This window comes from Mesocricetus auratus, unplaced genomic scaffold, assembly GCF_017639785.1.
Source record: "Mesocricetus auratus isolate SY011 unplaced genomic scaffold, BCM_Maur_2.0 Super-Scaffold_15014, whole genome shotgun sequence".
Taxonomy (NCBI): Eukaryota; Metazoa; Chordata; class Mammalia; order Rodentia; family Cricetidae; genus Mesocricetus; species Mesocricetus auratus.
Window position 1 is genome coordinate 20,482,473 of NW_024429186.1, and position 126,941 is coordinate 20,609,413.

At 41.2% G+C, this 126,941-nt stretch overlaps 2 protein-coding genes and 1 long non-coding RNA gene across 8 annotated transcripts; 2 read left to right on the forward strand and 1 right to left on the reverse strand.

Annotated features, from left to right (window-relative positions):
• The first annotated feature begins 330 nt into the window (after positions 1–330).
• Positions 331–25,404, forward strand: LOC110340623. 2 transcript variants are annotated; one of them, XR_002382421.2, is made up of 3 exons: positions 331–496; positions 4,664–4,806; positions 24,993–25,404. It is a non-coding gene; the product is annotated as an uncharacterized LOC110340623 (long non-coding RNA). The 2 variants fall into 2 exon arrangements; XR_002382420.2 differs by lacking the exon at positions 24,993–25,404 and adding an exon at positions 5,686–5,810.
• Positions 25,405–29,210: 3,806 nt separating this feature from the next.
• Positions 29,211–44,598, reverse strand: Gpr65 (G protein-coupled receptor 65). 3 transcript variants are annotated; one of them, XM_040742665.1, is made up of 4 exons: positions 44,512–44,598; positions 42,928–43,022; positions 35,427–35,471; positions 29,211–30,833 (listed from the first exon to the last, which is right to left on the reverse strand). In XM_040742665.1, the coding sequence occupies exon 4, from the start codon at positions 30,403–30,405 to the stop codon at positions 29,392–29,394; it is 1,014 nt and encodes a 337-aa protein (XP_040598599.1). In that variant the 5' UTR covers positions 30,406–30,833; positions 35,427–35,471; positions 42,928–43,022; positions 44,512–44,598; the 3' UTR covers positions 29,211–29,391. The 3 variants fall into 3 exon arrangements, with proteins under 3 accessions (XP_040598599.1, XP_021081880.1, XP_021081882.1); XM_021226221.2 differs by lacking the exons at positions 42,928–43,022; positions 44,512–44,598 and adding an exon at positions 33,219–33,279 and having other exon boundaries at positions 35,427–35,543; XM_021226223.2 differs by lacking the exons at positions 35,427–35,471; positions 42,928–43,022; positions 44,512–44,598 and adding an exon at positions 35,107–35,387.
• A 124-nt stretch (positions 44,599–44,722) lies between these two features.
• Positions 44,723–87,037, forward strand: Galc (galactosylceramidase). Of its 3 annotated transcripts, XM_005068430.4 has the most exons (17): positions 44,723–45,011; positions 51,238–51,306; positions 51,544–51,607; positions 54,159–54,272; positions 56,959–57,098; positions 60,072–60,110; positions 62,922–63,052; positions 67,160–67,315; positions 69,723–69,847; positions 71,392–71,519; positions 74,298–74,387; positions 76,899–76,985; positions 78,843–78,993; positions 79,999–80,179; positions 82,084–82,247; positions 83,439–83,515; positions 86,718–87,037. In XM_005068430.4, the coding sequence occupies exons 1-17, from the start codon at positions 44,811–44,813 to the stop codon at positions 86,862–86,864; spliced, it is 2,064 nt and encodes a 687-aa protein (XP_005068487.1). In that variant the 5' UTR covers positions 44,723–44,810; the 3' UTR covers positions 86,865–87,037. The 3 variants fall into 3 exon arrangements, with proteins under 3 accessions (XP_005068487.1, XP_040598598.1, XP_040598597.1); XM_040742664.1 differs by lacking the exons at positions 83,439–83,515; positions 86,718–87,037 and having other exon boundaries at positions 76,899–76,984; positions 82,084–82,221; XM_040742663.1 differs by lacking the exons at positions 44,723–45,011; positions 51,544–51,607.
• Positions 87,038–126,941: the final 39,904 nt, after the last annotated feature.

The window sequence follows — 126,941 nt, forward strand, 5'->3', positions numbered from 1 at the left end:
CCAGAGCTGGAGTTTTGATGGGGGAGTACAACAGAGGGCACGGAAGCAGAGAGAGAAGAAAGAAAGAAGGGGCAGGAGAATAAAGATTGTGTTCATTAAAGATAGTCACAAGAAGGGACTGTGCAATCTAAGCTGGCCAACAGGTATGCTATCAAAGGCACTGTAGCAATACTGGATTCTGTGCATCAACTCTAGTCTTTATTGAAAAGGTTAGCAACGTCCACAAAAGCAAACTTTGCTACTTTTTCATATGGCATATTAGAATATGTGAAATGAAGTTAAAATTTTCAAATTTCTGAGAAGTCATTACGAGAAGATCTGGAATGATGGAAACTTTTCTTTCCCCTGTGGTCATTAAAGGGCTCAAGTAATGATGATGCTATCTCCAACATCCAGCATCTAGAGGATTTCAAAGCTTAACAACTTCAGTAAACCTGTAAGAAGAAAGGACATATTAGGATGAGCGTGAGAGACTTTCATGGGCCAAGGGTAAATGGTATGTGATCATATTCTATTAAAGAAAACTTAGCCATTTTCCTACATGTGGAGCTAAGAAATAAAATCTGTGTCTCTGGAGAAAATGAGAATGGATTTTTGGTTGACAGCTAGCATTTCACAGATGGTTCCTAAGTCCATCATTCCCTACCTCAAACATATTCAAAAATTCCTCAGGGAAGAAATATCTATTCCCTCTTCTGTATTATTGCATTGATCTCAAAAACCTTAGATGTCTATAAGGTATTCAAACATTCTCTTAACTTTTAAACAGAGTTGAGACTGACAGACTGTCGGGGCTTCTGAAGTTTCACTGAATGCTACAAGTCAATGGGGGCCATGGAGTGGAATATGGTAGTTTGAAAATGGTCCCCCTAAGCTCATAGGGAGTGGCACCATTGGGTGGTGTGGTCTTGTTGGAGGATGTGTGTCACTGAGGCTAGGTTTTGGGGTTTCAGAAGCCCAAGCCAGACCCGTGTCACTCTCTCTTCCTGCTGCCTTTGGATCTGAATGTAGAACTGTCAGCTATCTCTCCAGCATCATATCTGCCTGAATGCTGCCTTGCTGTCATGATGATAATGGACTAAACCTTTTAATTGTGAGCAGCTCCAATTAAGTGTTTTCCTTTATAAGAGTGGCATGGTCATGGCGTTTCTTCACAGCAATAGGAACCCTAACTAAGACACTCAAAGTCTAAATGATGCTCTGCAAGGTCTAATATCGTTTGACTAAAAATGAGTTACCAAGTTCTGTCCAATAAAGAAATAGACAGGATACCACAGCAGACTCTGAAAACAGTCCCTAATCCATAGCAATGGTAGATTCTGTTGGTGAGGTGCACAGGCTAGTCTTTATGAACTTAACACAGATTAGAAATATCTAGAAAAGATGGTCTCAACTGAACAACTGTTTTCATTAGACTTGTCTGTGGCAACATCTCTCAGGCATTTTCTTAATTTCTAATCAATACAGGAGGCCCTAGCCCACTGTGGGTGGTGACATCATTAGGCAGGTGAACCTGGCTTGGATAAGAAACCATTGAGTAACCCAGGGGAAGCAAGCCAATAAGCATCATTCCTCCATGGTCTCCACCTCAGGTCCTGTCTTGAGTTCCTTCTGCATTGGTTTTCCTCTGTGATGGACTGTAAGCTGTAAGCCAACTAAACCTTTTTCTCCTCCAAGTTGTTTTTGGTCAGAATATTAGCTCAACCAGGATGGAGCAAAACAGGACAGAGGTGTCATTGATTGTGAAGAATGCCAAGCTCAAAAACAGTGCTTCTCAACCTTCTTAATGCTGTGACCCTTTAATACAGTTCTTCATTTTGTGGTAACTCCAACTATAAAGTTATTTTTGTTGCTACTGCAAAACTACAATTTTGCTACTGCTATGAAGTATAATGTAAATGTATGTTTTTTTCCCGATGGTCTTCAGTGACCCCTGTGAAAGGGCCTTTCTACCCCCAAAGGGATGATAGACCCACTGCTCTATGGCTATGTGGGAGGTAGGTATTGGGGGGGGGAGTACGTTATAAGGAGTTGGTGGTTTTTCAGAGCCCGTTTTCTGTTGTGTGAGGGTGATTTTACATAGTCCATCTGTGGTTTCTTAGGCATCATATTTTTCTTGAAAATTTCATCGCTTCTGACCTACTTCTTCCCAGTTTCACACACTGCTAAATAGACCACAGATTATTTTCTAGACCTTTTATAGAATACCCACTGAAGTGCTGAGACAGGCTTTTACAAAAACACTGTCCTTGATGTTATCTGTATCATGGGGTGGGATTTCCTTTTATTTGTGGCCTAAATGTCTTCAGCTATTTGAGGTACAGAAACTACTAGTTTCTCCAGCCCTGGGAAGCCTTGAAGTTTTTATTTATTTTCCCTCTTGTGATTTTTTTCCAATTCAAATGACAATGTAGCCAGTTCTTACCTGATTCCATCTCTTTCTTGTAATATTTATCTAAAAGTAACAAACAGGGGCCAACATACTTTAGCATGTTTATTTCTTGTAGCTGATTACCTTAGAGCTATGGAATCTGGGAGTTCTTGGTATGTTTTCCAAGGAAGCATAGAAGGTGTGTGTGTGTGTGTGTGTGTGTGTGTGTGTGTGTGTGTGTGTGTGTGTGTGTGTTTTCCTCCATGGTTAACACAGGGACTCTAGTTTTCTAGTTTTCGATGTTCATTTTCTTCCCGCTTCAGTGTACACCTCAAGCTAATACCATATATTTAGGTGTTATGTCATTCACTGTTATGTGTCCTCCCTATGTTGATTAGGGACAATGCTAAGCAAAGGGACTCCAAAAATTAATGGCTTAAATAAAAATACCTTCTTCTGGCAAAGACTCCAGGTTATCTGCTCTGGTGTCTCAGTTTTTCACAAATTCAGGTCTGATGGCAAATTGGTATTTGTTTCTGAAGGGTCTTCGCCCAAGTCAGCCCCAAAGACAAAGACATGGGAGGAGGTGGAGAGGAAGGTATTAATGTGTGAGTCCTGGAAGTGAACCATAAAGTCGCTGTTCATGTTCATCGGTGGGAACTTTATCACCTGCAATGGGCAGCAGGAAATGTACTCTCCACAGGTCCAGGGTGAGAAAAGACTGATTGTGACCAACTTGTGTGGTTTCTATCATGGACAACAAAGAAAAATAACAACAAAAGACTTTGGTGTTGCTATTACCTCTGAAGTGTTAGTGTTATATTAGAAAACCTAGATGAGATTATATGATTAATGGACAGAGCTAAGGGCTAAACAATATTTTTTTAAAAGATCAGTAATGGTGTTAGTTATAACAAGTATGTGATAGAGGGCTTTGGGATTTGATCTGATTTGTCACAGAGTAGATGGAAAATAACATCTTTTGGGGGTTATTGGAGTTTTAATTTATTTTTATTTATCTTCGTATTTAAATTTTCATTTACATTCCAACCTCAGATCTATCTCCTTCCCACCTCTCCACCTGCTCCCCCTTACCTCCCTCCCAGATGCCGCATCCACTCCTCTCAAAGGGCAAGGGCTCCCATGAGGAGTCAACAAAGCCTGGCCCATTAAGTTGAAACAGGTCCAAGTCCCTCCTCCCTGCATTAAGGCTGAGCATGGCATCCCACCATAGAGAATGAGCTCCCACAAGCTAGCTCATGCATCAGGGATAGGTCCTGGTCCTACTGCCAGGGGCCCCTCAGATAGACCAAGCTACACACGCAGAGGGCCTAATTCAGTTCTGTTGAGATTTCCTTTATTCTGAAGCTTTTATTTGCACAGGATTTGAGGGGAAAGCAGTTATAACAGAAAAACAATTTTAAAATAGACCCCATGTATCATACATCTTAATAATACTTCAGAATAAAAAGACAATGCTTTAGTCTATGGGACCTCTAATAGTGGAACAATATTTATCCCTAGTGTACAAATGGACATTGGGAGCCTATTCCCTATAGAGGGATACTCTCTCAGCCTAGACACACGGGGGAGGGTCGAGGCCCTGCCCCAAATGATGTGACAGACTTTGATGATCCCCCTTGGAAGACCTCACCCTTTCTATGGAGCAGAGGGATGGGATGGGGGTCTGTGGGGGGCATGGGGAGATGGGAGGGAGAGGGAACTGAGATTGATGTATAAAATAAGATTGTTTATAATTTAAATTTAGAAAAAACAATGCTTTCAGATATAAAGGTGACCTTAACCATTCATTCAAACAAACAAGTGATTTTCATAAATGCAGTATTGGGCTCAAATGTTATTATCTCTAATATACTATTGTCCACATATAATAAGTCAAACTTGGGATAAATTGCCAGCCATTTAGATTTGGTAACATGTAGATCATTGGTGATCTTGATACAAGCTGTTTCAGTGAAACCTCAAGAAGAGAGCCCTGTCAGAGTGGACTTGAGAAAGATTAATTTTGGAGGAAGGATAAGAAGAGCTGTTGTGACTTTTTTTCTGGGGCCTTAAAGGTTAGATTCCACCTTTTAAATGGAAGTACAAATTCTCAGTGCAGGGAACGGATAGTGCCAATGCCAATCATTCTAGGACAGGGTCAAATATCAATCTTCATTTCCAGGAACAGGGCAGACCATTTCCTCTTAGTGATACAGAAAGACAGAGAGCTGAAATATGAAGAATGATTGTTTGACTGTGTGTGATGTGAGCTTCTCTTTTCCTCCTCAGGCTCAGTAGGTGCTTGTGTTGGTTACTTTTCTCCTGCTGGGACAGAACACCGTGACCAAGGCAACGTAACAGCAGAAAGAGCATTTTGTTTCGTGGTTCCAGAGGGATAGAGTCCACCATCCCGGCATAGCAGCAAGTGGCAGGTATGGGCAGGAAGCTGAGAGTTCACACATCTAACAGCAGGTGGAAGCAAGAGCTGAAGCAGAGACCCTGAAGGACTGCTGCTCACTCTCTGTGTCTTGTGCTTAGCCAGGATTCTTATATAGCCCAAACACCTCTACCTGGGGTTGTGCTACTCACAATGGGCTGGACCTCCTACAACAATTAGAAATCAGTAAAAGTCCCCACAGCCATGGCAAACAGGCAAACTAAATGGAGGCAATTTCTCAGCTGAGTTTCCCTCTTTCCAGGAGACTCTAGGTTTGTGTCCTGTTAATGGCAGACTCTAACTATGATACATTAACAGCTAGAATTATTACAAGCTCACAGATACAGACATATTTAATTGACTCATTTTGGTCATAGGAAGCATCTTCAGATTGATTCATTCTGGCTTGACACTTTAGTAATGACAAAAACCATCCTAGAATCATCTTATGTTTCTTGTCCTTGTACAAAAATTAGTCATATTTCTGAGCCTTCATTTCACACAATCTTCTGGGTGCTAGTGATATCTGTCATTGGTTTTATGTTTGTAGTTTCAAAACTTTCCATACACAGTGGTTGCCCCATAATACTGCTACCAATATCAGTTGCTCCTATTGGACTGCTGGGACTATTGTTCACATCTTTGTATGTGCCCCACCCGTTCTCATCCCATTTGTGATGGTTTGAATAGGAACTTATTTCATTGTCTCAGATGTTGGGATATTTGGCACCCAGCTGGATGCTGTTTTCATAGGTTTAGAGAGTATGGCCTTGCTAGTAGAAGTATATCACCAGTGGTGGAGGGGGCAGGCTTTGAGAGTTTAAAGACTCCACCATTCCTAGTTCACTCTCTCTGCTTTGTACTTGTGTTTCAGGATGTGAGTCCTCAGTTTCTGTTCCTGAAGCCGTGTCTGACACCTGCTGCCTCTCTCTGCTCCAACATCATTGACTCTAATCAGTCTAGGACCATAAACCCAAAAAAAAACCTTTTTTTTCATAAGTTTCTTTGGCCATAGTCTTTTATCAATACAATAGAAAAGCAACTAGTATGCCAGTTTTAGTCATAATTGCATTAGCAGAGAATGCTGTTATTATATATTATATTTTTTATTTTAAACTTGATAAATTGATACTAAAATTCTAATGAGTGCAGAGAGCCAAGAATAGCAAGAGCAAATTTCATGAAGGAAATCTAATAAGACCCAAGTTAGAACCTTCTTTACACCACCCAGATTTATCACAATGTTGTATAGTAATAATTACAGTGTGCTAATGGTACAAGAGTAAACACTAGCTGGGGTGTAACTCAGTGGGAAAGCCCTTTCCTGGAATGTCCAAGGTCCTGTAGGGCAAATTGAGAAATGTGGAAATAGTATTGCATAGCAAAAGGAGAAAAGCTATTTGATGACTAGTACTCCAAATTTTCTTTCTAGAAGAAAGAAAATGTAAAAACAGAAATTTGATTATTACAGTACTCATCAAAATAATCTTAGATTGTGCTCTGGGCAGTTACCTGCAGTCTAAATGAGGCGGAACAGTTAATTATATGCATGATATCTTATAATTAAGGAAAAATCAAACAGGAGAAAGGATTCCAGGATGGATGTCAAGCATTTTTCTTCATGTAAAAAGGAAAAGTAAGGTGTAGAATGAAGGAAAGAACAGGCCCCATGCTTGGGTCAGAGAGAATAGAGAAATACCAGACTATTTAGGGGAGCTTTTGTTCAAATTACATACACTCTGGACCTGCCACCTGTCTAAATCAGACATTGAACAAAACAGGGTGAATTCATGATAATCTAACCCAATCATCCACATTGGCTTTTTTATTTTTAACCAAGGCAAGATTTCTCTGTGTAACAGCCCTAGTTGTCCTGGAGTTTGCTTTGTAGACCAGGCAGGCCTCCAACTCAGAGAGACCTGCCTGTCTCTGACTCCCAAGTGCTAGGACTAAAGGCATGTGCCATGTCACCTGGCTCTTGGCTCACTTTTTTTAAAGAAAGGGTGTGTTGATCATTATTGGGGATTGTGAAGAAAACTGTGACATTTATAAAAAGTGAACCCTTCACAAACTCCAGGAAAAAAGTATTTTCTTTATTGTATGCTTCTCAGTGTTCCATGGCATCCAAAATGTAGATGGTGGAGGGAAAGCAGCTGGCAAAACTTGAAGCCGGGGAGGGGCATCTAGCAGGTGTGAAATCCCACAGCCTCAGCTGCTGCAGCTGAGTTCATGGGCATCAGAACCGGACCCTAAGATCAAGGGACCCAAGCTCCACAAAATCTTCAGACCCTGGGCCCTTCACTCGTTTCCCAGCAAGTCCAGGGTTTTGTGTCATCACTGGGGAAAGGGAAGGTGAATTGAAGGTTCACAGGGTGGGGGACCCTCTTCAAAGGAAGCTGTGTGCTTTTCCTCCAACCAGCTCCCTGAAAGACCAACAACAGAAACCCTGAAGTTCAAAGAAGGGCCCTTTTTGAAGGTTCTGCAATCTCTAAGATTTATTTTTATTTTTTAGGATTAGAATTCAGGTCTTATACTCTATGGCTACACCCACCACACACTTCCATTTCAATAAAGGGTACTCAAGGCTTAATTAATAACAAGCACGGGGGCTTCTAACTTCCTGCTGTGGAATGCCAAATGCTTCTCAGTTTGCCTCCCATCCACTGAATCTTGTCATGATTGCACCATGGGGAAAGTGCTGTAGGATGAATCCTTAGCCTCTAAGCTCCCACACTGCTTAAGTCTCAACAGGGATGTTTGTCTCCAGGGATGAGGTACTCTGGAAGAGTGACTGACTGCTTCTTGCCTTGGGAGAAATACCTGCAGACTGTTTGATGCCTCTGGGTGCCACAAAAACTTGCTTTATTTTTAAATTTTTACCCCTTTCTAGTGTGTGTGTGTGTGTGTGTGTGTGTGTGTGTGTACATTTGAACATCAGACAATGATGCCAGAAATTATTCCCATTCACTTTTCTGAGAACATAATTCAATGGAGCAATCACATCTATGATTCATTGATACGGGTCTCACTAGCCAGCTTACTCTGGGGAAATCCTCTGTCTCTACCTTCTGAGACTGAAATTACAATGTGTCACTCTGCCCACCTAATTAATATTGATGTGGATTCTGGGGGGTTTGAACCATGTTCCTCATAGATGCCTGAGCATGCTTAACCACTGAGCTATCACCTCTGCCTCAAATTTATTTTTCTAAAGAATTCTTTCTAGGAAAGAATTTTCAAAACAAAAAGATTAACTTGTTTTTTTTAATTTTTAAAATGGACAAAATTAAAAGGTTAACATATACTTAGGTCTTTCAGTCATTTCTGCAAAAATTCCAAGCGTTATCTCTTTGCCATACCAAGATCTGAAGTAATGGTCCTAAAAATGAGTCTCGGGAATTCTGGTGCCTGGTAGGGTGACCATGCAGAGAATTTCACTACGCATCTTAAATGCTTTAGAAGTATTCTTGTTTATGCCACCTCCCAACTTTCTCTGACCATGAGAGCTATGCTAATAGTTCTCACTTAACATCTGAGTGGCATCTTGTTCCACTAATAGATTTGAGGTACTGGCCATAGGGTGTGGTTTCGGTGTGATCCCTTATAAGGAAGAGGAGGGGCCTTGTCTTTCTTTGGTGGTGGTCTGAGCATCTTGCATTGCAGCATTAGGTGGCTTCAGGGGAAGAAGACCATGGTGATTATTTACCTGCATTGTATGAGTGTTCCTCAAATAAGCATCTGCTATTCTTTATTCAGGCATTCGTGGACTTCCTTTTTTTTTTAAATCTGCCCAACATTTGGTGCCCAAAACAAACATATATTAGGACTCACCCTCAATAGAGCACCCTTTGGGAATCCTACTTTCTAATCATGCTCCAGGAACTCAGTACTTGGGCTGGGGGCATTTTTGGTCACCATGACACTCCATGGAACCTCAAAAATGTAGGTTTTCTCTTGGAACCCACAAATTCTCTTCTGTCACCAGGAGACAGTATCTCCTACATTTCTCCTTTCAGGGTGTCTCATGTTCTCTCCATGCATATTAGCGGTTGCCATGGATGAATCAGATATCCACAGAGGTATTTCTGTTGTCCCTGTCCCTGATTCCAGAGCTCCCCACATCACCAGAGAGAAATCTCTAAAATTCCAAGTAGCAGGAATACTTTCCTCAGGCTCTAGAAACATAGAACTTGAGGGGATGGGAGGTTTGCAGCCAAGTTGCTTTGCTCTTTATTTGATATTACTTTTGCATTTCCCCACTTATTCAAAGCTGTTTCCTTTCCTATCTTATGCTTATAATACTACTTTATTTCTTATGTGTGCTCTCAGAAGAACTCACCTGTCACCTTAATCAGCTTATTAAAGAATTTCATACAAGTCAGTGGAATGTTCCTTTAAAAGTAATTTCCACTGCAAGTTCTCATGCTATTGTTATTAAACATATACAAATACAGGCACGCACACACACACACACACACACACACACAGATGTACACAGATACATACAGAGACATATGCACATACACACACAGACATACACATACAAATATACACACAGGCATATACATACACACACAGACACATGCATAGACAGACAGACAGTCACACACACACACACACACACACACACACACACACACACACACACTGTGGAAGATACCCATAAGGGTGAATGTTCGGTGAAAATAAGTTCTCTTTTCCATTTCTCTGTTGTTTGGAATTGTGCATCAAATCTGGCCACAGCTTACAACCTTGTGAGGATGTCATAAAACACAGACAAACTTCAGAAAATCTGATTGAAGTTGCAAAGTCCAGCTATCAACTTCTAAATATCTAGTTAATTCAATTGTGCACATCAGGCTGCAGAATTACTTGTTTAAAAAACAGAGTGAGGGAAAGTGGAAAATGCCATCAACTATGAAGTCACCACAAAGCACAAACACTTAAACACTCTGCCAGGGATGATTACACCTTGTCACCTACAGCAGCTATTCATCTGGTCACCTACTGCTTTTCAATAAATTTTCATTCCACACATTCAGAGAAGTGACAACATAGTAAATTTTTCTCTTGCCCATTGAAATCCTCATCTGGGCAAATGTGAAAATAGATCTAGAACATGCAGCCACTTTGATGATAGATGCCATCAGTGGGATGCCATGCTTAGGGATTTATATCCAGAGATAGATATCTGTGTTGGCTAGTTTTATGTCAACTTGACACATAAGTGGACTTATATGAAAGGAGGAATTTCCATTGAAAAATATGCCTCCATAACATCGGACTGTAGGATGTTTCTTAATTAGTGATTGGTGGGTGGTGCCATCCTTGGTCTTGTGATTTCAGGTTCTATTAGAGAGCAAGCTGAGTAAGCCATGGTGAGCAAGTCAGTAAGCAGTAGTCCCCCAGAGTCTCTGCATCCAAGTTCCTGCCCTGCTTGAGCTCTTCTCCCAACTTCATCAATAATGGTCTACAATGTGAAGTGTCAGCCAAATAGACTCTTCTCTTCCCAACTTGCTTTTGGTTTGTGGTGTTTCATTGTAGTAGTAACAGCTCTAACTAAGACAACATTCAACCAATTCTGATGCACCTAGTACAGGGTACTATGAAGCTTGCTACGTGTAGGCATGAAGTACAATGTGCTTGTCTCCGATGTGAGGAAAGGCAGAGTTTGTGGGCTATTCATGAAGGTGGCTGCAGTAGCATCCTAAGAGAGGTGGTTAGCAAGTTTCATGAAAGTAGAGAAGTTAGACAGGAGGAGGAGGAGTACCACATCTTGTCCTTGACTCATTGTTCTAAATTGTCATCTTATCTAATCTCATCATTTCAGTGCCAGGAACAAGTTATTTCTTCATTGAAGGCTATCTGTCTTCCCTGTTGCTCTTGACAAAACTTGCTAGGATATCAAGTGCTTTCTTACCAGAGTCCCATCTCCCCATGCCAGTCCTCAATCTTAATTCTTTTCATCAAGAGAGCTTGATACAATGCCATGATATAGAGTGAGCCTCAGATATGTCTATGATATAAATTTCATAATAAGATCTTAATGCATCTGTTGTCTGCCTTGGAATGAGCTTAAGAAATTCAATATCCTTTACAAATACAGTTTGCTTAACAGCATGACGTTATTGTCAGTAGGCAGATAATAACCTCAAAGTTCAGCTTTGATGATACAGTAGCTAGAGCTCTTATGTTGCCCTTGGAAGACAGGGAAAATGATTGCTGTTTTGGACACCACTACTGAGCAAGAGAAACGGAAAGGAATAGAGCCAGGCACAACATCATTATATTTAATAGGATCAGTGATGAAACATCTTTACTGAACAGGCTGCTTAAACATATCTAATGCCTTCTCTTAATCTTCTAAAAGCAGTAAAAGAGTGCCTCTCTTTCCACCATGCATCCAGTGTTCTGAGAGTCCATGAGTCCCATTGTTTCTCTGCTCCCCCATGCTGGAAGTCTCACAGGAATGCCCAGAGTTAGGCCTTTGCCCACTTTTTCCAGGAGGCATGAGTCACTCTCATCTGTTCACTCCTGAGAACCAGTCATCTGGAAAACTTTCAGTTGCTGACAGCACCCTGCCTTGTTACCAGAATATCATCCAAGATTCATAGGTTTTTAAGCCAAAATTCATTTAGGAGTAAGAAAGAAAAGGAAAATGTGTGGAGGATGCTGGATTAGCAGAGATGGTTACAAATGAGAAAAATTCACCTTCTGCATGCAGATATTTAAAATAGTACCTGTCAAACAAATGGCTAATATATTCTAAAGGATACATTTAGGACCATTGAATGCCTACCGATTTGCCTTTTGCAGCCTTTCCAACTCAAGCCTCTTTCTGCCCTCTTTTGGCTATTTTGTCAACTCATATCCCTAAGGTTTGCTTCCATTTCTTGGCCAAAGGATGATGGTGAGATGCAAGGTGTGTTTCTTTTGATTGTGTGCACAGACTTAAGCAATCAGCCATATTTAGAAATACCCTGTTGTGAAAAATAATTCTCACATCGTTTTCTTATAGATTTTCTTCCTTTTTGCCATTCATTCCTGATCTCAGGAATTACATTCAATCCCTTTGCTTTAAGATGCATTTCCTTAAGTGGTTCAGGCTGAACACAATTGGTATCAGGAGTTGTAACATGAGTTCTAATAGGTCTTAATAATGAAAGTCCTAAACCGGTATATGGGAAAATGCTGAGAGATCAGAGAGAAGAAAGAGCAAGTTAAAGCCACTTTTACCTCCCTAGTTTCTCAGAAGAAAAGAGACTGAGTTCCTGTTTCCTCCTACCCATATTCCTTTCTCTGCCCAACCATCTCACTTGCTGTCTGTCTGTACAGACCTCCAGACCTCTATGGTTAGCTAGTGGCAAGCTCCATTCTCTGATCTTCAGACATGCTTTATATGTACAAACAAGATATCACCACAGGAGTGGCTCTATAAATCAATCATCTGGGAAAGATTTTCAAGCTGAGTTAGTCAGTAATATAATGGCAGTACTCACCCAAGCATTCCACTTCTGATGGTAGGTGGAATGGTGGTCAACCTTGGTCTATAATAACCTATATTGGCATAATATGACCAAGGCCTGCATTTGAGATTAATTGAAGTGAGACTCGAATAGAAGATGGGGTATTTTGACCTGTGCTTGAACATTTTGAGGGCAGTGTTAACTGCAAGAAATTTTGACTACAGTGTCTCTTAATTGCATTGAAAGACAGCACAAGAAAATGAGAAGCACTTGATATCCAAATGCTAAGTGAAAATTCATTTTATACTTGAAAGGAGACTCATTTCCTGCAAGATGTACTGAAAAGTAAGTTCAGGATATAGTTATAGGTATACCAGATCTCCACACCTGAAGCAGGTATCCTCAGCAATAGTTATTGCCATGATGATATAGATGATAGTGGGATCCTGTGACTTCTGTTGGAAATATTCGAGGAGCTTATCCTGGAAATAGGAAATCTTGAAGTCCTTGAATGTTTCAGGGTGGCCAAAGTAACTCTTCCCTTCTGGAAGTACTCTCTCCTATCCCAAAGATAGTTAAATGGCACCAGCTAAGGAATAATTCACTCACCACAGTACGAGTTCACATTCAGATCTAATCCCCCTACCTCCAAGCCTCAAGTCTCAGCAGATAGTCAGGGAAGAATTACAACCTCTGTTCCAGGAGATAGATAACCTTATACTTAATAGATCTGCAGGACTCTGAAGATTAGATCTGAAGCATGTTGGCCTGGAGTGGGAAAGACTGCTACGTGGTTGGATGGAGACTATTTACAAACAAGAGTAATTCATTTTTAACTTAGGTTCCAATGTTAGAAGCATCTCAAGATGATCTTAAAGATTCTTGGGGGTGAGTCTAAGGTCAATGTTAAGAATCTGGGATGAGTCCTTCAAAGACTCAAGAGAATAGTGACTTTCAGTAAATGAAGTAGAGATGCTAGGGATGTCTTGGTATGATGCTGATGAAAGGTGAGGAAGTTAAAGGAGATAGGGGTTAGGTTTGATTTTTCTGGAAGTTCTGGAAACCTCTCACCTACTTTGTTCACTAAAAGAACTCAGGAGACACTTCTTTAATCAAGGCTTAGCAAGGTATACTATGGTCAGAGGGGTCACTAGCATTTGTCTAGAAGTTTGATGGAAGCAGCTGTCTTTGTGAAAAAGAAAGCCATAAAACCAGACCCTGCATTGTTACTGAGGATGACAGAAATCTAGAGTTACAGAATTGGGACTCTAGTAGTTTAACAATTATAGACAAAAAGTCTATCATGACTAGGTCAGAGTGTCACTTCAAATGTCTTAACAAGGATGTAGTCTATTGGCTAAGAGATCACCATGGTTCTAGACACGAGACAGCTAGACTGCTGACTTGAGTTGATTACTTGTATTATTCTATTTCTGAATATACAGAAGTGAGCAGAAGTGTGGTATCAGCTACTACAGTGGAAATTTGTGGTCCGCCCTCCAGTTTCCATACTTAAATTAAAACCTATCAAAAGGGAAGCTAAATGCCATTGGAAAACAACCTTGTAATGATACCTGAAAAAGGCATGCAAATACTGAACATCCCTCCCAATCCTTTTCCATAGGGATCTCATTTCACAGAATAAGGAGGAAGGGGGAAATACAAAGTTTGTATTTAAATGAGGTATCCTGATCCTTCTGTTGCTGGTATTCTAAAAACTTCATCAGGGCCTCCAGGTAGAGTAGTGGTTTTCTAGATGATAAATGAAGGCTAGGTGATACACTGAATTTAGTTTACTTCCCTAGTCTCCGTCTATACAGTTATCTCGGGCAGCTGACAGGGCCCTCACAATGGTTGCCCTATTGTAGTGTGAATGGCCACACAGAATCCTCTGAAATTTCTACAATTTCTCCTTCTGATGTAAATGTATATACCCATATCTGTATTCCTGCCAAATATGATAAAAGAAAAGCAATCTGCATCCCAGGAGGAACTGGAGAGAGTTCTACTACCATTAGTGATTTAGGGTATGCAGAGGTGGAGGTCCCCTTTCATCCCAAATGAATTGACCTGTGTGGGTCTGGAAAAAGCAGTTGGATTATCAGAAACAATGAGTCAACAACTATAAGTGTCAGTGGTGACAGTTGCTGTTGAGACTTGCATGCAAAAATATGGCACCTTTAATGGAACAGACTGGCACACTTTCTACCCTTTGTATGCAGGTTTTACTTTGGGGAACACAGTTTCTTAGATTATGGTGAGTTAAACTATAACTCCTGAGCCAAAATACTTCTAACAGAGAATATACAAGGTTGAAGGATCTCTCAAAAATCAGAGGGAAACATTCACTGACCATGTGTGTTAGCCAGTCTCTTTTATTGATGCCTTTTATTGGGCAAAGAGCAAAGGGGCTGAGACTTATATGGACTCCTTCTGATCCAGTTAACGTCATTTTTGAATGACTAACCTGACAGCATCAGAGCCTGCAGAAATCAATTTCTTGTTTCAGGGTCATTTCCTGTATCTTCTAAATGTATGATATCCAGCTAAAAAGTCCACTGTCCTTCTAAATACACTTCACATCTGTCTGTTTCCTGACACTCACATGCCACCTGCTCAGACCTGACCCCCATTAAATTTCTCCTGGTCATTTCATCAATCCCCTCTTCCCAATATCAGCCAATGCTGCCTTTAGACTGCTCTCCTCCATCTATCTCTGATACCTTGCCAAATTTAATTATGTCATTCACTGTTGAAAACTTTTCATATATATATGTACATATATATATATATATAAATATTGACCTTAATATAAAAGTCCAAATTATGAATCTTAGCTATGAGACACTCTAACACTTAGCTTCTGTTTTGACTCAGCTCTTATTATTTTCTATTTCCTCTCTTACAGTAAGTTCCAATAACAGTGAACTATTTTCATTTCCTTAAAATGGAGCCAGGCCTTTGTGTGACCTGGCTCTGTCTGAGCACCCTCCCCGCTTTATCAAATCCCACTCAGCCTTGAGACTGCAGAAGCAACAACAAGTTTTCTAGAGCATCTTCCTGAACCCCTGATGAGGGAGCTAGGATTGGTCATCTTTTTCTTCCCTTCTCATTCAGCTCTTGCTGTAGCCTGTCTGTGTTACATTGTTTATCTTTGGATTCTGCCACTGGACTCTCTTCTTCCCAACACTCCTGGTATCCAGTAAAAATCAAGCACCCAACAAAAATATTTTTTGAAAGAATTATGTTTTCTTTGCTTTCTATGGGATATGTTTTATAATATCATTTAAAAGATAATCATACTTTTATTCCATATTCTCCAATGGATTTAAGTAAGATGGAATGGCATAGAAACACCTTGGAATTGACTTGGGAACTTTACCAAAGGAAGTCTAAATCATTGAGCTTAGCCTCCAACAAACAGTGTTTTAAACAGTTTTGTGTTGCTATAACAAAATTCTGGGTAACTGATATAGGGCCAAAGAAAGGAACTGGAAGTTTATCCTCATTCTCTTTGTAATAACCCATTCTTGTGGGGTTACAAATCAACCTCTTTGAGATCTGTATAGCATGAATAGCAAAAACCCAGAGACAGATCCTGGGGTTAAAAGTGGAGATCATAGAAGCAAAGTGGTCAGCCTCTGTAGAACTCTCACCTCTACCAGTGCTCAGACCTCTCTTGTGTTGGGATTAAAGGTGTGGGATCCCAAGTGCTGAGATCACCTTTGTGTGAGCTCTGTTCCTCTTGCAGACTGAATCAATTTTGTGTAGCTCAGGGTGGCCTTGAACTAACAGAGATCCATCTGCCTCTATCTCCTGATTGCTGGGATTAAAGGCATGTACAGCACTGCCTGGACTCCATGGCTAGCTAGTGTGGTTAGCTTTGCAAACTGATCTCCAAGCAAGCTTTATTTGTTATATCATAAACAAAACACCAGCACAGGTCTGAACTACTCTGAAGAAACAGCATTAATTCATCCAAAGTCTGGAGCCCCAATGATCTAATTATCTTCTGTGGAGTCTCACTTCTTAAATATTACATAACTTCATTGTTTTGAATTGAAGACAAAAATCTTCCACTCATTCTGAGAAACAGATCTTTTCCAAACCTTGGCAGTCAGAAACTTCATAAAAATAAGCGGAGTTCTACATACAGATTCATAATCATTCCTTATCTTTCTGCATTTTTATGACTCTCGTGTTGTCTTCATGTGACTATCATGAGGCAAAGTATATTTTCTCCTGATCACTCATGGCCTTGACTATTGCGTGACATAATAATTATAATTTAGACTTCATAATGGCAGATAAGAAGTCGATGCTGTTTAATAACTTAGATATTAAATTGGAGATTTCCCAGGACATTTGCAGCCCCCATTTCCATAAGTCACCATTTACTTGCAGTCATGTGTGTGCATATGGGATCTCCTTAACTTATGAAGACAAAATCTCTGCACCTTAATTTAGATCTACTTCTTTAAAATGGTCAGCCATCTGTAAAGAAAACGAAATTTGCTGAAACCAAATCCTGCTAAACCTGGTTAGAACCTCAGCCTTTCAACTGAGAAGTGTGGGTTCCAGCTCTCATCCTGTTCTAAGTCTCCCTAATGCCAGCCTCTTCATAGACAATGGAGGGAAAACACCGTCATCTTCCTAAGGCTGATGGAGTGCTAGGATTGGTGCCTGCCACTGAGTGATTCCTAAAAGGCTAGAACAAGGACAATATCTGATAAAAAAGGACCTTAGGAGCCTGAATAGTCAGGGAATTGTGGGGACCAAGAAACCGGGGCAAGGTGAGTGGATGAATGTAGCCATTTCTCAGTGTATACTTTATTAGCTCCTGCTTCTGAACTGGGGTTCAGAGTCCTAGGCTGGGAGCCAGCAAAGCAGAAATAAAGTGTGACAGACCCAGTTCTATCATGAAGAACCTTCTCGGTAAACTGCAGGGGTGAGACAGCAGGAAAATCCATGGCTGATGCCCTGCTCTTGGAAGACTTTCATAATTCACTGGATGCAGGGGGTCCTCAGTACTATTGCCTCTTCATAAACGGATAAGCACAGTGACTCACTTGTCAGAAAACTTGATTGCTTTAGCTTTCTCCTACCACTAAACAGCATCATAGTAAATCATTTCCTTAATACAATACTAGAATAAACTGGAAGTTAAATTGAAGTTAATTTCACATACTGAAAAATACCGGTTTGCATGGAATGAGTCAAGTAGTCTGTAGAATTTTTCTGGTATAAGAATTTAAAACAAAATAAAAATTCAGAAAAGTATGTTTGTTGAAACTGCATTAAACTAAAAAGCTTCTTTATCACCCAAAAACTACTGTTTGAGTGTAGAGGCACTCTACAGAATTGGAAAAGGTCTTTTCTAGATATACACCCGGCAGAGTGTTAGTGTCCAGAATAGACAAAGAACTAAAACAAAACAAAAAACAAAAGTGAAAAAAAGAAAAAAAGCCACTAAATAGCACGAAAGCAAATAACTCAATTTAAAAAATTGGGGCATGGAACTAAACTGCGAGTTCTCAAAAGAAGAAATGCAAATGGTCAGTAAATGTTTTTTAAGTGGCCAATACCAGTGAGGTCCCATAGACCACAAAACATTACAGGGTGTTGCCACTTCTTAGTAACCCTCCAGAACTTGATGCTAAGACTCTTGCTGAAGATGCCACATTCTTAAGTCACAGAACATAGAGAAATCAAGTTGGTGCCAACATGGAAGCTTCAATCCTACTGGCTAGCTTTAGTAATGCTAGTGCAGAAGAATTCGTCTTACCCAGCAGTTACCCCTAAAGGCTATAACAATGGGTGGCTTGGCAAGACACCCCCCAAAGCTTGAAGTAGCTGGTTATCTTATGTCTTCAGTCAGTAGCCCAGGTTACTTTTTAAAACTTATACAGACCTAGGGAACAGCCACCTCATTTGTAAATGAACAAACCATGGCTCCTATCATCTCAAATCACAAAGAAGCCCCATGTACCATGTGAATGATTTGGTCAACTATTTGCAATCCAGTGCCTATAATGTTTTTACATGATGTGATGTGATGTGTGTGTGTGTGTGTGTGTGTGTGTGTGTGTGTGTAAGCACCCCAGCATGTGGGTTCACATGCATGTGTTTCTATGTGTGTGGAGGCCTGGAATTGACATCAGATGCTTTTCTCAGTTATTTTCCCCTTTGTTTTTTTAAGGCAGGGTCTCTTGCTGAAACCAGAGCTTGCTGATAAGAGCTAGTCTAGTTAGATAGCTTTTCCTGGGGGAGCCCCTGTCCTGTCTTTGGTAGGATTTCAGGAAGCCTTATGCATGTGCGTCTTCTCTGTGGCTTCTGGGGACCTGAACTCAAGACCTCACACTTGCATAGCAAGTACCCTGGATCCATCTTCACAGACCTGTTGTATTTTTTATAGATAACATGAAATTTCACCTTCATTCAGTAGAGTGTCCAATAGGAACAAAAACTCTCCTAGTTAGAGAGACTTTATATATTTTATATATTTATTTATGTGTGTGTGTGTGTATGTGTGTGTGTGTGTGTGTGTGTGTGTGTGTGTGTGCTCACTACTATATTTGCTCTTGGAGACCACAGACTGATATTGAAATAGCTTCCTCAGTCCTTCCCTTCTCCATCTTAGTTTTTGAGACAGAGTTTCTCACTGAACCAGGAATTCACCAGTTGGCTAGACTGGCTGGTAAATGAGTCCCTGCAATCTTCTGACTCTGCTTTCCCAAGACTAGGGTCATAGGCAAGAGCTGTCATTCCTGGTTGTTTAGGAGGGTACTGGGGATCAGAACTCGGGTCCTCATGTTTACTCTAAGTGCCTTACCCACTGAGCCATCTTCCCAAGCTCCAGATGTTCTTCAGATGCTTTTCCTGAGCTGGTCATAGAAAAGGATAGTGTCCAGTCTATTAATATTTAGGTGTCTGTACTGGCTTGCCTTTGAGGCTCTGACAGGATAGGCCCTCAGCTGCAGCCACTAAGGGAACATAGTGAATAGTTCCCCCTTTAAAAGGGCCCTGTCTACCTCCTATCCCTCTCTCTCTCTCTCTCTCTCTCTCTGTCTCTGTCTCTGTCTCTGTCTCTCTCTTTCTCTCTCTCTCTCTCTCTCTGTGTGTGTGTGTGTGTCTCTGTCTCTCTGTCTCTCTCTGACTCAAAGTGAGTTTGTCCTCCATTCCCAGCAGAGGCGGCCACTGCAAACACTGGCTGAACCCAGCCTTTGTTTGACCTATTGAGATGCCTAAGAAATTCAAACTCATCTTCCCCCTCTAGTTCATTCAACCAGGTACACAATGAAGCTTCATATTGTCTCCCTTAGAATATAACCAGCACTTAAAATTATCAAATAAACATTTGTGACTATCAGAAACCAGATGCTTAGCCCTGTTACCCTCGTCATTCTTCTTTATATGTCTCCTCTTTGGAAGAAACTGCACTCATTTTCATCATGTGGGTGCTAGAAAAGCAAACAAGTTCTGAAATGAAGATGGAGGTACATTTTGAAGAGTGGTTAATTCTCCTTGTTGTTCATGCATTCATCCTCCAGCCAGGCCAGTGTTTCTGGGCTACTCATAATAGACTTACTTTTTGCTATTGTTTTCCAGAAGATGAAATTTTAGATTAAATAAACTAGGCTTATATAAAATAAACACACTGGCATAGTCTTGAATAATTTGCTGAAGATAAGATGAGGTCACGCATTTACACATTCCACATTCAAATGGGAGAAAGACACTACTTACTGCTGTCATTCCTGAAAAGCATCCCTACTGATAGTGTAGACAAAAACAAAGAAAACTTCTTCAGAGAGGGTATTTTATTTTCTATCAGATAAGAGAGTCCTTTAGAGGTTTGCCTTAGTATCTTTTGGATAAACAGCCAGTCTGATTAAAAGCTCATGTCAGTATCACTCAGGGGAACATACCAATAGAATGAACACATATAAAGAGAGATTGTATTCAATTGGCCTATATGATATAATCTGGGTAGTCCAACAGTGTATGTCTTCAATCTAGAGAATTCAGTAGCTGCTCAATCTATGTCTCAACAGTCCCAGTTGGGCACCAAAGGCCTCGAGGATTCTAGGAGAGCCCTAGGTCTTCAGTCTTGAAATGCCATAGAAGCTGGGTTCTGAAATCTGGGGAAGGTGGTGACAGTAGCAGTGACAGTTGACAGAGGCAATAGCAGGGTAGATGAACCCTTGAACAAGCCACAAAGGTAAATATGCAAAAAGCAAAAAACTTTACCTCAGACCATCTTATATCTTAGACATCAAAAGAAGATGCCACTCACATTCCAGTAAATCTTCACAGTTGAGTTAACATAGTTGAGAAAATCTTTCATAGACATGCCCCAAGGTTAGTACAAACTGTCTAACCCCTAACAGGTGCACTCAGTGACCCTAGATCTTGTCAAGTTCATGATATTAACCATCACAATACTTTCTTGGTCCTGCTTCTCATCTTAGGTATCTATGGCTCTGTGGAGTCCTTATATAGGAAGTCTTTATGCAACAGTTCCCAGGTGAACCTGAAAGCTTGCCTTCCTTGCACAGTAGGAAAAGGGCTGAGGTTTACCTGCTGATCGTGCTACTATGCTTTCAGAAGACACCCCATCTGTTCGTTAAACATTCTTTACGTAATCACTGGCTGTTGATGCCCACAACCAGCGTAGCTCTGGGCTAATGTCCTGGACTTCTAGTCTGTCCTCCTTTGCTTCCTAATCTTTGTCCTCACTAGAACTGCATATTTTCTCAGTTTCTGTTGCCCTTTCCTCTTGACCCTGGGCCTATGTCATTCCATGGTTTCCTTCCCACAATGACCCATGGTGGCCCATTTGCCCTCATTTCTCTCCCTTGTCCATCAGTCTCCGGTAGTAGCTAAGGGTGTTCAGATTCCTACCCTGACATACAGAAGCAGGCCTGTTCCTAGTTACCTTCTTGGAAGTATGCAACTGATGTTTTGATTTTACAGAGGCTCATGTTACAAGGTTGCTATTTTGGACTTTGGCCTTTTGAGTGGTGGTATGACTATTAAAAGTCTATGGTGACTTTTAAAGATGGATGAATGCAGTTTACGTTATGGTACAGCCATGACCCTATAGGGGGCAGGAACCAAATGGATTCTGAATATGAAATATCCCTCAAAGGCTTATGCATGTGAACACTTGACCCTCAGCCCGTGACACTGTTTCTGAGTATCATAGAATCATTAGAAGGTTGTAGAATCATTAGCCTTACTGGAAGAAGTGATTCACCAAGGGCAGGTCAACATCTGGTCCTTTCTCTGCTACCTGATTACAACATAATGTGATCAGGTGCTTTATACCTCTGCCATCACACCTTCTTGCCATGATAGACTATATCCTCTCAAAACCTAAGCCAGAATAAACCCTGTTCCATTTAAGGCCTTACTTAATAGGTATTTGCTCACAGCAGTGAGAAAAGTAACTAATAAAAGGACTGTTGTACCAGCTGACCAAATATGTACTCATTCTGCATTGTAGATCATAGGTGGACAGGATTGAGGAAAAGCTATGTTCCAGGCAGGGCACCTCAAGGCAAATTTTCTTCATCTGGGAAATGATGATCTTGCTATGACTCACTTGTGTACACTCTCTCTCTCTCTCTCTCTCTCTCTCTCTCTCTCTCTCTCTCTCTCTCTCTGTCTGTCTCTCTGTCTGTCTGTCTCTCTCACACACACACAGTGCCTTTGTTCCATATTATTAGTCAATTCTAATTTACTAATATGCTTAGAAGTTGACTGCCAAAAATAATTTAACCTGTAAATTAGAGCTATCTAGAGAGATAACATTTTCTGCATGAGCTGTCTTTTCAGCTCAACTCAGCTACTTTATGGTAGATGATAAATGTGCAAACCTGCGATGTGTTTTAACAGGCTCTCAGACCTTAGTAGGCCTCCAGACCTTAGCACAACTAATGCCATGTTGAAATGCTGTACAGGCCTAGAAGTTTCTACCACTTTCCAGCTATGAGGTTCAATACGAAACTTGGCCCTTATTTTAACTCATCCTTGTCTCTTCCCTATCTAAAGTCCACCGGATCATGGTAGCTGCAATATCGCTGCATACTAGGTTTGATTATATCATGCATTAGTTACTTTCCTCGTTGCTGCAACAACAGCCTAAGGATAACAAGGGTTTATTTTGGCTCACAGTTTGAGGATACAGTCTATCCAGCAGGGAGTTGTGGTGGCATGGCTTGGTGCAGCTGGTCACGTTACATATGAAGTGCAGAAACATAGAGATGAATCCTGATTCTCTGATCACTTTTTCCTTTTCAGAAGTCTGGGACCTCAGTTCTTAGGATGATGCTGTCCAAAGTTAGAGCGAGTCTTCCCATCTCAACTCAGTCTAGAAACGTCCCCACAGGCATGCCCAGAGATTTGTAGCTAGGTGGTTCTTTAGATCATGTTGACCTTTAGATCATGTATTAACCTTACACATTGAAGTTGTTCTTCATTTCGCACAGTGTACAGAAAACTCCAAGTCAAAACCAACCAGACCTACTTTTTAATATGGCAAATGTTAACAATTCTTTTCACTCTCCATAATCTCTGGGTTTTGAGACTATATTCATTATTAACTCATAATTTTGAGTTCTGCTTTCTAGCTAAAACTTGTTTTTTCCCCAAGACACAAAATCACACTTCTTCAGTGGAGAGGTCCCTTGGGCAAGAACATTTTCAGAGTTTGAAAATTATTTCATTTTAAGGCTTTTATGTGCCTTATTGAAGGCAATAAGAAGAAAACAAAAGAGCACATATTGGTTTTTTTTTAAAACCTAACAATTCCACAACAGAGGTCTTGGAAGACATGGTCTTATGCTTAATGTAGTTTCTTTTCCCATTGCTTTGATAAAATGCCTAATGTAAGTGATGAGGGAGGGGAAGTGGCTTATTTTTGTCTTACCTTATCAGAGAAATCTGTCTATAATGATGGATAGGGCATGGAAGATTTCATGGTAGTGGTGGGGGTGTGATTGGTCAGAGAGAGAGAGAGAGAGAGAGAGAGAGAGAGAGAGAGAGAGAGAGAGAGAGAGAGCATAGGCCAGATATAACCTTCCAGGATTTATCCAAGTGATGTACTTCAACAGACAGTACCTATATGTTTCAAAGATACCACAAACTACCAAAAGAGCCCCCCCTACAAACTGGGAACTTTATATCTAAATAGTTTCACAAACTACCAAAGTAACACCACCACTGTGCTCAAACATGAGCACCTGGGAGAAATTTCATATTCAGACCATAATACCTAGGATATCAAAGGCAGAGGTTTACAATCGCTCTTGCTATGGCTTAATCAGGACTGCTAACTTTATGGGCCAGAGATGTCCTTGTTTCATTTGGACCTTTTCTTCCCTGCTTATTCAACAATAAGAGCTGTATCACCCTCATTTCTTTGCTGCAAATTCCACTAGAGAATTTTTGGATACAAGTTAAAAAGAAATTCTGACTCAGATTGGATTAAATGATGAGGTCTATTTGGCTCATATGACTGTCGTACGTAGAGACTCACCACATCATTAGGATTAGGCTTCAGCTTTGAGCTTTCTTTTCTTCCACACATTGCTATTTCGTGACAACAAAAGGACCCAAAATATTGCAAGCATCTCAATGGCATATTACATCATTGGGAGCTAAAGTGAGAGACTTTCGAGTTTGTGTACAACCCAAGTCACATACCTACCACTGAATCACTCATTGTGGTCAAGAGACTAAGCTGACTAATTTAGCTACTATCTACATGTTCCATCTGTCAAGCTGAAAACCTCATGCCTGTGGCAGTTGGTCATCCCCCAAAGAGACATATCTTGAGGACATCGTATTTGAAAAGCATACCTACATGATTCACAGGAAAATGGCTGCACCCTGACTCCCTCCCAGTTTTGCCAATGAGCGCCGTGCTGAGATATTCAGGGAGGTGGGAAGTAACCAGTGGTCTTCATAGGATCACTGAAAACTAAAACTCACTGTCATGATGATAGTACTGGAGGATACAAATCAAAGGCTGCTTCTTCATTTCTTGGCATCTTGCAAATCTCTCTTACTCTGGTGTAAACCTCAAAGAGGAAGGACAGTTCAGCAATGACTGAGGTGGAATTTCCCATAGCTCAGCATGTGGTCTGGATGCCGTTAACGGAAAATGCAATAGAACTTTTCGTGATGCTGTCAACAGAGATTGCTGCCACTGTGTAGATTACAATAACGTGGGTGGATCTGTGAATTATTAAACATTGGGAGGGGTGCCAGAGAAATGGCTGAGAGGTTAAGAGCACTGACTGCTCTTCCAGAGGACCTGGGTTCAATTCCCAGCACCAACATGATGGCTCACCATTATCTGTAATTCTAATTCTGGGGATTCTCACTTTACTCAGGCACCAAGCCCATTTGCAGTGCACAGACACAGATGCATGCAAAACACCCCCACACATAAGAAAAAATAACTTCAAAATTTTGGCTTGATGAGGGAACCACACTGAAAATAATTTTCATGAATAAGCATTAGCTGTGGCTGGAAATCCACATGAGTACACCACTACTACCAATGTAAGATGAGTGAGTGAATCATCATTGACATTGTGTTCCTACTGTTTTACTTCAACAGATAGCAAGTCTTCTAAGAGACATTCTCATTTACAGGAAAAATCATTTAAAACTTGTTTTCCTTGTGATCTTTAAATTTTTTCAGCTCGAGTACCAATATCTGCAGCTGTTTCCGGAATCAACCCCCACAGCTGTTGCATTGGACCATCTTACTCTGTTTCATCAATTAACATACTCAAAAATGATAATAACTCATGACAGTATGCTTAAGAACATTCCTTTCCAGTGTGAAAGAGAAGAGCTATTACTAAATTTCCAACCATGACTTCCAGTTGCATTATCTTAGTGTCAACAAGTCTTGGGACAGGACCAGAAATTTTAGGATAATTCTGAAATGAATTCTCTTAGAAGGATATTTACACATTCAGTCAAATATCCAAGAACTTTAAAATAGTGATTGTGAAAATATTTTCATGACACAATAAAGTCATAAAATTTTATTGATCATGTTGAGTTTAAAATAGCGCCCATTTCCTCATTAATAAAGTGTCTATTTTTGTTTGAAAGCTAGAACTAAATATGGAGGCTCTACTTTATTCATCTATTTGTAGTGTACATATGTTTTGCTTGTGTATATGTGTGTGTGTGTGTGTGTGTGTGTGTGTGTGTAAGTATGTGTGTCTGAGCATGTGTGCATAAAAACCAGAAGACATTTGGGGGGATTGTCTTCTATTGCTTTCTGCTTTATTCCTTTAAGCCACGTCTTCCTGAATCTGGAGCTTGTGTGTTTTAGCTAGACTGGCCCTCAGCATGCTCCAATGGTCCTCTTGTCTCCACACTCCCTGCAACACTGGGGGTTTCAGGCACAGGTGAAACCACATCTAGCTTGTTGCATGGGTGCTGGGGTCAGGCTTGTCTGTGAGTGATAAGAGAACAGTGGCCTGCAAAATTCTGTAGAACACAATTGACCCCTAGTGGTCACAAACTGGACTACCCCCACTCAATAACAAATGTACTAAGAATCAAGACTTTTCAGAGAAGAAAAATCTTAACTGCCATATCATTTATACCTCACCCAATATCTGACCTGCTTTTGTGATTTCTAGATATTTCTTTTTATTTTATTTATTTTTCAGTTTAAATTTAGATAAGAAACAAGGTTGCTTCACAGGTCAGTTCCAGATCCCTCTCCCTTTCCCTCCCCACCTCTCGTGCCCTCCCCCCACCCCCCCCATTATCCCCTCATTTCCCCAGGGAGGGTGAGGCCCTCCGTGGGGGTGTCCATAGTCTGTCATTTCATATAGGGCAGGGCTTATCTAGATATTTCTTAATATCAGGTGAACTTAGATAATATGTTTAATACTACACAGCTTATCTCCATGTGCTCGAACTTCAATTTTAAGGAATATATATTTTAAAAAATGAATGAGATTACAGTGCTTAAATGTCTCTTTTTTAAAAGCTTGAATTGGATTTTATTCTAGGAAGAAAGAATACTTTGAAAATACAGCTGGTTTTCCTATTCGGGAAACATGATTGCCTCCTTCTAGAGGTGTCTATCTAGGTGGTGTAAATAAACAACTTACTCAGGACTATATTTTCTAGAATATTATAAGGGAAAAGGCGGACAGACATTTTCTTAAGACAACCCCCTCATCTGGGGGGGAGAGGGGAAGTGGGGAGAGCTGGGAGGAGTGGAGGGAGGGGAGGCTGTGGTCAGGGTGTGTTGTATGAGAGACGAATGTATAAAAAGAAACAAAGAATGTGGTAAATGGACATGTTACAAAATAAACCTATGTCTTGGGGAAAAACAAAACCCCTGTGGTGAAAACACCCTAAGGTACATGTTGTATATTTTAATTTTGTTCAATGTGTAGAATAGAAAATAAAGTATGGTGAGAAAGAAACAAACAAAAACTCCTGACAGTCACTGTCAGTGAGAAAAAGAAAGAAGGTATAGAGAAGGATAATATTTAAAATGCTTCCCTCAGCTACTGATTGATAAACAAGAAGATCCAATGAACCTGAATGACATATTACTTTAGCTGCTAGGCACAAACTCATGCTAAAAGGGTTACAAGGACTTTTTTCTGTCTGTTTTCATGAGATGGAACAAGTTTGTTGGTTGTGTCTATGCATTTGTATTCCTGTCTCTGTTTCAGGATTTCTTGATGGGCTCCCACATAGACACAAGTCTATGATCACTTATCACAATGCCTTCTTGGGTCAGCAGTGCTACATTAGCAACTGTTACCATAGCAACTGGGATGGGATTAGCTAGGAGAGAACAGGGTCTTGAGCATGGATAAGAGAATGATGAGTGTGGGATTGGTCAAAAAGAAGCTCCCAGAATGAGAGAGATGATGGAGAAAGACAAAGAGATATCCATGTGCTCTGTTATCACTGGTTCTATTTTGAAATCAAACTCATCTAACTAAAAAATAAAGAAGCTTAACAAAGTCAACAGAGGCAACTGGTGAGTAGTGACTTATTCAATCATTACAGGATAGACAACCCAATGTCCTTGGAAGACTTCTGTTAGCTTAGCCAGAGAGAAAAGGAATACAAATACATCACTTTGCACAAAAAGATTTGCTACAGATGTTCTCAGGGAGATAATGTTGAAAGTTGTACAAAACAAGGAGCGAATTTCTAGGTCTTTTACCTTTTATAATTCCTTTCTTCCATAAAGATTTCCCAAATAAGGTAGTGAAAGTGGTAGTCAGAAAACAAACCACCAACAATAAAATCCCAAACAGAACAAAGAAACCCCACCCGAAGGCAGTCTCTTCTCTGGCTTTCCAAAAATGTACGTTTTGTTTAAAAAGTATCAATTTGAATAAGAAAACAAAACAAAAAGTCACATATGCAAATAAATTAAAATGCATATCTACCTGTTGATGCCCTCAGTGTGTCTCCTAGGGGTGGGGAATGCCCAGGAACTGGCGCTATTGAAAATTTTCCACAGAACAAGAGAACACAAAGGACCTTGAATTGCCTTAATGCCAGTGTTTGATCATCTGGAGGGTATTACAACCGTGTCCTGAGTCGGCTCTAATTGGTCCTCATTGCTATAATCTATTCATTGCGTCCTATGAAGGCACCTCTGTTTCTTAGGTCATTATCCACAGTCCTGACGAGCATAAGTGTTATTACTAACAGCAGTGCTCATTGTCCTTTTGTCTACCTGGTGAAAGCAGGTGCTGTCATGGAACACAGACATACCTGCTGCCAACACACACACACACACACACACACACACACACACACACACACACAAATAAAAGAAGTCTTAAGAAAGGAGCTACCACTGTTCCTGTAAGCTTTGGGGGAAATCATTACAAAATTTCCAACAACTGGTCAGTGAAAGAACTGCCAAGCAGTTCAAATGATTTTAGCTATTCTTCATTTCAGTACTCTAGTCTTTAAGCATGTATGTGTCTTGGAGTGCAGGCAGAATTATTAACTCTATGATAGCATTTCGAGCAGAAAATGAATGAATAGTGCCTGGATAAATGGCACCAAGGCAAGGCAGCTTTCCATGGTGTGCACATGTCATCATGAAAGACCAATGGAAAACTACTACCACTTATGCACACATCCTACACCAAGCATATCAGTCCCTGTGATTATCAAGCTTTTGTTTCACGATGTATAGCTCCAATGTGGTATCAGGACACTTGCTAGCTGATCATTTCTTCATAAGGAGAAAGAATATATAGGAAAGAGAAGGAGTAAAGGGGAAAGTAGGGTAGAAAAAACCTTCAAAATTCTTTTGTTAAAAGACATGACTACCGAGTACCAACCTAAAACTATGAAGTGAAAATTCCACGATGAAGATTTGAAAGAATATATCAATATTCTTTACATATTCTAAGTCTAAAAGGAAACCTATGGGTGTAAGATTGCCTACAAATATCTGTTTGTCTGGATGGAAACTTATATGAGCTCCAACTACCATGCATGCAGCTATAAATTCAGAGAAATCAAGATCAAAAATCAAAGTCCATTTTTCTTTTACTTTATATGGCTCAGCGACTAGCTTCCCAATTGATGTGAACTTCATGAAGGTTCATGAGACCATTTCTTTACAACCCCAGAATATGGGGTGACCTCAATATTGTTAGTGAATGCATTAGTGATAGTATTTACATAGTTAGAGACAGGCTTATAGAGATGAGAGAACTGGTGGCTGACAGCCTGAAAATCCAAAGATAGAACAACAACAACAACAACAAAACAATACCCATCATACAAAATGGCTACTGATTTAAAGACTAACACTCCTACATGCTTCTTAGGGTTATAGTGTACAGACAAGAGAATCTCTACCAAGGATGACCCAAGTCATTAGAAAATAACACATTTTTACACCTTATTTAATAAAAGTCAATGTGGGAGTTGTACAATGTACCTTTAGAATATTTCCACTGGGGTAGAAGAAAGTATTCAAATCAGAACACTTGGTCCTCCTATGCCAGATTTCCTTTAAAAAATATAATTTTTATTATATAATACCATGCAATTTAACCCACCTCCAGCTTTTATTCTATTATCTCTAATTCTATGGTATCTTTTGTGGACACAGAAAGTATGTCCCTTTTTGGCCCTTGTGATCTATTGTGTTTCCTAGTACATAATTTTAAGATGTTCCACATATCAGCTCTCCCTGTTTCAGTCACAAAGCAGTACAGAATGGGATCGGCGACACAGTTTAGACTGGTCAGTGCCACTGTGATTCTGTACACCGTAAACGTCTGCTTTCCGGACTTGTTGCTGAAGCTCATATTGCGCTCTAAAATGCAGCGGATGAGCACCATCACATGGAAGGGGGTAAAGCACAGGACGAACGTCAACGTGATGCTAGCAAGCAACTTTATGATCCTTCTCTTTTCGCTGTTTTCCGTGGCTTGGTTGTGCTGCACAGCTTGGTACACTTTATGGTTGCAGATCATGATGGTGATCAAAGGTACTGCATAGCCCATGCTCGTCCTAAACAGGTTGAGGTTGATCTGCCAGTTCTCCAGAGGGTATTTGTCATAACACAGGGTGAAGTTAGACTTCTCCTCATCACAGTATTCAACACTTGTCTCATCTTTCCACAGAAGGATAGAGTTAAAGATGGATTCCAATATCCAGATAGACAGGCTGGTCACGAGTGCAAATCTTCTCGTTCTTAGAAAACAAAACTTCAGGGGGTAGACAACTGCTAAGTAACGGTCCAAGGCAATGCAGGTGAGGAACGCGGTGCTGCTGTAAAAGTTCATGTATGTGAAGAAAACACTCCCTTTGCATAAGGCGGGAGAGAAAGTCCAGTTGTCTTTATTCCAGGTGTAATTGATCCACAGAGGCAGAGTCAATGCATACAGCAGATCTGACAGTGACAAGCTAAAGAGGTAAATTCCTAGTTCATTTTCCTTCTTTGCTTGCAGGAAGGATACACACAAAGATCCAACATTGGCTGGGACGCTGACTATAAACACAAATATGTAGACCACTGGGAACAAATAGTGATCTAGATCATGCTGTTCTTCAACACACGTGCTGTTCATCGTCATTTTTTTAATAGTGGCAATTACATTACTTCTTAGGCTGTAAACAGGAAAAGAAGCCTTGCCTTGTTCTAAGATTTCAACATTAAATTCTTGTTTTCCTAGGATTTTTTTGATTTTCCTTGGCTTTTGAAGTTGTAGTCAGTTCATCAATGCATTTAAATAGTAGTTATAGATGAAAATTTTTAACATAGACTATCACCACCAGAAGGCAGAATCCAGGCTCCTGGGGGTGACTTAACAGCAGTGAACTGAATTTAACCATGAGAAGTCTTCGTGCTCCATATCATGGACTGTTTAGCTTTCTTGAAAGGTCACTCACACCCTCTCAATTTGTCCTTTTGAATCTTACAGGAGATTGGAGATGGGTGCAAATATGAGTGCACAGATTTTATTTTCACACATTTTGGCATCCTTTTGAAAGTGTCCTATTTCTGTAATGAAAGATGAACTAGAACAGGTTAGATACTTATAAGATATATAACCTCATTATGAAACAGCCATCTTTCATTATTTTAAATTATGGAAATAGTATTTAACTAAAACAATTAATGAACTTTAGTAAATAAAATCAAACTGAGATGTTTTGTTATTTCAAATAAGATTTACTCAAAGGATGCTAGCTTAGAAGGAATTATATTTCTCACCAGGCAATGCATAACAACCATAACCAAAGTTTGTTAAACCATTAAAGCCATTGTGGTAGCTATAAGCAGAAAAGTCAGTTATTTGGCTGTGATGAGAAATTGCTACTTTATTTTGTTGCTTTGGAGTGAACACAATTTGTAAGGTTCAGTTTAATGTGCACTATCAGTATAAGGCACTGCAAAATCACATTATTAAGAAAATATTTCCATAACATATGTTGAGGTGGAATTTAAAATATAATTCATTGAGCTTTGATACATGGTTAGACAGCCTTCCCTCCCTCTTCTGTTTGTTTTATGTTTATTATGGAATGTAGCCCACTGTGTCTCACTTATATTCCATAAATGAGGGAACAGAACCACCTCAATTCTGGGAAAACATTGGGATTATCAACTTCCATCCACAGAGCTCATTAGTTCTGAGGTTTGTGCCTTTGTAAAGTGACAGTGCCATAGAGAAGCTCTCTATTCCTTTGCTGGTGGCATCACTTGGTAGTTCGGGTGATTTATGTGATGGAACCATTATCTAAAGCATTGAAGGGATAACATTCTGACCACCAGTGCCATTCTCCCCAAGTATAGATGAGTTCCAGTCACAAAAGGATTTGCTAGCACAAGGCATGACTCTGGTACTGGAATAAACCACATCCAGGATGTGTCTCAGTCTTTAAAAAGTAAGAGTAAAACTCCAAGACCTTCTGTCTTTATCCTCCCTAGAGATATAGATAAGTCAGAAAAACCTGTTAAAGCAATAGTAAAATATTTGTGATGGAAAACAGAACAAGAGCTGAGGACAAGAAACACTGGATATGCTGGGGGCTGATGCGGGTGGAAGAGGCAACTGGAGTGGATCAAAGAAATAAGGCAAGAATTCACACCATGAAGGCATACTCCACTACCATCACACACATGGGAATCTGGGAGGCTCTGGTTTCTGGGAAAGGGCAAATCAGAAAAGACAAGAGACTGACACATTCTGAAACATTTGAAGACAACAGAGAAAAGCTGGCAAGTTCCTTTCTCTGGCCTGGTTTATGCAAAGAGCTAAAGAAAAGAACCTTATTCTGGATGTACACAGGATCCAGCATCCCCTCACTTGGAGAGGATCTGAGTCTGCATTGTTAATTTGGTTCATGTGACCTACTCAATGGCTCAAATTCTTTAGCCACTCGGGAAACAGGAGTTGAAACCTCAGTGAGACAGCACTCAATCAGACACCACTAACACACCCACTAGAATAACATGCAAGGCAAAAAATACCAAGTGCTGGTGGTGATGTAGGGTACCTGAACTCATATATACCCTAGGCTGGAAAACTTAAGTATGTAACATGATATAGCAGTGTTGTTACTAAATGAATACACACACATTTGCTTAGCAGCAGGCACTAAGATCAGAATATTTAGGGTAGCACTGTTTGTAATGTACACCAGGTAGAATGTCCAATAGCAGTAGAATAGACACCATAAGTGGTATTGGTATATCATCATCACCATCCTCATCATAAACAACAACATCTATACATCAGTGATGTTTTCATTTTGTCTTACGTGAAATAAAAGAGTTGAAGCTTAATAACCCAACGCTGATGGATAAGACCAACACAATAGAGGACATATTATCAGATAAAAGCCAGCAGAAGTTAACCTATCCTGGTAAGAGTCAGGACAGAGATTACTCTTGGCAGGATCAGGTAATGCTGAAAGAGGATGGGAGGGGACTTCTGGGAATTTGATAGTATTCTGTTTCTTGATATGGGTACTGATTGACTGACTATGTCCAGTTTGTAAAATTGTCAAGCTGTACACTTGTTTTGAACATGTTCAATCTGTAAAAGTTGATTAATCTGTATGCTTAGGATATATGCATCTGTCGGCAGGCATATAATATAGAAAATAAAAGGTGAAATGGTGGAACAAAACTGCTGTGATTACTGGGAATACAAAAGTATCTTGACAACATGGTTGGGATGGATATGGTCCACATAAGCTTTCCCAAGAAATCAATGTACTGCCTTATAAAAATAATTTAAACAGTCATGGAAAGCTTCACAGAAGGTAAGGGTTTACTAAACAAGAAGTAAGTTCTAGATGGTTTTTAGTCAGTTTAAAGAAATCAGAGCACAGGAGGGGTGAAGAGAAAGAAAACTAGCAGCCCAGGGTGATAACTCACCTCTGTAATTCCAGTGTTTGGGAAGCTGTGGCTTAGGGATGGTTATGAATTTGCAAGCAACCTGGGTTATGAAAAAGGGGAAGGAAGAATTGAGGAGAGAGAGAGAATGTTAAAAACTGAATAGCCAGACTTTCTTTTAAAATTAGAATAGACTTTGCTGCAATAAAAATGTAACAGTGGAAATTTGTTAGAACAGAACAATAGTACATAAAACTAAAGAAATCAGACACAATTATCAGTGTAAAAGAAATGGGAAAGCCTCAAAGATACATGAAGAGTAAACTTAAAAGACCAGGACATGTGTAACTCGAGCTCCAGAAAGGAAGTAAAAGGAGATCAGTGGAAAGCAATGTTCACAATCATAGCAGTGGATTCACTTCTAGAACTGACGAGGGAGGGGCTGAAATCCCTCTGATTTGTGAAGCTTAGTAAGTGTCAGATAGGACGAGTTGAAACATGCTACTTAAACACTCTATGATCAAACTGTAGAGACCAAAACCTAAGGTGTGGGGGAGGGTGTGCCAGAGAAGAGAGATGGCTTAAGTATCCTTTGGGATACATCTCAGCCTGACAGACAGCTTATCAATGCCAATCACTGAAACTAGATGATATATTCATGTTTCTATATTCCAAGAAAATAGAAGTCATCCTATAAGTATAATCCCAATGAAATTAAACTGCAAGGACTGGAACAAACCTAGACATTTGCAGGTAACTACCACCAGGGAAAATTTATTCCTCACTTTTTGAAGGACCATTTAGAGGCTCTTGGTGGAGACAGAATGATACTCTATGATCTAAACCAGGATTGCATAGCCTGCTGAGGAGAGAGCTCTCATGAATGCCAGCAATACATCCTTGGGTAGGCTAATGTATGTGAGAGAAAATACTCAACTATAAAAGTCTTCTCTCTTGAGACCAGGACCAAGAATAGAAGGGTGGACAGATGGTGCTTGTTTTGTGTCACTAAATAAGTATATGTTTTTCTCTACAAAAGCAAAAGACAGAAAATTAATTTAGGGAAGTTTTAGCGTTCTCAACAGAATGAATTTCTTTAGCTACAAAAGCACTTCTTGCCTTGTTGAGGGCAGTCCCTAGCAGGGATGGCTTGATGAAGCAGATAGTATCTTGTCTGTTGTGTAACAGAGGCAGTATAAGTTTGTGGTTGCGTTTTTAAAAAAGATTCTCAAAGCTCAAAGAACTGTGGTTCTTCCACGATTGTTTCTTCCTGTGTAAGTTAGTGCTCATGCTGTAGGGTTACCTATGAGGCCAAGAAACTGGCACATGGAAATCCTTCACTATGTGTGTTAATGTCAGCAATGTCCTGCATTCCCTCCTACTGCAAAAACATCACAGGGTAGCCTAAGGACCTGTTACATATTATAACAAACATTGCAGGCAGCACTTATTCATTCATTCATTCATTCAATGGCAGTGCTTCTAAAATCAATGGGATAGACAAAGTGTTTTAATTCTGCATCTTTCTAAATACTATTCAGGCTGCTTTGATGAAATTTTGAGAAAATAATTTTGCCACCCTCAGTGAAATCATGGATGATTTAAATTTAAACGTTATGAAGTGCCAAGAAGGCAATCTACAGCATAGCTCTAAAACATAGTAGAAACCACTGCTGACAATAGCTAAAAACGAACTGTACTCACACAGCTGTTCAGAGACACTGGCTTTCACCTGTAAGCTTACTTGCTGATTATTGGGTGCCCACATGTCTCTAGCACTATGACAGTTATTTATTAACAAGTAGTTACAACTCGTGCTTATTGACACTGGAAACATGATCTTCTAACCTTACACAATTTCTGATTAATCTAAAAGCTATTCCTAGGTCACTGCTCTAGTGAGGAAATAATAGCAGGCAGCTATACCTACCTGGATGACAGAGGCTCTTCCTCAGCCCCCAGTTTCCCAATACTCTGGGTCCAGAAGAGAAAGTCTAGCACAGGCAGTCTCCTTTGCTATGCCCTTATCTTTACCTGAGTGGTTCTTCTAGGTTTGAGTTCTGACATCCCCTTACCACTATTCAAAGTAGAGGAAACCATGTGTCTTCCTCATTTCCATCTCACTTACCAAACTTGGTTTTACATTCACAAACCCCAAACCAGATGAAATGTTACAAGCGCAGCTGATCATTATGCTAAAGTACTCTATCTACTTTGAGCTCTTGTTCTAGTCTTTAATCTCATACTCACCCATTTCGGGAGTGATGCTGCTCTTAACTGAGGAGGCTGGCAGATCTGCTTGTATCAAGAAGAGAAACCAGTAGTGTTGTGGAGACAGGAAATTGCACTCAGTTTTTGTCATAAACCAATGAGGAAGCAGCTTCTTAATGAGAAGGCTTACATTATCTGAGTTCAAACAAAAGGATCCCTTCGGTACTTTAAATGATGTTTGGGTCATTTATTGTGGGGTAATTGTCTTAACTCAGTTTTCTTTGCATCTTAATTATACATGTATACTTATATCTATGTATTTTTCTTTTCATATATATGTGTGTGTGTGTGTGTGTGAGCATGGTGAGTGCATGTGTGTGTGCAGTGCGTGTGTGTCACCTGTGTGCATGTTTGTGGAAGCCAGAGAAGGATGTCAAGTGTCCTGCTTTGTTTTTCTCTCTGCCTGTCCCTTTGACACAGGGTCTCTTACTGATCCTGGAAGTAGACTAGTGGCTAGCAAGCTCTGGCAGGCTTCCTGTGTCAGCTCACCCCACTCTTTTGGGCTTGAAAGCGTGCACATGGCTATTATGCACAGTTTTAGTTAAGCACTGAGATCCCAAGTCAGGTCCTCATGCTGTGCAGCAAGCACTCTTACCCACTGATTCATCTCCACAGACTGTGATGGTTATGCTTTACCAAAATGATATTTTACAATGATTTAATCCATTCATTTCTTTGTCCTGTCAATACATCTATTTCATTCCTACTGTACAGTGACAGTGCAGGCCCCTACATGTGTCATGAGTATTACTGCAAAAGGACTACTACCTATGAAAGAGAGGACCACGCAGTTACAGTATGGATGCAACAGAAGCATAGATAAGCACTTCTAGATACCCTTAAGTAAGGTAGTATGAGTCATTTGGATGTGTGAGAATCGGGAGGATACTGTGGACCAATTTGAGGTGATTTGGTTCATGGAAACAAAACAAGAGATGGAGCGATTTGTGGTGAACAGTGTGGTTTGATGGCAAAGTGGGTGGGGATATGAGTAGGTCAAGATGGGCACCTTTGTGAAACCCTTTTCCTGCCGGGGGACTAATAGGATTAGATGTGTAGTATTTGATTATAGAGACATTTTTCTCTTCTAGTAACCCTCTGAGGACAGAAAACAGTGATTGCTAAAAGCAACTGATGAGCCTGGCTCAGGCAAATAGATAATTATGCAATTCAAAAATTTGTTTGTTATATAGATTATTATTTTTAAAGGCTAATGCAGTATTTTAACAAGGTGAATCTTTAAGTGCTTTAACGGGAAATGAAATTAGTTTCTAGAACATCCTACTTTTGAGAAAAGAAAAGTTAAACATCATTTTAAGATGTATCACAATAAACTTTGATTAGAAATGAAGCCAAGAATATTACTTTGTCAGTATGAAATTAATAAATATTGTTTTTTAAGTATGAAATTAATTTTGAGTGGAAAGTTCTAACTTATTTTTACACCCTAGTTTGTGTTGCTGGAAGGACAAATGGGATCTTGTAATACAGCTGAGACTTTTCATCTTGGAGTTACCTAAGGTATATCAGGAATGTGAAGGCTTTTGAAAGTTTCTTTGTATGTCTTTAAGAATCATGAAAATATGCCTGGTTTTGGTAGTGCACACCTTTAATCCCAGCACTAGGGAGGCAGAGATAGGTGGATCTCTGAGTCTGAAGTCAGCCTGGTCTACAAAGCAAGTTCCAGGATAGCCAGAGATATAAGCAAGCAAGCAAGCAAACAAACAAAAGAATCATTCAAACAGTGCATTTGTAAAATACTCAAGAATTTGTAAATAACATGTAGTAACTGAAAACTTCAGGATATATTGCCATATAGATGATGAAAATATTAGGTAAAATGTAAAAACCGAATGGCCAAAGGCTTCAGGTCCCAGGGGCAGTAGGGGTGGTGGTAGCTCACTTAATGTAGTGTTCTCTTTGCAACCATGGGAATGTGAATTCCATCCCTAGAGCCAGTATCACAAAAAAACAGTGTGGTGGTGCATGATGGTAACCAGGTAATGATAGGCAAGTTCCAGGTTAGGAAAAGACTGCCTTAAAGTCTAAAAAAAGAAGAAAACAGCAAAGAATGGAGGTGCGTGGGGAGCAATTCCCAGGGTGGCCCTCAGTCTGACATGTGCATCTGGACACATGTGCACACACATGTGAATCTGCACACATATGTATGCACACCACATGCACATATACACACATACAGAAAAATGGGCTTAAAAGTTTACCAAAATGGAAATAATATTCATGACTACAAATCTCTTTTTCTGCTTGGCTTTGTACATTTGCCTTTTTTTTCTGTTTCACGATTCACACAGTATCTAATTTTACCTAGATAGACCCTACTTCTGTTTTTAGAGAAAGAGTATTTTCACATCCATGTCAAATATCTACGTACTTTACTCTTTTAAAAAGAGGATGTAGTTAGAGAACATGAGATACAAACTTTCACTTCTGCTTAAATAAGGAAAAAAATGCTAGTGCACTATAACAAAACCTCTATTACTTCACACAGGGAGACATTCACCAACTTTTATGGATTCTGTATCTAGTTAGTTGAAAATATAGTAGTGCCATATTTTAATATACAGGGATATTTGATGAACAGTTGGAAACTTCAGAGCCCTGAGGCACTGAGGCGTTTTAGCAATATAAAGGCCAAATCAATGAAAAGTTACTCAGAATACTGGCTTTATGGAGTCAGAATTCTTGGACCAGTCGGTTTCCTTGTCTTCTGAGAATCACAAAGCGGACCATTGACAGTGGCCAGAGGCAGCACACTTGGGCTTAAAACAGGAAAGAAGGCAAACGAATGTGGACATGATGGGTTACGACTTCTCCATGAGCAGACAGCGTGGGTAATTACTCTGCTGATGAAGACTCTTTTTTTTTTTTTAAGTCTGCATCACTTGTCTGGTACAATTTCCAGGATTCAAAGCAGCAAGCAAATATGGCAAGATCAAGTTCTGACATCCCACTATGTATTCTTATTTGTATTTATTTTTACACGTCCAATTAGTCATTTTGTAGTTGTTGCCTAAAGGGAAAGGATTCTGGGCAGAAATTAATGGGGGAAAAGTGTTTTGATTGAGTTTCAAAAGAGGCCGCTGATAGAAAGGAACAGTTGCTTGGGGTTTTATCCAAATTCAGATGTGATGTATGCATAAAGTATAGACTCTTAGAAAATTATATATGAAGAAAAGAATTTAGGATAAATGTTTGTATTGATTACGTACTGTGATGGGAATGTTTCAGATATCTGGGGTTAAATAAAAACCACCATTGAAGTTAATGTTCTGTTGTAACATTGATGTGGCTGATATCCAAGTTCAGATGATGTCTGTGTTTGGTGCTATCTCTGTTGGTCAGCATCCTGCTGGATGTTGAAATAATGTCCCTTGTGAACAGCATTGTGGTTTGAACATGAGATGTTTTGCAGAGCCTCCTGTTTGAATGCTTGGTGCCCCTGGCGGTGCTGTTTGGGGAAGGTGGAGCCTGGCTGGAGGAAGTGGGCCAGGGAAATGGGTATTGATTTTGTATAGCCTGGCCCCACTTCCTGTTCACTGTCTGTTTCCTGGTTGCAGAAACAATGTGACCAGTCACTCACATCACACCCTGATGCCATATAGTACCTAACATGATGAATTATAGCTTCTTAAACTCTAAGACAAAAAAACAACAACAAACCAACCAACCAAACAAGCAAACAAAAAAACCATTCCTCTTCAAGTTGCTTCTTGTCAGTTATTTGGTTATGGTGACAGAAAAAAATAAATAAAAGGTCATTAACATATAAACTGCTATTTTCTTCATGCCTAGGAATTAGACTCTTAATTTCTCTCCTGGCAGGAACACACACACACACACACACACACACACACACACACACACACACACACAGGATATTGAAAATTGAAAAGAGACTAAACATACTACAGATACAGCACGGGAGTGAAATTTCCTGGATTTCTTTTACTTGGGCAAATGTATGCAGTAAACACCACTGACAAATGAACTACAGGCAGAAGAGGCAATTTTCAAAGTGGGAAATTTTGTTCTAATGATCACATTAGCCAAGGATTATATTCAGCCAGGGTTGTTTGCTGCAAACAAAAGAAGCTGTGGTCACCTGTTACAAAAAGTGGCCTGGAAAGCAGTCAGGGTGTGGTCCACAAGTGATGCAGAGCCCCAAGGATGAGGCTTAGGACACTGGTTAGAGACGAAGAACAGAAACCCCATCACCCACCCCACATGGACTTTCAGATTAGGATGTGTCTGCTGACCCCACTGTGCTGGGCCCTTAGGGCCACCTTAACTGGAGTCTCTGTGGCACTCCCTCCCCTGGACTCTTGGGGTTCCAGTGTGATGTCTCCACTGTGCATACTTCTGGTCACCCTCCCAAGGTCAAAGGACAGTTGACTGCACTGAAGGCAGGAAGAGGGAGACTCTGGTTTCTTCATTCTTGAAAGAGGCATAATTCTGCTCCCAAACACTCTTGCCATGGGTATTCAGTTATAGGTCTGGATGAGTGCAGACCCAAACACGGGGAAATGCCTCAGTGGGTAAAGGAGCCTACCACCACGATGCTTGATGACCTGGGTTCTCTCCCTGGGACCCATGTAGTAGGAGAGGATCTCTGACCACCACATATGCACAGTGTCATGGGTGGTCAGCCCCACAAATAAACATATAATAAAAGAAGTAAAGAAAAAAAGATCAACAGCATTCAAAACACAAAAAGGGCACTAAGTTCCCACTCTGTAATGACAGAAATCTATTTTCCCCGAGTTTGCTGAGATATGAGAAATGAGGAACACTCAAAAGTTATACTGTTAAGTTTGTACATCACTTCTGTAACATCTTGTATGTTATGTGATGATGACTGTTCTAAGTGCTGTGTGAGTAGTAACTTGACTAAATTTCCCATCACTACATTGCCACCATCATTTCATAGAGGGGGAAACTGATGTCCAAAGAGGTTATGCCCCTTATCCATAATATCTAAGTAGTATGTTGGAGGAGAGAGATTTGAGACCAAGCTGTCTGGAGTTTAAGAGCCAATATTGCCATCACACTTAGTTATGTTTTTGTATACATATGCTCTTAAGAAAGCAACCAGTAAACAATGTACAATTTATTCCACATGGTGGATTCTTTCCTTTGAACCATTTTCATTGTTATCTAATGCTCTGAGTTAACAGATCTCCATCATGTATTAAAACATGCTGGGTGTTTTGCCTGAATGTATTTCTGTGTGCCATTTGCATGTCCAGTGCCTATACAGTCGTCCATTCCTTTGGGATTGGAGTTACAGATGGTTGTGAGCCACCATATGGGTACTAGGGATTGACTGGGTCCAATGCTCTTAATCCTGAGCTATTTCTCTGGTTATCATTCTGTGCCATATATATATATATATATATATATAAAATTTATGTGTATGAATGTGTCTGTGTGATTACATGCACACACATGCATGTGAGTCATATATGTTTCATATATTATATAATATATTTGATGTTATATAGTACATATATTTATATGGTGTTGATGAATACTCTGTGTGCGTGCATGCACACACATGGGAATCATATACATATATATATATATGGAGAGTGTTATATAATATATCTGATATCATAGTGCATATATTTTTTTAATGTTCATGAGAATGGCCATGTGTGTGCATGCACACACGTGTGTGTGACTGCATGTTTGTAGAAAGAGGGCAGCCACACAAGGGTGTTGGATGACTAGGCACAGGAATTACAGGTGTTTGCTGATGCCAGACTTGTAAAGTACTAGAATCCAAACTCTATTTATTCCTCCTGGCTCAGTATGTGGCTCTCTGAACCCTGAGCCATCTCACCAGCCCCGCAGTCACGTAATTTTTGATGAAGTTAGTTTACAAGCTGCTGTCACAATTGTAGTTCAGCAACTATACCCAGAATTGAAAGACCAGACTTACAAGCTGATATTACAGGATGTCTTTGAAGAGACGGGACTTCAAATCCTTTCACGCACTGGGGAAGCCTCAGAAGAGTGTTTCCAACTCCTTTAGTGAATAATTCATCTTGTCTCCTCACGTGACTAGTGACTTTTTAAAAATTTCAAATTAAGCAATATATACTGCATATGTATGTGTTGGACACTGCTTAGAAAGTGTGTACTGTGATATAGCAGATACAACAGACTGTTAGCAAACTCGATGATTACATTTTCTTTAAGAGGCAAGATTGCTTTTCTTTCTCAAAAGATTGTGGCTTTTCTCTTATTTTTAACTTATAAAATGGAGATGTTTACAGGGACATAAGTAGGATACAAGGAAATACTTCAAATTTAAAACCATTTAAAAGAACACATTTGAAATGTGCCTTTGACCTTCCTCTCCTAGTCTTATCTCATTGAACCTGAAGCCATGTATGTAAGAGACACTAGGAACATGATTGATTTTCTGATAACCATGATTTGTCTCTGTCTATCTCTATGTCTGTCTGTCTCTCTCTCTCTTTCTCTCTCTCTCTCTCTCTCTCTCTCTCTCTCTCTCTCTCTCACACACACACACACACACACACACACACACACAAGTGGATTTTCTTTTCTAGTTTCTAATCACAACTTTTTCTTTTAATAGAGTGCGTTCTTGTTGGTTTCCTGAATATAGATTAGCGATCTGAAACAAGAGCTGTTTTGCTGTTTTCTTTGATGTATGAACTGTAGTGTTTCCTGGAGAGGGTGGAGGGGGCGGGGTTGAGGGGAAGCTACCTTCTCTGTTAATGGTTTCTGTTTCCTCTCCTGCATAGTTCACACATTGCATGAAATCTATGGCCTGCCTTCCAAGTAAAAGTTGGAATGGGGTACCCATGATGCAGGATGGCATGTGCTGAATGCTGGCTTACACTTCCTGCTTTCGTGTTTACGGTATGAGTTCCAGGCTTGGTGAGAGGCCTTGCCTCCAAAAATAAGGTGGAAGAGTTGGGGATATGGCATAAGAGCACTTACTGCATAATCTCAGGATCTGAGTTCACACCTTCAGCACCCACATAAAAAGCTGAATATGGTGGCAGGCACCTGTAATCCCAGTGCTGCAGAGGGTGAAGGAGACAGGTGGGTTCCTGGGGCTTGTTGGTTCAGTATGAAATCCTACCTCAAGGGAATAAGGTAGAACATCATAGAGCAAGACACCCGAAGACCTACTCTGGCCTCTTTTAGGACACCGGTGCATATCCCCAAATATATTTGCATATAATACACATACACACACACGCCTGTACAAATATATGCATATGCACACACATACACACCTAGAGGAAGAATGAACAAAGCTACTGTCCAGAAGAACCTAGAGGTATCACAGGTGCTTATAAGGCTGACTGTGGGATTTCCAAGTGATTTGATTTACCCCTTCATATAATCTATAATTGTGTTTGTTATGGTTAATCTTCATTATCAACCTGACTGAATTTAGAATCCACACAAAACACACCTTTGGGTGTGTCTATGAAGATGTTTCCAGAAAGGCTTTACTGAAGAAAGGAGACTCCTCCTGAATGCAGGTTGGCACTATAGATGGCAGTGGTCCTGGACAGAACAAAAAGGAAGTGAACTCAGTGCCAGCAGTCACCTCTCTCAACTTCCTGATTACAGATGCAACATAACCCGGTACCCACAGGGTCCTGCTGGCATCTGCCATGAAGGGTTGTACCTTCCAACTGTGAGCCAACATAAGCCCTGCCTTCCTCAAGTCATTTATCAGATGTTTGGTTACAGCAGTGAAAAAAGTACTTAAGATATCAGATTTAGGTTTGCTGTTAACAACATAGCTTATTACAAAGATAATTATGCTAAGCCTCATGTTCCCTTGTCTTCTCCTTGCCATTCTGGTATCTCAGGGGCTTGGATGGGAACTCAGATGATTCTGTGTTTCCCACTAAAGGAAATTTTAGAGGAAAAAAACCTTTTTCTTTAACTGCTCACAACCTAATTTTCTATAATATCAAGGGAATCAGAATTCCCAGGGCAGTTCACAACTTCCCTAACAATTTAGGGTTATCTGTCTGGAACCAGTTCACTGACAGCGGAAGACAGCTCATCATAGGTGCAAGGAAGCATAAATTTACTTTTGCCATCTTTGGGTACTGGTTGAACCTAAGAATTAAATGGATGTGAAGGACTTGGTGGACAGAAGCATACAAGTTCAAAAAGGGGCAGACCCTAAAAAAAAAAAAAAAAAAAAGAAGACTCTCCACACAGGTTAATGACTCCTGTGTTGAATCAGACCAGAAAGTAGTTAAGCTGTAAAATGTGGTAATGGAGAGGGGCCAGCAGTCATGTCCAACCTTTTCTATTGTGACACCATGTTGTCAGCTACAGACTTCACACTTGATGTCTGCACAATTGAGTGTTTAAAAAATCATAAAGTCTCATAATGTTTTAAGTTTATGCACAATCTTGTGGTGGGCTGCTTCCATAGCTAACATCTGCTACATGTGGTCTGCAGGCACAGGTATGGATGTACCTGGCAGGGTATTTAACTGACTAGGAAGTGAGCGGGAAGGGAAGGGTTACTGTAACAAGAATTGACAAATAGTGCTACTTCCTGATATTTTTGTCGGGGCATCTTACATAAGTGACTTTCATATTCCTTTAAGAAACGGAATAAAGGCCAGAGTACCCTGGACCTGTTGTATTTTTCAGGTCTTTTAATTCAAAATAGTCAATATGTTAGAGCTACATTTTTTGGGGGGAGGAGGGTAATCGATTCTTAACTCTTTTAAGGCTAAAAGCCCTGGATATAGCAGAACGCTTAATCGGATGGAAAACTGTCAGCTAGCATTTGCTAACTGTTCCTAGTGCCTATCTTACTTTTATCTTATTTAATTCCAAGTTCCCCGACTTGCTGTTCTTGTTGGTTTAGAAAAGTTCAGGGTCCTAAAGCCAAGAGGCTCAACCAAGATGACCACGTAACTGGGCGCTTAGCTTGGGGCTTCTGGCCAGGTCCCCTTCCTTGCTGTTTCCTACTGAGAACGAGCTACTAGGGTCGGATCTGAGCTAGGGTAGGACCACTCACAGCCCTCTTCTTTTGACAGTCGTTGACCATCCACTTCCCATTCACTACCATGATCCATCAGATGAGGTAGGAAGACTGGTCACTAAGTAATTACACGCACAGACCGGTACAGCCTCACTGACAGCGGAGTGACAAGGCAAAGCTCGCTCGACCTCTCCCTGTTCAACACTACTGCGGCTGCGCTGACAGCCCACGGCCCTGACTTAAGATGGCGAAAGCTGCTTCAACCGCCCCCAGTTCTTCATCATGGAGGCCATCGGGCCCGCCTCCCAGGGCGCCACAGTCACGTGACCCGCACAATGGCTGACAGCCCACTTCAGGCTTCCCAGCAACGCCAAGCTAAAGTCATGACCGCCGCCGCCGCCGCCGGCTCGGCAGGCCGTGTCGCGGTGCCCTTGCTGTTGTGCACACTCCTGGCGTCCGGCGGCGCCTACGTGATCGACGACTCCGACGGGCTGGGCCGGGAGTTCGACGGCATCGGCGCCGTCAGCGGCGGCGGGGTGAGAGCGGAGTGGACTGGCGGGAGGCAAGGATGCTCGGGAGCGCGGGGGCTGCCGGAGGTGGGCGGTGAGGGGGACGCCCCGTCCCACAAGCCCCCGCGGCGTTGCCGGGCGAGCAGACGCCGCTTCCGGCGCTCGCCCCTAGGGGATGAAGCCCGGCCGGCAGTTAGAATAGAACGGAGCAGCCGGAGGTCTCGAGGAAGGGGACAGCTGTCTGCAGTGAAGAGGCGACCGCTCGAGGATGCCCTCGTTCTCGGTCGCCCGCCTGGGCTGCCCTTGCCGCGCTGGAAGGGGTCGCCTCGGAAAAAGCTAGAGAGGGAACGCGAAGCCTCTGAGGGATTCTCTAGTGTCTTTTTTTCCTAGGGACAGAGATGGTGGGGGCCATGAAGACACAGGCCATAGGCCAGTAGTGCAGCAGGATATGGGGACCTTTCTTGAGCAGCGAATAGTACATCCCTCCTCCCCATGCGACTGTTGCCTCATAGACTCTTCAGGGTGGTGTAAGGTCTGAAGCAATCTGGGACGTTTTTTAAAGAGGACCACCTTCATCCACTAACAGAAACTGCCAAGAGGCTATGCAGTGTGTGAGGGATGAGGAATGCTGACCCTCTTAGGGTGCACGAGAGTCATCACCAGATGTGCTGGTTAAAACTTAAGTTCTGTCCCCTGTCCTACCCCCCATTCTGACTGTGTCATAAGCACCAGCTAATTCTCAAAAGAAAGATTGCCGTTTGATTCAAGGATCTCAGGAGTGGGAAGTGGTTTTGTTTTTAAAGTGAAACGAACAAGAAAAGTTAGGAACACATATAATGTTCTATATACCCCAACGTTTTGTGTGTGTGTGTGTGTGTGTATACTAATGAACTAATCTCTATTCTCATTAGTGTTTCTTATTGTTTTTTATTTAAATTTAAAATAGCAAGTATTTCATATAAATCCTCGATCTCTCCTATTGGTATCTTTGTGAATAAACATTTTTATATATACATACTCATTTATTTATATTCTAACGTGATCCTTTTTTTCTTTTTTATCATTTATCATTTTTTAATTTTAATTTTAAATAGCTTGTTTTACATGTCAATCCCAGTTCCCTCTCCCTCCCCTCCTCCCACACTCCCCTTCCCCCCCAGCCTCCCACCCTATTGCCAATTCCTTCCACATAGGGGATATCTAGAGTCTGTCATTTCACTCTGGGTAGGGTCCAGGCACTTCCCTAAGAGTCCAGGCTGAGAGAGCAACCCTCTTTGTGCTATGGGCACACGATGACTGTTTGTATTCCAGGGAGGGATAGACACTGAAAAGTTGAAATCTTTAGCTTTACTTATTTAGCTCAATTTAAGATTAATAATTTCATAATCTGGTGTGGTTGAGTGTGCCTTTGATTCCAGTACTCAGGAGGTAGAGGCAGAGGCAGGTACAGGTGGATCTCTGTGCTATTGAGGTCAAACTGGCATACCTAGCAAGTTTCCAGGCCAACCAAGTGCTACATCATGAAACTCTGTCTTTAAAAGCAATCACTTAATAACCTAGAACAGCAAGTTCATCTTTATTTTTAATAATTTAAGTGTGTGTGTGTATGTGTGTGTGTGTGCTGGGAGCATATGTGAGTTCAGGTGCCTATAAAGGCCAGAAGTAGATCATTGTAAGTTTCCATCTAACCAGCCCCCACAGCAGGTAATTCTTATCTAATAAAATATTCAGTTATTAATGTCTGTACTGTGTTACTCAGTTTAGGAGAGCTATCAATAATGAATGAAGATGGTTGAACCCTTTGTTTGCATGCCAGTTTGAACTGTGTGTGTGTGTATGTTTAACTCTTGCTACACAGCACAGTTTGTAGCAGCATTTAGACTGCTCTGGTTTTACCCACATGTTTTTAGGAAAGCATGCTGGTGTAGTAGTTGAAATGTGACCATGACAGGTTATTGGGGATCATTCTCGTGAGGACATTCTCCTAATGGCTTTGGCAAGTTATTTCATTTACCTGTGCTTCAGTTTCTTTTCTGAGGGAACAAAGATAACTGCCTGGCAGTTGCATTGTGAAGTCCAGGTGTGATTAGCCTGTTGTGATAATTGTAATATTTTAGGGATTAGGGAGGAGGAAGTTGTTTTAAGGTCTTGTGATTGAATAAAGTTACCCAAGGCTACTTCCTGGTATTGCACATAGCTTCAGGCCTTATTTAGGCACCTTGGTTAGTAATTTGAAATTTTATTGTTTAATGTTGTGATTCAACGTTTAGGTCTATTGCATTTGCCTAATGTTTGCACTGAGTGTGACTACTGCCTTGTTTTTCTAAACCTTGTACTTACTATGTTAAGAGAAGTTATGCATAGGTAGCAAAAGAACTCCCAGGCAACAAACTATGCATTTCTGATTGCATAATGCAAACTAGGTATAATTACTTATGATGGTCATGTGTAATGACAGCATTATGTTGGCATGCAGACAGTGTTCATTTAATGAATGCTTTTTCTGACATTTGAGCCTCTGCTAGGCTGTAACGTTTTTTAGAACAATGTAACATTTTTAAGCGTGTGTGTGTGTGTGTGTGTGTGTGTGTGTGTGTGTGTGTGTGTGTAACCGCCATTTATCTGGTACTTACTATGTGCTTGGGCTCATCTGTACTTTTAATGGGCATCTTGATGTTACGACACCTGAATGAGTACCCTGCTTTATTGCTTGCTTGTGATCTCATGGCATGCTCCATTCAGCTCAGTGCCTCCTACAGATGTTCTTTGTACCTGTGCAACAAAACCATAGAAGACACTAAATAGCTGGTTTTTGAATAGCGAGGGGGTAAGGACGAGAACTGGAGGAAGGCATGGCCTATCAAGGAACTTGAAGGTGAGAGCAGCGCCTGGCATGAGGATGTAATAGAGACATGGATCTGGTTCTAGTGTTGCCCAAAGAAGTGCTTGGGTTAATGGGGAGTGGCAGAGGCAGCTTTGCCTGAAGAAACCGACTGTGAGACTATAGCTAAATATTGAAGTGGAGTTGACTGGACAATGAAAATGCAGTGTCCATTCCAGGCAGGCAGGGAACAAAGGACCTTTTGATATGTCCGGATTAAACGCTCGAGAGTGATAGGCAAACTGGCAGAAATGGATTCCGGATACTAAAGGATTTAAAACTAAGCAATTGGAATTTTAGTTTTGAAAGCTATTAGAGAACAGGAAACCTTAGCAGAATAATGACAGACAGGGTTACACTTTTGTTTGGAGAATATCGAACTGGTAACTGGTGTGGAGAGTAGTATACAGGGAGGTGAATGTTAAGCCCCTGAGCTGTTGTCCTTATTCTACTGAGGAGGGCTAGGTTAAGCCAGTGGGGTTGATGAGTAGGGAATGAATGTTGTGGTGGTGGTGGAAGCTTTACCCTAGGCCCTGGCATCCATATACCCAGAGAGTCTGGAATGTTATCGTGGAAGTTCCAACCCATCCCTCCTCCCCTATCTTCCTCCAAATCCTGCTGCATCTCAGAAAGCCCAGCAAATGATGACCCCACCCCTGGAGATGCTCAAAACCACTCCCACAGGGTATTTAAACTGCCTCCCAGAAAATAGACTCATGTTTTCCCAGCCTCTCCTGTCTCCTCTCTTGTGAGCTGGAAGGCCATCCAGGAGTGTCATACCCATTAAACGTGGGCTTTTTCTAATTCAGTTTGATTTGGTCAGTTTGATTTGTTGCATCTGTGGAGAGCCTATCAGTGTGTAGAAACTCATCAGATGTAGGAGCACTGAGGACCTCTTGGTGACCGAGGATGACTTTGTTGAAAAGGTGAACTCAGGTTTATGGCTTAGACAGATGTTGCATTTTAGGAAAGTAGACAATGTAGAAGGAACAGATTTGATAAGAGTGCTGCTTGGTTTGGATCTCTTGTGCTCCATGACATGGTTTGTGACTCTGAGAGACAGGGTAGGAGGAGTCTGAATCTGAGTAAGTAGACTGGGCACCAACCAGAATGTCATGTATGAGATCATGAAGAGTGGATTGAGCTCTGTAAAAGCCAGGTATCTTTTTTTTTCCATTTAGAAAAGAAAAGCCAGGTATCTTACATTTGTCGTATTCTTGGCAAATTCGTGTTAATTTCCATTTCATGGTGATAAAAACCTACCCCTGTTTCCCTTGCTTATGTCACCAGGCAAAGGCCCTTCCATAGTTCTTATATTCTTGAGGGAGAGAATCCAGGTTGACACACATTTTAAGCAAAGACTGACTATTCAGTAAAGCAAAGCAAACACTTCAAGGAGATACTGCAGTAGATTGTCCCCAAAGCAAAGGGCAAGCAGTCCAGTAGGTTTTGTGTTAAGAATTTTAAAGAATTTTTTATGATGATGATGGTCCATTTTCCTTTCCTAAACCATGGAGGACCAGATCTCTCCTATAGAATATTCCCATAATGAAGTTAGGGTCTTTTGAGGATGCAACCCTTTCATTAATGTATACATGTGGCAGGCAGTTGGGAAAGCATCCTGGTCCCCTAGTCCTTCCTTCCTTCCTTCCTTCCTTCCTTCCTTCCTTCCTTCCTTCCTTCCTTCCTTCCTTCCTTCCTTTGTCCCTTCCTTCCTTCCTTCTTCCCTCTCTCCCTCCCTTCCTTCCTTCCTTCCTTTCTTCCTTCCTCCCTTCCTCCCCCCTCTCATTTTTTGAGACAGGGATTCTCCATGTAGCCCTTGCTATCCTGGTACTCACTCTAGATTAGATTGGCCTCAAACTCAGAGATTCACCTGCCTCTGCCTCCTGAGTGCTGGGATTAAAGGCATGTGTCACCACTCCCTGGCTGATACCCTAGTTTTTAATGAGGTAGAAAGATGCTAGCTTCAGCTTCAATGATGCCTGTAAACACAAAGGGGGCATTTTGATCCTCAGGAGACACAAAGTCTTCAGGTCCTTGGTTTTATCATGTCTTTACTGCTGCCTAACTAGAGACACCATCATGAAGGCACAGCTCTAGTTTTCCTTGGTTATGTCATCATATCTAAGGGCTTGCCTACTCATTGATAGAACCTCCCAAAGTTTGGGTTTTTGGTTCACTAATGGTTTTCTTTTTTTCAAGCTGCCATCAGTCAGGGTATGACTAAATTTAGTTAGTACCTGTACTTTCTACTTAAGTTTTTCCATTATTTCTATTACCAATTTGTGAATGGTTTTGTTCACACAGTCTTGTCTTGGGAATCATTGTGTAGCAGATTGTATTTATAAAGATGAAGGGATTACTGTTTCTTCTCAGCATTACTCTTATATGGCTGTAAGATATTAATGGGTAAAATTGTCTGAGATTCATCTCATTTATCTTTGCACCCGATAATTTTTATTTATTTACATCCAAGAGCAGTTTCCTCCTCCTCATCTCCTCCCAGTTCCTCCTCCTACCTCCCTTGTGTCCTGCCCCCATCCAGCCCCCCTCCTTTTCTTTTCAGAGAAGCTCAGGCCTCCCATGGATATCAACAAAACATGGCATATCGAGTTGCAGTAAAACACCTCACCTGAGTTCGTCAGTCCAGTGTGAGGAATAGAACCCCACAAACCCTAGTCCCCAGATATTTATAAGTGGTGTGAGATAGAATATTTCAGTTTCAAGACAAAATTGAAATCATGTTTTAGTTATTTTTCTTGTTGCTATGACATAATTCCCCCAAACGAATTCAAGGGAGCAAGGATTTATTTTGGCTCCCAGCTTGTGGGTTTGGGCCATCATGGACAGGAAGGAGGATGAGGCAGCACACACTGCATCTGCAGCTAGACAGCAAGAGAGATGCTGGAGAGACATGATGGCCTGTGTTCAGCTAGACAGCAAGAGAGATGCTGGAGAGAGATGATGGCCTGTGTTCAGCTGGCTTGCTTCTCATTGGACAGTTTGAGGCCTCAGCCCCTCAATGGTTCTATTCACATTATGGCAGGCCTTCCCGCCTCAGTTAACTCCCTCACAGATGTGCTCCAAAGTTTGTGATTCTAGATCCTGTCAGGTTGACAGTGTTAGCCATCACAATGTTTTAATAGCCTTTTAAAGCTCATCTCTCAGTCAGCTTTTATATCAGCCGAAGAAAACCTATTAGCGCGTAGAAAAACTGATTGGGTGCAGATCAACAGCGTGAAGACTCTCCACAGCTCCGCTTGCCCAAGAAGTGGTCAAATAGGAACGTATTGGGGGGTATGTGTGAATACTATAGACAAGTATTGATGATTATATTTGCTTTACTCATATTCTTGAAAACTTTTTTCCCAGGCAACCACTCGGCTTCTAGTAAATTACCCAGAGCCCTATCGTTCTGAAATACTGGATTATCTCTTTAAGGTAAGGAAAACTAAATGTCTTCTGGAACTGTGATGCTTTGAGAGTATATGGTGAATTTCAACCATAGAGTCTGTGAGCTCTCTGAAAGGGTTTGTAAACAATGGCCGAGTAAGCTGGGGATAAACTGCCTTTTGAGGCTTGATCTTTTCATCTGTACGGCCACAGGCCTCTAGGGGTGATTGCGTGGAGGTTTTACACAATGGAGCACAGTGGTAATACTGTTATTTCTTCCCACAGCCAAACTTTGGTGCCTCTTTGCATATTTTAAAAGTGGAAATAGGTGGTGATGGGCAAACAACAGGTAGGAGGATTTGGGAAATAGGATTTCCCCCCAACATTTTAACCTATACTTAAACATACAGGACATTGTAAGGAGGGTCCATTCACTTGAGATTGAATGGCCTACAGCAGATTGTACTGTATTTTTCTTCTCTCACATTTTCAGGCACGCGCGCGCGCGCGCGCGCGTGTGTGTGTGTGTGCGCGCGCGCATGTGTGTGCCCATGCGCGTGTGCATGTGTGCATGTGTATATGTATGTGCGTGCATGCGTGTGTGCATGTGTGTGTGTGTATGTATGTTCATGGCTTTGTGCATGTTGAGGGTAGAGGATGGCTTGAGGGAGCCAGTCCTTTCCTTCCACTGGGAATCTGACTGAGGTCCCCAGACTGGGTGACATTCACCTTTATCTGCTGAGCCATCTTGATGACCTGGCTTTTCTCTTTTCATTTTTTAAAAACTTAAGTCATATTTAAATTTTCAAAATAGTTTTGAGGCTCTAAATTATCATTTAGTTGAAGATTATTAGAGAAGCAGAGCCAGTATTCTAAAAATCATGTACACTTGGAATTTTATGGAAAATTTATAAGAAAAAATTAATTATGTGTAAAATATTAAGATGTTATTAACTTTAAAAATATATTGTAAAATGTAATCTATATTTTAAAGACATATAACTTTTTCTTTCTTTTTAAAATAAGCATACATTAAATAATTATATGTTCAACCATCATAGCCAAAATTTAAAGTATTTCTTTTAATACTTATAGGCCAGTCCCATTAATATTAACTTGAGAGTATCTTCTGTATGTTTGACTAATGATTTCAAAGTAATTTTTAAGAAAACTGATTTCTTTTAACATTATGTGCATGAGTGTTCTGTCTGTTTGGATACATGTAAACCATGTGCATGCCTGGTACCTGCAGAGGCCAGAAGAGGGTGCTGGGTTCCCTAGGACTGGCTTTTCAGATGCTTGTAAGCCTTCATATGGGTGCTGGGAGCCAAGCCCATGTTCTCTGGAAGAGCAGCCTTTACTGCTGAGGCATCTCTAGCTTGCTGAAATAATTTTTTAACAGGTAGTCTGAGTTGGCACTCTTATTGGAATTTTAGGACAAAAGCCTTGGCTTCCAGTGTGACAAGCTAGGTTTGACTACTTATCAGGGACTTGGCGGTGGTGACAGACAGGAAGGGCACTCCTACCACTCCAGACCACACTGAATGATTAGAAAAAGGTCTAGTGACCCATGACTTGTTATTGAGGGACTGACAAGGACTTTGAGGCCTTATTGAAAGGAGGAAGGAACGCTTACATCTGTGGTTTGGCTAGCTCGAGTGTTTCATAGTTGGCAGAGCAGATAACTGGTCAGGCTGTGGTCTGATTGTTCATTATCTCAAGGCTGGTTCTGCAAAAGGCCTGAGAATTCATCCTCCCCTGAGAAAGCAACTTGATTTCCCTTTTAGACTACTGTGGGAGACTCACTGTTGTTTTGGGAGGTTTTCTTTTAAGTCTGTTGTGATAAAGATGTTTGTGGATGAGAACTATTCTTAGAATCCAAGATAACTGTACAACAGTGTAATTTAGGAAAACACAGAAGGAAAAAAGTTTATGAGTCAAAATGAAGTCAGAGAGGGAGAAGATGACAGTGAGGTAGGTCAGTGGCTGGATGCTCCTTCAGTATGCATGTGTAAATTATGTGGAAAGGAGAAAATCAAAGCTGGAGTAAACCTCTGGAACAGAAGATTTTCTCAGAAAGTGTCTTGTTAAAACCCATAGACAGGTGCTCATGCTGATCTGGTATATTTGCTGAAGCTAAATTCGAGGTAAAGACACATAAGTGCCTTCTCATTCGTCATTAAAGAAGAAACGGGCCAGAAGGGTCATGCTTAAGAGGCCCCATTTAGCAATACTGGTGTTTGCCATGCATGACAACACATAGGGCTTGGATGTCAGGGACCTACCTCTGGCCTCCGTGTTTCCTCTGCTGTCTGTGAGTGCTACCATAGGACTTTGATATTGTTCTAGTCAGCATGTATATCCACCTTTCCTTGAAGCTTACCTTATCCTGTCACATTGCATGGTGGAATATAAGAATGCAGGACTCAGGGGTACAGGGATTCAGACCCAAAGTTGAGAGTGAAAGTTGAGGTGATGTGGACTTGAGGTTGGACACCTGAACATGGAAACCTCAGAGAGATTGAGAGCTCAGCAGAACTCAGTCCTGGGAATCTATAGCAATAAATGTTCAGTACTGTTTTTAAAATATCATCATGGTATTATTATTTAAAAACAGTGTTAAGGTAATGAAAAATATGAAATGATGTACTTTGCAAAGCCACCATCTTATATAATTCTTATCTGCACGTCTGAATCAGAACTAGAGTACAAAAAAAGTACCACATTAAAAAATGGTTTTGTGTGTATCTGTGTGAATGTGAGTATGTGCGAGACTGAGTGTGTGTGTGAATGATATATATATATATATATACATATATATGCATATATATATATGACTTAAATGGCTCTAGAAAACATTATCCCTGGGTCATTTCCTTCCTTTTGCTCTCCCTATCCAGATGGCACTGAACCCTCCCACATGCACTATGAACTGGATGAGAATTATTTCCGAGGCTATGAGTGGTGGTTAATGAAGGAAGCCAAAAAGAGGAACCCTAATATTATACTCATGGGTAAGGAAGTACTGCTTAGGGGTCTCTTTTCCTTTAACTTTTATATTGGGAATAATGCCTGTGAGGTCTGTGTTAATACTGAAATACTAATGTTTTGATATTACCTCCATACTACCAGAATCAGAAATGGCCTTCATTGTCACTGCTTATGCTGTCTATCCTTATGTCTTATAGTTAATCCTTTTATCTGTATTTGGTTCTTTTATATGTCTATATTTGATTGATTGATTGATTGATTGATTGATTGATTGATTTTTGAGACATACTTTGTGACCTAGCCCAGGGTAGCCTACAACTTGCTATGTAGCCTAGACTGACCTCTAATTCAGTCTCTTCTCTTTGAAGTGCTAGGCAGCCTTCATCGTGCCTGGCTTGTTATTTTTAAATCTTGGTATCTTAGTAAGGGTTTCATCTATTGCCACGATGAAACACCATGGCCTAAAAGCAAGTTGGGAGGAATTTTTTTGTTTGTTTGTTTATACTCTTGTTCATCATGGAAAGAAGCCAGGACAGGAACTCAAAACAGGGCAGGAACCTGGAAACAGGAGCTGATGCTGAGGATGTGGAGGGATACTGCTGGTTTGGTCAACACAGCTTCCTCAGCTTTCTATCATGTACCCAGGACCTCCAGCCCAGCGATGGCACCACCCACAATGGGCTGGCCTCGCTCCCATCAATCACTAATTAAGAAAGTGTCCTGCCCATGTTGAGCTTAGGTGTTATCAGTAGACTTACTGAGTAGTTGCTCAAGATGGACTATATTCATTTCATAATTTTGTTGCAGCATGAAGTACTTTAATCAGCAGAGCTTCGGGTTTTTATGAAATTTGCCATTTTGAAGCAGACTTACATTCAGACTGAGTTAACTAAAATTATGACCTATTTTAAATACTTCAAGTTTCTAAAAATTAGTTCCCGTGATAATTAAAAGAAAGAAGATTATTTTCCAAATTAAAAGACCAATGGGGGGAAAAAAAAGAAAAAAATGGAAAAAAAAGAAAAAAGAAAAAAAAAGACCAATGAAGACCAATTTCCAAATGGACTTTTATGATAGATTGATAGATTCCTACTGTACTGTTTTCATTTCAGACCTCATTTAGATATAGGCATTGGCCTGTTAATCAATGTTCCAGAAAAGACTCGCATGGTGAACCTTCACTCTACTTAGCATTTTGTTGTATTTAATGTTCATATAGTGAAATTAGTTTAGAATTGTATCATGTTGATTCTTATTTTTGTTTATCAGTTAACTAGACTGGTAATATATTTAATTGGAAATGAGCTGCTGAGCTTATTTGAAAATACTGTAGTTGAGCAGAGATTATAGCTAGTGCCTTTCTGTTCTCTTTTCTAACTACACACTGGAAGAGTTACTGGAAGGGTGTGCACTCACTCAGTGAAGTTCCCTGCACACAGCAGCATTTTCCTCTTGAGTCATCGACTTTTATACGTTTATTTAATGACCAGTTTAGGTTTGCTCATCTCGATTGTCTCACATATGGATAATTTATTTGTAAGAAGATGTCCTTGTGAGTAGGATTTTTAAAATTTAAATTAGAAACATGCTTGATTAACATGTCAATCCCAGCTCTCTCACCAACCCATCCAACTCCCCACCCAATCCCCACTTTGCTCCCAAGAGAGGGTGAGGCCCTTCATGGGGGATCTCCAAAGTCTGTCATATTATCCAGGTCAGAGCCTAGGCCCTCCCCCATGTGTCCAGGCTGAGAGAGCATTCCTCCTCCATTTGTATGCCAGGAATAAATACTGATCTACCACCCAACGCCCCATAGATTGGAGGCCTCCTCACTGACACCCAAATTTAGGGGATCTAGATCAGTCCCATGCTGGCCTCTCAGCTATCAGTCTGGGGCCCATGCACAAAGCTTAAGTTCAAATGGATCAAAGACCTCAACATAAATCCAGCCACACTGAACCTGTTAGAAGAGAAAGTGGGAGGTACCCTCGAATGAATTGGTACAGGAGACTGTTTCCTGAACATAACACCAGTAGCACAGACACTGAGATCAACAATTAATAAATGGAACCTCCTAAAACTGAGAAACTTCTGTAAGGCAAGGGACATAGTCAACAAGACAAAAAGGCAGCCCATAGAATGTGAGTGGGAATTTTATGTTACGCTTATTTTACTAGGGCAGTTTGGGATTAAGCCTTTCAGAACTGTTGGATTTGACCTCAGAGAACAAGCTGTGATATTGAAGATCCCCACAGGGAGTAGAGATGTTAAAATGTTGTGCATTTCTTTCCGTTCGAAAATGCTGAGGTACATAGTTGTTTTTATTTCATTTTCTTGTTTTTTTGTTTGTTTATTTCGAGACAGGGTTCCTCTGTGTAACAGCCCTAGCTCTCCTGGAACTCGCTCTGTAGACCAGACTGGCCTCAAACTCACAGAGTTCTACCAGTGTTTGCCTCCCGAGTGCTAGGGTTAAGGCGTGCACCACCACTGCCTGGCTTATTTCATTTTCTTGAAAGGACATTAGGAAGTATAGGACGTGGCTGTAAGCATCTTAGTTTCCATTGTGGAGAGACTGTCATTTGGGTGTGGTGGACTCCCACCTTTCAGCCAGCTGTACATTTGCCTGGTGCACCGGGTTTCACACTCGCATCAGCAGTGCCGGCATCGTTTCACATACCCCACTTTTGCCTGTCTTCCTTCTCCCTGCAGGGTTGCCGTGGTCATTCCCTGGATGGCTGGGCAAAGGTTTCAGCTGGCCTTACGTAAATCTTCAGCTGACTTCCTACTATATTGTAAGATGGATTTTGGGCGCCAAGCATTATCATGACCTGGACATTGATTATATTGGGGTTAGTAACATATTGGAACTATGATTTATTTTTGACTGTATTTTAAGAATCTTAGAAAGTAATTTTATTCCTATTTTTTCCATTAAAAGGATTTACAACCATACTTTATGTATAGAAGGATTTACAACCATACTTTATGTATAGAAATATAATTTACATATTGCATTGCACTATTGATATAGTTTTTATTTTTTAATTATTATTTATGTGTATGGGTGTTTTGCTTGTATGTATGTGTACCATGTGCATGCAGTGTCTTCATTGGCCAGAAGAGGGCCTCATGACACCTGGGAATTAACAGGTAGTTGGGAGCCTTATTGAGTGTGCTGGAAATTGAACCAAGGTCCCCTGGAAGAGCAGCCAGTGCTCTTAACGATGGAAGCATCTCTCCAGCCTCTTGATAGAATTTGAAGAAGAAGAAAGGGAAATATTTCAGGTTATAACTCTCAGATTTTAAGAAGCACTTTTCTAAATGGCTCAATGGGAAAAAATGTGTAAAGGAATAGTTTTGTTTAACTAGTCAGTGGGGTTAAAAGGAAGCCCTATTTTTCCATCATTGCGTCAAAAAGAATAAGACATGTTGGATTTTTCAGCGAATGTATAAGTGGCTCTTGTTATTTCAATAAACAGAAGGTTGAACTCACGTAACTACTGTGAGAAAAACCAAACCAAACCAAACTCTGATGGAGTTGACAAAAGAAAAAATTGGTTTTGTGTATATATATATGTATTCCTACATACAACCTGTTCAGACCACAAATAGTTGTCTGTGCATGTGTCCTTGTACATATGTTTTTCAGGACTGACCGTTTGGCATTGGTCAACCAGTTGATGTGCAGTTCTCTGGGGACCTTCACCCTCTCCCAGCCCCCTTCAGTTGCCTGGAATCCTTTGTGTGGTGTTGAGGCCCCATGGTCTTTTCCCATCCACTTTGGCATGTCTATGGGTGTCATCCTCGTTCAGTTCACATTTGGGCAGCCATGTTGGTGAGACTTTATGGAAGTTGTTTCTGCATTACTAGGAGTCATAGTCCCACAGCAAACTCCTTTATCTCTGGTTTTTGCAGTCCTACTGCCTCCTCAGCTGGAATGTTTTCTGAGCCTTAGGTGGGTGAGGGAGTGTTTTGTAGATGTATCCATTAAGGCTGGACTCCACAACTGTGCAATTTGATTGGCTGTGACGGGTAATATTTTCATCCCATTCCAATTCAAATTCTCCTTCAAAGCTTTTATCTTGTTCTTAAAGAAAAGATGGTTCATTTACACTTTTATTCTCATTCTGGTGAGTGTACCCTAAACCAGGGAATACCTGATTTTTTTTTATAAAGAGCTAATGTATAAATATTAAGTTGGCATTAGTAGGTCATAGGCAATATTAAGACACATAGCCATTTCCAGTATAACCATTTCAAACACAAAGCTGATTGTCACTCTCAGACCTTGAAAATATAGGTGCTGGGCAAGAGTTTGCAGACTGCTGCATATCTGCTTCCTTCTGTCTGAACTGTTTGTAATGTCTTTTAATGTGTTAAAAAGTGTAAAACATGCCAAGTTTGTGTGTTGAAGGCTGGCAAACCTAAAACTGTACCCTCACATAACCATAGTGGGTCTTTATAAACACTGCAGTACTGACTAAAACTCATATTAAAGTTTTCATGCATTCACAACTGAAATTATTAGCCAGCACTTCCAGGTCCTACTGTGACTGTCATGTTCCTACAACATCAAGATTAAGGAGCTCTTGTCAATGAGAGACAGATACTTCTGCAGATCCATGGTGGTCCTCCGGTAGGATGATTTAGGCATGAGGAGGAGTCCTGGCCGCAAGAGTATACTTGCTTTTACTCTACTTTTCCAAATTATAACTGAAAATTTGTACCTGGGGATTTTTTTTTTTTTTTTGGTTTTTCGAGACAGGGTTTCTCTGTGGCTTTGGAGGCTGTCCTGGAACTCGTTCTGTAGACCAGGCTGGCCTCGAACGGGATTTTTTTTTTAATGTTGGTATATTTAACCCATTAGGGTGATTAGATGCAGGTGGGTCTCTTGAGCTTTCTGATATGGTACATGTTCACAAACTGTTTCCAGTGAGTGATGCTGATGTCTCATTTTAGTCCCTAATGATCACGTGCTGTGGTGAGGCTCTTCTTTAATAAAAAGTTCTCTATCACACCTAGTCTCCAGGCTCATATCTGTAATGATTTTCTTAACTACAAGACTAAAATCTCAGAAGGTCTGCTTCATGATTCTGAACTTGAGAGAGTGGAGTGTTTCCTTTTCTTTCCTGGCTAAAGAGCCTACTCTTGTGTTCTCACTGATCATTACATTTCTCTGTGTGAACAAATTTCTGCTATATACAGTGCCCTTGTGAATAATATGCTTCTTACTCTGTTGATATATCAGAATTATAATTATTCCAGTGATTCTCATACTTATTAGTTCTCCAATGCCCACTGTAGTCTTTGTACACATTTTTTTTTTGCGTGAATGCATACTTTGTTGTTGGAAATCTCTGGAATAAGTGATGTATTTTGAAAAATGATATTCTGTATATGAGTGTTTTCCTGTGTGTGTGTATGTGTATCACATGTATACCTGCTGTCCATGCTCCATGTAGGCCAGAAGAAGGTCCTGGATCTCTGAGAACTGTGGTTGGAGACTGTTGACAGCCACCACAGGGGCTGGGAAAGACCCTGGTTCTCCAAAAGAGCACCAAGTGCACTTAACATTGCACTGGCTCTCCAGTCCCATAAGTTACTTTGAAAAATATTCTCTAGTCCAAGTTTTATTTTAAACTTTTAATTTTCAAAAGTTATTTTGCTTTGTAAGTATATTTATAAATTTTATGACAACCCTTTTCAAAAGTTAGGAAAATAGCTTTCAGGTACAATGAAAGTGGGTATGAAAAGTGGCATTTTATGATCATGTTCATTTTTAGATATTTAAAAACTTTCAGTTTTGGATTTTTGTTTTGCAGATTTGGAATGAAAGGCCATTTGATGCCAACTATATAAAGGTCTGTAAAACTTGAATCTCTTTTTTCTTATACTTCTATACACAGAAATTTGGAGGACAGTTAGATTAGAAACGTTATTTTTTAGCAGCATAATTAATTTGCTAGATGTGATATAAAATGAAATTCCTAATGTTTGTATTCCTGATATTAAAGAATATGTATGCAGCTCTTCATAGGCCCTGAGTGGCGTATATCTGAAGAGTTGTGTTGAATGTTCTTTTATGGGGTAGGGTTGTGGCTTACAGTGGGCTTTATGCTTATGTGAAGCCCTTCAGCACCAAAAGAAAATCAAATAAAATGAAGCAAAACATTAGCTAGGTGTAGATGTGCACACTTTTAATCCCAGTGCTTCAGAGGCAAAAGTAAGACGTTTTATAGCACGAGAACAAAGAAAATCATAAAACAAGACACTTGTCATAGTGTTGGTGGACACATTAAACAGGCAGTTACAGAGATGCAGAATGCTTAGCTGTAGGCCTCATGTGGTCCAAGCCCTGTGGCTGGTAGAAACCAGGGTTCTGTTAAACAATACATCTCAAAAAATGCTCCATTAGGCATGGGATCTTAGGTTCAGTACAGAGGTGGACAAGGGTTAGTGATTTGGGGGGTGGGGAGACTAAAGATAGACCAGGAATTATAATTAGACCCTGGACCTGGCATATCCTAAGCCTCTCCCCATCACTGAAGTTCAGATCAGGCTACTGCTCTTTCTAGGAGATCTTGTTCATAGAGGTGTGGGAGCAGCTCAGGTATGGGAGATGGCACAGTGGGTTTAAAGGGAAACTGAAGCATGAGGTTGTTAATGGGAGGTCGTGAGTCAGAAAGACACAGAAATGGATGCTGAAGTTAGTGCATGCCTAGCATGGTAATGACAGGGTTTATGTCATTTTAGGAACATTAGAATTATTGACATTTGGTTTCCATTTCTTCGAAGTTAGTAATTTAATTGTTGCTAAGATTCACTATCAGTGTTTAGTAGCCAGAGTTCACTTATTTTTCTTCTGACCTTGGGTTTTCCTACACTACAAGTCTTGGGATATAGAAGCATTTACTTTATATATTTCAGCTTTACAGCAGGAGGATTTATTGCACTCTGTGATCTGTTGTCCTGTTGTAGAGTAAGTCATGACAAATGACTATAGGGAGGTGCCCAGTTCACATGATCTTAACGGATACGTCGTCCTTATTGTTTGGTGAGGTGCCTTCTGGGGAGAAGGGGGTTTGTTTTGAAGAGTAAAATATATACAATACAAGTTATTTATGTGGTCTTCAAGGTGTATCACTTATTTTAAGGTTATTTTGCTATGTGGTTATATTCATGGTTGACTCTGGTTTCATGGTAGTTTGTAGATCAGTACCTTCTAGTATCTGAGAGTCCTAGACATGTGGGTGGGTAAGTTTCTGGGCCCTTCAGACCATCTTTGCTTCTTTACCAGAGAATAGATAAATAGATGTAGGTTTTGGAAGGGAAGGACTTCCTAATAAATATTGCATTTGAGATATGATCAAACTCTGTACAGAGCACTGTAATCATACTGACCACGAGACAGAAGCTGATTTGTAAGTCACAGCTTACATACTGTGTGCTTAAAAATGTTTTCATTTATATTGCATATTAAATATGCACATGATTCCTAATGATTGTTTGGGAGTAAGTTGATAAAGACTAGAGATTTTGACAGTGATAAATGAATGCAAAATTGGCTAATTTTTTTTCTTTTCTGTAAGGCTAAGAAAAAATATTGAGCAATGAAGCAAATTGATTTCCTAATGCAGGTTAAGAGATTCTCCACCCTACTGTCCTTTTGGGTTCAGTGAGAGTCCTTGAAAGATGGATTCAACTTGTCATTCTAGTTCTCATTGCATTTCTAACCTAGTACAGTATATAATAACATAAGTTTTAAAACACCATCTGCTGTAAAATACACCATGGATTTAATTAGAAGAGAATTTATTATTTATTTCTTTAAAAGAGTACAGTTTCATAAGTCAGAAAAATTAGGTTAAAAATAAGAGCTGGTGAAATTTTTCATTTTTCCTTATGTTAATTGGTAGCTATCATTGAACACCTGCTGGGCATGTCAGACTTTCCAGGGTTGATTGTATCAGTTTGTTAAGAGACACCTTTGGTCTAGAATCTGATCCTTCTGTTTCTGGGTAAATTGGTGTCCTTTCCTCTGCCCGTGTATTCCACATAGACAGTGTATACATTTGGTGTTCGGGTTAGTGTTTGTTTTCCTGATAGAATATTATGTCTTCCTTTAGGTTTGTAGGTAAATGGTCCTGCAAGTAGATCTTATTTCCTATCCTATCTATAAGCATGAGAGACAGGAAAGCAAAATGGGGCAGTTCCTACTTATAGTAGATATAGTATATGAAGACATAAGAACTGTGATATTTTTCAATAGTAATGGAATTTTAAAAATACTGAGAAATACTTAAAATAAGACATCCGAGTATTTTACTACACAGCACAGATAATACCTCAATTTTAGCATTATGTCTATATAGAAAATTTGAGGAAGAAAGCATACAAAAGGACAAATAGCATTATTTATATGTAATACTGTTTGATGAGTTTTATGTACACCTATCCCCTCCAACTCCATAATTCCTATTGTTTAACTGAATTTTAAACTCAGGAGGAAAATGCATCTAGGGTATTATCCCAGAAACTCACTTCTGCTGAGAAGCAGTGCTAAAACCGCCATCAGAATGCAGAATTTTCAAAAGACACTCTAGCTATTTTGGTCATATTCCAGCAACTAAAAGCTCATTAACCCTTGCTGTGTTCTATTTATGTCTCCAAAGGAATTAAGAAAAATGTTGGATTATCAAGGTCTCCATCGAGTGAAAATCATAGCAAGTGATAATCTCTGGGAGCCTATTTCTTCTTCCATGCTGTTTGACCATGATCTCTGGAAGGCGGTTGATGTCATAGGGTAAGGTGCAATTTACTTTGCACCAACAGTTTGTGGTTTCTTTACCTGGGTGTTGAGTATGCCTTTCTTCTTGCCTTCTCTGCCCCTGTGATTATGTTTTCTGGTAGTATTTACTCAATAAGATATTGATCACTCACAATTCATTCCTTTCTTTTTGTAATGTGTATTTGGGGTTCTTTCTATGACAATGAAATTTATAGGTGGCTTTTTAAATAAATGGGTTAATGGTTAGATTAATAAAACAGGGCTTTCTTAGATTAAAAAGTAGGTATTTAGTAGAAGTTAACAAGGTGATGTTAACTTGGTTTCTACAATCACGTTTCCTGTGACTCAGTGTTCATACACAAACAATTTTTTAAGTCGTTTGGTATGTTCACTGTCTTTTTTTTTCTAGTCTCCTTAGTATTTTAGTATTTTAACTCTCTTAGACATTTGACTCTATTTGCTAATTTATTTCTGCCTTACAGCTCTCTGGGTCCTAACTGAATTGGGCTCAGCAGTTTGATTTTTAAAAAGTAAATGTATGTTCTATTTATCATGATGGTATATAGCATTTAAAACTAGAGGCTGCATATGTGTGAAATTTGATTTTTAACCTATTGTGACACAGCTTGATCTCTGCATATACTTTGTTCCTAAAAGAAAACTTTTGGATTTTACTATTTTTTATCTTTTATTTTCAGTGCTGGGGACCAAACCCAGGGCCTCATACATGCTAAGGCAAGTGCTCTACCATTGAGCTCTACCCGCATGCAAGCATTTTCATTGTTTACCAAAGTAGGCAGAATAATAAATATGTATGTTCTGATCACTCAACCTCAGAAAGAAAGAAGTCATGGCCATTTTCCATTCCTGTGTCTACCTATTCATTTTTCCATCTTCTGTATGTTTTGGAACAAACTTCAGACATTGTGTTGTATTTCTTCCCTACAGATTTTATCATGTCTCTCTAAATATATAGATTCTTTCCCTTTTGCCATTAATAATACCATTATTATGCCTAAGCATGTAATTGTTTCTTGGTATTATCAAATATAGGTTTTTCTAATTTTATAGTTTTATTTGACTGGATCTGGAATTATTTAAGATTCATCTATAAGTTAGTAATTAAGTCTCTTCCTATTGATTTGTAGTTCAGACCACTTAACTTGCTTGTTTTTTTTCTTAGAACTTACTTAAGAGACTAGGTTGTTTGTTCTGTAAAGTTTTCTTAGTCTATGTTTTAGCACTTTCATCCTCCTGTGTTTTAAATTAACACACATGTCTATGCTGGTTTTTTTGGGAAAGTGAGAGTAAATTATCTGGGCTTTTCTTTTTTTGCAAGAGAAAGTGTAATCGTACATTTATATTTAAACATTTACATACTAAAAATGGAAAATTTTCATTAGAACTTACATGAACAACTCAGATCTGAGGGAAGCAAGACTGTGTTCTTCTTGAACATGTTTGGCTAGGAAGGCTGTTAGAATTGAAGGAATGTTTCAGTTTCATGTTGTGAAGATGTTTGGCATTTCATTACTTTTCCTCTGAGCCATAGCTTTATTTCATAGTTTCTTTTGTTCTCATTGATTGTGTTCGTATAATGGTAACTGTATTGTTTAAAATTAGTTTTGTTTGCATGAAAGTTGGTGCCATGTTACTTGGCACATAGATAATGAATGTTTATCTTTGTGCTTTGTAACTATTGTCAATAGAAAATGTCATTCTATGACTCAGCAGTATTTCTTGAACTGAATTTTTCTTTGTATGAGAGAAGGAGAAGCCCTGCTTTCAGTTTTGACTACTTTTATTTTTTTTTACTTTCAAGGTCATTTTATTTTAGATACATTACCTGCATTGGGTTAAATTTTGCTTTCTAATATTGCACTGGAAATTTTTTCTTATTTCTTTTCTTTTTAAGTGTGTGTGTGTGTGTGTGTGTGTGTGTGTGTGTATCCCACCAGAAAGCAGGTACAGAAGACGGTGTTGAGGCCTCTGGAGTTGGAGTTATAGGAGTTTGTGAGTTGTCTGCTGTGGGTGTTTAGGAACTAGATTTGTAGTTTCCTGAAGAGAACAACAAGTTCTGTTAACCACTGAACCACCTCTTCAGCCCACATTTACAGTTTTTGATGTAACTGATGTTAGTCTTTTCTTTGCCATGTTACAAATGTTTTAATAATTAAATGATCTGTGCTGTGATTCTTATAATGCAAACTGCAGTGTTTGTTTTCTTGGTTTTGCTAAGGAGGTATCTTCTTACACAGCAAGACTTGTTTTTGTTTTTGTGTCACAGGTATCAACCAATACTGGTTGGTTCAGGTGGAATCATTTTATCTCCTAGGAAACATTTGTCTATATCTGGGACTATTTGTAGCTATGCTAGTGAGATACAGACCTACTGTTAGTATCTTATGGGTGGATTGGGTGGATGCCAGAAGTGCATTCAAAAAAATTCTTGGGTATACAGGTCAGCACTACCAGCTCTAGAATTAACCAGCCCACAGTGTCGGTTGTGCTGAAATTGAGGAATGTTCCTTGTTTTTTTGTTTTGTTTTTTTGTTTGTTGATGAGGACAAAACAGCCTCTGGGATTGTTTTTTCCCATGGTAGGTGAGCTAATGGATTACATTGGAATGAGCATACATATGGACCTATCACCCAGAAACTTGTAAAGTACTCAGCCAGGTTGGAAGCCTTTCTTGTAACTGTTAACCTGATCTCTAACACCAAAGGACAATTGTGCCCATTTAAAAGTTTCACTAAGATGGCATTTCATACAGGAGAGTGGCAGTCCCCTGTGTTGAACACTTAGAAATTTATTAAGGAGGGAAATAACTAAAGCAGTTCTCATCTTTTTAAGATAGAAGCTTTACTGGCTAAACAACAACAACAAAAACAAAGCAAATCAAAACAAAAAAATCATGGAAAAGAATGTTCTGTCTTTAATATTTGTAAGTCAGTCAGACATACATGCCATCAGTAAAGAAGGGAAATTTCTTTATCTTTAATGTCTTCTCTGAACTTCGTATGAACTTTGCACTGCTAACCTTTTGGATTGTTTCTATACTTTTATTTGTTTTAACATATGAGATGATGCACGTCCCTCTAATCCCAATATTCAGAAGGCAGAAGCAGGCAGAGCTCAAGATTACAACAAGTTATTTGTATAATTGCATTGTTGACCACATAGGATGTTGATAATCGGTTGTTCATTACAAATTCCAGATAAGGAAATACTTTTATTGAAGTTCTCTTTCTTTTGTTTTCTCTGGCCTGGGATGATCTCAGATAATCCTTGTGACTTCTGCCTTAGAGATGTGATTGCAGGCTTGAGTCATTGCACCTGCCTGCTTATGAGCGTCATTCTATACTGAAGACACACTGTCACCATCATCGTGATGACTGTACTATAGAAAGTCCTCCCTAGGTCAGAATGACCCAGAATGTTTACCTGGCTGAGCAATTTTGTGACTTTCAGTTTTGTGTATGTGTATGTGTATGTGAACATTTAAATCCTTTCTCCGTGGTTATTTGTATTATTTCTGGGTTTTGATCTTCTTCACACAAGAATTGGTGATATACTATTATCTGTGGGGCTTTCGTGGGTTGGATTGGTATCAGGGCTTTCATAGGTTGGATTGGTTTCAGTGCTTTGCCTTGGAGTAAATGCCAAGATTTCTGTCTCTAAGGACAGGAATGTGGGAGAAGTTGTTTCACCTTGCTTGGCTTCCTTCTGGCTGTTTTCCTCCTGTCCAAAGCTCCCCAGCTTCTCCCGGGAAGACCGAATCTTCCTTTACCTTGTTCTCATTTGCAGCAGTCCAGGTAGTGGCCTCTTTAGCCTTTATAGGTCAGCTTACTTCTATGCATTTATGGTTTCCAGAATATTGTCGTTTCATTGTGTGTGTGGTTGAGGTTTCTGCCTTTCCGTTTACTTGCTGTCATTTGCAGAGTGCCTGCAATGGAAGAGTGGGAAGCAGATGCCTCCTTTCCATTTCTCATCTGTCTTCTGGAAGCTGCTTGAGTGATTTAAAATAGCAAACCTTGGCGAAGACCTGTATTTCAGTTCACTCATCTCATGTACAGAAGTGGTCCCTTCTGATTCCTCGCCACCGGTGCCCTTGTCTTCTAGAGCTCATTATCCTGGAACCCATACAGTGTGGAATGCAAGGATGACAGGGAAGAAGCTGTGGTCGTCAGAAGATTTTAGCACTCTCAACAATGATGTCGGCGCAGGCTGCTGGGGGCGCATATTGAATCAGAATTATATCAATGGCAATATGACCTCGTAAGTTATTTACAATCCTTTGGTGGAGGCTAAAAAGTCTAATGGACCACTGTAATTTTATATCCTAGATTCAATGGTTGTGAACATATATGCTTTATTGACTTAACCTACATATGCCTAATATTTGTTTAATCTGTACCATCTTTTATATATTTGAGAAGAGTCTAAATTAAGTAAAGTTGGGTTTATTGGGTTCAGTTTGCTCAGAAGTGCAATGATTTTTGATAATTTACATATATTTTAAAGTACTTTTTCTCCTGATCTCATACCATCATATTTTTGTATTATCTCAAAAACATAAGGTTATTTCTCACATAATTATATCATTTTTATAAATATGGGCATATAAAACATTTCTAATTCCTAGTATTTATTCATATTTTTAAAATACAATTTGTAACTTTTATTTATTTATTTAAGAGAAAGCGTAGGTCCTTGCATTTCATTTAGCAATTTTGGCCCCTCTCTCTTTTAATGTAGAATTATTACCCTTCCCCATTTTCAAAACTACTTAAAAATCAAAACAAAACATAAAAACAGGGCAGTAGCCTTTAGTTGGTACCCACTTCCACTGTGAGTGGCTGCCTCCTTGTGGGATCTCATAACTTTATCGAACTCTTCACAAAGCCCAGTTTGTAAAGAACAACACAACCCCTTTGTTCTCAAAGGGAACACTTCCTAAATGATTTGATGATAGCTTGTGTGTAATTAGATGCAAACTAGCCTTATAAAATAACTGTAAGTCTGCTAAAAGCAAGCTGCTACACATGCTTTTGTGGTGGCTCATGTGGCATTAAGATATAGCGCATATTCCTTGCAGACAGTGGAGAAAATGAAGATGAATGCCTAGGGGGACAGAGCTGCCTACAAGGTTGTCGTCTTGAAATAATGGTCCTTAAAGCGTTCTCCTGTTTTTATAAACTTTTTCATAATAAATTGACACCTGGGAAGATGCTGTTCAATGAGCTGCTTCTCACTTAACTGGATATTATGACTTTTTTTCTCATGTTAAGTATATTTTTACTTCATCTCTTTCCTTCCCATGTTTTTTGTTTGTTTTGTTTTGATGACGGGGTCTTCCTATGTTACTCAGGCTGGCCTTGAACTCTCTGGCTCAGCCTCCTGAATGCTGAAATTATAGGTGAACACCACCACACCCACACACTTAACAATACCTGCCACGTAATAGAAGTATTTCCTAACTATACCCTGTCTTAAGATGCCCTGCAGTGCTTGTTATACTGGTTTCTAAACAGCCACTCAGACTTCCAGGGTCCTGAAACTTGGACATCTATTCAGTACTCAGGGCAATTCTGTTGATGTCCAACTTTGGGAAACTACAGTGTATAAAATAGAGGATGCCAGCTATGTGTGACACAGATAATGAGAACTCTCATGATGTCCATTGCTAGTATATGTTTTAAATTAGCATTATTATTTCTATTTTATGTTGAAGTAAAGAAAAGGCTTTGATTTTCTAAGAGTGCTAGCGTAGCTTTGTGTCTCAGGAGATCACGTGGTCAGGGAAGCGAAATTCTCTGGGCAGGTGCTGTTTGTATTTCAACTGTAAGGAACCCAGCCAGGTATAAAAACTTGTGTTTTGTGCGTGAAGTTTTCTGAGAGCTGTAGGGTTGCTGCTCTGCTCCTGGAGCTCCGTATGTGCTGTAAATCATCAGCATCTGTCATCTGAAAGAAAGGTCCCCAAACAGGTCAGCAAGATGATTCAGTTAGTACCTCTTTGGAAACAGAAAAATAGAGGCCAGAGTTGTGTCAATAAGTTTAATCCTCCTAGCCTCCTGCAAATTCAGTTGCTGTTGTTATCCTCAGTTCACCTGTGAGGAAACAGTGGTCAACAGAGGTTAGGCTGTGGAGTCCTGATTTGAACCCAGACAGTCTGAGTTCTTGCTCATTGAAATTATACTGTAAAATCAGGTTATTATTAAGAAGGCTGTTAATGGGACAGTAGTTACAGATAAGCTATTGCTGGTACTTGTCTCCCATTTTCAACATGTCAAGCATGATTCATCTTTTGACTTTACCACTGTTAAGCAGAATTCTTGTGTGTGTGTGTGTGTGTGTGTTGCACAAGATATATATATATATATGTGTGTGTGTATTGTACAAGAATATAAATATGGGTGTGCATGTGTGTGTAGTAAAAGAATGTATATGTGTGTGTGTGTGTTACTTTTAATTCTCTGATTCACCATTAAAATGCTTAGATGAACATTCAACTGGATTTTTAAAGATGAGAGTAAACTGAGGCAACATAAACTTTGTTTAGGGTACTTTAAAGTTTATGTTCATGTACATATAATTATGAAAGAGATTTTTACTCCAGTCTTTTAGATATTTATGTTTTTATTACATAGTATTTTGGTGTTTCTTCTTCAACCTAATGTTTTAGCACAATTGCTTGGAATTTGGTGGCTAGTTACTATGAAGAATTGCCTTATGGGCGAAGTGGATTGATGACAGCCCAGGAGCCATGGAGTGGGCATTATGTAGTAGAAGCTCCTATCTGGATATCAGGTATGGATGTCTAGATTCTCTGTTTCTCCCCAGATTCTTTGTAAGAGGCAAACCAGAAAGCAGCAAAAGAGGTTATGCAAGCCATCTATGCTTTAAGTGTGTGACTGTTTCAAGGGAGATGTGCCAGTGTTTATAATATTATTTTGGGTAAGCTGACTGCTTTCTGGATTTCATACTTGATTATTCTAAGACTAGGCCCTTAAAAGAGGGGAGGAAAGAGGGAACGGTGAGCCACATAGTAATGGAGATAGAGATGGAGATAATCTAAGTATATGATTCCAAATCATGGTAAGAGCTGATGGAGAAATATACTTAAAAATGTTCAGCTAAGCTCAGCATGTCTAGAAGTTTTGGGATTATTCTTTTATATCAGTTCCATTTTATTGATTACACTAAAGTAAGTGAGTAATATTAGATTACTATTAAAATTATGATCATTAATCAAAATAAATATGTGGTATGTGAAATAGTAAGGGTTTACATTGGTTCCTAAATCTACTAAGTGTTCGAAGATATGAAATTTAGAAAAAGATAAAAGTATGACTCTCATACAGATTTAAAAATGGTCATACACTGAAGATTTTGTGTTTTTCACATGAAGTGAAGAAACAAGGTAGATGCTAGAGCCAGCTTAGAGTAAAAGTCAGCAAAGAAAAGCAATTTGAGGTTAATTATAATTGGAGACAAGTTGAGTTTCTCACAAACAGAGGCGATCAGTTAAAATGTCCCCTAGCCATGACATAGTTCACATGGCATAAGGACAGGACTGTCAGATCCATGTACTTCCAGGGAAACCCAGATCTTTTTCAGTAATATCAGTCACAATATAAGTTGATATCATGCAGATAATGGATAATATCTGAAAGAATATACCCACATTAACAGCTAAGAACCTTATAAATGACAATAGTAACATTTTTTAATATTTTAGTAAGATATTTAGCATTTATAAATTATTTTGCTTCAAAATTATGCCAGTGTTTTATAAAAAAGTTTCTTCCAAAGCAAGATAATTCTAAGTCAACTTACTTTAATTTTAAACCCATATTTTGATTTTTTTGTGCTATTCTCAGATTGTAATCGTGAAATTATTCTCAATTCCTTAAGTAGCTTTTCAAAATAGTGGAAAAATTAAGTAAGACTTTTATGTGTCAGCTGAATCTCCTCTTAGCTATTGGCATTGTTGGTAGGAACATGGAATATTCATTAGTGTAGTTATGGGACCAGACTTAGAGGTGATGATACTTCCTTTAATTCTTCCTTGTTCTGTTAGTTGGATGAGTAGTGATGAGCATGGTTTGGCAAGAGTCACTTACTTTTTCAATTTGGTAAAAGGAATACACAACCCATAGTATCAGTCACTCAGAAAGCCTTCCTGCCGTTACACCTTTCAGCTGAAATATTTAAAAATGGAAACATAAAGCTGGGAGATACTTTCTTAAAATAGAATATAGTTGCTTCGAATCAGAATTCGGTCAGATTCAAACCGATAGATCATTTTCCTTTAAAATCATCGCATTTGCATCTTTTTCCCTTTGCTGTAGCTCATACAACTCAGTTTACTGAACCTGGCTGGTATTACCTGAAGACAGTCGGCCATCTCGAGAAAGGAGGAAGCTATGTAGCTCTGACTGACGGCTTAGGGAACCTCACCATCATTGTCGAAACCATGGTAACTTTTTGTTGTTGATAGTCAACTAGTGGGCAACTCATACTTCACCAGAAAGTTTGTCTTCAGAGAATAGAAGGGCATAGTCTTCTCCCAGGCATAGGAGGGCACTTCTCTAAGAGTCTTACGACTGGCTCCCTGGGAGAAAGGGTCCAGTGGTTACCTTGCTCCTTCCGTTGTTTCTAAGACTCTTTATCCTTAAAAATATATTGGGATAGCTGGCCTTGAGCCTCATCATGGCTTTTTATGACAGCTGCAGTTAAGACTCTTGTGGAGGGTTTCCTAGGAACGTATGTGTTAGTTCCTTTGGGTGTGTATCTAGGAACAGGGCTGCCAAGTTAAACAGTAACTTAAAAGGGGTGAAGAGTTGCCATTTGCCTGCACCATTTCTCCTTGTTACTAGCAGGTCACAAGGCTCCTAGATAACCATGTCTTCTCTGCAGTTACTGTCCATATCTGCTTATAGCCATTCTCAAGGGTGTGAGCTGGTGTCATTGTAGTTTAATTTACCTTTTCCTAGTGGCTAGTGATGCTGGCTATATTTACATATACTTTTTGGCTATCTGTATGTCCTCACTGGGGAAATGTCTGTTTAAACTACACTGTCCGTTTAAGTTAAGAGTATTTTTCTTTTTCTTTTTGAATTGTAAGAGTTCTTCATATAATCTATCTAAAGCCACCCAGAAGACACATGTGGATTTGTATATTTGTTCCCATTTTTATAGCATACTCAGGGTAGGCCAGGCTGATCTCAGACATAGTCTGCTGTGTCAACATCCCAAATGCTGGCGTTGCTATGCCCAACTTGTCTCTCTTTCTAATGGTACTCTTTGGAGTAAAAAAAGTTCTAAATATGTGTGACGTTCAGATTTGTTTTATTTTTTTTGCTTTGTGTATATTTAGTATCATATATAGGAAACTATTGATATATATACATATATATCATATATAGGAAGGATTTGAAGTTTACATGTATTTTTGGTAAGATGACTGTTGTTTTAAGTATTACACTTAGGGGTTTCTGGTCCTGTTATTTCTTGTGGTGCTTAGCATTTGTTGAGCTACCCCTTGTGTGTGTGTGTGTACCTAGCTGGTCTTCCACTAGTCTCGAAAAGTCTGTTTGTCTACTTGGATTATCTTAACATGTGAGCTTAAAAGCAATCTGTAACAAAATTGAGAGTTTTTTCTATATTTGTGCTTCAGTGGTTATCATTGCACCTTAGTTACCGTACTTCTGAGTAAGGGTTTGGTGGGAGAGTTTTCTAGCTTTGATCATTTTCAAGATTGAATATTGTGGGTCCTTTGGATTTCAATATGAGTTTTAGGACTAGCTAATTAATTATTACAAGCATATAACCCAATGTTGCTATTTTCCTTACTCAGTATATGAATGTGTGCCAGTCAACAAATGTGGGGTGTCTCTCTCTGTGCATTTTGTCTTACTTAGTTTCTCTGATACGTTGCCTTTTCTCATTGTGAGAGTCATATTTCTTTTTACTAACTTATAGTTTCTACTTATTTAATAAACTTATTTATGAAACTATCATTACATTTTACTTATTTATTATTAATACTGCTAATTTACTTGTCCCTGCCCTGATGGGTGGATAGCTTTGTGGGGTTCACTCCTACAGTCCTAGAAGCCTTGTGTCTCCTTTGTTTGCCAATTGCCCTGCCCTGCTGCTGATTTAGAAAAGAAAAAGCACTGGAGTGTGTGCCGAGAGCTGCTGGAGTTGTGTCAGAGTGCAAAAGTTCAGGTTGTAGAACTTGCCTTTTGTATGGAGTGCGTTGAATCCTTGTATCCAGAGTTGTGGGCTTCACAGAGTGCAGGGTCCTGCTGTTTTTGCCTGTTGCTACTCATTCTCATAGTGTTTGCTGTTACACTGACTGACTTGTGTGTGGAAACAGCCTGCGTTCCTGAGACCAGTCATTCTTTGACATCAAACATTATCCTTTGCATTTGATGATGGATTTGACTTCCTAGATTCCTTACAGTATCCCTTCCTTGTGATGTCCTGGTGATTCTGGTAGTAGTTATTAAATCTGCGGAGTGATTTGGGATGTTTCTGGAGAATCTGTCTGAAGGTCTGGTGTTCTTCAGATGCTTGGCAGAATTCATCTATGCTGTCATCTGGCACCAGGGTTTTTCTTCCTGAGGGTTTTTAGTGTAGGGGTCTTTTTACTTACTGTAGATTTCAGAGGTTTTGGAATTTTCCACTTTTCTATCATTTTTGTTGTTTAGCACAGAATCCCTCGTCTAGTTCCCTTCCTAGGAATATTCTCTCTCGTTCCTATCCTTAGTTACCCAAGTACTGGGCTGATGCAAGGATGCTGTTCTGCCCTGCCATTCATTCCCTTTAAGCTTTTCTATTTTCCCATTCTATTCTACACATCTTACCTCCATCAGGAAGATAACAGGATGCTCTGAAATTGCTACTTTAGACGTAATTTTTTAAAGAGCCAAGAGAAGAAAAGAGGACAGTATATATTTATATCATGCTACATTTATTTTATTGATGGTTCTTGTTCTTTGGATCTGTTTCTGTGTGTTTAAGTTACCATTAGGCTCATTCCCTGATTCTAAGCTTTGGCCAGGCACACACAATACACACTCATTAAAGTTTTGTTAGCAATGTATTTTTTATATAATTTGAAATAAATTCAAATTTGTTACAAATGATTGCTTCTTTTGCTGCTGTTCTGGCATTGATTGCATAATGTTTCCCCTACAACAAAGCTTGTATATTATTTGGATAACTTATATGACTTTCTTCACCCCAGAGTCATAAGCGTTCTATGTGTATACGGCCATATCTACCATATTATAATGTCTCACACCAGTTGGCTACCTTCACTCTAAAGGGATCTTTGGTAAGTTCATATGTTTAACTATTTTATTTTAAGATGTATGTTGGGGTTAGAGAGACAGCTCAGTGGTTGAGTGTTTGCTGCTTTTCCTAAAGATTGGAGCTGGGTTTTCTGCACCCTTGTCAGGTAGCTCACAACTACAGATAATTCTAGCTACAGAGGATCTGATACCTTCTTCTGGCCTCCAAACATCACACATGTGAGCATACGGAAACAAAGAAACAAAATAAATCTTTAAAAATCTATGAAAATTTTGTGTTCTATTACAGGTCATTGATTCTTAAGGGAAGTCATGTATTATAGAATTACAAGAATTTGTGTGTAAATGGAACCTGTCCTGGTGCCTTGTGCCTCCTGCACTTTTGTTTCTTAATACGTGGACTAGGCTGGCCTCACTACATAGTGGAGGATGACCACAGACTTCTGAGCATCCCTCCTTTTCCTGCTGAGTGCTCGGCTTGTAGGCAGGTGCCAGCCTGCCTGCTTCAGCTGGCGCTACATCCTCAGCCTCTTCTGACCTCTGACCCCACCAATGAAACAGAAGCCAGTGCCCAATAAAGCTGCCTGTGGCTTTGGTGACTTTAAAAAGTCATTTTCAGGGAGTTTATCATTGGTAATCTATGATTAGTTCTGTGGTCTAAGGAATTTTTCTTTCCTTTTATTTTTTGATACAGGATTTCTCTGTTTTTGTTTGTAGCCCTGGCTATTCTGGAACTCACTCTGTAGACCAGGCTGGCCTCAAACTCAACTTAAGAGTATTCGGTACTGAAAAACAAATGAACAAAATAAAGCCCAATTGAGCAAAAATGCCCAGAAGTCACCAACTTTTTAAAACCTTTTATTAGATTTGATGTGGAAGAAGCCAGGGTAATTTCTTACTAATGATGTCATAGAATTCGTTTTTTATGCCAGAGAACTGTTAGGCCCAAGCAGGGATGGGGGCTGATAAGAGAGGCTAAGGGAAAGACCAACAAGAATTCATTATATACGTGCATAAAATGAAGCGAACAAAACTGATTAATAAAAAAAGAAATAAGACAAAACATCTACTAACTGCAACCAGAACGCAGCGTAGTCTCTCTAATACCTAGCAAAGGGAAGCTTGCTCACAAAGCAGGGAGTGGAACGGCAGTGTTGTCTGTTTGATTGGATGGCAGGCTTCAGAAAGAGGCGCTGATATAGGCTTTTTGCTACCGAACCGTTGTCTCCAAAATCAAGCCAGAAGCTCTGTGTGTCTTTACACGGAGAGCTCATGTCATCCCCTGACTTATCCACGGCACATGGCAAAGACATCCAGAGACACACCAGATGTTAGCACTGCCCAGCTACATGTGGCAGTTATTGCTCAGAAGCCCTGAGATGCCACTTGAGATATTTTTTTACCAGGTTGTTAAAAATCACTTGGATCTGTTGCTTTTCATGTGATTCAACTGTGAGCATGGAGATGCATCTCCTTTCGTATTCTTTTAAAAGATGAGTCTCTCTCTTATATATATGTCTAGAATTATTATCTTTGTCATCGTGGCACTTATGTATTTACTAAGTGAAATTACTGTAATATGTAATAATTATTAAAATATAAAAATTGAAAATACTTTTAGAATATTAATTATTCATACTGGATCTTTAGTTTTGGGCTATTATATATCAGCATAACACATCACTATTCACTTAGAATTTTTGCACTTCTAATAGTATATTCTTTGAAGAAAAATTAGAACATGATGACTACCTTTGAGAAGTTTAATTTTATATGGATGTCAGTAACATGCAAGGAGGCAGAAGAAAGCAAGCTAAGATTCTGTGATAATAAAGACATTTAAAAATAATTAAATGTTTAACAGAGATTCTTACATAGGGAGGCCAAGACACTAAGATCTGTTTGTCAGCGTTCTCAGGTGTTAATGCAATGGCTTAGGAGCAGAGAGGTTTATTGCCTACAGTGCTCTCTCCTGAAAGGAAGCATGGCGGTTTTCTTCCCGGACCCTGGACACATTCACCGAGGAAGGAACAGACCAGTTTCCAAGCATTCTCACTTTAAGGTGGGAGTTTAATAAGGAAAAGTAGGAGACAGATCCTTGGCTACCTATGCAAGGCCATAGAACACATCTTTAAAGAAGATGACAGGATCACATCTGAGCATGCCCAGTTCAGTATTGTAAGGATCCAGGCTTGTTTGGTTCCCTAACAATCAAGGCAGTGTCTCAAGGGCTGTGCTGATTTTCCTCAGGTCTCTCTAAAGTGTGGTAACTAAACAAACACAGAAAAGGACAGCTCTAGAGGTACTTCAGTGCAGGCGTTTGTTGGTGGTGGTGCCTGCTCTGCTTAGTGGCTTGTGTTGGTAGGAAATCAAAGAGTTGCTTGTGGTAGTCTTCCTGTTTTCAGAAGTGTTACTGTTTCAACCTTGAGATAAGTCTTTCGTAACTTGAAACATTGGCCATTGCTGCCCTTTGAAGTATCAATTTCAGGATATGACGAATCTCTCAAGTATGCTTTCTTGTGTTTTCTCTCCAGAGAGAAATCCAAGAGCTACAAGTGTGGTATACCAAGCTTGGAGGACCCTCGGAGAGACTTCATTTTAAACAACTGGATTCTCTATGGGTAGTCTTAAACTTGATTCCTATGTTTGGGACATTAACAACAGCAAAAAGGAACAGATTTGATTAATGAATTAAGATGAAGTTGATTTTATGGCTACAGGATAGTAGAGATAGAAATCTCCCGAAAGTTTTCTTAGATAGACTCCTGACTAAGGTATGATAAGCTTGTGTCCTCAGAGCTGCGCTTTGTCCCTACGCGGGTGCTCATGGTGGTGGATGCGCCACCATTGGCTGGCTGCCCAGGTGAGAGATGTGTGTCTCGTTTGAGATTGTCCTCCTCTGACCACAGCCAGTTCTGCCCTCTTTGTATTTCTCGTATTCGCTGTTGTTCCTTGTTCTACACGCTGCCTGTTTCCGGTCTTCCTTCTGCCACATTAATTATTCAGAGACTGCGCCTGGTTTCAGCAGACTCCAGTCTGAGTCTCAGGGCAGGCCACCGCACTGCTGCTGGAGCGGTGTGCCCAAAGCCCTGTGCTTGGAATGTGTGGGCAGCGTTCCCCACCAGGTCACATTTCCCACGTGACCGGCACTACCCTTTCATGTGACCTCCCGCTGTCCTCATGTGGTGGAAGGGAGCTTTCCTTCCCAGGGCAGGTGGCAGATGGCACTCCTCACAGAGTGAACTTCTAAAATGACCTCCTTCTTGTCTGTGAAGATCCGTCACCTCAAGGGTCGATTTCTTCAAAGCTCACTCACCTGGTCCAGTGCAGGCCTATGTCTGGGTCTCGTTAAATCTGCCCCCACCACTCTGGCTACTTTGAGAGTGGAGCTCTCTCTGCCTTATTTTGCTTTTAGTCCAGAGGCAATTGGTATTTGGTGATTCCTCAGAGAAGGTTTCAAGAATGAACTGGCCCAAGCAAGCGTCTGACTGACTTAATCTGCAGTATTTTTTAATAATAATGTTCTGACAATTAGCTAGTCAATATCAATGATTAAATACCCATTAGAACACTCTCTACTTGTATAATAATTGACTAGAAATAGCATAATGAAATTGATTTCCCCCTTAGGAATATTATGTGGGGTTAATCGTGAGCCAGAATGTGGCACTGGATATTCAGGACTCTGAATCTCTTTTCCCTCACAACCACGATATGCTACCAAACCCTGTAGTTCAGTGTACACAAAAACTTACTAAGGTTTCAAAGACAGGTGCAAGCTCGGGGCCCACATTCGTTATGCAGGGATTCTCATGTCTCCAGAGGGCTGTGCTATCACAGAAACTGTGCTCTAGAGAGTTTGCCCTGGCCACACATTGAGGTGAGCCTAAGCGAGCCCTTTAGGAACGTCTGGTCTGATTCTCACGGCAGCCCTCTGTGAGATGCATTCTTAGCCTCGAGGATGAGATGAAAAACTGAGAAAGCCCGAGTTGTTAGGATCATAAATGTGACGTAAACCTAAGTTACAAATTGAAATTAACACTGAGCACAGGGTGAGCAGATTTTAATTCTCATCCCTCAGTTGTGAAAGGGTTTCTTTCTTGCCCTTAGCAGCTGAGTTGTCTGTGAGGTTTTGTGCACTCTGTTCTATTAGGAAAACTCTGAAGAAATCAGCAGAGCCCTGTATTAACTGAACAAACACATGCTTTAAAGAGCTCGCAGTGCAACGGGAGTGGAGGCTAACAGACTCAGCCCTCGTGGCCTTTCCCCTCCATTTGGTGAAACCCTTTCTATAAAATATCATTTATATACTCTTGTAAAACACCCTTCTAAAGTGTCCGGGGCACTGGTACTGCTGGGCCTTCCCCCGGGGTTTAGGAAGCCCTAGCAGAGAGACTGTCTAAGCTTATTTCCTTCAAGCTGCCCCTCGTTTCGTAGCTGGCACCTGGCGGTGAACGCGGGGCTGTCTTCTTTTTCAGCTCCTTGACAGCAGTGGCAGTTTTGCCATGGAACTGCAGGAGGATGAGCTGGTTACACTCACCACTCTCACCACAGGTCGCAAAGGCGGCTACCCTCCTCCTCCCAAGTCGCAGCCCTTCCCGAGAAGCTATAAGGATGATTTCAATGTTGGTAAGCGGGTTCTGACCAGGCATCACCTGCCATCTAACTTCGGTCAAGTGGGGTACTTTCTTCTTGGCAGATGGTGCGATGCCAAAAGTGCCCTTGTGGCCTGTAGAGGTTTATTTTGTTAGAAGATAGGTAATGTTTCCAGCTCTTTGGGTGAATCTGTATTTTTCAGTTCCAGAAAAAAACTGCAGAAGTCATTGTGAGAATGAAAGTTGTCATTAGTTCTAAGTAGTTTTGGGTGTCACTAGTACTTTTCCTTCATGAGAAAGGTAACACATTATGTCTCTATCTCGGTGCCATGGAGTTGGGTGCTTAAGGGCGGTCATGTAATAGTTAGGGGCTTCAGCTGATTGCTTGCTGGAGTTTGGCCCCGGGTCTTCTGGAGGATCTGCGCTTTTATGATTAGAGACGCTTTGGAGGATGGGCAGTTGGGGAAACCATATGAAAACAGTAGCATGCTTGGCATGCCTGTATCTCTAGAGGACCCAGCAAACAACAGCATTTGCTTACTAAGCAGTAGTGTTTGGGAGGACTGAAGGTTTCAAAGATGAGTCCAGTAGCTCTATAATCTGCCTCCCAAACTGACCACTGTAGAAAGATTCACATTGCCAGAGTGTTGTACTCACATCCTCCTGCAGGTGGCAGCACTGCTTGTTCCACCCAACATGGAGACTCGTGCCTCTGCCACGTGCTTCTGGGTCCTACATTCCCATGGCAGGACATGAACTTTCAGCTACTTGACATAGAAAGGCCTTTGGGCTCTGATACTGTCATCTGGTCAACTATTTGGATACACATCTTCAAATACCACACACACACACACACACACACACACACACACACGAGTCTTTTGATCTAAACTGTGGTTGGTTATAAGTATTATTTATGCTTTAAAAATCATTCAAAAGTGTTTCACATGGACCACAGATATCAGAAAGAGAGAACTGGTAAGGGGTTGGACCTTGGCCTCTGAGATACTAAGTAGAGGATTTGTTGTGTCCTGAACAGATTACCCATTTTTCAGTGAAGCTCCCAATTTTGCTGATCAGACTGGCGTGTTTGAGTACTACACAAATAACGAAGACCCGGGACAGCATCGCTTCACACTGCGCCAAGTTCTCAATCAACGACCTATTACCTGGGCTGCCGATGCTTCCAGCACCATCAGCATTATAGGCGATTACCACTGGTGTGTGAGAGATACCCCTAGTATATATACAACCTTGTGACATGGGTACATTCTGAGTGAGGAGGTTGCTGTAGTCCTTCATAATTGTGTGAACTCTAATCTTTCCATGCCCTTCACTCAGATCATTCCACCCGGTTATATAATATAATATTATCTTATAGCTTGATATTTATTTGCAGACCATGTGATTTGAATGCTTTTTGTTTTACCAGATTGGATTTGTTGAGCTGGTGTTGCCACCTGCTGGACATACGGTAGAATTACACCACCCTGGCTAAGTGTAGGAACTTACTTAAAAAGCAAAACAGCTTTAATTTTCAAGGCTAAGCAATTCAACCCTTCCTTTAGATTTTCAACCCTTCCGTTATTTTTCTGTCCAGTTAAAACGCAATCTACAAATAAAACTTTTACCTTCACCTCTAATTTAGTTGTGGGATTTTAAAGTGCTGACTTACTGTTTTGCCCACTTTAGGTAGTATTCTCTATTCTCATGGCTAACGTCATGGACATACACACTTACACATTCCCTTTCTCTCCTCCCCCTCCTCCCCTGTGCGTGGTAAAGTTCAGCTGTGCACAATTCACTTAGGAAGAGCCTTTGAGAAATGTGAAGTTCTAGATCCAGTACCACCTACCTCATTTTCAAAACGGATGCCCTGGTATCCTTCATCATACTTTAGATAAATTGCATGGTTTATGACTTGAAAATATGTACATTTTTTCCTATTTGCTGATTGGTGATGAGCATGAAGTGGGTTATTTTCAGGGGTGGTGTTTTAGAGTGCTAATATTGTCTTAGGGAGAGTGCTGTACCTGGGAACTTGTCTCAAAGGAAACCAACCCACAAGAGAGCATATTGTAGAAGCTCTGACAGTCCCTTCTTGGCAGAATCTTTCCCTACCCTTGATATGCTGCCATGGACCGGAGCCTATAACCAGTGCTCACTGCATCCAGATAGATATCAGGTGGACATCCCATGCAAGGTAAATGCTTCTCAAGATGAGGTTTGTGTACCGGCATCATCGTATCACTAGGGAAGCTGATATTCAAGGGCCTACCTCAGATTTACTGAATTAGGCAGCGTGGAGGCGATACCATTGCGGTGAGTTAGAAAGCTCTCGGTTATATTTTCAGAGGTCCTGATGCAGAGCCAACATACAATACTACCTTCATTTTTTGTGATTTGCATTTTTGTATATGGGTGTTTTGCCTGCATGTATGTCTGTTATGCCATACATGTGCTTAAGACCAAAAGAAGGCACCCGCCCTCCTGAAACTGGAGATGCAGACAGTTGTGAGCTGCATGTGAGTGCTGGGAATTAAACCAAGTCCATCTGGAAGGGCAGTTTGTGTTCTTGGCCACTGACTCTGCCCCCAAACTGACTGTCATTTTAGAGACATAAATTAGTTAGATCTTTACTCGGGAATTTTTTTTAACCTTTATAGATATAAGTGTACACACTGGCCTCAAAGCAGCTTAAGTTAAGACTTCCCTGGCATAGGCTGCATACTTCGTTGGTGATGGGAATATAAGTAAACCTTTCTGTTCGGAGTCACCAGGAACTTTACCTGCTTGCGCTGTAAAAGTGCCTCATTCGGTATCACACTAGTCCTATGACAAATTGTTTCAGTATAGAAAGACAGGAAGCATGCTATTACGGTGCTTAAAACAGAAAGCACTGCCCGTTAACCCACTGAAAGAGCCAACAAAGCTGATTAGTTTAACCACGTAAAACCTGAAACAGCCATCAGTGCAGGCAGATCCTTGAAGCCCAGCCTCGCTGCAAGCTTAGACTTAGCCAGTCACTCTCTCAACTGAAGATTGGAGGTGTTTGATGACGTGGCACGCTGGTGCCAGGTAAATGCCATAACTGAAGAGGGTGACCGACTCTTTCCTTCTGCAGGACCAACATGACGGTACAGTGTGATGTGTACATAGAGACCCCTCAGAGAGGGGGCGTATTCATCGCTGGGAGAGTGAATAAAGGTGGGATTTTGGTGAGAACCGCTACAGGAGTTTTCTTCTGGATTTATGCCAGTGGATCTTACAGAGTTACGGCTGACCTGGGTAAATGACGCGTCTTACTGGGTCAGAACTTGCTTTGAGCCTGTGTGTCTAATGGGAATAATTTCAACGTGTGTCGGCAAGTACCAAGCAATTCAGAATCAGAGCTATTTAATTTGTGTGGAGAAGGGCTGCTCAGTAATGAGAAATAACAGCTTGTAGGGCGTTCCAGGCATGTAGTGCTGTGAGGGTCAGTTTGTGAAGACCTAGAGAAGCAGGGATGGAGGACAGACACACGGAGGAGACATTCGAAAGACTAAAAGGTGTTTGTGCTTATGGAGATCAAGGGACACGTTGACCCCTTAAAATGGAGACTCCTATTCCATAATATTCGGGATACTGGGAAGGACTTTGACTTTTTTCACTGGATCTATCTCAGTAGCAGAATGGGGGCCTAGGAGCATGTTGATTTCGAGTTGCACTTAGCTCACCCTGCTGTAGTGACACGAGACCTCGTGGTAGCAACTTCTTGATTCTCAGTCTCTTGACATTAGTGACTTGTCACATTAGTGACAAAAATTTTATTTTATAGTTTTCTACTCTTTGTCCTGGCTCTGTAAATAAAATAATAGAGAGGTAGTCAGGATATTGTTATAGTGTGGCCTATCTAAGAGGTACCTCCTTGATGTTTGATCCAAAACAGAGCCAGAGACATTGATTGCCTTTCCCAAAGTCCCCCAAACTATTAGTGGTGGAGCTAGAACTAGGAATTTCAACCTGCATCTTGAGTCCCCACTGTTGGAGTTTGAAATCACCTGCTTGATGTCTGATCCTAGGTTTCTTCCAGACATTCAGATGCCACAAATGCCAAACTAGCTTACTCTATCTCTACTTACTGTCATTGATGCTGTTTACATGTGAGCAGATCTACTAGTTGACCGTCTTTTGTAGTCTTGGTGGGTTGACATGCTAAGACATCAGACATGGTTAGTTTTTAAGTTCATCTCATTGATTCTACTGTGAGTGCCTCATGTTCTGTGGTGTAGAATAGAATCTCAGTACATGATTCTGTAGTGTGTAGCTGAATGAGGGATTTTCCTCAGCAATCAGTTGTAGATCTGGAAACGAAAGGACAAGGCTTCCTTAAGGTAGCCTGAACTACATACAGGTGCCACTTAGGAACCTCCCTGAGTTGTGTGATCTGGGATTTAGGTTGGAAAGTGTGCCAGTTGAGATACTCCTTTTGTGTTACAGGTGGATGGATCACATACACCTCAGGACATGCTGACATCACAGCAAAAAGATGGTATACACTTACCTTAAGCATTAAGGTGAGCATTGCTGATGAGAATTTTCTGTTAGAAAACAAATGGCAGGATATAAATGATGAAAAGAGGGTGTGTACTATGGAATCATTAAAATATCTACCCATAGGATGAAGTTGTAGGTCAGAGTTACTCTCAGGAGAACCAGAAGTTGACTTTTTAGACCACTGTCATCTTAACTTTGTTTTTAATTGAGGAGTGATTCATTAAGCTAACAACTGAATTGTTCTCAGTGTTCTTGAACCAAGAGTATAAATAGAACTAACAGGAGTATGCAAAGGCATAGAAGCTTATTTTTGACAGCTTAGAACTATTTTGTTTTTAACTATAAGCACAGTTTTCTACAGTTTTTTTTAGAGATGACACTAGAGTAACAGTGGGATAAAGGAAATCTAAAAATCAGCTGCGGCATCCTTGTTGATCACAAGGTACTGACTGACAGTGCTCCCAAAGGATGCTGTGCAGAGAAAGTGTCTTGTAATATGTGAATCTTCTCATGTAGCCCTTTCAGATTTGTTTAGGTCGTAAGTAGAAACTAAAATTGAGATTCAAAGAACTTAAAATTTTTTTCTCAGTAACCATTCACCCCCTGAAAATGAGTTCTTATTTTTAAGCTGCTTATTAATAGAGTTAAGGATCTAGTTGGGGTGTTGTGTGGTTTGTTTGGTCATACCCTTCTTAATGGTATAGGATGATCCCAGGCATAGTTCCTGAATGCTTATGTGGTATGATTGGTGAAGACTGGCATTTAGAAGAATTGCATTTATTTTTAATTGCATTTAATTCTTTTTTGAGAATCTCATGTAATGCATTTTGATATATTCAACCTCCTCCATCTCCTACCAGATCCACCATCTTCCTACCCACATAACTTTGTGTCCTCTTTAAAAAAATCTTTATCAAATCCAGTATGTTCTCTTGGGGATGTGACTATAAAAAAAAGAGTTGGGTTAATATTATGTTTGTTAAGTGGAATAGTAACAGTAGGATCTCTTCTGAATCCTAAGACTTGTCTAGTCAGAATTTCTTTGTCCTGATAATAGTGCCAGATAGGTAAGAGAGAAACACTGAAAGGCCTATTCCTAGGTCCAGTTTTGCCACCTATAGGTTTTTAAAACCTTGGACTGATCAATTTCTGCCACTCTCTGATTTGGAAATCAGGTATCTTCAAGATTAGTCATGCTATATAAGGGCATTCCTACTTGGGCTGGACAAATATTTTACCGGAAGAGCTAGACAGGAGATAGTTGGTGTTTGTGGTCCATGTGCTCTGTGTTGCACCTACTCAGCTCTGCTGTGGTCAAGAGAAAGCCATGACAGACAAGAGGTAAACGATTAGTGTGCCTGCATCCCAGTGAAAGTTCACTGTGGAAATATGTGGCGGGCCTGAGGCCTTGGATTGCTGAGCTTTGTTCCAAGTCAGTAACTTGGAAATGAGTACACACATAGTTATAAAGAGATTTGGGGTAATGTGATAAAATAGCCTCTTGCTCTGACTTCCTAACCACGCAAGTTAGAGAAGACTGTGCCACGTACATGAGGCAGAGAAGAAGCTGAGTAGCTCTCATAACTGGTGCAAAAGGTGGTTAGTCTGACCTTGTATAGGGAGCGTCTGGGAAGCCAGTGTGTTTGGAGCCTGGGGAGTAGGGCCAGGAGGCACTGTGACCCTGTGTGGCAGACTATGTTTAATATGATTTGTGTACCTGTATCCCTTGGCCCAGGACTAATGCTTACTCTTCTAGGAGTGGCAGGGAGTGTCCAGGAAGTGCTTTTGAGATGAAGACAACTGTGCAGTTGTATAGCAGAGATATGTGTGGGGCTTCCCTAGGTGACTTGGATTCAGTTCCTGGCTCCTCTGGAAAATCTTCAACATAGAATTTTAGTTAGCCCAAGTCTCAGTGTTGCTATCCATAAAATTAAAGATCATTGCAGTATAATTTTGAGACAGAAAGATTTGTGTTGGGTTTTGACCTAGAGATTCAATCTGCAGCTCTCTATCTTTTGGGAGTAGCTCGGGTATACGTGGCTAGCTGTATACTTGGTGTGCTCATGGTGTACCGCGGCAGTGGTGATAAAGGTTGATGTGTACAGTAAGGGGAATGCAGTGGCCACTGTCTGAGAAGGTTGTGCCTGTGTGATTTCGTCATTATCAGTGAACCGTGTCTTATGTGCTCTTCCTCCACTGCCAGTGCACCCATGGTTCTGTTTGACCGTGGCTGCAGCTCTCCCGATAAAGAGCAGCCATTCCATCTGGCTCTGTAGTGACATGCTCTTCATCCTCATGGGGACAAGAAGGGTAAAATGAAGGCCGATTTCTCCTCTGGGTGTGCAGCCCTTCATTGAGACTTTTAGTGTGGAGCAGTTTGCAGCAGGCATTTGGGCCCCAGCAAACCTGGAGGAATCTCTCACTCAGCCAAAGTACATGTATGTACAGTTACAGTGTTATTTAGTGGACTTTTGTCGGGAGCCTCATAAAAATGCTGTACAAATTTTATGGGCTTATTTTGTGGTTTGGATTTTGGGTGGATCATCAGGACCTGTGGTAAAATATTATTTTCAGGTGTGTGACTTTTGTTTGTGCTGCATTTGTTTTAACTCTGTGAAGCTGTGTTACCGTGCTGATGGGCCTAATAGCTGACTGGCCAATAGCGAGGCAGGAGCAAGGATAAGCTGGGCTGGCAGGCAGAGAGTAGAAATAGATGGAGAAATGAGAGGACGAGGTGAGGAGGACTTCGGGACCCAGTCACCCAGCCAGTCACAGACTTAAGAGTGAAAGGAAGATATTTGCAAGATAAAGGGAAAAGCCCAGAGGTAAAAGACAGTCGAGATTAAGCTGGGCATTCATGTGTGTGTGTGTGTGTGTGTGTGTGTGTGTGTGTGTGTGTGCTTGAGCTTTTCCTAGCACACTTTTGATTTATTTGGGAGCTGGGTGGCGGCCCCCAAAAAAGCCCAAAGAGTAAAACATCACACAGCAAGGAATTTTTGAGGTTTAACATATTTTGGGAACTGTTTAAACAAGTGCTTATTAATTCTTTCAGGTAAATTTTGATGTATTTCAGACTTTCGCTCAAACACACGAAATTGTATTTTACAGTTCTAGGTCTTGGGTGATAGGGATGTTTGTTCCACCAAGTAGCTGAGCTGCATTTAAACAGACTCCAGAGACTCATTTGCACATTTTCACGGGACACGTTTATCTCTCTTGCAGGGTTATTTCGCCTCTGGCATGTTGAACGGCAAGGTCCTGTGGGAAAATGTCCCTGTGAAATACCCAGGGTATGGCTGGGCCGCCATCGGGACGCACACCTTCGAGTTTGCGCAGTTTGACAACTTTCACGTGGAAGCGGCTCGCTAGTCCTCACAGGGCGTCGAGACACTATTTGGATTTTCTATTTTTGGTTTTTATTCAGGGCCAGTTTTGATGGACCTGTATGTAGCCTTTGAGGCTAACGATATGAAGAGTAAATAGGGAACGTGGTACATGTTTGCCAGAACATGTGAAAGGTTTAATTAGAACTATATCCACCATTTGTTAGTCCCATTCTTCAGGAGTGGTTTGGGTGGTTCCTGCCTTGCAGCCTTGGTGCTAACACCGAGGGAGCTCTCTCCATATTGTTTGTGAATGATCATGTAGATGACCGGACCCGAGAAGCACAGAGGTGCCTTTGTGATCACTGACCATGTGTCTGAGTGAGTTGAGGCCTCCTTAGAAGATGCTGGAACATCATCTTCCTTTAAGAGGAAGCTGAGGAACACTTAAGGACAGCTCAACATGATGTCCCTCCTCCCCTCCCTCCTCCCTCTCTCTCTTTCACCCTTTCTGCCCCCCTTCCCCCCCTCTCTGCCTCCCTTCCCCCTCTCTCTGCCTCCCTTCCCCCTCTCTCTGCCTCCCTTCCCCCTCTCTCTGCCTCCCTCCCCCTCTCTCTGCCTCCCTCCCCCTCTCTCTGCCCCCTTCCCCCTCTCTCTGCCCCCCTTCCCCCTCTCTCTGCCTCCCTTCCCCCTCTCTCTGCCTCCCTCCCCCCATGATGATGTTTTGGAAATTGGATGAAATGACGGTGGGATGATTTGAAAATGCCTCATTAATAAACTAACTCCAAAACCATTTTTACAGAAATAAAAATAATCAGACTAATTGGGTTGTTTGGATTCTTTAATTATCTTACTTACAACTTTTAACTCTTACCACCCTTATGACTGTCTTGAGAACATTTTTCTCATACAAGTCAGTGCTGCGGGTGGGTCGGGCAGCTTCCCTGTGCTTTCTTATGCCATCTGCAGAGTATTCTTATGCTCTCACAGGGGGCTCTGCCAACAGCAGGACATGAGCAAAGGCCCTCCCCCCTCTACATGTGGCAGGAGGTGGCACTTAGCTTTACTAGCTCACTGAATGGGCCATCTCCTATTATCTTTATGGATAGATGCACTCACTATATTCCTAGTGTTTAAATGCTGGTAAGCGTGTTTCTCATTAGTATGATTTGTGTCTAAACATTTGTATAACTCTTAGAAACAAGTCAGTTTTTCATGTGGGTAAATGAATTGGGCAATTCTTTATAAGGCAAAATTACTCACTGAATTAATTCTACTACATGGGAATTTACTACAGCAGTGTAACCCTGGTAGAACTTGAGTGAGGTTTTGTGTTGCTTTTGAAAACTTGAAGCTAATTGCCAGTATAAATCCAATTAAAGAAAAAATTATGTTAAAACCAAGTCTAAGTGATTTCTGGTTTAGATGTTTAAATATTTTGAAAACTAATGTATAATCTATGTGTAGTAGAATATTCCCATTTTAAGACTGTGGTTTGGTGTTTGGATAAATGTAAAGACTCCCTTGTAACCAACACTCCAATGAAGTTATTGACTATTTCCATCACCCCAAAGGGTTCTCTGTTACACCTCTACAGTCAGGCCCTCCCACTCATAGTTCCAGGCAGCCATTGGTATTTCTGTTGGTTTCCTTTGAAAACATGAAAGTGACATGTTTTCCTGAATGGTAGTTTCCAGCAGCGTAACGCTCTGAGCTATGTCCGGGTTATTGCTGGCTGAGGTGGTATGCTATGCTACTTCATATTTCTGAAGAGAACCCCATCGAATGGCTACACTGAAGTTTGGTTTTCCATCTCCTGTTTTAATGAGATTAAAAATAAAACTCACAACAGCATTTACATACAAGTCTTTGGGACTATGCATTTATTTCTTCTGGATTAACTGGGGAGAAAGATCACTAGCTCTTATGTTAACATGTTTAACTTCATACAAAACCACCAGCTGTCCCCAGAGTGATCCCGTGATGCTACACAGCCATCACTAGTGTGGAAGTATTCTTGCCGTCATGGTGATTTGTGTCTGGAATGTATGAAGAGTTCTGCATGTGCATGCGTTTATGCCATCTGAGGCTGCAGAGGGTTTTGCTTCTTTCCCAGTGTGTCTGCTTTGTTTCAGAGGTTGCTGCCTTGTGCTGGCTGGAACTTTCAGGTACAACACTGGGGAGGGTTAAGAACATACATTCTCACCGTGTTTGCAATCTTAGGAAGAACATCTTTTAGTGTGAACTCTTTTCCCCCTTCCCCTCTTCTTTTTCTTTTTTGTTTTTAAATCCCTCTACCTAGGGAAAATTTCTTCTGTTTCCAGTTTCCTGAGCTTTCTCCCCCACACCCCCAAATCTTCCCCATCCTCTCCCTCTTCTCTGTTTCTCTTTAGATGAAGGGACTCTCCCATGGATATCAGCCAGCCATGGTGTATTAAGTTGTAGTGAGGCTAGACACCTCCTCTTTTACTAAGGCTGGATGAAGCAATCTGGTAGGAGGAACTGGCCCCCAAAACAGGCCGCAGAGTCAGAGACAGCCCCTGCTCTCACTGCTAGGAGTCTAATAAGAAGACCAAATCACACAGTTGTAACATATATGCAGCGAGCCTATGTCAGTTCCATGCAGATTCCCTGGTTGTGGTTTCTATCTCTGTGAGCCTCTATGAGCCAAGGTTATTTGGTTCTGTGGGTTTTCTTATGGTGTCCTTGACCCCCCCTGCCTCCTACAATCCTCCTCCTCCTGCTCTTCTGCAGGATTCTCCAAGCTCCACTTAATGTTTGGCTGTGGGTCTCTGCATCTGTTTCTACCAGTTACCGAATGAAGCCTCTGATGACAACTGGGCACCAATCTATGAGTATAGCAGAATATCATTAGGAATAATTTCATGACTTTTTCTCCAAGTCTTGTTTGGTTATATCCTAGGTCTCTGTGGTATATACCACTTCTGGGTCCTGGCTGTCAGGGGTAAGTTCCCTCCCAGGGTATGGGTCTTGAGCTGGGCCAGTCATTAGTTGGTCACTCCCACAATTTCTATGCCATTCTTACCCCAGTACATTTTGTAGGCAGGACAAATTATAAATTGAAGGGCTTGTGGCTGTGTGGTGTCCTAGTCCCCCCTCTGGAAGTCTTGTCTGGTTACAGGAGATGGCTGGAATCCCCTGTTGCTAGGAGTCCTAGCTAAGCTCACTCTCATAGATCCTGGGTGTTTCCATTGCACTAGGTTTCTAGCTCATCCCAGAGATGGCCCCCAGATTCTACTTGTCTCTCCCAGTACTGTCTCTCTCCATCCTCCTCCGCCTGATCCCTCCTGTTCCATCCCTGCCCTCAGTCCATTGTTTCCCCTTCATGAAAGGATTTATGCACCGCCACTTGAGCCCTCCTTGTTACTTAGCTTCATTGAGCCTATGGATTGTACCATGGTTCTCCTTTATGTTACAGCTATACTTATAAGTGAGTATACACCATGTTTCTCTTTCTGGGTTTGGGTTACCTCAGGGTGATCTTTTCTAGTTCCATCCATTTCCCAGCAAATTTTATGATGCCATTTTTTGTTTGTTTGTTTGTTTGTTTGTTTTGAGACAGGGTTTCTCTGTATTGTTTTGGAGCCTGTCCTGGAACTCTCTCTGTAGACCAGGCTGGCCTCAAACTCAGAGATCCACCTGCCTCTGCCTCCTGAGTGCAGGGATTAAAGGCGTAGGATGCCATTGCTTTTAACAGTTGAGTAATACTCCATTGTGTAAATATACCACATTTTCTTTGTCCATTCTTCAGTTGAGTGACATCTAGGTTGTTCTTAGTTTCTGGCCATCACAAATCAGGCTTTTATGAACATTGCAGAGCAAGTGTCCTTGTGGTATGGAGGAGCCCCAAAGTGTTATAGCTGGGTGTTAAGGTAGATTAATTGCTAATTTTTCTGAGAAATCACCACACTGATTTCCAAAATGGCTGTACAATGGTATACTTCCACCAGCAGTGAAGGAATGTTCCCTTTGCTCCACATCCTCTCCAGAATGAGCTGTCACTTGTGCTTTTGATCTTAGCCATTCTGACAGATATAAAGTATAATCTCAGTGTTGTTTTGATTTGCATTTCCCTGATGGCTTAAGGATGTTCAACATTTTTTTTAAATTTAGAAATCTTATTTTACATATCAATCACAGTTTCCTCTCCCTCCCATCCTCCCATGCCCCCCCCACTGACCCCTTCACCTCACCTCCCTTCCACTCCCCAGGGAGGATAAGGCCTTCCATTTCTTTTAGTGATTCTCTGACATTTGTAATCCCTCTGTTGAGAATTCTCTATACAGAGAATTCTCTGTACCCGCATTTTTAAAAATTGGTTTATTTGGTTTGTTGATGTCTAGTTTCTTGAATTCTTTACATATATTGCATATTAGCCATTTGTCAGATATGGGGCTGGTGAAGATTTTTCTTATTCTGTGGGTGCTGTTTTATCCTTTGCACAGTGTCATTTTCCTTTAAGAAGCTTTTCAGTATTTGGAGGTCTCATTTGTTAATTATCAAACTTGGTGCCTGTGCAATTTATGTTTTCTTCAGGAAGTTGTCTCCCCTGCCAATTTTTCAAGATTTTTCCCTACTTTCTCCTCTATCAGGTTCGTTGTATCTGGTTTTATGTTGAAGCCTTTGATCCACTTGGATTTGAGTGCAGGGTGATAGATGTGGATCTATTTGCATTCTTCTACATGCCTACTTCCAATTAGACCAGCACTGTTTTGAAGATGCTTCGTTTTTAATTGTATAATTTTGTCTTGTCAAAAATCAAGTGTCTTCTGGATCTTCAGTTTGAGTCAATTGATAAATCTGTCTATTTTTATGCTAATACCATGTGGTTTTTATTACTATTTATCTGCCATACAGCTTGAAATCAGGGATGGTGATACCTCTCAAAGTTCTTTTATTGAGTAAGGGTGTTTCCATCTATGCCCATGTGCAATATTGCCTTAGTTTTGTTTCATTATTATATCTTTGTCTGGTTTGGGTACTGGGTAATCGTTTCTGAAACTAGCTGGGAAATGGTCTCTCTTCCTTGATTTTCTCCAACACTTTGTGAGATTCTTAAGTTGTAGAATTTATGAGTTCACTCATTCAAGGTCCAGTCAAAAGACAGAAGACAGAACCCACCTACCCCCTGAAAAAAAGTAACACAAAGAATGATAAACTACCACATGAGATGAACTACTAAGAACTAAAGGAGCTCTAATGGACTTCCATGCCTGAAATCCCAACACCCAGGAGGCTGAGATAGGAGGAGCTTGATTAGAGGATAGCCTATGCTTTATTGTAGAACAGAGCCTCATCTCTACCCGCTTCTGTTAAAAAAAAAAGCAAAAGCAGTGATAGAGACCAGCTACTTTCCTTGGCTGAAGTAGCCTACCAAGGACAAAGTGGAAAACAGTATTGGTAGAGGTCTTTCTTACAAACTAATGTCTAGCTCACACTGAAGGTGATTTAACTGCAGCTCTGAAGGTCTAGACATTTTCTAAAATGCATGCTAGGGCTGGCAAGTAGGAAAGTTGCTTTCTGGAGTAGACACAAGCAAATGACAACATGCCAAACACTTAAAAATCCCTGAAAAATGTTAGGGCACGTGCAATGCTGTTGATGCGTACGTGTAAATCTCACTTCAAAGGTAGTACTAGTTCGTTCTTGACAAAATATGAGTGTGTGCAGTCCAGGAACACAGATTTAGGTTAACCCAAATACCATGTTCCCATGTGGTAGCATTTTCATGAAGATCTTATAGTAACAGAACAACAGAAGTCATCAGTCAAGGCACTTTTAAAGATAAATTGGTGGCAATATGAGTAGATGGGTTACAGAAAAATGGGGGAAGTTTACAGCTATGGGCCCCAGTTGCTATCTGATGACATTCCTGGTCTGGGTTGATAGAATCCAAGCTTCTGTTCATAAAACCTCGAAAGGGTTTATTTGGTGGTCACAAGGATGCTAAGGTCAAACAGAGTTGGTGTTGAATGTCTACTAAGAGATATAGGAGCAGGAGAGCTGACCCCTCTCCCCTTGTATGCCCCCTACAGCAATCAGGAGAGAGGGCCATGCACCTTGCCTGGGTGAAACAGTAGAGCTTGCCCTGGTATCGTGACTGTAGGCGACTGGTATCTGAGGATGGGAGAGCAAGAGAACTGACCCCATTGCATTGAGTAAGATGGCAGAGGCAGTACCGGAGAGCAAACCCAGGTAGTGATGATGAGGGAAAGCTGGCAGGCTGACCCACCCAGCTACCACCTAGGCCCAGAACCAGAGCTATGAGTTAGCCCACCCCAACATCCACCTCATCTCTGAAGTGTTGGAACAGATGAAGGGGATGCACCTGCAGATCCAAAATAGCAGGATCTCCATGACACAGGAAAACAACAGGCTATCCAAGAGGAGCCCCAGTGAGAGCCATGATCAGTGGCATAGCAGAAGCCAGAGGCCTCCAGCCAGACAAATGACTTGTGGCAATGAACACTTACTTGCAAATGAAGATGAATGGACTAAAGGGTAAACTGTGAGACTCAATGGGCCACACTACAGCTTCTGTGACAAGTTTCTACCCCCCCTCTCTGTCTCTGTCTCTGTCTTGTTTTTGTTTTTTCTTTAAAGTTGTTTTTTTTGGGGGGGGGAAGTTGTCAAGGATGAAGAGCAAATGAGAAATGGATGGGGAGATGAATGAGCAGGATTAGAATGCATGATGTGAAATCCACAAAGAATCAATTCAAGTTTAAAAAACTTTAAAAAAGAGGTATTAAGGGATAAAGATAACCCAAGATAACTTGGTTCCAGACCTGAGTATTCCAGCTCTCTATAGTTACTGAAATTCTAGTCACCCAATCAGCCTCGGAGAATCTTTAACTTAGATGCTATTTTTTTCTGGGAACCTTAGTTCTATTATCTTATAAATAATAACTTCTCAAGAAAGTCTTGAGTAGTCCATCCCCAGTCTTGTGTGTCTAGTATCATTTTCCTCAGCTGCTCTCTGACTTTCCAAATGGCAGAATTTAAAATCTATGACATAGGAGCTAGAAAGATGGCTTGGAGGTTAAGAATGCTTACTGCTCTTGAGTGCGACCTGAGTTTGGCTCCCAGTGCCCGCATCAGGGTTTATGACTGCCCTATAATTCCAGTTCCAGGGGACCCAAGATCTCTGGCCTTTTCAGGCTCCTAAATTGTGTTCACAGACCCAGGAGAGGTGAAGTGAGTGAATCTCGGGGCTTTGGGAAGAGTTCTGGAGAAGGAAGTTGGCCTCCGTCAGTTGCATCTGCTCAGTCACACTCTCCATTGCTCTGGGTTTAATCAATGGCAGAAAGTTGCCTAGCCTTTTGGGATTGCATCATTTCTTTTCGTGAAACTTTGCAAATCCATGCCATTTGGGAACCAGCATGCTCAAGTAAAAGATTGTACATTCTTGCTGTACCACTCACACTATTTTTGGCAGCGAATGGATTGTTCCCATTCTTAGCGTCTTGAAATAATATCAGCAGGCATTTATTGAGAATTAGTTTGTAAGCTCCGTGGAAACAGGGATTAAGTTTGATTCCATGCAGAGCCGTATCTATAGTATCTAGCATAGGCTCTGACAATGCAGAGGAGACAAATAAGCAGCTATCCGTAGGTGTCTTAGCTACTGTTCTAGTGCTGTGAAGAGACAACATGAGCTAGGCAACTTATAAAGGAAAGCATTTAATTGAGGCATTGCTTAACAGTTTCTGAGGGTGAGTCCAGCTGGAAGACAGGCATGGTGTTAGAGCAATAGCTGGGAGCTTACTTCTGATCCAGAGGCCCGAGGCAGAGAGAGAGAAAGACTGGGCCTGGTGTAGGCTTTTGAAACCTCAAAGCCCACCCCCCAGTGACACCTCTTCCTACAAGGCCATTTTTTCTCCAATAAGGCCACACATTCCAATCCTTCCTTTAAAAAAAAAGCCACCAACTAGGGACCAAGGGACCATGCATTCAAATATATAAATCATACAAATATATAAACCTGTGGAGGCCATTCTCACTCAAACCACTATAGTAGGGTGGGTAGAGCTTTTGTGAGGTAGCAGATACATTGTGTTAAGTTTCTCTCATGAGTTACATCATTTTAGACCTGTAATGTTTGCAACTAAAATTCAGAGCATGTCAGAGAGTGCTGGCACCTGGTAGTCCTAGATTACCCAGGAAGCTGGGAATTGCCATTGATTACCATGTAAAACATATAAAACTACTTTTAAATAGGAAGAAGTGTGTGTGTGTGTGTGTGTGTGTGTATGTGTGTGTGTTTTCACATGCTTATATATACAGATACATATGGAGGTCAGAAGTCAGCATCAGGTGTCTTCTCCATTCTTCACCTTAATTTTTGAGATAGTGTCTCTCTGAACCTGGAGCTCACAGACTCATCTGTACTGCCTTGGCAGCAGTCATATGGATCTTCACATCTCCACCTCCCCAGTGCTGCTGGGGATCTGACTTCAGGACCTCAGGCAAGTACTTTACTGAGAACGAATTCCCTAGCCCAAACAGGGGTGGTTTTAAAAGTCTGTCTGACTAGTTGGCATGCTATTAAGCACAAAAATTTATTAATCTTACAAACAATGAGAGAAAACCTAAAGGCTGACATGTTCATTTACCCAGAGATACTTGGGTATTTGGGGGCTGAATGGGGGTGATTCTGAGTGATCAACAGTTAATCAAGAAAAGCTTCCACTTATCTTTTTGGAGATGTTGCCCTTCTGAGCCTCACATCCGTCTTAAAAATGTTCTTACCATGTTATTACAGTTCCTGAATAGGAGACATTGATTCTTTCAGGATTGGATTGATTTCCACGGTTCTAACGTTTCTGGAGGAAACCATGAGTTTTTGCAGGGGTGAAGAACAGAACTGGTTCCCTGTGTCTCTGGCACCACCCTTCCATCTCCATGGGGAGACACATTTGGGATGACTGTGTGTGTGTGTGCTTGTTTTGCTTAATACTAGAAGCCTGTGTTAAGTAGTGAGACTGATTTTGCCCTGCCTCTGGAGTAGTCTCCTTAGGTCAGACCTATGGATCAAATCAATCTTTTAGTGGCAGACATGGGCTGGAATTTGTAACTGGGATCTGGCGCTGGCATCCCCTCAACATGCTGGTCTTTGTGATCTCTGATGAATTAATTCAGACAAGACCCAGAGAACAGAAGACAAGCAGGGTCTTGAACAAAAGGAGTGACTCTCAAGGGAAAGAATGGAGAGTGGAGAGTGACCATTGTGCACATCCTTGTCAAGGTGGATTTTATGCTAATTTGTAACAGCAACAGATGTTTTTCTCTGACTAGGTAATTGATAGGTCTCTCTAGATAAGGGAGGGGAAAATAGTGTGCCTTTGTTCCTTAGCAGGGAGTCTCTGATTATAAAATTATAAAGGAGGGGTCCACTCTCAAATTTCTAAGCCTGCTAATATCTGACTCACTGTCTAACACAGATGATGTGGCTATATTCCTGTAAAAGCTTTGATGTCTCCCCACCCCAAACTCTGCTCTTTCTAGAGTAGAGTCTCCATCAACTCTAGGTGCACACTGAGCACATCTTAGGAGAATTGCAATCCGGATACCTGGGTTTGACCACAGAGAATCTGGTTGGTTGGTTTAGGGGAGGAGTTTGAGGATTGATTCTTATTTTATAAGCACTGCTGTAATTCTGATGTGTAGTCAAGACTGAGAACCATTCTTGTAGAAGAGGAAGGTGCTTCTGGGAGACATTTCTTACCCCTTATCTTCTCTATGTCCTTCCTCACCTACCTTGTGGTCTCTTGCTTCTGTAGAAGGTGTTCAAATGACCTTCAAAGACTGGAGCTAGCCAGTTTAGAAGGTCAATAAAGAAAACAGGCTATGAAACACAGAATGTTATATACTCAACAATGAGTTTTCCTTTAAATTATAAGTTAATTAATCAAAGAAATAAATATTAAACAAACCTGAGCTAGAAAGTTTGGTCATTTCCCTATAACCGGATTGTCCAGATATGGATAATATTCTAACAAATGGCAAAATGAGCCCAAAAGAGTACTTTTATATGAAAAGATCTGAGTAGAACTCAAAAGGAACTGAAACAAATGAAAATGACCAGTTATCTTGGAACAATAAAACATTTGCTATTTGCCATAGAACACCAGGCAGAATCAGTTTCCAGTTGGGCAGTTTGCCCACTAAGGAGCAGCTAATCCTTGGGCGGTTTGACAAAGTGAGGAAGAAAGGCTGCCTCATGGTGATTTCTGGAAGCACACTCCTGGTCACAGTGGGCTTTCTAAACACTTCAGTTGGTCATTCTAAGACTACCAATATGAACCTGCAAACAGAGCACAGACAAATAGAATCTAGCAATGAATGAAGTGATAGCACCATGCCAAATGCAGTTCAATGTTACAAGTCAAGGGTAGATCAATAGTGGGAATCTGCTAATGTAATTCAATGGACAAAGGAGAAGGAAAAGCTTGGATCTCAACAGATGTGGCTGGTGAAAGTCAATGTATGTGCTTGATGAATAACAAGAGTGTGATAAGTAATATTAGGAAGAACTCCACAAGGTATTTTCAGCATGCTAAGTCTGGAATCATTTGTTTATCCAGAAAGATTTTTTAATTGGCTAAATTTGTTTTTTGACAATATAATGAATGTACTCGGTGCATCCTGTTTGCTTTCAACCCCACCCTCTCTTATCTCTAATCCTAATCCTTCCAAACCCTGTAAGACAGGCTGTGGTGATATATTGTTTATGATTTATTAAAGCTTGCTTGAGGATGTATTAGATAAAAAAGGGGAATTGTGGTGATATATTATTTAGGATTTATTAAAACTTGCCTGAGAATTCAGAAAGCAAAGCCAGCCTCAAGCCATAGAAGGCAGGCACATATCAGGACTCTGGATTATGAGGTAGATGGATCTCTGTTAGTTCAAGGCATACTGACTACATGAAATTGATCCAATGCTAAGAGAAACAGCTCACACAAAGATGATGTCAGCACTTGGTATCACACTCCTTTAATCCCAGCATTAGAGAAGTATAAAAGATAGGAGCAGGGTCTTCAGTAGTCAGTCTCAAGATTCTCTTCAGCCACACTGAGGAGAGGCAGCAGTCTGAAGCTTGGTGGAGAGCTGGTGGACCATCCCTTTCAGCCGGAGGTAGATGTAAAACCTAGTGACTGGCTGCTTTGCTTTTCTGATCTTCAGGCAAGCTTTAATAATTCATAAATAACATATCACCACAACAGATACTATTATTCCCATTTTACCAATAAGAAAATAAAAACAAGGGAGAATCCTAGAGTCTCGCTGCCCATAGGAGACAACACTGAGATTTGAGCCTTCGTTTAGATTACCCTAGAAGGGAAGAGAATCAGCAATACTAGGAAACTTGAATGAAGAGAGACTGGAAGACAATTTTGTAAGGAATATATTTCTTCTAAATTTGTGTACTTTTTTGTGGTGTGTGTGTGTGTGTGTTCATGTGTGTATATAAGCATGAGTACACATACATGTGGTGATCAGAAGTCAGCTGTGGTTGTTATGCCTTAGCTGCCATTCACCTTGCTTCCTTAAGTCAGGGCAGACTAAGGCCTTGCCTGTCCATCCAGCTGCCAGGGTTATCTACTGAAAAAAGAAGATGACCTCATAAGAGCCGTAAGGGGTGGAGCTAAGCACGTCTATTTGTATTGCTCATCTTTGTCAGCAATTGTTGTCAACCATCTAACTGCCCATCAAAAGAGGTAGAAAGATAGACAGTGGTGCATTTATGCCACACAGTACTGATACTTTTGAAAAATTACCATTTCTCAAAGACATCATGTGGCAATTAAGTGTACCAGGTTTTCGTCAGGAATGGGGAATTGAATCTCATTCCTACCACTTCCTAACTCTGTGGTCTTGGAACACAATGTATCCCTTTGCTATTTGTGAAGGAAGATAACAGTAAAATAGTCACAGTAATAAGCACTTGACTTGTCTGGAGTTTATGAGAGTTAAAGGAGTTAGTATAATGTGTCCCTTTTAGTTCCTGTATACATGACTGAAGGAAATAACAGCAGTTCCCAGTGTTTGGTAAATACAGAGAGCTCCTTAAATAGAATTTCAGGTGCATTTACTTTGTATTATGCAGTATTTGTGTATATAGGAATGTATTTGTTTATTATGTGTGTAGTATTTTATAAAGTTATGAAAATTTATTTAAATAACACAAGACCAGGATTTAAAGTCATCCTTTTTAAAATTCATTCTGACTAAAGCAAAACATAACTCACTACTGACAGAAAGGCTCTGAGGTCCCCGAAGGGAAGCTGAGTGTCTACCAAGCTTGGAAACTCACTGTACCCCAGCAGGAAGTAAGGAGGGGTCCTAGCAGGAGGCAAGCACAAGCTCAGGTCACCATGGCAACCGCAATCCAGTATCAACTATGGAGCTTAGAAGGAAGAAAGTCTTTTTATCATTCAGACTCCTCCTCCCCAAATATTTTTTGGCTCTTTTTTTTTTACAGCAATCCTCGTTAGTCCATGGGTGCCACAGCAAGAACCACAAGCTTTGACCATAGGACCAAACGGCAAATGGGTGGTTTGGCACAAAAGCTGTTCTCCTAAATGGCCCTCCCTGACAAAGCTTACTTCTTGCAATGATGTGGACCCTTGGACATGGTTTAATAAGCATGATGAAAATGTGGCAGCCAGATGGGCCACTGGCTTCCTCTTCACAAGAGAATTAACAAATCTTTGAGCTCTTTGGAGGGCATGTTGGTCCTTAGATGAACTCATACTTTGGTAGCTCTTGCTAGGATGGTGTGATTTCTGCCTGACCTCTTCAGTGGCAGGGAACTCTGTTCCTTCACAGAGACGTCTTCATTGTGGGAGTCGGAATCCTCAGAAATGATTTGTCTTGAACCCGCAGATCTGCCTTTGTACCACTTCGGCCAATTCTAAGTCAGAATCAGCTCAAAGACGGCCTGATTCTTCTTATTTCTTTATTGTTTCTGAGTCTTTTTCTACTTCTAAGGTTTTTTTTTTGTTTTTTCCAGACAAGGTTTCTCTGTATTGTCTTGGAGGCTGTCCTGGAACTTGCTTTGTAGACCAGGCTGGCCTCGAACTCACAGAGATCCACCTGCCTCTGCCTCCCGAGTGCTGGGATTAGAGGCGTGCGCCACCAATGCCCGGCTACTTCTAAGTTTTATAACAGTTTAGAGCCCTGTTGTGGACAATTTTGGGATGTAGTATTTATTGCCTCTGATGGAGTATTTTGGGGACTCTGAGATACTCGGGTGTGCCTGTCACGCTTTTGAGTGCCATTTGAAATACTAATGCAGCCTCTCTTTGTCAACCCGAGTATTGTGATTTGAATTTACTTTTTTGTGTGAGACTCTGTGTGTGGCTGCATGTGTATAAATGTCCCTTTGTGCATGTGTGTGGGGGGGAGTTGCATGGTATGTGTGCATGCATGTGTGTGTGTATCTGTGTGCACTTGCATGCACACATGCACACACGTATGCACACAAATGCCCCAGAAGACAACTTCATGAAATTTCTCAGATACTGCCTGCTTATTTATTAAGACAGAGTCTCTCACTGGCCTGGGACTCATCACATAGGTTATACTGGCTACCTCTGTTCTCCAGAGATCCACTTGTCTTTACCTTCTCAGTGCTGGCTTTGCAAACATGTTACTATACCTGGCTTTTTCTTCTGACAGGGGGTCAGACTAACTGAACTGTCCCCTCAGACCTGACAGTGTCCTGTTGACTGTCCTTCTCAACTAAGGACAAGTATTATCCAAAGAATTGTCCCTTTGCTGCTCTTGGCCCTGTGGTGTGAGGGCTCATTTTCAGATCCATTTTCTCCCTTAAAGTGATGGTCACTCTTGGGAACAGGGAGGTGGGACTGCATGCGTCCTGAATTCCCAAATACCTGTCACATACTGGGACTGGAAAAATGTTGACTATACACTGTGGCTGGAAACAGAGGGGCCAGAGCCATTGCAGACTAAAATGCCTTTATTTTCTTGATATGTCAGTTGTTAGTGTCTCATATTGAGCTAACAGAATGCCGTAGACCAGGCAATAGACATTTATTACTCATAGTTCTGGAGACAGGCAGTTTAAGGCCAAGATTCTTGTAGGTCTTGTATGTGTGAAGAACTCTCTTGCTTTTTTTGTAGCCTGCTGCTTTTTTGCTGTGTCCATACAAGGTGGAGGGGCAGCCAGCTCTCTAGAACCTTTCTTTATATAGCTCTAATACCAACATATTCATGACTTCATTTATCCCTTATTGTCCCCCAAAGACTGCACCTCCTAATTCCATCACACTTGTGGGTGGCCCAGCATTGAAATCTGGAGGGCATTTAGTTCATACCAGTGAGTGTGTGGTCTGATGGATGACAGACCCAAGTTGTCTTCTTTTACCAAATGTCATGTCACAGACCTTTTAGAAATCTAGCCAGGGATAAAGAGTGGTTTTCCTCTGGGGGCTGCCCAGAGAGTGCAAAATTTTTTGTCTTGAGATATTAAAAAAATAAAAATATATAAAGTGTGGCTGACAGACAGGTAGGGAGTGGAGTCACTTGCCCTAGAATTTCCAGTGAGCCCTTGAAGTAGTGAACACCCTATGTAGCATTTACAGTGTATTTACCTCCCCATATTTCAGAGACACCAATTAGAGCTCAATTTATCCCTGTTGAGTCATTTCTCTTATGGATGTAAGAGGCACATTCCCCCTGATGGAGAGAAGCATCTCTCAGAGGGGACTGCCGCAAGGTCCATAAAGATGCCTGAACCATGCCCATCTCTACTATCATGAGAGCAAATTGGTCTCCTTCCCATGATCTGACATTGCTGGGGTGTGGAACAAGGTCCCAAGGAGAGGCAGGAGGCTCAGGGAGGCCCTGGGAAGCTGCATTCCTACCATGAGTGTGGCAGGGATGTCAGAGTTCTTGTGCTTTTAGTGGATGCTTAGGAAGGGGTGGCATTCAGTTTTTTGGATCTTCCTAGGGCAGAATTGTCTACTGGGAGAAGACTCCCAGAAACCTCTTCTAATGAACTTAGTAAGCAAAAGAAAGACAGTGAGTGGGTTATGGTATGAAATAAGATCACGTTTCCATTTGAAGCATCCACATTGTAACATTCCACCCACTTTAAGTTTAGAAACCCTGTCCCCAATATAATTCTGGGTGCTCTATAAGGGTTATCTGTCAACTATACTCAGGACCAACTCTTTTTGTCATTGTTGTGCCTACATTGTTGCTACTCAGACCTTGTCACCCTCAATCCCTCCTGAAATGATGTCTACCCTTTATTGGTCTTGTCTAATAACCCCACTTCTGGTTTCAGGGTAGAATGGGCTTTTCTCTACTCTTGCCATTCTGTCTCTCATCTGGGCCATGTTTTTCTTGTGCCTTCCAGAAGTGTTTCAGAGACAGGGAAGCCATTGAGAATAACTTGAAATGTCTACTAGCCACTATAGGCCCAGGCTTTTCCTATAATGGCCTCCCCAAGGCTACTTTCCTCCTTGTCTCCTGGCCACATCAGAAGCAAGGAGTAACTTCTTATCCAATACTGGGATAACCAAGGGTCCTCCCTTGCTCAGAGCCCATAACACTTCCCTCAGTACCAAGAGAAGATACACACACACACACACACACACACACACACACACACACACACACGGACAGACGGATGGACGGACGGGCAGAGGGGGGGGTTGTGCTTCACCTTAATATAAAGTCTGCAACTTTACAGGAGCATACCCCTATTTTTGCCTTATTAAGTGAAATAGCATCAAGAATATAAGCATTTGGTTGCTCTACTGTCACAGTTCCTGATGATACCAGATGGGAAACTATTTATATATGAGTGGGATAGTTTTCCTAAATTAAAGTATGATCTTCCTTGAAAATAAGTTCACATCTCCTGCCTTCGGAAGCAGACGCTATTTGTAGCATGGAAGGTTTTAAAATTTGCATTTAGAGAGCAGTATCCTTCTACTTTATTGTTATAATCATGGCAATAAGACCTTATTTGCCTGACTCTCCCCTCCTGTTCCCTTTGTTAGAAACCCAGCTACTACTTTGTAATTGTATCGCATTTTTATTATTTATTCAGTCAATATTTACCAAGCATCTACAAATTTTCTATTTTTGCGCAGTTCACAATCAATAGCAAGGATCAGCAAGCTTACATGGCCAGGGAGTAAATAAATACTTTAGGTTTCGAAGATTATGCATTCTCTTTCATCTACCCACCTCTGTCTTGCAGCCTTCATAAGTCTCCATGGACAACTTACAAATGAATGGTGTAAGGGAAGCATTTGCACTGGATACTTGTTAAAACTGACAGGAAGCATTTATTCAAGTCACTATAGGAAGGGGAAAAGACTTTGTTATGGAACTACTCAGAGAATACAGCAGAATGAGTCTTGGGGATGGAAAATCCCTAGGAGGAATGAGGTTGAGTATCAAGGCAAGGAGATTCTCCTTAAACCAACTGAATAGAATTACTTTGAAAAGCATGCCGCAGATTTAGCTGAAGAATTTGAATGCTTGCTAGAGGTCTTGGCAAATCTGAACGTAATGGTCTTGGAGACAGACTGATGGTGGCAGTGCAGTTGAGTATACTGACTGAAGTTTAGTCAAAGAGTACACCTTTGTTTATGTCTGAATTACGATAGGACTCTAAGAAGCATGAAGCTGGTCTGAGGGATGGTATGCAGCCACAGCGTACCTTGAGATATGTTTACAGGTCCATAGGTGTAAGGTATATGGAAGGTGTGACTAAGCGTTTTATATATATATATATATATATATATATATATATATATATATATATATATATATATAACACCTGCAGAATTTGTTTAGTGCTGCTTGTATGTGCATGAGGTCAGGAATGACCACACTAGTCAGGGGGCTCATCTCTAGGGAAGACAAACTCTCCATCTCTCCTCAGTCATTCATTATCTGTAGTTCTTTGTCTAGGAGTGGGACCTCTTGAGATGTCCTGCATGTTAGCATATCTATTGGTTGGGTCTTCATTAGGTAGCCATATTGTTGAGGTATCATGGGTGTAGTTTCCCTGCCATTTCTAGGAGGCAGGATCATACAGCAGATTTACTAGTCCTCTGGCTCTTACAGTATTTCTACCCACCCCTCCCAAATGTTCCCTGAGCCTTAGGTAGAGGAATTGTGTTGGAGATGTATCCAGTGAGCCTGGGTGCCCCATGGTCTATTGATTTCCGCATATGTCCCGTTTGTGGTTTTCTACAATGGATTCCATTGGTTTCAAAGGGAAGCTTCTTTGAAGGATGAAGAGCTACATTCACTGTCCAAAGACAGCTTGAGAGCTGTTATCTATACAATTCTTTAGCTCTGGGCGAGGCCAGGTAGAGATTTAGAAATAATGAGATGAGAGCTGGAAGGACCGAGATCTTGGACGCTCCCTAGTTTGGAGGGCTAGGAGAGGAGGCATCAGCCAAAGAAACAGAGAGGTAAAAGGGTGGTAGGGTAGAGACAAAAGAGAATGTGGGCAGTGTACAATGTGAAAATGGGGAGCTCAGTGCTGCTGGTGGGGTGACCAGCAAGAGGGCTGAGGGCTGAGGGCATCTCAGTCCCACGCAGCACACCTGGAAGTCCTGCTCTGCAGGACAGCCCTTGGCCCTGCCTTCAGGAAGGAGGCTTTATTTCCAGCCTGGATATCCTCCTTCCAGAGCCTTCTCTCACTAGCCCAGCTGTAGTTCCTTCATGACTTTGCAATGTCATAGAGAACGCATGCTTTCCAAATAGCTCACAACCCTTGGCTAAGCTGCTCTCTTTGCAGTGAAAGGAGGGGGAAGCAGAACGAGTGAGTGATTCTAGAATCATTTTGAAAATCTGGCAAAACTAAAGCGTGTCATACCCCTGCACTTCAGGTCTCTACCCTTTTGTTTAGTTCCCTGGGGCAAGATGGGTGAAATCTTGACATTGCTCACTAAGATAGCAGTATATGTTCTTGCCTGGGTAGATGCGGCTCTGCAGCTGTCCTGAGCAGTGTAGGAAGCTTACTGGCTTTCACATGGACAGGAAAACAGCAGGGCTGGTCTTTTCTTAATGTATGAGTGAGTGAGTAGGTGTGTTGACAGCAATTGTGGAGTGAACAGGAGGTGGCCGGAGGGGACAGGATGACCCAGGCAAATAGGCATCAGAGGAGGCAGGCTTTTTGTGGATCATCTTCAGTGTTTTGACCTGGAACTGGCCCAGTGTGTCAAGTCCTGGGTTCAGGACACTGGTCCTCTCTTTGCCCTCATTTGGCCATGTGAAGATGACACCTGGTGCTCTGTGCTCGTATCTGCTGACAACTTGGTACTATTTTTTTTTCCCTGCTCTGTTCAATTTCAGTTTTGGCATGCTCAACTGAGGTTTGAAAGTGACACCCCAGCTGGTCCCCTCTATGCCCACTCCTACTGATTATTTTTGAAATCCCTTCTGCTTGGCAAGACTTTCTTTAGTTACCGCTATGTAGTCTTCAGTAGCCCTCTGTTTTGACACAGAATCATACTTGGAGCCTCCTGCCAACAGTCCTCTTTTGTTATTGAACATCTGTCTTCAAGGCTTCAAATTTTGCTGTTGGTAGACGTCCAGCTGTCCTTGAAAGGAGCCTGGCCTCTTGGTAGTTTCAGTTTTAGACCAAGGCATATACAGGACCCCTGTGTCTTAACACAACTCTAGCCAACAAAGTGGTTTATATTAATGAAATACTCATAAAGATGGAATAGTCTTAAAGTTGCTTTAATGATGATTTTTGTTGCCAGGATTTACTAAATCCAGAATACAGCATTTCTTTATTGTCCTGCATACCGGGTATCAAGTCATAGAAAAATGAATTGGAAAGAAAGACTTATAGATGGTACATTAACTTCTTTTTAGATCCGTTCCTAGAGTTATTCCTGGGAAGGGAGCTATTATAGGATAGTGTCCTGTCAAATAATTTGTGGATGGAGCAGGGAGCCTTGAGGGCTTTCAGGAGTCTAGGTGTGTGCATGAGATCTTGATCCTCGAGAACAAGTGAAAGAGACACAAGGTGGAGGTGAGGAAGGCCAAGGGGTTCTGGGCATAGAGGTGATAGCTGCTCCTTTACAGGAGCTATACTTTATTGGTGTCACTCTCAGAGTTTTGGTCCTTGGTTAAATTTATTGTCACCCCCCCCAAGATATTTTAAAGCAATGTGTAAGATCTATCTATGTACGCATGGGTTTGTACATAAGAATAGTTATAAGGATATGCATATACGATGAATATGTGTGCATATACAATGAATATGAGACACACACACACAGAGAAAGAAGAGAGGCAGGGACAAAATAGAACAGCTTGCGTAGAAGGAGGAATCCAAGGTTTTCCTTAGGATAGTGGCATTGTGCAACAGCGTGGATGATGAGGTCACCTAGAAAGAGAGAGTTCAGCAGGAGCGGGATTCTGAATCTGGACTGGCAGAAGGGTGTGGACACAGACAATGTATGGATGACACACATGGAATGAGAGTCACAACCAGTCTTACCTAGATTGGGAGGAGTTTGGGGATGCCAGGGACTCTTCTTATATTTTTGGTTGTGAGCCGAGCCTTTAACGGCTGAGCCATCTCTCCAGCCCGCCAGGGACTCTTCTTCAAGCTCCGTTAATTCCTGGCAAAGCACAGAAACCAAAGGCTAATGACTACCATCCAAACATGGCTACCTTCCCCTTTCTGCTGAGCAAATGATCTAGACTGCTCCTTTTCCTCCGTTTTCCTGCCTGGTTGTCATGGTGAGACAATGTTTTGTCTCTCCTTTATCAGTGACACTCCGGCCTAAGTTTAGCAGACAGAATTCTAGAGGTGAAGGCACAGTTTCTGTAGCGGTTTGGATGTCAGCTCTTTTCAACAGAGTTTTCCTTCCGGGGACTGAAAGTTGTGGTCATTGTTGCCATGGTTGTGTACACCTGTAATCATAACTCAGGAGGATGAGGCAGGGTGTTCATGAAGTAGACGTGAGTTTAAGCTACACAGCAAGTTCAAGGCCAGACTGACCTGTGTAAGGAGGCCTAGCCTTTAGAAGTAAATAAACACGCACAAAGTCCAGTTCAATAAAAGTAACTTTGTTCACATAGACTGACTAGGACATGGGCTGTGTAAGATGAGATTTTCATGGGAGAGTCTGAATGGCCCAAGGACAAGACCTCAGAACAGTGTTTGCCGGAAACTGTACATGGCTTTATAGCCGTGTATTAATCTTCTAACACCGGTGGGGCCAGCATCACCCCTCCCTGTCCACTGCCGTGGGTGGCATCAGTGTCAGCTGCTAAGCCCCAGTCATCGGACACTAGTCAGACAGCACACACACAAATGCACATGAGTGATATTTTCAGAAAGAAAATAGACGCATTGCAAATGTAAAATTCACAAGGAAGCTATCAACAGCTATTTAAGACCTAATAAAAGTCCACTTTCATACATATCCCCTAGTTTCCTGGGGCCCGTTAAATGTATCTCAGAGCTGGGCAGAGTGAGATCAGGTTCTACATTTTTACTTTAGCTTTTACAAATATAAACTGTATAAATGAAGCTTTGGGGCATGCTTACACTGCTCAATGAGGTCAAAAACTTTACCCAACTTTTATTCTCCTAATACTCTGTATGTGGTTTTGGTAGGGGCACATTGCATAATGTATTCAGAATCCTTCTATGAGGTTCAAAGACCAAGCAGGCAACCTCCAGCTTGACTCTCTGATTCTTGGACAATGCAATTTCTTTGGGCTCTTGGATCCCTGTATTTAAGAGGTAGACTGTTTCATTCTGTGAGTAGTATTCAGGTTAAGTGAGGTAATGTCTATGACATAGTGGCTGTAGCCTGCGGTAACTATGCATTCAATAAGTGATTGCTGTTTGTAGTAGTAAACCCTAATGTTTTTTAGAATGAAATAACACTTATCTTAATCTCTGAATATAGAAATTTTAAATAGATCAAATATGGTCATCCTGGTAGGTTGAAGTATTTACTGTAAAGAGCCATTATAACAAAGGAATGAAAACTGAAGAAATAATCAATTTACTCATAATTCTTATATATAATCAAACCCCTGCCTTTCTCCTTTTGGGTTCTCTTTTGGCTTTTTTTTTGCAAATGCTGGTGCATTTTGGTACTGTTGAAGTCGGTGTACACACATAGCATTGTTGTGTATTCTGCATTTCAATAAAATGTCTACTAATAATTCTGTAGGTGTGGGGGTTTGAATCCAGGGCCTTGATAGTGGCAGCTTTGACAGTCCCACCTTTCAGGACTTCTCAAAAGCCTAAGGTGTCCATAGAAAATGAACATAATAGTATTTTCAACTGAAGTACTATTTTGAAGGAAAAAGGAGGCAACTTTACTAAAGTCATTCTCAAGCAAGGATTGAGTCAACCAAGTTGCTCTAATAAAACTGATTTGGGACCTTCATGGTTTTAATTAATATTCTATATAATTAAAATGGATAGGCTAACTAAAAAATAAAAATAACTTGACATATTGGAAGCTGTACATGTGAAATATGTATAATACATATAATTGATAGTATTTATTATTTCTTTTAAATTTTTTCCATCTTTATCAGAGAATGTGTTATTGTAACGCACACGCAAGGAGCCAAATATTGATATTTGAAGTTTGCAGTGGATGTAGAAGATCTTAAAGAAAGCTAGAGGAGGCTTGCAGTTCTTAGGGAGACAGGCACGTGGGGCTGAGGTGATGCATGGCAGGTCTCTTTCTCTCTCCAGCCCTTTTCTAGAAAGGTTCATTTCATTTTCCAAGGGCTCTGCAGTTTGCTTTCTCTACAGTCATGATCTTCAGGCTGTATTCCAAGTTGCAGTCACCCAGACTGCTTAGAGACTGCCCCGAAGTCTCAGGACACCCTGGAATCCAGCGTGTTCAGGATCTCCAGACAATTCCAGTATGCATGCCAAGACCCACTTAGAAGGGTTCAGAATGTTAATCTCACATGTCAACTCCCTATGGAGCCAAGGGAAATGACCTGTCATTCCTGTGTGTGTGTGTGTGTGTGTGTGTGTGTGTGTGTGTGTGTGTGTGTGTGTGTGTAGGCCTGCGGGTACCATGGCTCCTGTATCAGCTCAGAGGGAATCTCAGAGGATGCTGGCTCTCTCACCTTTAACCTTGACTGAGACAGGTTCCATAGCTCACAACTGTCTATGCTTAGTTAGCTGGTCCCTGAATTCCAGGAGATTCTCCAGTCTCTGCTTGCCATCCTCTCACAAGAATGATGGCATTACAGATGGAAACACCAGATCTGGAATGATGGCATTACAGATGGAATCACCACATCTACACCACATGGATTCTGGGTATTCAAACTCAGATCTTCTTACTTGTGCAGCAAACATTTTACCCAGGGAGCCATCTCTAAGCCCTAGATTTTTTTTTTATGTTTTGAAGATTTATTTAGGTTTTACAACAATTTCTTTTATTTTTAAGATTACTGTAATTTCATCATTTCCCTTTTTACTTTCCTCCCCCCTAATCTCCCCCACATCTGTTTAATGTTACTTGTATGTATGTTTTCAGTGCCAGCCATCTGGTATTGGATAACCAATGCCCCATCTTTCTTGATAGCAATAAGGGCCTGTTATCAACGGAGGAAGGGAAATTGAAATGTGAGCGACTGTCTTTTGTTTGTCATCATGACATAGTATTGCCTTGTTTTTAAGATAATTAAACTCACATGATACATCTACATGTGCTTATGAATACTGTCTACATCCCCGGATGCTGTGGCTCTTTTAGCAAATGGAGGAACAGTGATATACAATGACCCTTGCTGGCTCCTCTGAAGGACGGACCAGCTCTCTGATTTCTCCTTCACGCTGCCTAGCATCCCTCTGGTGACTTTACAACCATGTGGATGTGTGTGAAGGGCTGAAGCGACATGTCCCTATCCAAGCAGTACTTTGTTTTATCATGTGTTTGTCTGGGGACAATGAAAAGGGAACAACACATCATGTCCATCACTATCTGTTTGAGGTCTGTTTCCTCAAAGACACACAGCAGACCTGAGAAGAAGGGGCAGAGTGTGCTTTATCTCTGGGCACTTCTTCCTGGGTGTTAGGGAGACACGTTTTCTTTTCAGAGAATCTCAATTTTAGACAAAAGCTGAAAGACAGAAATTTTACTCAAGCTCATTGAATGTGACTGACACATTTGAAAATATATTTATATGAAACCAGGAACCGGGGCCAGGGTGTAAAATGCTGCCCTCAGGGGGAAACAATAACAACAACCAACCAACCAAACAAATAAACAAACAAAAAAACCCCAAACAAAATTATAAGGGATTCCTGTCCGACATTTTTCCGGGATCGAAATGCCTCAGTTCCTAGAAATGTCCACTAGATGGCAGCATAACTTCAGTTAAAGTATTTAGGCTTAGAAAATGGGGTTTCCTAATAGTGACTGGAGAGTGTGGAATGCAAAAGGCTTTATGAATGTAAGTCTACTCTTAAAAGTATTCCAAGCTACTGTGTGTGTGTGTGTGTGTGTGTGTGTGTGTGTGTGTGTGTGTGTGTGTGTGTGTGTGTGTGTGTGTGTGTGTGTGTGTGTGTGTGTGCGCCCATGCAGACAGACAGACATGGCACAGAGCACTTGTGGGGAGACGCGAGGACATCTTTTATAGAGTCAGTACTTACCCTTCCACCATAGGCTCAAGAGACTGAGCTTAGTTTGTCAGGCTCACACTGCTGCAAGCAATGTTACCTGTAGAGCAGTCTCACTCACCCAAGAATTCCTTGGTATCGTATAAAACACATTAGTATTCTGCCTGTAACTTTTACTATCACTTCCTAAGCAATCTATGATTTAAGCGACTCTCATGCCAGGACTCAAAGCTGAAGAAGTCTTTTGTCGTCTGCCTCCACCTTTGGTTGCTCAGTCACAGTTTTGCCTGGCTAAGGCGGCACTCTTCCAAGGGCAGGTGATAATTATTTGCTCAGTGGCTCTGATTTGAAGCAGACAGTACAGCTACGATCCTATTAGCTGCTGTTCCATCATGATTTTTCACTTGGTTGTGGGATGCGAGTGCTTCTTTTTCTACTGCAATTTCATATTAACGCAACCCCATTTTTGACCTTTCACGGAGGCAATATATTAAATAATCATGTTTGCACCGAATGCCAGGTGGTGTGTGAGCTGTTAGCAAGGCAGAGCAAGATGTTTGGCGGTTTCACTCTGGAGGGCTGCATACCGTGACTCAGACATAAAGCACATTCTTTAATTAGAAGTGAATTCTTTCTTAGCACCAACTGAAAACCAAGATTCTCAGTTTTATTGATTAGAGGAATTCTTTCTAAGGAGCTGGGTGATTAAGAGAGGCACAGAAAGTTGGGTCTGAAGAGCGTCAGTGGTGGCTTTCCAAATTTAGGGATTAGAGGGGGATTGATGCCAGGATGTTCGTGGGGAACCAGGGCTCCACGGTGGCTGCCTGCTATTGTCACCATCTGTTATCTTTAAGACCTTTCCATGTGGTCAAGACAAAGTAAGTTGGAGTTGTGTGCACAGAATGTCTGGTTAATTGAGTTAGTGAAGCGAGTACACACATGCAAACTTCATGTAAGTACATGTGCTTACGTACAAACCCACCCGTGTACACTAGTCCAGTAATAGCCCACACCACTCTGTTGGGTCTGGCAGCATGAATCATTCTCTTTAAAGTACTCTGTAGTTAATGAGGTGTGTTCAAACCTATCATGTGTGAGCCTCACAGCCCTGTGCTTTAAAAAGGAAGCAATTGGGGTTGGAGAGATGGCTCAGTGGTTTAGAGCACCGGCTGCTCGTCCAGAGGATCCGGGTTCAGTTCTTAGAACCCACATACCGTCTAACAACTGCTGTAACTCCAGTTCCAGAGGATCCAACACCCCTTCTGGCCTCCTTGAGTGCTGCACACACTTGGTACACAGATGTACATGCAGACCCACGCACATAAAAAAATACCCATGCACATAAAAGAAATACCAATGCATAAATAAAAAATAAACAAATATCACATAAGATGTCATTAAAAAATAGAACACGTAAATAAGGGACCAGCCTCAGCTCACATGGCTGGCCAGTAAATAGAATTCAATAGTATATTGATGAAGCATGTATAAACTGCACACAGTAAATTGCTACTTCCCTCTGGCTACCATTCACTACAAGCCTTGGCATAGTGGTCTCTTCCCATGCTCTTTCCAGGACAATAATTTATTTATTTTTTCCTTTTTAAAAATTTAACTTAGAAACAAGCTTGCTTCACATGGCAATCCCAGCTCCCTCTCCCTCCCCTTCTCCCCGATCCCCCCCACCAGACCTCCCAGTCCCCCACCCAATCCCCCCTCCGTTTTCCAGGGAGGGTGATGCCCTCCATGGGGGATCTCCAGAGCCTGTCATTTTGTTCAGGGCAGAGCCTTGGCCCTCCCTGAAGAGTCCAGGCAGCGAGAGCATCCCTCTTTGTGGGATGGACACCCAAAGCCCATTTGTATGCCAGGGATAAATACTGATCTACTACCCAAGACCCCATAGATTGCCTAGTCCTACTCACTGACACCCACATTCAGCGGGTGCCTGATCAGTCCCATGCTGGCCTCTCAGCCATCAGTCTGGGGTCTAAGGGCTCCCCCTTGTTCAGGTCAGCTGTTTCTGTGGGTTAAACCAGTCCAGTCTTGACCCCTTTGCTCATCAGTCCTCTCTCTTTGTCACTGGATTCCAGTTTAGTTCAATGTTTAGCTCTGCGTGTCTGCCTCTGCTTCCATCAGTCACTGGATAGAGGCTCTGTTTCCCAGACTTGCTGGCAGTGGGATTGTAGGCTGGCACTCCCCTGATCCATGTCTAAAATCTACATATGAGTGAGTACATACCATGTTTGTCTTTTGTGACTGGGTTACCTCACTCAGGATGGTTTCTTCTAGTGCTGTTCATTCCATTGTTTTTTTCCACTAAGTAGTACTCCATTGTGTAAATGTACCACATTTTCTCTGTCCACTCTTCAGTTGAAGGGCATCTAGATTGCTTCCAGGATATGGCTATTATAAATAATGATGCTATGAATATAGTGGAACAGATTCTTTGTATGAATGTGCATCTTTTGGGTATATGCCTAAGAGTGGAATTGCTGGGTCTTGTGGTAGACTGATTCCCACTTTCCTGAGGAATCTCCATACTGATTTCCAAAGTGGCTGTACGAGTTGGCACTCCAACCAGCAGTGGAGGAGTATTCCCCTTTCTCCACATCCTCTCCAGCATAAACCATCATTGGTGTTTTTGATTCTAGCCATTCTGACAGGAGTGAGATGGTATCTCAGAGTTGCTTTGATTTGCATTTCCCGGATGGCTAAGGATGTTGAGCACTTTCTCAAGTGCCTCTCAGCCATTTTAGACTCCTCTATTGAGAATTCTCTATTTAGTTTTTACCCCATTTTTTAAAAAATTGGATCATTTGGTGTTTTGGAGACTTGCATCTTGAGTTCTTTGTAAATTTTGGAGATCAGCCCTCTGTCAGATGTGGGGTTAGTGAATATCTCTTACCCCAGTTCAATATTTTATAATGCCATCTTCAGATGCTTCTTCAAGCTCTTTCTTTGACTGTGTGTGCCTGATCTTCAAATTTCCCACCTGGGGTCTCCATGCCTCCCTGTGTATGGGTTCTGCTTCTGTTTCATGGGAGGGGAGCCTTGTCCATCTCTGGGCTGCAGGGTGGTGAACCAATAGAGCTCCATTACCTGGCAGAGTGTCCCTTAAGTGACAGGCATTTCTGAGGATGCAATGTGAAAAGAGGACACCTCTAGCCATCATCCTGCTAAAGGTTTTCCCCGCCGCAGGGAGCAAGACTGGACAGTGATGTTCATTTATAACACGGCAAGCAGGGCTCTCACCGGGGTGGTGAATGGAGAAGAACGCTGAGATGTTAAACGGAAAACCTGCTGCCCAGGACCTTACAATATTGGCTCTTCCCCCACCCCCATAACAGCAAGCACAAACCATAAAGGGCACAGCAAGAGCATGGAACACCCCTGAAAGATGGAGGCGTGCCAGTCAACAAGGAGAAAAGGTGCCAGGGTTCCCAGCAGCTGACTTTCCCATTGAGAAACAAATGTCCATGGAGAGCAACAGCACCTTGTGACATTTGCTAAGTGGTTTTGATGATTGACTTTTCAATTGGGTTTCTGTAGTGAGCGGAGGAGGGGTGTGAGGGAAAAGCAATTTTCCCAACGGGAGTGTAAAATCCTTCAGCCTAATGAAATGTTTTTTTCTGGTCTATAGATAACAACCCATTTTTGGATTTTATGCCTAATATTGATTCTTTGTGTATTTTTATAGAAGCCCTGATGAAATTCAGTTAATTGTATTTTGTTAGACTGTGAGATTGTCTTTTTAAATATTCTTCTGACTTCCATGCTCATGGTTTCTCACTCCTCTCTCTCTCTTCTGAACTGCTGCTTAGCTTTGATGAATGGTTTGTGGCGGCAGAAAAGAAAATAAAAAAGAAGAAAAAAACCTCCAAACTACCTTTTTTGATCCTTCTCTAGTTTGAATAATTGTGGAAACGCTGAAAAAGCCAAATTCTACTAAGCACCAAGATTGTGAAATGTGGTCCTTAAATCCTGATGGCTTTTTCATTCTACATCCCATAATTTTACAGAAAAAGTAGAAGAAATGGTGAATTTGAGGTCTGAGAGCAGCTCTACAGAGGGCTGGCTGTATTTGAAACCAAACCAAACCAAACCAGACGAAACCAAATCAAACCAAACCAAACCAACCAAACAAAAAAACCCAAACTGAAAAGTAGTCCTAGCTGTGTGTAAGTTCTCAGGGTTGGCCTCTGTGGTTTGGTAGCTGGTGAACAGAGCTGTTGTCTGTTTTCTCTTTTTGCATCCTTGGCCTTTTATTTAGGGATGGCATTATCTCCAGACAACTGCTTTACTGTTGGGAAGTAAAACCAATTAATTCTTGAGATAAAGGTTCTCATAAAAGAATTTGGGCAGGAAGACTTTGTGGTTTAGAGAAAGTGTAATCTTTATTGAATGGCTAGGGTGGTCATTGAAAGTGGAATTAAATTTACAATTGCTTAACACACAAAGAGGTTCAAATGGATTTCAACCCGGAACAGCAAAGAATCACACACACACACACACACACACACACACACACACACACACACACAAACACACACACACCAAAATGAAAGGGCAATGATAGGAGGGGTGTTGTGGTTTGAGCAACTCTGCCATAGGACTTAGGAGTCTTGTATTTCAGCCCTGGTTTTGCTTAGACGCTACATGTCTGGGTTAATCTTCTAATGTCTGTTTGCTTCAGTTTTCCTGCCTGTAAAAGAGAGTCTGCAGGGCTTTGTAGTGGGCTGAATGAAGATGTCCAAGAGTGTTATAACATACTGTTGCAGCAGTGTTATAATGCTATTGTGTTTTTACTATAATTCCTTTACCTTACGTAGAGAAAGTTAACACAATGAAAACTAACTTACTGGACCATTGAAAGTGGCAGGATTTGGACTCAGACAGTTAAGACTGGTATGTTTAAACACACACACACACACACACACACACACACACACACACACACACACACACACACGGACATTACTGCCATAAACAGACCCTGGAGAAATAATCCTTGGTTAGCTTATTTGAATGAGGTATGGTTCCTGCAAGTAGTACTTGGGAGAAGTCTTCCAAAAGCCAGAAACTCATGAGTAACTACATAGTGAGTTATTACCTTAGAAATGTGTGAGGGGTGTGGTCTCCAGTCCCTTCTCCACTCATGGGAGTCTGTAGTATTTCAAGTGCCATCTTGGAGGTAGAGAGGAGATTCTCACTATATGCTGGACCTGCTGGCACTTTGACATTGTAATTCCCAGGCCTTCTCACAACCAGTGAGAGTTAAATCCTCATTGCTTATAAGTTACCTAGCCTTTGCTGTATGACACAGCAGCACAAACAGACAAGGACTTCTCAGAGGGTCATGTAACAAAACTTACACCTGGATCGTTTAGAGCAGCTGAATTTCATTGCCTCACTACTGGGGCCAGTGGTTTGAAGTGGAAGTATCCCCAGGACCATGATCCCTCTGAAGGCTGAGGGTTTGGTGTCCTTCCTAAGTTCAGCTCCCCTTTGCTTGCATATGTCCAGCTCGCCCCACATCTCTTCATATCAACTATTTCCTACAAATGTCTGCTTCCTATTCTCATGGGCTGGAGATGTTGCTCAGTGGTGGAATGTTTGCTTAGCAGACACAAGGCATGCCATTGTTAAATCCAGATTCCATGGTTAACTAGTGCAAAGCGACTCCATTGCTTTCCCACTGCAGCTGTAACACACACAAGCTTAGTATCTTAAACACACATGCATTTATTATCTCCCGGTTCTAGAGGTCAGTGGTATGAATGGGTCTTCTGGGCTGCAATTAAGATCTCAGCAGACGTGTGTCCTTGTGGAGTTTCTAGGGGAGAGAATCCATCCCTAGCTCTCCCATCTTCGAGAAGTCACCTGCATTCCTTGGCTCCTGGCCTCTTCCTCAATCTTCAGAGCTCACAGTGTGATTATCTTTGAATCTCTCTGCATCCGACCTTCTGCCTCTCTAGTTCATCTGCTTCAGTGCCCTTGTGATCACGTTGGGCCGGCTTGGATAATACCCTAAACTCTTCCTGTCAAGAGCTGGACCTTAGTCACCTCTGCATAGTGTGTGCTGTGGAAATTAGTACTGTGAGAAACTGCCGTGAGTGGGGCATGAGCGTTTCTTGAGGGGTTTACTTTGTCTGCAGCGGTCACTGTCGCACACCCCTTTGTAGAGGAAATTGGGAACATGAGTGGTTTTGCTTCACAAGTTCACAAGAGCATTCAAAGGAGCCATGGTTGCAGCTTGCAGCGTCCTTATCCTAGGGTAAAGCACAGAGAACTCTGCCATTTTGTGTTGGCTATTCATCCTGTCCCTGATTTAGATCCTTTTAAGCTGAGGACACCTGTGCAGATATCTCTGATGTTTGAGTGTGCCCAAAGGAAAGTGTGTTTGTCCTGTTTCCTGAGAAGTCAGTTGAACCAAGTGTGCCTAGTGAGTGATAGGTGGGCTGACTTGAGTGCCATTCGTATTGCCCATACTTTGGTCTGATTGCTTCACTATTCTGTCACGTGTCCTTACTAGTGGTCACAATTGCAGAAAGAGTGTATTGAATTTGGAAGTCTTTAAATAGTTTTCTACTTTTAGTTGCTTCCATGTTTAAGACATTTTACTTACCATCTAATGGTTATTCTCTCATCTTGCTGTCTCTTCTCCTAAATTTAAATCATTTTAGAATATTTAATGGGTCTTATATAAGCAGCCTAAAACTGTATGAATAGAATGGAAGAATAAAAATGATTGTCTTTATAACTATAATAACAATGTAAATAATTGAAGAACATTTTATAGTATTACAAAGGACTTGTTCATTCAACTATCAAATACATGACTGATCTGCTGGTTACATTCGCACCCTCATGTCCAGATGCTCTCTGGATCAAAGTACCTGTTTCTAACCTCTAACCCTGCTGACTCTTATGAATGCAGGCACCCAAGGCAAGCTAAAGATGTACTCTGAGCCTCAGTTTCTGTGTGTCGCAGTTGCCTGTAGGGTCGTAGTAAAACTGTGGGAACTCCTCTCATGCATCTCTGGTGCCGAACCATCTCAGTGACTGAGACACACTGGCTGCTGTTACTGTCATTGCTACTATAGCTATAAGGAGATTAAAACAAAGGCCTTGCAGTCTTGATTTCAACTGTTTAGTTAGTAAAGGCTCTAATCCAAAGAGTTACAAAACCATAAACAAGGCTTGTAAAAGTAGGTGAGGGAAATGTTAGGTCCCAACCCATTCTATTCAGCCCTGGGTGGATTATAAAGATAGAACAAAGAGGTGGAGAGGAAAAGAGGTGTGGTACTCAGAACAGAGCAGGAAGGGGGATGTAGCTCATTTGGTAATGTGTGTGGCTAGCCTTTATGAGGCCCGGGTTCAACCTCAGCGTTGCATAAACTGGACGCATTAGCATATATCTGTAACCTCAGCACTGATGAGGGAGGGATAGAGGGATCATTCCAGGTCATTCTTGCCTAATGGAATTTGAAGCTAGCCTTCTCTGCAAGAGATCCTGTCTCAGGAAAAAAAAGGTGGGAGAGAAGGGATGTGATAATTCTCTCTTCTAGAGAGAAAGAAGTGTGGAGACTCTGCCTCCATTCTCCAGGGAGCTTCTACTTAGAATCTACCTAGAAATATCTGGCAGTTTGGTGCCTACCACAGACCGGAACATGACTCCACTCCAGAAATCCAGAATGCAATGGATTTGCATGACAACTACTAGGAGAGTTATGTAAGGACAGATTGAAGTTAGAAATAGTCATGGAACCGAAGCAGGCGAGGACTCTGGAGCTCAGAGCACACCTTCATTCTCAGAAAGTCCTAGGTTTTGTCAGATAGCTTGTTTCTGGCTTTTGAAGTGTTCTGTGTTCTGGGCCCACATGCGTTCAAACACACATTGTAGTTTGGATCCAACACCTGTCTCAGTGTCCATATATTAAAGACATGGTAACATGGGAAATGGTGGGTGGTTGTCCTGGGAAATGCTGGGACCTCGAAGGGATGGTTAGGTTGCTGGAGGTACGGTTTTGAAAGGGATGTCAGGACCTGCTCCTCCCTCTTAAGTCTTCTTTGATTTTATCCCATCATGCATCCCTGCTATGAGGTTCTTCCCTGTCCTAAACAATGGGGCTAGTTACTGTTTTTTATTTTTGTTTGTTTTTTTTTTCTGAATCTCTGAGTCAAAATATAGCTGTTTCCTCTGTGTGTTGATTTATCTTGGGCTATTTTGCCATAGTAAGGGAACACTTATTAACACAGGTTTTTGAATGGTAAAAGTATAAGCTATGCTTATAGACATTTCTCTTTGGAAAAATATGACTTTAGGGTAATTTTCATAGAGGAAAGATGCCTTTCTGCCCTGCTATTTTTCATAAGGGAGACCATGGTAAATCCATTGATTGTTTGATAATAAACAGGATTGAGCCATTCTAAATGGAAACCATCTAGAGGAAAACTCAGATGATGAAGATGGAAACCATTGAAGGAGGCCATTGGTCAAGTTCCACTACTGAGGCTTTCCTGAATTGAATATTTAATTTTATTTTCCTGAGAGAGAATAAATTGACCTGACCAAATAAAGCATGCTGTCATGCTCAGCAGTCAGAATGAGTGGTGGGTGGTTTTTCTCACTGGATGCTCATGGTAGCACTGTGCTAAGCAGCCCTTTCCTTAGGCTTGCTTGCTTCTGTGGTGATAGAGGGAACCCACTTCCTAATGCCTTCAGTGACGTAGGACTCTTTTTGTTTTGTTTTGCTTTTTTGAGACTGGATTTCTTTGTGTAACATGTCAGCCCCCCCCCCAATAATATTTTGGAAAGATATTCCACTCGGCCACAAGTTCTGAGAGCTCCAGAATTTCTACTGCCTTTTAGATGCCAGCTGATAACCACTGGATGGCCTGGCCTGGGTGGGGGAATGGCTCCTATTCTAAATAACAAAAGACGTGGGCCAGTCTATATCGTGCTGGTGTGGGGTACCTGAGGGCTTGAGTATGTGTTGCAAATGAATGTCTCTAGGATTAAGGGAAATATCTGCTATCAGCCCTATATACACGATAATAGATGTCTTCTGCCACTACCCCACCTTTGGATGGTTACTTAAGATGATGGAACAATAAAACATGGCCTTCAGTATTAACTGGAAGCCCTTCTGATATGACCAGATGTCTCTGTCTCATCTTTAACACCATTGGGTACTTAGCTTTTCCATACCCACACACACCCCACTCAGGGTCGGACCCGGGGTTGTTCAGCCAGTTCCGAATGCAGCCTGAAGACATCAATTTGAAATAATAACAGCCCTAACTGTCCTGCAACTAGCTCTGTAGATCAGGTTCGCCTTGAACTCACAGAGATCCACCTGCCCCTGCCTCCCAAGTATTGAGAATAAAAGTGTGCCCCCACTGCCCATTGAAGTAGGACTCTTTCTGCCTTCAGTAAATTGATATGAAGCTGTTGACCTTCAGACGAATTCTGCTTCCTGTTTAGACACTACAGGCTGGCTGTGGGGTGTGGTTTGTTGTCTGTGCCACCGCCACCCATGTGTCAGACAACAGCACCATTTTATAAGCCTAAGATTGCCCTTCATTCAAATTATCTCTCCTTTGGCCAAGGGCTAGAAGCTGTGACTAGAAAAGCTAAATGTTACATTGCATGGTCTTGATAGCAACAAAAGGAAATAAAAATAAGATCAAAATATCTCACTGCTCACTCTCTCTCCATGTCCTGAGGCTTCTATCTTGCCGAGATGACAAAACTAAGATGAAGGTCATAGTCATTTAGGGAGTTATCTGTGTTTGTGACCGATCCTAAAGCAAAGACCTTGTCACACACCAAGAGGAACTGAAGAAAAGGAAAGCATTCAGCTCAGAAACAAATAGAAACCGGGGATGAAAGGCCTGTTGGATGGAGAAAGATCAACTTATTCTCTGTGGGACAAAGGGTAGACAGAGGGAAGGAGCTCTAGAGCTCATCAAACAGGCCTGGGCTCATTAGCATGGGGAGCTTTCTTGCCTGGAGACTCAGACTTAGATGTCACTTAGTTCTCTGCAGACGCTAAACAACATTAACCAGATGTTTGTTCCACTTTGCCTTTGGCCTTCTCTCCACATCTCTCCAAAAAGAGCTAATCATTGTGTTACATCCAAAGTGAATCACATGGGACTGAGCATGGGGTGGAATGTTCTAGAAGACATGTTTCTTTTGCAAGAAGTCAGGGTTTAGGTTTTCTCCTTTTAGTTGGGGACAGAAGAGTGCAGGTTTTAGGTCAGATTGTCACTACCTCCAGCCTCGACTCTGCTGCTCTTAAGTGGGGGAGCTTGAGGAAAAATTTTCAACTTTCCAAGCTTCACTTAGTTTGATGCAAAAATTAACATCATTTATCCCAAAATAGTTGTCAAGCTCTGGTAGCTGACAATAACAGGTACAGGAAAGGAACCTTACAAGACCTGCTATCATTAATCGTCTAAAGTTCAGTTAGGAATACTGATACAAACAAACAGTGCTTCCATAAACCTGTATAATGGGGGACTGGGGAGACATGTGACTCAGCGAGTAAAGTGTTAGCTGTAGAAGCATGGGTACCTGAGTTTGGGTCCATAGCTTACACATAAAATTCCAACCTGGTGGGGTATGTTAGTAATCTCAGTTCCTGGGGCTTACTATTCAGCCAGTCTATCAGACAGGGTGAGCTTCAGGTTAAATGAGAGACCCTGCTTCAAAAAAATCAGGAGGAGAAACAATTGAAGAAGGTACCCGACACTGGCCTCCATACATACCTGTGTGGGTGAGTACACCCCCCCAAGCATAACTGACACACACACACACACACACACACACAGATGTAACACAGACACACAACTACATAATTCTATAATTATAAGCTCAAATAACTAGTATTTTCTTCATTGCATTTGTTCATTTAGTGTGTGCAAGTGTGCGAGTGTGTGTGCATGTAAGCACATGCGTAAGCAGGCATGTTATAGTGTACATGTGGAAGTTAGAGGACAAGTTGTGGGAATTGCCCCCTCCTTCTACCATGCATCTGCCAGGGATTGCCAAGGGCCTATAGGTGTGGAGCCATCGTGGTGACCCTCTCTCGTGTTTCTAAACAAGAGATCTTACCTTGGTCATTGGAAATTCTGAGTTTTGCTCCTAAAGTGGGTTCCATTTAATTAATCCATTTATCTCTCAGCTTGCTAACAGTTGTGATACAAAAAAAGAACAACAAAAACAAAAATAACATTAAAAACCCCACTACTACAAAAGCCAGTTTTTATATAATTCATATATTAAATTCAATGTGATTAAGTTTTGGCTTAAATTGGGTTTACATCCACATTTGGCTACTCCATTAGCTTCATGACTGGACAAATTACTTAACCTTTTAAAAACCCGATTATTTGCCCATAAAAGGAAATTGCTGTGAGGATTAAATGGACATGAAAATATTTAATGCCAACATGTTTTCAAAACCTGATAGCTATTAGATTTTTCTCATAATTTTATTCATTATCCAGTTTTGACTGTTGCATGCATAATGAGGTCACGAGGCACAATGAGGTCATGGGTATAATCTTCTCATAGGTGTGATGTAATGTTGCACAGACTTGGCAACTCTGGGGACATATTTCCTTAAGATACTGGAAGGGGAAGGCAGATTCCTAAAATTGATCTCACCAGGCTTAATTCTACATGCCTGAAGGGCTAGTTCCTTGTGGAGGCGTTAAGGAAGCAGTCATTTCTGGTCCTTACCTTCTTCTGGGTCGCCCATGGCTTGGATTGTGATTATTTTTCTTCCCATCATGCTAAGCTGTAGATTTTATTAACACAATTTTTTCCATAGCCCTGTTTCCCTTTATGAGGATATTCATAATCACATTTATGTCCCGGATACTCCGGATACACGCATGTTACACGCTCCCTCCCGGAATGTATGACTACACCATCCCTGAGCAGTCTTCTATGCTGTGTGAGCTAACAGTGTCAGGTTCTGTGGATTTGGACGTGGGCTTCTCGGGGGAGCCTTTATTCCACCTACTTCACTGGCTGTTTGGGGAAACAGAAGCCTCTCTTTATTTGAATTGTTCCAGGCAAGCCGTGGCAGAGGGTGACCTCACTGCTGACTGTGATGTTAGGGGAAACTGGAGCAGGGAATGCTGGAGCAGGTTATCCAGCCCCAGAATGGAGGCCTCTTTGTCCCTCCGCACTGAGTTCATGGGGCTCTGCTTCATTCAGTTGGAACCAGGCTGTAGTATGGGTGGGCCGCGCTGTAGGCATCCCTCTGCTCCCCTCTCACATACCCCATGCTGGCTGCAAACTGGCAGCTGCCTCAGATTTGCACTAAAGTTTTGTGCCAGCACTGTTCTAAACACTTTGTCAACAGGAAAAAAGTCTATTACGGATGCCTTCCCATTTTACTTTATTTTTATTTTTTATAATTTTTTAAATTTATATTTTGACATATGTTACTCCCAGTTCCCTCTCCCTTCCCTCCTCCCCCGGCCACACAAACCTCCCAACCCTCGACCCTACTCCATTCTCCCTCTGCTCCCCAGGGAGGGTAAGACCTTCCATGAGGAATTTTCAGAGTCTGTCATATAATCCTGGGCAGGGCCCAATTCCTCCCCCATGTGTCTGGGCTGAGAGAGCATCCCTCCATGTGGAATGGGCTCCCAGAGTTCATTTGTATGCCAGGAATAAATACTGATTTACTCTCCAAGGTCCAATACATTGTCGAGGCCTCTTCTGTGACACCCAGGTTCAGGGGTGTGTGTGTCCCATGCTGGACTCCCAGTCATTAGTCTGGGGTCCATGCGTTCCCCGTGGTTTAGGTCGGCTGCCTCTGTGGGTTTTTGCCAGCCTGGTCTTGATTCCTTTGCTCATCAGTCCTTTTTGCAACTGGGTTCCAGGAGTTCAGTTCGATTTTTAGCTGTGGGTGTCTGCCTCTGCTTTCGTCAGCCACTGGATGAGGGTTCTAGGATGGCATATAAGGTAGTCATCAATCTCATTATTAGGGGAAAGCATTTAAGGTAGCCCTAATGCCCGTTGGTGTCATTCTTATAGATCTCTGAAAATCTCACTAGTGCAAGATCTCTCCTCCAACCTTTAATGACTCCCTCTATTATGGTATCTCTCATCGTTCTCTCCTCTATTCTTACCCTTGACTCAACCTTCCTGCACCCTCATGTCCTCCTCCCCTTCCTCTTCTCCCCCATCTCCTTCTTCCCCCCCACTCCCCACTGCTCCCAATCCAATTAGGAGATCTGGTCCCATTCCCCTTCTCTGGGTTACCATGCATGTCTCCTTGCTTCCCAGACTCTCTGGCGGTGGGAGCTGGCAATCCCCTGCTCCATGTCTAAAAGGAATATATGAATGAGTACATACCATGTTTGTCTTTTTGTGACTGGGTTACCTCACTCAGGATGCTTTCTCCTAGTGCCATCCATTTGCCTGCAAATTTCAGGATTCCATTTTTTTCCCCTGCTGAGTAGTAGTACTCCATTGTGTAGATGTACCACATTTTCTCTATCCACTTTTCAGTTGAGAGGCATCTAGGTTGCTTCCAGGTTCTGGCTATTACAAATAATGTTGCTATGAGCATAGTTGAGCAGATGTCCTTATTGTATGAGTGCATATGTTTTGGGTATATGCCTAAGAGTGGCATTGCTGGGTCTTGTGGTAGACTGATTCCCATTGTCCTGAGGAATCTCCATACTGATCTCCAAAGTGGCTACACAAGTTGGCATTCCCACCAGCAGTGGAAGAGTGTTCCCCTTTCTCCACATCCTCTCCAGCATAAACTGTCATTAATGTTTTTGATTTTAGCCATTCTTATGGGAGTGAGATGGTATCACAGAGTTGTTTTGATTTGCATTTCCCTGATGCTTAAGAATGTTGAGCACTTTCTCAAGTGCCTCTCAGCCATTTTAGACTCCTCTATTGAGAATTCTCTATTTAGTTCTGTACTCCATTTTTAATTGGACCCTTTGATGTTGGAGACTTGCTTCTTGAGTTCTTTATAAATTTTGGAGATCAACCCTCTGTCAGATGTGGGGTTGGTGAATATCTTTTCCCATTATGTGGGCTTTCATTTTGTCTTGTTGACTGTGTCCTTTGCCTTGCAGAAGCTTCTCAGTTTCAGGAGGTCCCATTTATTAATTGTCTATCTTAATGTCTGTGCTACTGGTGTTATGTTCAGGAACCAGTCTCTTGTACCAATTCGTGCAGGGGTACTCCCCACTTTCTCCTCTAAGAGGTTCAGTGTGGCTGGATTTATATAGAGGTCTTTGACCCATTTGGACCTCATATGTTTTGTGCATGGTGATATGTTTTTTTTTTTTTTTTTTTTTTTTTTTTTTTTTTTATTAATATTTTTTTATTTTCCATTTTAAATTTAGATAAGAAACAAGGTTGCTTCACAAGTCAGTACGAGGTCCCTCTCCCTTTCCCTCCCCTCCTCCCGTGCCCTCCCCCCATCCCCCCCGTTATCCCCTCATTCCCCCAGGGAGGGTGAGGCCCTCCATGGGGGTGTCCATAGTCTGTCATTTCATATAGGGCAGGGCCTAGACCCTTCCCCAAGAGTTCAGGGTGAGAGTGCACCTCACTTTGTTCTATGGGAGTCCAGAGACCGTGTGTATACTTGGGATGGGTACTGATCTGCTGTCCAAGGCTCAATAGATTACCTAGGCCTCCTCACTGACACCCAGATTCAGGGGGTCTTGATCAGTCCCATGCTGGATTCCCAGGCTGATGCCTGGGATTCAAGAGTTAACCTTTGTCTGGTCAGCTGTTTCTGGGGGTTCAACCAGCCCAGTCTTAATCCCTTTGATCATCAGTCCTCCCTCTCTGATACTGGCTTTCTTGAGTTCAGCTCAGTACTTAACCAGCCAGTAAATGAAGTTTCTGTTTCCCAGACTCTCTGGCAATAGGATTGTAGGCTGGCACTCCCCAGATCTATGTCTAAAATCCATATATGAGAGAGTACATGCCATGTTTCTCTTTTTGTGACTGGGTTACCTCACTCAGGATGGTTTCTTCTAGTGTCATCCATTTGCCTGCGAATCTCATGGTTCCATTATTTTTTTCTGCTGAATAGTACTCCATTGTGTAGATGTACCACATTTTCTCTATCCATTCTTCGGGTGAGGGACATCTAGGTTGCTTCCAAGTTCTGGCTATTACAAATAAAGCTGCTATGAACATAGTGGAACAGACATCTTTGTTATATGAATGGGCATCATTTGGATATATGCCTAAGAGTGCAGTTGCTGGGTCTTGTGGTAGGTTTATTCCCATTTTTCTGAGGAATCTCCATACTGCTTTCCAAAGTGGCTGAACCAGTTGGCACTCCCACCAGCAATGGAGGAGTGTCCCCCTTTCACCACATCCTCTCCAGCATAAATTGTCATTGGTGTTTTTGATTTTAGCCATTCTGACAGGAGTGAGATGGTATCTCAGAGTTGCTTTGATTTGCATTTCCCGGATGGCTAAGGATGTTGAGCACTTTCTCAAGTGCCTCTCAGCCATTTTAGACTCCTCTATTGAAAACTCTCTATTCAGTTCTGCAGCCCACTTCTTAATTGGGTCCTTTGCTGTTTTGGAGACTTGCTTCTTGAGTTCTTTGTAAATTTTGGAGATCAACCCTCTGTCAGATGTGGGATTAGTGAATATTTTTCCCATTCTGTGGGCTGCCTTTTTGTCTTGCTGACTGTGTCCTTTGCCTTACAGAAGCTTCTCAGTTTCAGTAGGTCCCATTTATTAATTGTTGAGCTCACTGTCTGTGCTACTGGTGTTATGTTCAGGAAGCTGTCTCCTGTACCAATTCTTTCAAGGGTACCACCCACTTTCTCTTCTAAGAGGTTCAGTGTGGCTGGATTTATGTTGAGGTCTTTGATCCATTTGGACTTAAGTTTTGTGCATGGCGATAAACATGGATCGATCCGCATTTTTCTACATGCCAGTCTCCAATTATGCCAGCACCATTTGTTGAAGATGCTTTCTTTATTCCATTGTATATTTTTAGCTTCTTTGTCGAAGATCAGATGTTCGTACGTGTGTGGGTTAATACCCGGATTTTCAATTCGATTCCATTGGTCTGCCTGTCTATTTTTGTGCCAATACCAAGCTGTTTTCAGGACTATAGCTCTATAATAGAGCTTGAGGTCAGGGATATTGATGCCTCCGGACGTTGCCTTGTTGAACAGGGTTGTTTTGGCTATCCTGGGTCTTTTGTTTTTCCATACAAAATTGATTATTGTTCTTTCAAGGTCTGTGAAGAATTGTGCTGGGATTTTAATGGGGATAGCATTGAATCTGTAAATTGCTTTTGGCAGGATTGCCATTTTTACTACATTGATCCTACCTATCCAAGAGCATGGGAGATCTTTCCATTTTCTGAGGGCTTCTTTAATTTCTTTCTTTAAAGATTCAAAGTTCTTACGATACAGGTCTTTCGCTTGTTTGGTTAGCGT

What these genes read in the sequence shown, in the direction of transcription:
- Gpr65 (XM_040742665.1), bottom strand. Translation starts at nt 30,405, where the DNA reads ATGACGATGAACAGCACGTGTGTTGAAGAACAGCATGATCTAGATCAC.
- Galc (XM_005068430.4), top strand. Translation starts at nt 44,811, where the DNA reads ATGGCTGACAGCCCACTTCAGGCTTCCCAGCAACGCCAAGCTAAAGTC. An exon ending in TGGACATTGATTATATTGGG is followed by an intron (nt 57,099 to 60,071) that starts GTTAGTAACATA and finishes TTTGTTTTGCAG; the next exon opens with ATTTGGAATGAAAGGCCATT. An exon ending in AACAACTGGATTCTCTATGG is followed by an intron (nt 76,986 to 78,842) that starts GTAGTCTTAAAC and finishes CTTCTTTTTCAG; the next exon opens with CTCCTTGACAGCAGTGGCAG.